The sequence below is a fragment of the Manihot esculenta genome, chromosome 4 (assembly GCF_001659605.2).
Source record: "Manihot esculenta cultivar AM560-2 chromosome 4, M.esculenta_v8, whole genome shotgun sequence".
Taxonomy (NCBI): domain Eukaryota; kingdom Viridiplantae; phylum Streptophyta; class Magnoliopsida; order Malpighiales; family Euphorbiaceae; genus Manihot; species Manihot esculenta.
The window spans coordinates 6,815,331-6,958,192 of NC_035164.2; the positions used below are offsets into that span (position 1 = coordinate 6,815,331).

The window sequence follows — 142,862 nt, forward strand, 5'->3', positions numbered from 1 at the left end:
CAGGTAAATCCAGCTTATACGACACAGGTCCGATTTTCTGCAAGATCTCAAAGGGACCTATGTACCGTGGAGCTAATTTATCTTTCTTTCCAAAGCGAACCACTCCCTTCATTGGAGACACCTTTAGCAATACCATATCTCCCTCCTGGAACTCTATCTGCTTCCTACGGATGTCTGCATAGCTTTTCTGTCTGCGTACAGCTGTTCTGATCCTCTCTCTGATGATGGGTACCAACTTGCTGGTAATCGCAACTAACTCTGGCCCTGCTAGAGCCTTCTCTCCTACCTCTTCCCAGCACACAGGTGTTCTACATTTCCTCCCATACAGAGCTTCATAAGGGGCCATCCCTATGCTAGCATGATGGCTGTTATTGTAGGCAAACTCCACCAGAGGTAGATGCTGCCTCCAAGAACCGCCAAAGTCTAACACACACATTCTCAGCATATCTTCTATGGTCTGGATGGTCCTTTCTGACTGACCGTCTGTCTGTGGATGGAAAGCAGTGCTGAAATCCAATCTTGTACCCATAGCAGCTTGCAGACTCCGCCAAAATCTGGAGGTAAACTGCGGTCCTCTATCTGATACTATCGACACTGGAACTCCATGCAGCTTGACTATCTCTTCTACATAGACATGCGCTAACTTGTCCACAGAATAGTTGCTCCTGACTGGAATGAAGTGAGCAGATTTCGTTAGTCTGTCCACAATCACCCATATGGAGTCTAGTCTGTTGGACGTCGCCGGTAACCCCACTACAAAATCCATAGCTATGTTCTCCCATTTCCACTCTGGAATCGGCAGTGGGTTAAGCATTCCAGCCGGCTTCTGGTGTTCTAGCTTCACCCTTTGACATGTCTCGCAAGCTGTTACAAACTGTGCCACATCCCTCTTCATCGCTGGCCACCAATACACCCTTCTCAGGTCTTGATACATCTTGGTGGCTCCAGGGTGAACGCTATACCTCGCACTATGAGCTTCCCTCATAATGTCTTCCTTCAAACTACTATCATTTGGTACACATAATCTCTTACCGTGACGAAGGATCCCCTCACTGTCAAATCTGAACTCTGCACTGTTGCCAGACTGAACAGTCCTGGCAATCTTTACTAACTCAGGATCTTCGTGTTGTTTCAGAGCCACTTGCTCTAGAAACACTGGTGTAACTCTCATCTGTGCAATCAAAGCACCTGTACCAGATAACTGCAACTGTAGTCCTTCATCCATGAGTTTATAAAAGTCCTTCACCACCGGTCTTCTCTCTACTGCAATGTGGGATAAACTGCCAAGTGACTTCCGGCTTAAGGCATTAGCTACAACATTAGCCTTACCCGGATGATACTGGATCTTACAATCGTAATCACCGAGCAATTCTACCCACCGTCTCTGCCTCAAGTTTAATTCCCTCTGACTTAAGATGTGCTGCAGGCTCTTATGATTCGTATAGATCTTACACTTTACCCCATAGAGGTAATGCCTCCACATCTTAAGTGCAAAGATAACAGCTGCCATCTCAAGATCGTGTGTCGGGTAATTCAGCTCGTGCTTCTTCAGCTGTCTAGAAGCATAAGCGATCACTCTATCATTCTGCATTAACACACAACCTAATCCCACTCGGGACGCATCACAGAACACTGTGAAGTCATCATCACTGATAGGCAGAGCTAACACCGGTGCTGAAGTCAACCGTCTCTTCAACTCTTCAAAACTCTCATAACAATCCTCTGACCATACAAACCTCTGATTCTTCCTGGTCAGTCTGGTCATAGGAGCAGCTATCTTCGAAAAGTCCTGAACGAACCTCCGATAGTAGCCTGCCAAACCCAGAAAACTCTTGATCTCTGTCACTGTAGTGGGTGTAGGCCAATTGGCTACTGCCTCTACCTTCTTGGGATCTACTGTTATTCCTTCTTCTGAAACTACATGTCCCAAAAAGGAAATACTCCTGAGCCAGAACTCACACTTGGAGAACTTAGCATACAAGCCATGCTCTCTCAAGGTTTGCAAAACGATCCTCAGATGCTAGGCATGTTCCTCTTCATTCCTAGAGTACACCAAGATATCATCTATAAAGACGATCACAAAACGATCCAAGTACTCCCTGAAAACCCTGTTCATGAGATCCATGAATGCGGCAGGGGCGTTAGTCAACCCGAACGGCATCACTAGGAACTCATAATGCCCATATCTGGTCCTGAAAGCAGTCTTGGATATATCTCCTTCCCTGATCTTCAACTGGTGGTATCCGGATCGCAGATCTATCTTAGAAAAACAACCTGCTCCTGCCAGCTGGTCGAATAGATCATCGATCATGGGTAAAGGATACTTATTTTTGATAGTGACTTTGTTCAACTGTCTGTAGTTGACACAAAGTCTAAGTGGTCCATCCTTCTTTCTGACAAATAATACTGGAGCACCCCAAGGGGAGGTACTCGGGCGGATGAAACCCTTTGCTACCAAATCCTGTAACAGCTCTTTCAATTCTCTCAACTCTGTTGGCGCCATCCTGTAGGGAGGAATAGAGATCGGTTTGGCACCGGGCATCAACTCTATCTCGAACTCTATTTCCCTATCAGGTGGGAGTCCTGGAAGCTCTTTAGGAAATACATCTGGGAATTCGCTAACAACTGGTACTGAGGATGGTTCCCTAACCCGACTGTCTAACTCTCTCACATAAGCTAGGAACCCCTGACACCCCTTCCTCAACATCCTACGAGCCTGGAGGGCTGATATCAAACCCCTAGGTGTCCCTCTCCTGTCTCCTCTGAAGACACACTCTGATCCATCCTGGTCTCTGAGACTCACTACCTTGTCCCTGCAATGCAAGGTAGCACTATAGGTAGATAACCAATCCATCCCTAGAATGACATCAAAATCTGTCAACTCTAGAACCACAAGGTCAGCTGGAAGGCATCTATCCTCTATAAACACTAGACTGAACTGACAGACTGACTCTGCCAATGATGGGTCACATCTAGGTCCACTGACCCAGAGAGGACACTCTAACTCGGAGACAATCAACCCCAATCTCTCTGCGGCTCTAGAAGAAATGAAAGAGTGAGAAGCACCGGGGTCCATCAAAGCATACACCTCAGAACACCCAATGATGAGAGTACCTGACACCACTGTGTTCGAAGTGCCTGCCTCCTGCTGCGTCATGGTGAAAATCCGTGCTGGAGCTGACGGACCTGCACCTCGGGAACCCATCCTTGAAGAAGAGGCTGCCCCTCTTCCTCTACCTCTGCCACTACTTGGTGGACGGGCTGAAGCTGCTGACTGTACGACACTACCTGAGGTCATCTGCTGGGATGGTGCAACCAAAGTCGCCTAAGGACATTCCCGTGCATAATGTCCCTCCTGCCCACATCTATAGCAGGCTGTAGATCCCAACAAACAAGCTCCGCTGTGTGGTCTTCCACACCTATTGCAAACTGGAATATCTGTGCCAGAACTGGAGCCACTCCTCATTCCCAGACCCGTCTTAATCCTGTTCCAGAACTTGCCTCTCTTTCCTCTGAGTTTATCCCATCTCTTTTTGCTCGCACTTGCCGTACTCTGTGAGGAGGAACCTGGTTTAGCACCAGAAGACTGTGCCTTTACTTGCTTGACTACTCCCTGACTTATGGCACTGGCCTCCATCTTTCTAGCAGCATCCACAATAGAGTGGAAACTCTCCTTCTCCGCGTGGAGAATCAAGGAGAAATACCTGGGATGAAGCCTCGTGGCATATCTCTTTGCCTTCTTCTGATCCGTATCATACGCCTGACCCACGTATAGTAACAATTCCAGGAACTTATCTGTATATTCATCAACACTCATCTCCTCCGTCTGTCTCAACTGTTCAAACTCCACAACCTTTAGCTCCCTGGAACTGTCAGGGAAAGCCCACCCAGCAAATTCGTTGGCGAACTCTTCCCATGTCATACTGTCTATTCTGGGGTCTACATAATTCTTGAACCATTATCTGGCTTTCTTGCATTTTAATGTGAACCCTGCCATCTCAATGGCCCTGCTCTCATCTGCGCCCAACTCACTTGTTATCATTCTGACTGCACTGAGATACTCAAAGGGATCATCTCCCGTGTTGACTTTAGGAGCATCCAACTTTAAGTACTCAGTCATCTTCACCTTAGTTCCCCCTGAAGAATTGGGTTGTGCTTCTACAACAGGGGCTACTGGTTCAGGTGGTGGTGGAGGTACTGGTTCTCTGGCTTCAGGCGATGCTGAACTTGAATAAAAAGGTGGGGGTGGATACATGTGATATGGTGGATAGAAGGAAGGATAAGGCATATATCACATGTAGGGTGGATATGGGGCAAAGCTGGAGTAATCCGACGTGCCTCCCATCGGATACCCTGGGCCCTGTGGAAAGGGTGGATAGCCAAACCCCGAGGCCTGCGCGCCTCCCTGAGACTCCCCCATGCCTTCTTCTGACCTTCCTACACCCATGCTTTCATCTCTCCTCTGATCTCTCTCTTCTTCTGCTCTTCCCCCTTTCCCTATGCCTCTTCTGCTCTCGTCAGAAGACCTTCTAGGGTCTCGTGACGTTCCTTCCCTGCTTGACCTATGAGATCTTGCCCTTGGCAATGCAGGAGGACGAGCAGCTGTACCCTCACTTTCAGGTGGGACTCCAGTCAATCTCACGGATCGACGAGTTCCTCGCATCTTAACTCGCTGGAAAACAACACATGATAGAGCACATAAGCAGCAACACATATAACAGAAGGCACATGCATCATGGTATTGCACATTATCATAGAGACAGGACTCAGCATCCTATCCTAGTGGACATGTTTTCCTATTGTGCTTGACCCACTAAACCTCTCTGAGCCCAACTCTAGCTTGATAGATCTGATCATGTGAACCTAGGGCTCTGATACCAATCTGTAACAGCCCGAAAACCGAACTGCTACCGGCACTAGGATCCAAATCGACTTAAGGTCGCCGGGACCCGTAGTAAGCCTGCTATACTGTCTGTGTACCTGTGAAATCCCATACATGATCATACATTTCTGTAAAACGATTAAAACTTTTCTTTACTCCCAGGGCTTAACCTGTGCATGCATTCTTTCTGATCTATCAACTCATAATGTTAAGCCTGGTTTTTCTCATATTTCATCTGTAACAAGAAAAGAAACATACATCAACCGATCATGTGTCTACAACAAGGGATTACAACTCTTATAAGTCAAGCACTAGTCTATACACTGTACACTATCTCTTTACAATACATGTCCACACTAGCTCTTACAGCACTCTTCTTCTTCCGTACCCTGCTGGACTCCCTCTGGACTCTGAACCTGCACAACTGGGGTTAGGGGAGAGGGATGAGCTATACAAGCCCAATGAGCAGAACGATATAAACCATAAGTTGAAAACATGATCTCATGGAATGCACTACGTCACATCATCTCAGGGATAGACATGACCACCAAAAATCCCACTAAAAGGATGCCTGGCCTAGCCAGGTCTTACAACCTCAATCTGCCTGGCCCGACCAGGTCTTACAAACTCTGCTCGCCTGGCCCAGCCAGGTCTTACGATAATCTGCTGCCTGGCCTAGCCAGGTCTTACCTACAGAAGGCTGCCTGGCCTGGCCAGGTCTTACACAGAGCTAGGGCTATTGGGGTCACCTTGGTCCATCCACAGCCTCATACACATCGTATATGCAATGCGTCATCGTCGTGAAACTCATGCAAACATCCTACTATAATCTTATGATGTATGACATATGCTCAAAGCAGTTTAGTTCTGAAAAGAGAAGTTCCACTCACCTCCGGCTGACTCTGTACTAACTCTGCAGGTTCTGAAACAGTACTCACTGCTGCTCTCTGGGGTTCCTCTGGTCCGTACCTACACAGGTGGACACAAATGAGGGACCAAACTAACTCAAGAACATCTCTACGAAACTCCCCAAAAACCCTCTAAACGATCCTCAAACACTCACATAAATCATGCAAAAGAAAGCTGGACAGGGCATGTTCGGCGGCAGGTTCGGCGGCCGAAACCCCTCTCCAGAGACGAAACTCATGCATGTTCGGCGGCACCTTCGGCAGCCGAAAGTCTCGTCCAGAGACGAAACTCAACCTTCGGCGGCACTTTCGGCGGCCGAACCTTGCCTCCAGAGACGAAAGTCCCAAGTTTCGGGGGCAAGCTTTGGCAGCCGAAACTGCCTCCACAAGGGGTTCGGCGGCCGAACATTCCTTCGGCGGCCGAACCTGGTTTTGCCCGCTGGGCAGAACCCTGCTCTGTTTCATGCAAACCTTCCTCCAAACTTACCCAAAAGGCATATCAACTACTCCCAACTAGCACATATCATAAAACATGCATAAAAGGGCCTAGAACTCTCCTAAAACCTCAAACAAACACATCAAACAACACGTAACATGCTTGAACATAAACAGCTCCCAAAAACCTTACCTAAACCTAATCATGCATACTACCCATCAAACTTCCATAAAACCTTTAAAAATCATCAAAGAAGTTCAGGATCCACCCTTACCTCCTTAAGAACTTGAGGATGAGTGATCCTAACGTGGAGATATGAAGAAAACCTCTTCCAAAGCTCCAAACTTCCAAACTTGCTATTTTTGCTCAAAACCTTCAACACACACCAAAACTCTTAAAACCCTTGAAAGATTTGGTGAAAAACATGAAAGTCAACGTGGAAGAGGCTTGAACTCACCTCTGGCTGCAAGTGGAGGAGAAATATCCTCCTTCCACCGACCTTTGGCCCTTTTTATAGGTGGCTGGCCAGACCACCTTCGGTAGCCGAACGTGAATCCGAAACCATGCAATGTTCGGCGGCCGAAAGTGACCTTCGGCGGCCGAACCTTTGCATTTCTCCCTTCTTGCTTTTCTTTCAACACTCATTTCCTTTCACACTTGAAACCATTCAAAACTCTTAAAACACACATGAAAACATAGGTCTTACTCTTCTCGAGGGTTCCGACACCCGAGATTCCACCAGACGATAGGAATTCCGAGGCCGGACTCGAGCCGGGTATTACACCAAATCTGCTCATTTCATCCCTGTCAGGAGTGGCTATTCTGTGGACAAGTTGGCGCAGGTGTATGTCGATGAGATCGTCAGACTGCATGGGGTTCCTGTTTCAATTGTGTCCGATAGAGGGCCCCAGTTCACCTCCAGATTTTGGCGGAGTCTGCAGAACGCCATGGGTACCAGGTTGGATTTCAGCATTGCTTTCCATCCACAGACGGACGGACAATCAGAAAGGACCATCCAGACAATAGAGGATATGCTCAGAATGTGTGTGCTGGACTTTGGCGATTCTTGGAGGCAACATCTACCTTTGGTGGAGTTCGCCTACAATAACAACCATCATGCTAGCATCGGGATGGCTCCATATGAAGTTTTGTATGGGAGGAAGTGCAGATCACCTGTTTGTTGGGAAGAAGTTGGAAAAAAGGCCTTGGCAGGGCCTGAGCTAGTAGAGATTACCAGCAGGGTAGTACCCATAATCAGAGAAAGGATCAAGAATGCTGCAAGCAGACAGAAGAGTTATGCAGACATCCGCAGAAGACAGGTAGAGTTTCAGGAGGGGGATCTGGTATTGCTCAAGGTGTCTCCTATGAAAGGAGTGGTTCGCTTCGGGAAGAAAGGTAAACTGGCTCCACGGTACATTGGACCCTTTGAAATCTTGCAAAAGATTGGGAATGTGTCGTACAAGCTGGATTTACCTGCTTCAATGGAAAGAATCCATTCGGTTTTCCATGTTTCAATGTTGAGGAAGTTTGTGTCAGATCCGGGCAAGGTTCTTAATGAGCCTGATGTGGAGATCCAAGAGGATCTCACCTATGTTGAGCAGCCAGTACGGATCATAGACACCCAGATCAGAAAGCTAAGGAACAAGGAAATCCCGATGGTGAAAGTCCTTTGGAACCACCACAATATGGAGGAATGCACCTGGGAGACACGGGAGTCCATGCTCCAGCAATACCCTTATCTTTTCTAAGGTTAGTCTCATATGTGCTTTGTATGTATATTGTGTTGATTGCTATGCATGTGTTAGTTGAGGTACATTCGGGGACGAATGTTCTTAAGGGGGGGAGAATGTAATACCCGGCTAGACTCCGGTATCGGGATTCCTACCTTCCGGTGGAATCTCGGGTGTCGGAGACCTCTAGAAGGGTAAAACTATATTTTCATAAAATGTTTTAATGTGTTTTATGTTTTAAGCATGAAAGAAAATGAGTTTTTGCATGAAAACAACCTTGGAGGAAAACTCAGGTTCGGCCGCCGAACATGCATGCGTTGCAGGTGTGCCTTAGGCCCCCGAAAGCATAAGTGAGGGAAACCAGGTTCGGCCGCCGAACCTTATGTTCGGCCGCCGAACATGGCATGCATGCGGAGGTACTTTCGGCTCCCGAACGTGGCCTGGCCAGCCGCCTATAAAGGGGTCCCTTAGCCGAAAACGGGCGAGCTTTTCTCCCCATTTTCGGTCAAGGTGAGCTCTCCGCCATCCCTCACCTGTTTGGAGTTCCTTCCTTCAAATCTTTCTCGATTTTCATTAGTTTTACCCTTGTTTTGAAGATTTTGAGCTTTTGAGCAAGTTTTGGAGCTTGGAGGTTCAAGGAACTCTCTCTCTCCCATTTTCCGAGCTAGGGTCGTTCTCCTCTCGATCTTCAAGAGGTAAGGGCCGATCTTGAGCTTATAGCATGTTTTAAGTAAGTTTTAAGTAGATCTATGGGGTAGAATGCATGTTTAGCTTATGGTTAGGTTTATGAGTTTATGTTATGTTCTTGGACAATGTATGTTGGATGTGTGGGTTTGATGTGTTGTAGATGGGGTTTAGGATAGTTTGAAGCCCCTAGGAGCTAATGTATGTATCTTTGCATGTTTTGAATGAGTTGTATGCTTGATCTAAAAGGTTGGGAGGCAACTATGCATGAGGAACCAAGTTTCTGCCCTTTGGCAGAAACCAGGTTCGGCAGTCGAAGGACTTTCGGCCGCCGAACCTGCCTGGGAGGCAAGCCTTTCGGCTGCCGAAGCCTGCCCCCGAAAGGAGACTTTCGTCTCTGTCTGGGAGTTTTGGCCGCCGAAAGTGCCGCCGAACATGCATGAGTTTCGTCTCTGTCTGGGAGTTTCGGCCGCCGAAGGTGCAGCCGAACCTGCCTGACTTTCGGCACTGGAGGGACTTTCGGCCGTCGAACCTGCCGCCGAAAGTGCCCTGTCCAGCCTTCCTTTGCATGTTTTTCTATGATTGTTTCATGATGTTTTAGGGGGTTTTTGGGGAGTAGTTTAGAGTTATGTTCATGTATGTTTGGTCCCTCATTTGAGTCCACCTGTGTAGGTTCGGACCCGAGGAACCGAGGACCCCAGCAGTGAGTCAGCTGCTCCAGTGTCTGGTCAGAGCTATCCAGAGGTGAGTGGAATAACTCATTACGTTTTTTAAAGCAAATAAATGGACATTTTAGCATGATTCACGCATCATTAATGCCATGAGATATACTAGGTTGTTGCATTAGAATTCACGAATATGTTGCATTGTATACTCTACTGTTGTTGTTGTGGATGAATGTTGGATGATCCATAGCCCTCGACCTATGATGTGACGATGTGATATGTACGGTACGGAATGTAAGACCAGTGGGACCCATTCTACGTTCGCTGGCACTATGTAAGAGAAAGACCAGGACCCATTCTACGTTCTGGCACAGTTGGACTATGTAGAGGGCTATTGGTGACAAGTTCATCCTTGATGTGATTAGCTGTGATGTGATGCATTTCATGTTATCATACGTTTTAAATGTTTTATTATTCTGCTCACTGGGCTCTAGAAGCTCACCCGTCTCCCTTAAACCCCAGGTTTGCAGGTACAGGGTAGACCAGGAGGTCCGCAAGAGTATTGAAGTCCTGTTTTTGTAATAGATAGTGTGGACATGATAAATGTATTTGATGTTATGTAAAAGTACAGTTTAGACATGTAATCTAATGAGGCTTATGGATGATAGAGGTGTGCTTGACCATAGAATGTTGTTATCCCTTTAATACATGATCCTAGATCTTTTATGATGTTTATATAGACCAACTCAACATATGTTGTATCGCCCATTGGGGCATTGATGAGATCCCACAGATAGGGGTGAGCAGAATCCGGTTCAAACCGAAAAAACCGACCGAACCGATTTGAAAATTTGGTTCGGTTTTTTATACATTTCTGTTCGGTTCGGTTTTAAATTTCAGAAATTTTGGTTATTTCGGTTCGGTTCGATTTTGATCATAAAAAAACCAAAAAAACCGAACCGAACCGATTAGGGATAATAATATATTTTTTCAATAATATAGAGAAATTAAATTATATTAAAATTAAAATATTTTAATTAAATTTTAAAATACTAAAAATAAAGTGTAAAAAATTAAAAAAATATTAAAAATCGAAACCAATCAAACCGAACCGAATCGAACCGAATCAGACCGGTTCGGTTCGATTCGGTTTCTGACCAAAATCGGTTCGGTTCGGTTTTCATAAAAACTAAAATTTCGGTTTTCGGTTTATTCGGTTCGGTTCGGTTTTGAACCGAACCGACCGAATGCTCACCCCTACCCACAGAGGGGTCATGGTTATGATTATGATTATGATTATGTATAGTGCATGCACAGGTTGAGTTTGGTGTATGAATGAAAGGAAAAGTTCTAATTTTTATGTATGTTGTTGATCATGTATGGGACTAAACAGGTTCTCAGGATGTATGTTTGGCTTGCTACGGGTCCCGGCGGCCTTAAGCCGATCTGGATCCTAGCGCCGGTAGCGGTCCGATTTCCGGGTCGTTACAACGATAATCTACACACATCCTTAAACTACCATCTTACTTTCTCTAGAACAAAATCGGCGCACCATAAGGGGCTTTTGAAGGTTGAATGTACCCTGCTTCCAGCGACTCATTCAACTACTTCCTCAGCTCAGCAGTCTCAAAAGGAGACATCCGATATGGAGCACGTGCATGAGGTTGAGATCCTAACACCAATTCTATTTTGTGATCAATTGCACATATAGGAGGCAATTCAAGAGGCATCACATCCGCAAATTACCTCAGCAACTCAATAACTTGATCTGGGACTTCCACAGTCTTGTCAGGCTTGACTTTTAGCAAGGTGCAAGGAAGGTCTCCTCACCTCTCCTTAACCCATTTTCAACCTGTGTAGCACTCAGCATACAATTCACCTTGCTAAAATCATTACATTCATACTTAGGAATAAACTTCCCTTGGACATAACAAGTTTGCAATTCATCTAAAATGAACAACCCACTCAAATGAGGAACAATAACAACTTTAGCCCGCATAAAGAAATCATTCCCCAAAATCAAATCAAAATCATCTAAAGGAATAACCAAGAAATTCACATATCCAGCCCAATTCCCAACAGTACAAACAACATTAGCAGCCATGCCTATCACATCCCTAGCTGCCGGATTTACTGCCTTCATACAATTGGAGCTCTTGGTTACTTCCAAACCTAAAGTTTTGGCCATCCTCTCAGCCAAAAAGTTATGTGAAGCACCAATATCAGCCATAGCCAGTACTTCTGCACTATTCAAATGTATGTTCACATACAATAATCCCTTCAAAGGACTCACCTCTGAAATAGCATTCACCAAATATATTGGATTCATAACAGAAAAATTTCCAGAATTAGCAACTACAGGGGTATGGTCATCATCAGCCACAAGAGCAGTAAGCTTCTCCCTCTTCAGGCAATCCTTTGCACGATGGGGTCCATTGCATAGAAAACAACCCTGGCTTCCCTTAAAGAACTTGCTTCCCGAACTCTGACCATCAGCCTTCCCTTTCTCACTATCTTTCTTGTAGTCACCACTATTCTTCTTGCCACCCTTCTTCTCCAACCTTTTTCCCTTTCCCTTACTTGGGCCAACATCTTTATTGAGCTTGAAATCTATCAAGCCATCAACAGCAACAAAGGCACTAGGCAAATCTTTCACGTTTTGCCTTCTCAACTCCATTTGTGCCCATAGTTGAAGACCAGACAAAAAATTGAATAGCTTGTCCTCCTCGAACATATTCTGAATATCCAGCATCAAAAAACTGAATTCTTTGACATAATCCCTTACTGTATCCGATTGTCTCAGCCATTTTAAAGAATCCCTTGCAACCCAAGAGGCATTCCAAGGTAGGAACTGATCCTTTATTTCCTTCTTTAATCTTTCCTAAGAGTCAATCATCGGCTTGCCAGCACTGGCATCATCGGACATAGGGGTTCGCCACCACAACTTAGCATCCCCAAACAAGTGCATGCTAGTAATTATCACTTGCTCCACATCAAGGATCCTAGCAGTAGCAAAATACTGTTCCATGTCCCATAGGCAATTCTCTAATTCCTTTGCACTTCAGGTACCACTGAATGCTTTTAGTTCCAACACCTTCATCTTCCCAGCAAAAACCGTCTCTGCAATGGTCTCCACAACCATCCGTTTCACTAATATCACGTCTGCCTCTAGCAGTTATGGTTGACACCCCCAACCACTTAGGAGAAATAACCACCCACTACTCATCATGGGAGTTATAACCGCACACTGCCCATTATGGGAGTTATAACTACCCACTACCCCTCATAGGAGAAAATGCCCCACTCCAGTATAACTTCCCCACGTTTGTAGACCTCTCCTTTGCCTTCAACAACTTCCATCCCACTGTAGCAACTTCCCCACATGATGGACTGAACTGACACTCAAAGTCCAGCCTTTGCACTCAGCAGTACTCTAGCCTGCCCAAGCACACAGCCTTGCCAATCAAGTGTGCCCCTGCACACACCCAGTTATGATGAAATTAAGGCCCAACTTCACCCCAACTCAAGCCTACCCACTCAAGGGTCTGACAATTGAAGACCTACGGTGTGGGGCTTGTATTGCCCACTGGAAGACAACGGAAGTCGAGCTATTTGGTTCCATTTGCTTTAATATGGTAGCTTCAACATTTGGGTTTTGATACAAATTTTGTAGTTTTGATGTTTGGTTCCATTTACTTTCATTGTGTTGGCTTTTTCGACATTTGAAGATGAATTTTAGGTATGCTTTTGATTAGTTTTTGTTAGGTAGCTAAATTGATTAGCTCTTTCGATATTTAATTGGGCTTTTGGAAATGTTGTATTGATGCTCTTTGGGCATCTGTATTATGTTGGTTCTTTTGATTGAATTTTTATAAATGTTGCATTGATAGAATATGAGTTTTTAAGAGGATTCTATTGATTATAGTGGTTGGATATTAGGGTCACTTTAATATAGTGAGAAAATGCACATTGCAAAGGCTATTGTTGAATTTAATGGAAAGGAAATAGGTTTCATGGTTTAGTTTTGAGATACCAGATATACACCGAGTGCATTATATACATCTAGTATAAGTTACAACTTGACTGCTCTTTGTGTGTTCAAGTTCACTGAGTGCATTGTGGAGGTTAGGCAGGCATAGACAAACACAAAGCACTATTAACCAATCATATTACTTCTATTATGGACACTCCACCTTTCAAGCTTTATTGGTTGATGCAATAGGAAAGGGAAGGTATGGGTGAGCAGTCATGTGCTTAGGATGGCCAGTAATAGATGGAAAAGAGCAAGGTTGTAATTGATGTGGAGGAAAATATTATAGAGACTGGAGGTATGGGCACTGATGGGTATGGTGGCAATGATAAGATTAGAGCAAGTGAAAGGAGGAGGGGATGTACCATGGGTATGGGAAAGGACAAAGGAATAGGTAGTGTTCATAGCTAAAAGCAATATGATGCAAGAAACGGAACTGAAATTGAGAAAGACAACCAGTTTGATTCATCTGATAGTGAGAACTTTGTACCAAATTCAAATGTGGATGAATTGTCAGAAAGAAGTAGTGACCATTTAACTTCGGATTGTGATTTACATGAAAGGGACTTACAGAGTGATTATGATTGTTTGAGCAACATTGGAACTAAAAAATCATATGAATTTTTATATTCAGAAATAAAAGAACATTAGACAGACAAGAAGAAAGTTAAGGATCCATATAAAGGGTTATATAACAAACCTTTTGAAAAAAAATACTGAAAATAATATGGTGTTTGAGGTGGGTCATTACTTCATAGATGTTGAAGCATCCTGACAAGTATGAAGGAATTATACAGTGAAAGGTGGAAAAGGAAGAAAGATGACTTGTGAGGATTTATTGTATTTTCAGGGACTAAATTATATTTTATTTTAAACTAAAATATTCTTTTAATTTTTTAATAATATTATTTATATTTTAATATTAAATATGAGTTTATTACTATAATTAAAATAAGAAAATAAATTTTCTCTCCCGAGTTTGGAGAGTTTTCTCTATTCTTCTGATCAGGCGTGAGCCGTATTCGGTTCAAATCGAAAAAATTGATTGAATCGAATCGATTTAAAATTTTGGTTTAATTTTTTATACATTTCGGTTCGGTTCGGTTCAGTTTTTAATTTCAGAAATTTCAGTTATTTCAATTCGGTTCGATTTTAATTAGAAAAAAATTAAAAAAATCGAACCGAACCGATTAGTGATAATAATATATTTTTTCAATCATATAGAGAAATTAAATCATATTAAGATTAAAATATTTTAATTAAATTTTAAAATATTAAAAATAAAGTGTAAAAAAATTAAAAAATTATTAAAAATCAAAACCGATCAAACCGAACCGAATCAGATCGGTTCGGTTTGGTTTCTGATCAAAATCGGTTCGATTTTTATAAATACTAAAATGTCAGTTTTTAATTTATTCGATTTGGTTCAGTTTTGAACCGAACCAACCGAATGCTCACCCCTACTTCTGATTTGTCTGGCTGATTGTTCTTTTGGTAATAGTGGTGACGTCTTTAACTGTTGATAGGAGTTGGTCTATTGAAGGGCTTGTTGATTCTACTGCACTCTTGCCATTGGACCATGTTAATGTAATTCAATTTGCATATTAAAGAAATAGGAAGATAAAAAGATAATTTATATTTATTGTTAAATAATTTATAATATTAAAATATAAAATTAATATTTTATAATTAAAAAAACTAAAAGAATAAATATTTTAATATTAATCCAAACATGGTTAAATGGCTTAGATAAATTAACTAAAAACTTACTTCTGAACAAAATTAGACATCTCAAGCCTAAAAAAAAAAAAGAAAAAATTTATTAAAAAAAATTATTAGGCAAAAAAATTTAATGGTTACTATTTTTCATATTTATATCATAATTTTAAAATTTTAAATAATAAAATTAATTATTTCTTAAAAATCTATTGGATAATTTATATTTTAAATTTTAAATTTTAAATAATAAAATTAAAATTTTTTTAATTCATCATAATTATAACCAAAATAATTAAATTAAATTTTAATAAAATTAATAATAAATTATAATATAATTTCTAAAATTTTATATTAATAAACATATAATTCTTAAATTTAAATTTTATATTGAAAATATATTTATTATATATAATATTAATAAATATTTATTATAAATAATTTTTCACTCTATAAAATATCACATATAAATATTATATATTAAAATATTTTATTAAAAATTTATATTCACCATTATACATATATTAAAAAAATTGTATTTTATATTTATAATACTAAATAAAAATATTACATATTTTTAGTATGTAAATCATCTCTATTATATTTTTTATAAAAATTTAGATATGTTAACATACTTTATGAAAAATTATATTTTATATTTATAATATTAAATAAAAATATTACATATTTTTAGTATGTAAATCATCTCTATTATAATTTTTATAAAAATTTAAATATATTAACTATATTTTTTATAAATTATTTGAAATATTCAATATTTTTATTTTGTTTATCTATATAATAAATAAACTTATGATATATATCATAATGCATTCAGACAAAAACTATATTTTATATAATAATATAAAATAAAATAAAATATTATATATTTATATTATAATTTTTTTAATTTTAAATTTTTATTAAATTACTATAAAAATAAAAATAGAAGTAAATAATAGGATTAAAAAAAAGACATTATTAAAATAAAAATATATATTTTAAGAATTATTTTATGAGTTAAATAAAATTTTAGGGATTATATCATAATTTTTAATGACTTTTTAGATTCAATTATAATTGAAATAAAATAAAAAAAATTAATTTTATTATTTAAAATTTAAATTTTTAAATATAAATATAAATTTATGTAAATATTTTAATTTTTTTATTTAATAAGTCTTTTAAAAAATAATTTGATACGTAGACTAAATTTTTTTATTAAAATTAATTAAAATATATAGTTAAAATTGAGACAAATATAAAATAATTGACTTTATTTTAAAGTTATAATATAAATGTGAATAGTAATAAATATTTGAATTTTTTTTTTGTTCAAGTAGGTTTATAAAGAAAGTTTGAGAAATTATATTTGTATTCAAGACCTTAGATTAATATTAATAATGATTTAATTATCAAATTTTACTAATAATAAATTAATTTAAGTACTGTTATATGGGTAATTTTCTTATTTCTCACTATAAAAATAAATATATTTTTTTTTACATAGTAAGAGGGTATTAAGCTCTAAAGCAAAGCCATGAGACCATATAACCTCAACAGCATCAGCTTGTAAGTAATAACGAGTTTCCACATGAAGACATCAATTGACCATCTCTCCCCCCAGACGAGAGGCTAAAGCATTACCCCCTCAAGTGGAGTCTCCGGAACAATGTTCATCTCTTGAATCTCATTCGTTTTCAGATTCTTGTCAATATTAGGAGTAGAGGGATGCGGAAATTGATTCTCCACATTAGGAAAATCGAGGTTACCATTTGCATGAGTGTTGGCATGGTTAGAAAAAATACCCCGGTTGGTAACAGTACGAGAAACCGAAGCATATGTCTTCTCTCCAAAAACAAGGACATGTTCTGTCTCCTCCGCAGCTCTTCTAGGCTTAGAAACAATAGCCACTTTATTCAAAACTAAAGAAGAATTGGTAGGAGTAGAAGTAATATCTGTCCCAGTATCTCCAGCATCAGGTCTCACTGGGTTTTTACTGGCAGGTCTTTTAGTTTGCAGGCCACTAGAGGGAGGCCCAGCTCGGGATGAGCCCGTATTAATAGTATTAGAGTTGGGTAGTCGCATGGGCTCAACAGGAGCTGGCTCATTAATCTCCAAAGCAGCATATTGATTAGAACCGTCCGTCAAAGGTTTTGTCCCTTTTTCCTTAGCAGAAAATTTCTCCTTAGAAGACTCCTTGTTGACTAGGACTTTGTTAGAGACTTTTTTGAAATTCCTCTTATCTTTTTTGACAAGCATCTAATCCCCATAATCATTGACAATCATCGGATTATTAGGGATTGCTCTTCCCTTATCCTTATCCAGATCAATCGGATCATTGGCATGGGCTTTCCCCGCAAGATTACTGGCACCGCCAGAACCTCCCCTCACCGGGCACTTCTCGGCGTCATGGCCATATCTACCGCAACTGAAACACACCAGGTGGAGCCCTTCATATTCCACTGGTCTAATAAGTCGGCGAAGCTTGAATTTGGCCACTAAGGGTTTTTCCATGTTAATCTCAATGCAAATCCTGGCGTAGTGTCCTCTACTCACCATACTTGTATTGCGATCCACCTTAATAGGTTTTCCGAGCAAGCTCCCAATTCTCAAAAGGAACTCGTCATTTTAATATTCAATAGGTAAGCAAGGAATTCTGGCCCAGACTGTAAGTCGTTCTAAAGCATTAGAAGCATACGGATCAAACTCAGGATGCCATCGCCATACTATAAGATAGTGATTAGCAATCATCTAAGGTCCACCCAAAAGGGCATGATCATAGTCTTGCTTGCTAGTGAACTTTACTAAAAAATAGCCATTATCAAGAGCTATAACATTGAAATGAGACTTCGGACGCCAAAGCTCAGAGATTCTTTTTGATAAATAAACATAACCAATCAAACGTCCCAAAAGTTTAAGGATCAAAGAGTTTCGCCAGGGCTGTCTAAGCCTGTTCTTTTCTTCTGGTGTTATTTTAACCCTAGGGGAAGTAGCATCCCCTCATCAACAGATTCACACGATACTTCACTCATTGCATCATCATCAAAACAAGCATCCCTAATCCCCATATGTTGATTCAACAACGTGTCTTTGAAAGAAGATTTAGGGAGATCAGGCGTCTCCGGCTCCTTATCATCCCTCCTTGTCCCGCCATCCAAAACCTGGTGGTCTTCCTCGTCCAGGTAGTTAATCGGAGCATCATCCAACAGCTCTTTATGTTTTTTCCTTATACTATTGTCAATCAGATCGTCCTCCTCCATGGAGGTAGCATGTTTCGTTTGCCATCACTTCGATTACACCCTAACCAAGCTTAAAGACTCCAGGTATGTCCAAAATGGGATCCCAACATTAAACCAAAAACTTAAAAGAGTAAAATAGAAGAAAACTCAAACCCCAAGTCTTCTCTGCAGCCTCGATTCCTCTATTTTTAAAAATTATTTAAAACTATAAAAATAAATATTTAAAATAAAACAAATAGAGAATTTGAATTTAAAATTCCATCCATTTTTACATTTTAAATGTATAAAAAGACTAAACAGACTATTTTAATTTGCACAAAATTTAACCTTTACAATTTTAATCTATTAATAAGGTAATTTTTGTTTTTAAATTCTATATTTAAGTAATTATTTAAAATTTTGTATTTTTATAAAATAGAAGTCAGTAATAATAATTTTTCAAACCTTTAATCTACATAAAAGTTTGATGTAAAATGTGATTTTGAAAATATATATAAAAATATTTTAATATAATTGTCTTTCTAATTCATGGTAAAAGAATTTTGCATAATTATAAACCACAATATAAAAATTTAAGGATTTAGTAAAACAATCATTTATATTTGATATTATTTTATAATTCTCAAAAAATTATTTTTTAAAAATAAATAATTATTTAGATGTAAAAATTATTTTGTTAATAAAATAAAATTTTAAATTTAAAGATTAAATTATTCTAAATTGAAAGGAATTAATTTTAAAAAAGTGAATTTAAAGTGCAGGATCAATTTACTAATCAAAATAAATAATTGGAAAATTTATTAGGTAAAATTATTAATTAATTTTTAATTTTAAAAATTTATTAAAACGTCTTATATATTTAAAAAAATTTTATTTATTTTTATTAATTTTATAATTAAGTATTTTATTATTTAATTTTTATATTTTAAAAGAAATTATTATTAAACCATTTAATTTTATAAAAAAACTGCTACGTGGTCTTTCTGTATCAAAAAATTTCACTATTAAAATGAATAGATTTTTTTAAAATATTAAAAATATTTTAATATATTTTTTAAAACTGATTACTTGACTAAATAATAAATTTTTCTGAATAATTTGGTTTTCCACGTGTCCATTGTTGATTTTGCTTGGGGTTTTTAGGCTTTTAGCTATCACCTAACTTTGCTTATTACACCCAACTCTCTCAGGTGAGACTTTCAGAAGAGGAGGGGAAATGACGATAGCAGCAGGAATCGGATACGCTCTGCTTGCTCTAGGACCTTCTCTTTCTCTCTTCGTCTCTGTCATCTCCAAGAAGCCGTTCTTGATCCTCACCGTTCTCTCCAGGTTCATATATTACAAATCCACCACTGACTTTCACTTTAATGTCTCCTTTTTCCATCTGTTATGTGTTTCATTCCTATTGTTATCGACATTCCTAAGAAAAATTGTCAATTTGAAAGGAAAATTCAAGAAAAGAATTTTTTATTTGGTACATTGCATGTTGGGATAATTTGACTTTTAAATGAGGATTGAATTGCTAGGGTTTTCTGATTTTATGGATGCATTTCGACTTAAGTAGTTATGTAAAACTTTCGCGCCGGGGAGATTGATAGAAGCTCCCAGTTTTTTATGTCGCTAACCAAAAGTGGGGCTTTTGGTGAAGCTGTTTTCTTGTGTTTAAATACTGAAATGGGCATTTTTTTTTTATTCATTTCAATCTGTTTTTGCTGGCCTCTCATGGGTTTCTGCAATTAATTCATGTAGTACGCTTTTGTGGCTTGTAAGCCTCATTGTGTTATCCGGAGTTTGGAGGGCATTTCTTCCTCTGAAATCAACAATATGGTGGCCGTATGCATTACTTGTAGTTTCATCAGTCAGTTTCCAGGAAGGGCTTCGGATTCTTTTTTGGAAAGTTTACAAGTAAGTTTATATCCCTCTCCCTTTGCCTAGTATATATATATATATATTTTTTTTTTGGGGGGGGGGGGGGGTGGCAAACTAAAAATCATGGATGAGCATAGTAACATATTGTATTATTGTTATTTATAAATAATTTCTTTTGTTCATTTAACAAATGCAATTAACTTTTAGATTTATTTGTTATTTTTCAAATATTTACAATTTATAAGTAAAAAATAAAATAAACTTTGAATGGGATTTACACATGCAATGAAATAACATCATTGTTTTACAATTTTAGTGTTATTATTGTTCATACTCCAAATTTCTTAAAGGCATTCCGCTATTTTTTTTAAATTAAATTATATGTACTTTCTTTATTAATCAACCATATTAGAACACGGATAATATTGCTATTTCATGAACTAAATGAAATCAATATCGGAAATTTGAAATGGGAATAAACACACGGACAATTTTATTACATTCTTACTTTTTATTAAAAATGTCACAATATAATCATTTGGGGGGCCAATGAATAAATTCCACTCTCTTTTAACCTCAATGGGCTTTTGTAGTATGAATGTGGCTATGGATTAGTTTGTGGTGAACTTCTAGAGTCCTCTACAGATAATCTGGTTTTTGTAACATCATCCTTTTTTTTTTTGGTTTAAAAAAAAGGAAAAGAAAAGTGTAACATCATTTTGTTGTGGACTTTTATAGGCGTTTGGAAGACATATTGGATGCTTTTGCTGATAGGGTCTCCAAACCACGCTTATTTCTGACAGATAAGATGCTGATTGCTCTGGGTAGGCTCAGAAAGACTATCTTTGCTTTTATATTGCCAATTTCTATAGACCTACAACTTCCCTTTAAAATTGAAACTTTGAAAGTTTAAACTTCCCTTTTCTCGGTTTTCTCCAAATATCGGTTTATTTATGTTCATATATAGTATAGTTCCTCAACAGTGTGTCTTGCCTTTAGCTGTTCTCAGCAACATGAGGAGTGTCTATTGATCCTTCATAACAAAACTCTAGGTTTTATTGACTGTCCTGTGTTAAACAATTTCATCTAATGTTCATAAACATTTTCGAGCTTTTGCTGGGCAAGGATTTAGCAATGCTGACCTCATGGTGAATTTCAACTGACAGTGTGCGCATGTAAAGCCACGTAGCTAGTCAGATGAGGATCTAACAAAGAGTTGGGAGATGGGAATATTCTCATAATGTTGTCATATATCAAATACAAGTGCCACGTGCTTGTGGCACTTTTTTTACATACTACAAATTGAAAAAAGATCACTATGCCTGTTTGTCTCTATGCATTTTTTAGATAATTTAATGTGTGAGATGTTGTTGCTTAATCCATTGTGCAGCTGGTGGTTTAGGTCATGGTGTAGCCCATGCCGTGTTCTTTTGTCTTAGCCTCTTAACACCAGCATTTGGCCCGGCAACATTCTTTGTTGATAGTTGTTCGCAGATACCATTTTTTCTCGTTTCTGGTAAGTTTTTGATAGAAGTATGTTGAATTGATTTATTTAATTTGGACACTGCAATTATTTAAGCACATCATGCAATATATTAACTTATTTGTTTATTAGGCGACTAAGTAGATTAGGAGTGGTTAAGGGGGTTACTGATGTGGAATTTCTGATGAATTAAGTTTGATTTGAGTATCCAGTAGTGAGCAAATATATTAAAAAAATAATTTGAAGTTTTGTTCATTTTCTCTAACTATTTTAGTCTTACATTGCAGCTATTATTGCTCTTGCATTCGTTACTATTCACACTTTCTCAATGGTTATCGCATTTAATGGGTATGCAGAAGGGAACAAAGTAGATCAATTTTTTGTCCCCGTAGTTCATCTTGTTGCAGGATTGGTGGTAAAGCAAAAAACTCTCTTCTTTGCATATCCATTCCATATACTATGTATGAACTTATCCGGATTTAAATTTGGTATGTGCATGGCAAGCTAAAATTATGAAACGAATAATTTCTTAACAGCAATATTGTAGCACCAATTCTGTTATATATTGCATAGGCTTGGCAATCCAATCAGTGGACCTTAACATTGGAAATTTTGGAACTTTGAGTAATTGAATTATATGTTGGTATGTGATTGTTGTAGGCTACAGTTTTTGCTTCAGAAAATCAAAATCTCTTAAATGTATTTTTAGCAGTGCCTTTTTCTTTTGTACAACAATGACAGTAGATATGGTTATGTTAGTAAACTAAAATGCTACATAAAAATAGTCTGAGAAGGGGGACGGGACAATACAATGATATATACTGACATAGTATGCATGTGCATGCTCATGTATGAAATTCTTTCCCTTGTATAGATAGGCCCACTTTCACTTGATTTAGGATTTGAAATTCAGTGTGGAATCAATTAAAACTAGTTTGAAAAAGGTGAGTGAACCTTGGAAATCTCAGTTGGAGACTTGGTGTTGCAGTTTTAAAAATTTTGCTGAAGCTAGGGCAGGAGAGAGAGAGAGAGAGAAGATTATATGAGTACAGCTATATAGGCGACCTTTTATGATTGATCTTTTCTGAAATATCTGTTTCAACTGGGAAGATTACTTGGGATATTTTATCTTGCACCTAGACTGTGATAGATTATGACTTGTGAGTAATTGCTAATATTTTACATTCTTTGGGGTTGGACTATTGTTTAATTTTTTTAACCTCAATGTGTCATTGCTTGTATTTTATTTGCAGCTGCAGCTTGAATTACTAACTTCTCATAATAATTTTTGTAGACACTGGCCAATTTAGCATCTGGGGGTTGCATTGTTGGGATTCCTCTTCTTTATCTTATGGCAATATTGACCTTATTGCATTGTGGGAAAATGGTGTGGAGAAGATTATCAGAAAATGTAAGCACACAATGATAAATAGTGAAAATATTTTTGTAAAGTCTCATCATCTTTATTCCAGGCGGTAGTGTGATTTCCTCCTGTGGAATGGTAAAAGCAATAGCTCCCAAGACATGTACTTTGCAGATGAAAGAAGTGTTATATTTATATTGTGAGAGTACGCCACAGGTTCCAAGTACGTACATTGTTTCTAGTTTTATCATATCTCAGAAACACAGAAGCTCGAGAAACAATTCAAAGATGATGTTTTGTAATAGATTGTGCAGCTCAATTCCTGATATGAATTCCTATTTCAACTTGCAATTCTGTACTTGGCTTTTTGGGAAGATAATAATTGATATTGCAATCCAATTGTGTAACATGGAGCCTTCTACATTCCAGCAAGCATCTTATTTTCTTCTTCCTCCTATTATTGTCTTTTTCTTACCCAGTTGAGATGTGATGATTGCATTAAGATGTGTAAAGACACGATCTAATGTGTCGTATCAAACATATATTATTCCATATTCAAATTTCATAGTAAATAATCCAAGAAGAGAAGGGGTACAAACATTATTTGAACCTCAGATTTTAATAAAAGATTTGATTTACAAACAAAATTGTATAGAATCTGAAGAATTGGAAAAAAAAAAAAAGTAAAAAAGCCAGCAAAATTAGATGCCTGCTAAGTAAACATTTATATTGCAATTTCATTATTATGAAAAGAAAAGTAAAGGACACTTGTGATCTATAATATACAAAATAGTATTTGGAGCAAAACAGAATCCGAAAATTGTGACAGTTAGTAGCTACTCTTTGATGTTCACTTGAGAAAGAACTTCCAAACATCTCTCTCAGACATCTCCTTCACTAAATGAGCTCCAAAAATGCCCTCTTCGTCTACTAGACCTTTCAGGTGTCTTGCTCCATTATTGAAGCCAACATAATTTCTCTTTGTTGCCAAGTATAATACTCCATATGGTGGCCTCAAGCACTAGTTTATCCAAAAATAAATAGATAAAATTAATTACTCAATAATAAAAAAAAAAAAACTACATAGAACACACTCTTTATCCTGCAAATTTTGATGTATTAAAACATTGTTCACAGGTAATCATCTATTCATATCTATCATCCATGCAATTTTTCTACTTAAATCAGATACTAACAAGGGTAAGATATATATATAACATTGGATGTTTTATACTCTACAAAAGTATGAACAGAAGATCAAGATCAACACCGTTCGATGAAATAGAATACTCGACAGAACTGGTCTGACACTATATAGTTACCAATAAACATCAATTCCAGAGAACGATTTCAACCAGAAAAGATAGTAAAGGGTAGAGGAACAAATTGCAGGCATAAAAAGAGCACTTGTTTTCACCTTCATAAATGGATTGGTAATGCAGATAGTGCTTTCTACATAAACAAAAATACCAGGAAGCAGCCAACTAACCTTTTTAATGAGAGCATATAGCTTCTTCAAAGAGGTCACCGAGTATGGGATATCTGTCATCAGAATAACATCATACCCACCTTCACCATGATCTATCTCACTGGCCCTCTCCCATGCACGGCTCCCTGAAAGCTTTCTTGATTGCCTTGAGGAAGTTTCCTGACCTATGACGCTACCATCTTGGCTACTACATCCATCCATGAAATCCTCCTCAGAGAAGCTCAGGCTCATTCCTGTTGTCACTTCAAAGGCATCATTCCTCACAATAGATAAGACTGCTGGAAGTTCTTCCCAATCTCCAGCATAGAAATGCACTGATGGGGAAAGAGGATGTCTTGAAGGAGTAAGAGGGCTCTCTGGCTGTCGGCTCTGGCTGTCCCGAGCTTGCTCAAGATTAGCAAGGACATTTGGTATAGTTGTGCACCTTACGGTTTCTGCATTAAGGTCTTGAAAGTGCACCATGCAAGCTCCCTGTAAAACAGTTGATCAGCTTCAAATGAACCAATTTCATCGAAGATATCATAAAAAGTTTATACTCTTCATGTCTTAATTAGGAAAAGATAAAAGAAAGCCGTGAGAAGAAAAAAAAAATCAGTCTCATTCAATTCATTGGTCTGTACAACAATGGCACTTTAAATTATATAATTTAAGCTTAAAACGACCAGAGCTACTCAGATTTGAAGGGATTGAAGTCAGTTTTATTTGAATTATTTATGTATTGCACAAGTGCTTTCAACCGTGAAACAGGATCTGACACATGTTAGCTATATCAGAAATTGGGATAGTCATATGGCTTTCCATCATAAGAGAAACTCTGTAGAACAAGTGGTTTTCCGGAAAAATGTACTTAATAATCAAGACAGTATGGAAAATCTCCACATTTCAACAATATCATGACAACTAGTTGTTCCCACAATAAATAAATAAAAGATTTGAGTTCAAGATATATGGAATATCTCCAGATTTCAACAATATTCTCGAGAACTAGTTGCTCCCACAAATAAATAAATAAAAGCTTTTGAATTTTCTTGTAGTCACAAGCTAGTTAACGTTGACAAACGGAGTCTGACAAGAAATATGCCATGTATTCACATGTTTGACTTTTGATACAATAGTAACTTGAGAATCAATGCATAATAGGAGGAGTATTGTGATATAGTCAATGGCATATACCTTGAGGCAAGCGAAAATCCCTGGAAGTCCATAGCCACAACCAAGCTGTAAAAATACAAATAAAAAGATAGACCGTCAGCTGAAACTGTTCATCACTTCAGACTAAAAAAAGGCTTATGGGAGCTGCGATATCAAGAAAAGCTTGTGGGTCTTAAATATCCTCAGGAAAGGAAAAAGTAATTGATCGTTCAATAACGACCAGTGAGCACTAATAAGAAAATCTAAGGAAATTCAGAGGCACCATCAGGACAGTAGTCTGAATCCAAAACCAGTTGAACGAATACATAAATATATCTTTCTAATCTCAGGCACCAAAAAGCTATTTTTTCAAATGTCTAAATAACAAATAATAAATTTTGAATTAGGTCTAATCCAGGCAATGCCAGCCAATTGCTTTCATCTATTATAACACCACCCAGAAAAAAACAAAATCAAAGAACATGGAAATTAGTGCAGGCTATAATGAAGTTTTCTTCTTTGCCAGTAAGATATAGATGAAAATATGTCAATCTGGCTTAATCTATAGACAAAGCCAGCCAGCCAACTCTCCTCCATGCAATATAATCCTACCGAAAGAACTTATTTTTCATAGCATCTGTCCATTTAAAATATATAATGTATTACCGATACAGGCTTTTGCCAATAATTAAGAATGTCTATCCGTGTGCCACATATGTATGTGTTACAGCCAGTTCTGTAACTTATTCAGCTTATCTAGACCATTAATGCAACAGGGAAGACCCTAAAACATAAAGCCACAGCATAGAAAAATCAAGTAGCAAAATTTTCTCATTAACTTAATTACCTCAAGTACCCTCTTGCCTCTAAAACTCAGTTGCCCATCGCGAAGCTCATGCTTAAGGACATTTACAAGATCAATAGAGCTATCCCAAGATTTCACGGACCCTACAAAACCAGAAGGGTCTAGCCATCACCAATAGATCCAATCTTCAATTTTTATTTTTCCACTTTAAGTCATTGTGTAGTGCATAATAAGTAACCATACGTTTAGTTAAAATCACAGAAAATTTGAATTGAACAATTTCATTTTGGAGTGCATTCTGGAAATCAGATATACTGACCATCAGTTTTTGAGGATATCATTTCAGAACCAGTGAACCCAATAATATCAGCAACATTAACTTTTCCCTGTAAGAAAAATTTAGGTGTGCAAATTGCAAGAAATTAAATCAGGGTGAAAGAAAATGTTCTTTTTAAGCCATCAACTGCAACATTCAGAAGTTATAGAAAAAGGGTTTATAAGAAATAATCACAAAAGGAAATTCTCATTGCTACTAGTCTTTGGCCAAAAAGACAACCAATTGCAACATATAAAAGAAATCAGTAAAGAAGGATTTTACATACCTTGAACACATTAAGGCCTTGTAGTTCTACATTCTCCGCAGCATACTTGTAAAGGTGTGCCATCTGCAAATCAGAAAATAGGACATATGAATCAAGGAAAAATCACAAACGCCCCCTCCCCACCAAAAAATAGAAGTCAAACAACCTTGTGAAAACGGTAATTCTTAGCTTCATTACTTTTTATTAGATGATACTCTCGTATTTAGGTTAACTGAGGGTTGATACTTGAAAATAAGAAGAGGAGGCCTACCTTTGAAGGGAGAATCTCAACTGCAGGAGAAGGGAGATGCATGTCTCTATCTGAAACATTGGTGATGCTGTGACTCACTCGGTCATGAGGCACCAAGCCAGCTAAGCACTGTGAAAGCAATGATGGTGCACGCATTGTGCCTTATTTCTTAAAAAGTGTTCCTGATCAAGAACACAACCTGCAAACAACAACACTTCATTATCATTAATCTATTAAGGAATTTGAGCTACAGCACAATATACAGAATTCATAGAAATTGAAAACATCAACCATTCAATATCATCCAGTAAACTAACAAGAAAACTAAGGGGAGAGAGAGGGAGAAAAAAAGTGGGGATGGGGTAAAAAATAAGAGAGAGTGGATTATTCAAAGACCATAAAAAAGGTATCACGTATGCAATCCCAATCCAACACAGTAAGACATGAGAAAATAACTGTGTGCACTTTACAAACACTTGAATATCCTCATAATCTGAATGATAAATAAAATATTGAAAAAAGACGTATATAAAAAAACACTGTAGATCTCCCATATAGCAAGGCAAGCAAAACAACATCACATGCATTCAAGAGACAAAAATAATCAATGAATTAAAAATGAATAATCAGCAAGATTAATGAAAAATCAACAAGAAAAAGCAAAGAACTGGAAGAATCAAGAATCTGCACCTAATCAATGTCTATAGACCCAAGAACTTTCAAGGCTGTATTGAAATTGAACACTATGAAAATCCAAAAAAACAAAATTATAACCCCCCCCCCCCCCACCTCTTGAAATACCTTCAAGAACAAAACCCAGAAACCAGAATCATGCCATATGCGAAAAAATAAAAAATTCAGCAATTTACATATGCGTTAAAGAACTCAAATCACCCACGAATACAAACACTCACCCAGAACGAAGAAGAGAGAGAGAGCAATGATTTATGAGCAGGAATTTCTCTATAGAAAAAATTAAGTTGCAACAAAGAGACCTCTTATTTTATAATGTGCAAAAACTAAAGAAGATCAATGGAAGTCTGCAAATTCAGAAAAAAAAAGGATTACATTTGAAGTCAAGAAAAGGACTCTCCACCAAATACCAAATAGGAAACACAGAGAAAAGAAGCTTCTGAATCAGGAACTGGAACTGTAACAGCTGTTTTATTCCCATAATGCCCTTGAGCATTTCCTATAATAATGAGATTGGCCCCTACTATGTTCCTAATAATTAGATTGGTCCCATTGTATAAGATGTTTTGGACAAAAAGGGTAATTTAATCATTTCATTTTTTGGTAATATCCATAAATAATAAATTTTGTTTCCTCACATTTCTATTTTTATTTATTTATTTATTTATTTTGTGTGAAAGTCGCTTTTCGGCTTTAATTTGTCAAATATTGAAAATGTGTGTATATATGTTCACATCATAAGGTTATATAAAAACAGAATAAATTATATTATATCGTGTTACATGTTATGTAGGGCTCAGCAGTATTCATCAAATTAAAAAAAAATATTAAATTAAATTAATTTAAAATTTTAATTTGATTTTTTATTTTTTTTTTAATTTAATTTAATTTTTAATTTTAAAAATTTTAATTATTTTTTATTTAATTTAATTTTAATCAGAAAAATTTAAAAAATTAAATTGAACTGATTAGCAATAATAGTACATTATTTTCAATAATATAGAGATATTAGATCATATTAAAATTAAAATATTTTAATTAAATTTTAAAATATTAAAAATAAAGAGTAAAAAATAAAAAATTTATTAAAATTCAAATTGATTAAATTGAATCGAATCAGATCAGTTTAATTCAATTTTTTTTACTAAAATCGAGATAGAAATATATTAATTCAAAAGAAGAATCATAAAATCAGGAGGGATGAATGATCACTCCAACATGTTCGGAAATAAACGCGTTGCTTGTGTAAGATCATGAACAACTTTATTTGCCGAACGAAATACATGAGAAATTAACAAGTTCCCACTAATCTCTTGAATTAGAGATTTACAATATGAAACTATATCCAAAAATAGAAAATTCAGTCACATAGACAGCCTGAAGAACTTGAATTACTTAAGGTTGTCTGATTCCACCTTCATTCCCATCCAACTTTTTTCCTTAATCCAGCTTAATACTTCCCTCATACCCATCACTTCTGCAATTAAAGGAGAGAATCTACCAGACATACGCAATATTTTAGCCGCCACAAAGGAGCCCTCTGCATCTCGATCTACATTTAACTTCAGCCAATGAAAAGCTGGTTTCTGTCAAACACTTCATGTATGTAGCGATATATGGGTTGCGTCTGATACCATGATAGTCAGTTGAGCACCCTCCCATTTCTAGTATAAACGAACAGCTCTAAACGTGGTTGACAAAATGTTTGGAGTTCTGTTACTCCACACCACACCATTCCTTTCCTCTCACAATGACCAACGCAGGTATACTAAGGGATTTTTAATTTATTCAATTTAATTTATTTTAAATCGAATCAATCGAATGTTAACTTTTAATTATATAATTATTAAGAAAAAATAAATTATTTATTATATATGTTTTACATATAATTAATTTTTTTTAAATTTAAATTTAAAGCTTTATAAATGTGAAAAAATAATTTTGACATTATTAAATTAAAATTTTTTGATAAAATTATATAATTTTAATTATATTGGTTTCGAAAAACTAATGGTACTGGCAATATATGGAACACGTGGCTGTCAGCCCTTTTTCTTAACAACGGTAATGATTTTTTAGTTTTCATGTTTTATGTAGTGCTCTCTCTATAGATTTTTTATTAAATAAAAATACAAAATTATTATTTAATTTTTATGATATTAAAAAATCAATTACTTTATTTTTTAATTCTAAAAAATATATTATAATATTTTAAAAAATTTATTAATTAATTTTACTATTAAATATTTTATTATTTAATTTTTATAATTTTAAAAAGATTATTAGCTAATTTTTAAAAATTTTAAAAATTTATTAATTAATTTTATTATATCATGAACATTTTAATTTTTATAATATTTAACTGTTAAAATTAAAAAAAATTATTTAATATATTTTTTAAATCATAAATCAACCAATGAGTTAATATAAATTAAATAATAATTTTTTAATAAAAATTTAAAAGATTTATCATTTAATCTCATTAATTAATATATTCCAATATTTTTAAAATTTTAAAATTTTATTAATTAATTTTATATTAATTTTAATCATTAAATATTAAAAAATTTAAATTTTTTAATATAGAATAATTAATTTAATATTTTATTAAAATCTTTTAAAAATATTATATTTTTTAAAAATTAAGAAAAATATTATTGAGTTTTTTTATATTATAAATTTTATAAAAGGTAAATACTTAAATAATAAAAAATATATTATAAATTAAGTAATATTATTAATTAAAAAAATAAAGTTATTTTTTTAAAAAAATAAACAAAAACATTTTTTTAGCTTTAAAATTTTCATTAACAATATTAAATTTTTTATATATAAATTTATTAACGTATATATATTTTTTAATATTGTAATTAAATAATAAAAAATATTTTACTATTAGAAATATTTTTAATGGAAAATATTTGTCTCATACAATTTTTTTTTTAAATAATTGAGTCTAAATGAAAATATTGTAATTTATGATATCAAAATACCAAAATAATCATTATAAAAATCTTATTTAGGTGATATTACAAGAAAATTTCCTAATTATTATTATTATTATTATTATTATTATTAATTTTGTAAAATTATTATATAAAATGCTTTCAACTATTTCCAATGTAACAAAAAATTAAGTGAAAAAAAAATAATACTTTTGAATAATTGAAAATGATAAATAGAAAAAAAATTTTATTGATAGTAAGAGGTGTTAAATATAATGGTAATATATATTTATTAAAATTAAAAATTTTAAATTCGAAAAATATAAATTTTATATATAATTATATAAACAATTTTAAATAATGAATACTCAACCTATAAATTTAAATTCAATATAAATATTATTATTTCTAAAATTAAAAAAATTATAAAAATTTAATTCATTTTTCTTGCTTCTTACCGAATGCCACTCCTAACTCTTAAAATGAATAAATCAAGAGAGTTTTGGTGGCATTTCCGTAATATAATTAAAAATGAAGGGCCATTTGATAGCAGAATCAATTCGGTAAATCTTCATGAAAAGAGCGTGTACAACTGTGCATTCATCAAGCTGGCCAACGCGGAACTCGTTGCTGGTTTTTTATTTTCTTTTATTATTTATTTATTAATGAAAAATTATTTTTACATCCCTAAAGAATATCGAAATGAGCACATGCATCCTTTTTTTTTTGTTTTTTTCTGAACTGCGTATCTTTTTATGTTTGAAACTTAATATTTTAAGTTCTGTATTTTTATACGGTCAAACTAAAGATCTTTCTACGAAAATAATATGTTTTTTATTTTAATAAAATTAAAATACAGATAATAAATAATTTATTTTAAAAAATTGTGAAATATAATTATTAATTTTAATATAATTTAAAAATTAAATAAATAATTATGGTATTTTAGTTATTTTAAAAATAAAATTAAACTATATAAATTAAACTATTGAGTTTATATATATATATATATATATATATATATATATATATATATATATTAATTTTAATATATAATAAATATGTATTCATAAATTTAATTTAATAATAAATATATTGAATAAATTTAAGAATATCTCAATTTCTACGCTCGATTCCCGATTTGTATTAAAAAAATGTACGTAGTAGACGGGAAATATTTGTTTTCTTTCGTACGGCAAGGGACCAGCATTGGCATATCCTTAGAATTTTTTCTTTTCTTTTCTTTTTGGAAGATTAAACCTACTTCTGAGACTAAATTATTACTTTGAGTTGGAACCATCTAGAATTAGGTGTATATTTAAAAATGATTTTTTTGTTTACATCAAACATATCTATATATTAATAATTTTTTATTGTACAAAATAATAAGCGCATTGTAAAAAAATTTTATAACAAGTTAATATAATTTTATTTAATTAATAATTATTTATAAACAATATAAATAAATACTCAATCAATTCAGTTTAAAATCAAATTAAATAAATTAAAATTTCAATATTTCATAAAAATTAAATTGAATTAATTTTAAATAAAAATTAAATCAAATTATATCAGTTTAATTCGGCTTGATATTTTAATAGATTTTTAATTTTTTATATTTTATTTTTAATATTTTAAAATTTAATTATAATATTTTAATTTTAATTATAATCTAATTTTTTTATATTATTAAAAATAATATAATATCATTCATAATTAATTTAATTTAATTTTTTATTAAAAATCAAATTAAATTCACATAACTAAAATTTTTTAAATTAAAAATTAAATCGAATAAAATAAATAAAAAATTATATTAAAATTTTTAATTCATTTCGTTGAATGGATTTTTTCGATTGGAACCATCAGTTAATAATTAATTTTAATTGATATATTTTAAATGTTTGATAAATTTTATATTTTTACAAACCTATTCCAGAAAAGAACAAAATTTAATTAAAAAACAATTCTTTGCATTTTGTGAACAAGTCGAAAAAACTATTCCATTCTTTACATACTTAAAATATTTTCATGACAAGAAATTAAATGTATTAGAAAAGAAAATACATAAATGGCATAAAGTTAGTAATTCAGGAGAACCTAGTGACCTAGCTCATGAATGTGAAAGACCACCACTAGATAGAGTATTTTTCAAAAAGAACCAAATATTGCATGGAATGCAACCAATAGTAAATACTACAAATATACAAAGTAATGATATAAGAGAAATTAATCTACAAAACAACTGGACCAATGTATCATTACATATAATAGGACAACAATTAGATAGAATGGAAGAAAAAATAGATAGAAATCATGAAGGAATAACAAATATAGAACATATAGAAACACCACAAGCACCTTCTCCTATAACGCCTAAACCAAATACTATATATTTATCTCAGAGATATAGTAATCCAAAACCATATGATATAGATCCAGCTATAAAACCTATTAAAAAACCTTTCACAAAAATGATACCTCCATCACAAAACCCCATTGAGATAGTAACACTAAGTCCAAAGACAGAATTACATGACATGTCAAAATTATTACAGAAAATTATAAGTGAACAAAGTACTTCCCAAAAACCCAGTATGACAGAAGACATTAAAATAAAAGAACCTACACAAAGTAACATACCAAGTGAAAGTACTAGCAAAGATAAAAATAAAATAACAATTTTAACTGAATATAACGAAACTTCTTCATCAGAAGATGACATGATAGACAATCCCTTAGAAGTATCAGACTCTGATCAAAGCGATGCTATTCCTATAAATGCCATAGGCAGACAATATGAAACTAGACCAGATGATTTAAAAATATTAGATAAAAAACAAAAACAATATAATGCAAAAAATATTTATGAATGGAATATAGATGATTTATCAGAAACAGAAATAATACAAATAACCAAAGAAATGATCATAGTAGGAAATATTTACAAACAAAGAGTTGGCATTACAGAAAGAGATGCCGCTGAAAATATCATATTAGGCTTTATTGGCGAACTAAGAACTTGGTGGGACAAATTATTAAGTAATGAAATAAAAACAAATATATTAACAGCAAGAAGAATTGATAGCACCACAGGTGAACCAGTTATTGACCCAGTAACAGGACAACCACAATCTTTTACATTAGCATATCTAGTATATAATATTATATCACATTTCATAGGAGACTTAGATTTATATACGGAACGAAACAGTGAAATATTACAAAATCTCAAGTGTAGGAAGTTAGAAAACTTTAGATGGTATAAAGACAATTTTCTAAAACGAGTATATGCACTAGCTGATCCAAACGCATACCATTGGAAAGAAAAATTCTTGACAGGATTACCTAGATTATTTTCAACCAAAGTAAAAGAAACAATTGAACAAAAATATGGACACATTTCTTATGATGATTTAACCTATGGTGATCTAATAACATGTGTAAATTTAACAGGCATTAGACTATGTAGAGATATGAAACTACAACAAAAATTAAAAATGGAAAATAGACAATCTCGAAAAGAATTAGGAAATTGGTGTGAACAATTTGGATTCGGAACCATAAAGAAATAGAAACATAAAAGATATAAACCTTTTAAAGATAAAATTTATAGACAATATAAGTACCCTAGAAAGCCATATAATAAATATAATAAAAAACAAATAGATAAAAAACCTTTTAAAAGAAAACAATTTAGGAGAAATAATTATAAGAAAAACAATTTTAAAAGATCCAAGGATAAAACTAACATAACTTGTTATTTGTGTAATCAAAAAGGACATTATGCAAAAGAGTGTCCTGCAAGAAGAAAAATACATGAATTAGGCTTAGAACTAAAAATAGATAATATAGAACAATTGTTAGAAAAAATTGACCAAATTAAGTTATCTTCTTCAGAGTTAGATGATGAATATAGTAGTGATAATTCATCAGATACAATAAATAGTACAGATAGCAACCATAATTGTCAAGGAGAAATTTGTAATTATAACAATAAAATAAATGTAATAACAGAGTACCATCAAGTATTAGAACAAATAGAACAAGTACAAGATTCTAATATAAAACGTAAAATGTTTAAAAAATTAACCAAATTAATCAATGAAGAAATAAAACAGGAAACTGAACCTCCAACAAAGTTTGAAGATATTGAACAAATGTTTAAAAACAAAAAATCAGTAACCCCAATTTCTTCTATGGACTTACAATTAGAAATAAGACAATTAAAATCAGAAGTTAGACAATTAAAATTAAGATGTGATTATTTAGAACAACATCAAAAGATCCAACAAAATTCGAATCAGAACCAAAGTATAGGACAAAGTTCAGGAAAGGACAAAACTAAACTAGAAGAAATAGCAGACACAGACACAGAAGAAGAACAAACATTGAAATTCAATGACATTACTAGAATTAAATACCAAAAATGGTATGTACGAATAAATTTGACAATTAAAGATTTTAACTTAGAAACCATTGCCATGTTAGATTCAGGAGCTGACATGAACTGTATAGATCAAGGGATAATACCAAGTAGATATTTTCATAAGACTAAACAGACATTATCTGCAGCTAATTCGACTAAAGTCAAAATAGATTACAAAATACCTAGTGCACATATTTGTAACAATGGAATATGTTTTAAAACCAGTTTCATGTTAATTAAAAATCTCAACACACAAATCATCCTAGGAAATCCATTTTTACAAATGTTATACCCCTTCAAAGTCACACAATTAGGTTTAGAAACCAATGTATTAGGACAGGATATTATATTTCAATTTATAACACCAATAAATTACCATGATGTAAATTTATTTCAACAAGAAAATGTAAGTAAAATTAATAATCTCGAAAACCAAATAAAATTTTTTTAAAAAAAGACTTACATTCAATAAGAATAGAAGAACAATTAGAAAAGCTAAATATTCAACAACAAATCAAAGAAATTCAAGAACAATTTGAAAAAGATTTATGTTCAGAATTACCCACAGCATTTTGGAATAGAAAACAACACATAGTAACTTTACCATATGAACCAGACTTTAAAGAACAAGATATTCCTACAAAAGCAAGACCTATACAGATGAACCAAGAAATGTTAGAATTCTGCAAAAAAGAAATTCAAGATCTAATAACAAAAAATTTAATTAGACCAAGCAAATCACCATGGTCATGTGCAGCCTTTTATGTAAATAAAAATGCTGAAATCGAAAGAGGTGCACCTAGATTAGTTATTAATTACAAACCCTTAAATAAAGTTCTAAGATGGATAAGATATCCAATACCAAACAAACAAGATCTTTTAAACAGACTATATAAAGCAGAGATTTTTTCAAAATTTGATATGAAATCAGGTTTCTGGCAAGTACAAATAGATGAAAAAGACAAGTATAAAACTGCATTTACAGTACCATTTGGACAATATGAGTGGAATATAATGTCATTTGGATTAAAGAATGCACCAAGTGAATTTCAAAAAATTATGAATGACATTTTCACACCATATGAGTTTATAATAACCTATATAGATGATGTCCTAGTATTTAGCCAGAATATTGATCAACATATTAAACATTTACAAATATTTTACAAAATAATAAAAAGAAATGGATTAGTATTAAGCAAATCCAAAATGAAAATATTTCAGACAAAAATTAGATTTTTAGGACATGAAATATATAAAAATACAATAGTACCAATCCAAAGAAGTATAGAATTTGCTGACAAATTTCCTGATGAAATTAAAGATAAAAACCAATTACAAAGATTCTTAGGATCATTAAATTATATCTCTGATTTTTATCCAAATTTAAGAATATTTTGCAAACCATTATATAATAGGTTAAAAACAAACCCAAAACCATGGACAGAAGAACATACGAAAATTATTCAGGAAATTAAAAAATATGTCAAAAAGTTACCATGTTTAAACATTTGTGTAACATTCCAAAACCTACAGATAGAAATAGAGCAACCATTAGCTTTAAATTGTACCATTTTAAAGTTAGAGTAATTAGCTTTAGGGGAGGTGCTAGCTTGACCTCGAGCTGATTAGGGGAGGTGCTAGCTTATCCATAGCCGTCTGACACACAATTCGTTTAAAGATAGAGCACTAAAAGTTGTGTTTAGAGGTCTAACTTGCATTTCATATAGAGTTATACGTCCAAAGGTAGAGTTAAAATAAGAACGACCAGTACTAGTATTTTAACATCTTCAAACTGTAATAACTGAATCATAGAAAACCCAAATAAGAAAACAAACATATCTTAAAATAAAGTATCTAACGTGATAAGCAGGTCGGAATCAAGTTGCTATTGGGAGGTGCTGAAGGGTTTCCCGACGTGCTAGCTTGAGGTGCTTCCTAAAACCGACATGCTTGCTTAAATGAAATGAACTTCTAAATATTAAAAATGTAAGTTTAGTAGGTCAATCTATGAATATTGAAAGTTTAAAAACTAAATTGAAACATGTGGAAAAGTTTAGTAGGTGAAAGTGTGAATATGGAAAGTTTAAAAGTAAAATTCCAAGTTTGCCCTCCACCTTTTTCTATATTTACACCTAACCCACCATTTGACACCTAGCCATGCATGACTAAGCATGAAATGGAAAGTTGTCTTCATTTGGTCCATCCTTGCCGTGGCTACACCAAAAGGAAAGAGAAAAAGGCTTTTGCTTTCTTAACTTTCATCTCCACCATATTTCTCCAAAAAGACAAAGCTTTCACCCATGCACAATCTGTTCTTAGGTGTTCTAACCAGAAAAGGAACCATAGAAAGAAAGGAAAGAAGAAGAGAAGTTAAGGTGCTTAAGTGGTAAGTAATGAAATTGAAAACTAGGTTAGGTAAACATATTCTTTCATGTTTCAATTAATTATATGTTGTTAAATGAATTAAAGCTCCTGTTTTTCTTATTCTTTGTAAAGAACAAACTCAAAGGGAGGAAGGTACATCAAAGGGGAAAGGCAAGGAAAAAGAGTAACTAAGGTGTACCTAAAGATTTTGAAAAGAATTGACAAAAGGTTTGGTGTTTATATGACTTTCTGTTTTCCTTTGATTCTGTCATGAATAAGTGAAATTAGGGGTTGATTTTACTTGCTGGAAATGTTGCTTTGATTGTATGGATATGTCATATGAATGGTGAAATGATGATTGGCAGGTTTAAAGCACATAGATACAACATGGGAGCCAAAAACATAACACTGGCAGAATAGGTTCCAACAGGACAGTCTGTGTTAGAAGCCTCATAACTTATTGTGTATTCATTAAAATTAAGCCTAGCATATACCAAATGAAAGCTAAGACAAAAATCTAAAACTTTCATGAAGTAACCAAAGTCTGAATCTGTAGCTAATTATGTGAAAATTGCTAGTGAACCTAAGCTGGTCACAGGGAATTGTGCATCCGGAGCAGTATGTATATCCTAGACCATAACTAATGATTTACTCAATGAAATGAATTAAGACCAGTGCCAAATGAACCCTGAAAAGTATACCTAAAACTTTGTACAAGAAAGTTAAGCTTGAATCTGTATGAAAATGTATGCATATGATAGGTTTTGTTAGATTAAAAACAGATCCCAAAACTGTACTGGTTAGGACCTGATTGAGCAGGTTGCAAAGAAAAATTCATAACTTAAGTTAGGAAGGTCAGAATTAGATGTAATATATCTTGTTAGAAAGCTAAGACAATTGATATTCAACCTGATTTGACTTATGAGGAGGAACCAGTGAATATTTTAGCACGAGAAATAAAGGAGCTGAGGAATAAGAAGATTCCATTAGTGAAGATTCTTTGGAGAAACCACAAAACAGAGGAAGCTACATGGGAAAGTGAGGAATTAATGAGGCAACAACACCCTCAGCTATTTATGACAGGTAAATTTCGAGGACGAATTTTTTTTAAAGGAGGGGAGAATTGTAACATTCCAAAACCTACAGATAGAAATAGAGCAACCATTAGCTTTAAATTGTACCATTTTAAAGTTAGAGTAATTAGCTTTAGGGGAGGTGCTAGCTTGACCTCGAGCTGATTAGGGGAGGTGCTAGCTTATCCATAGCCGTCTGACACACAATTCGTTTAAAGATAGAGCACTAAAAGTTGTGTTTAGAGGTCTAACTTGCATTTCATATAGAGTTATACGTCCAAAGGTAGAGTTAAAATAAGAACGACCAGTACTAGTATTTTAACATCTTCAAACTGTAATAACTGAATCATAGAAAACCCAAATAAGAAAACAAACATATCTTAAAATAAAGTATCTAACGTGATAAGCAGGTCGGAATCAAGTTGCTATTAGGAGGTGCTGAAGGGTTTCCCGACGTGCTAGCTTGAGGTGCTTCCTAAAACCGACATGCTTGCTTAAATGAAATGAACTTCTAAATATTAAAAATGTAAGTTTAGTAGGTCAATCTATGAATATTGAAAGTTTAAAAACTAAATTGAAACATGTGGAAAAGTTTAGTAGGTGAAAGTGTGAATATGGAAAGTTTAAAAGTAAAATTCCAAGTTTGCCCTCCACCTTTTTCTATATTTACACCTAACCCACAATTTGACACCTAGCCATGCATGACTAAGCATGAAATGGAAAGTTGTCTTCATTTGGTCCATCCTTGCCGTGGCTACACCAAAAGGAAAGAGAAAAAGGCTTTTGCTTTCTTAACTTTCATCTCCACCATATTTCTCCAAAAAGACAAAGCTTTCACCCATGCACAATCTGTTCTTAGGTGTTCTAACCAGCAAAGGAACCATAGAAAGAAAGGAAAGAAGAAGAGAAGTTAAGGTGCTTAAGTGGTAAGTGATGAAATTGAAAACTAGGTTAGGTAAACATATTCTTTCATGTTTCAATTAATTATATGTTGTTAAATGAATTAAAGCTCCTATTTTTCTTATTCTTTGTAAAGAACAAACTCAAAGGGAGGAAGGTACATCAAAGGGGAAAGGCAAGGAAAAAGAGTAACTAAGGTGTACCTAAAGATTTTGAAAAGAATTGACAAAAGGTTTGGTGTTTATATGACTTTCTGTTTTCCTTTGATTCTGTCATGAATAAGTGAAATTAGGGGTTGATTTTACTTGCTGGAAATGTTGCTTTGATTGTATGGATATGTCATATGAATGGTGAAATGATGATTGGCAGGTTTAAAGCACATAGATACAACATGGGAGCCAAAAACATAACACTGGCAGAATAGGTTCCAACAGGACAGTCTGTGTTAGAAACCTCATAACTTATTGTGTATTCATTAAAATTAAGCCTAGCATATACCAAATGAAAGCTAAGACAAAAAGCTAAAACTTTCATGAAGTAACCAAAGTCTGAATCTGTAGCTAATTATGTGAAAATTGCTAGTGAACCTAAGCTGGTCACAGGGAATTGTGCATCCGGAGCAGTATGTATATCCTAGACCATAACTAATGATTTACTCAATAAAATGAATTAAGACCAGTGCCAAATGAACCCTGAAAAGTATACCTAAAACTTTGTACAAGAAAGTTAAGCTTGAATCTGTATGCAAATGTATGCATATGATAGGTTTTGTTAGATTAAAAACAGATCCCAAAACTGTACTGGTTAGGACCTGATTGAGCAGGTTGCAAAGAAAAATTCATAACTTAAGTTAGGAAGGTCAGAATTAGATGTAATATATCTTGTTAGAAAGCTAAGACATAAATACACAATGTTCATGAGAAAAGTGAGTCTAATTGTGTCCATAAGATACTTAAAAATGTGATACAATCTCAGGCAGAAACAAAGCTAAATGTAAATATTGATCTAAAAGGGATTGACATGCTAGCTTTGTGGCCAAATTATGCACATGCTAGCTTGACATGCCTGCTTTATACACGTGCTAGCTTAATAGACTAAAACTTTACACACATGTTCTTGATGAAATAGTAATATGTTTGTGGCTGAATAATATGCTCATAAGTGAATATGGTCTATGACACACATATGAATGCTCTTAAGGACTCTTTTTATCGATATGCTTGCTTATGAATATCTAGTTCGACATCTTTGCTTGTTTCAACATGTTAAGCATCTAAATGAATAATTTTGATACCAATAAATATTTAACATGTACATATGCATTCTTGGCCCTAGTAAACCTCAGTAGGAGTCATAAATAGTATAAGGGTATGGCATGCCATATACAGTTTAGCAGTACTGCGTCCTAATGGGATACATGATATGATATTTTCGACACATTACGTGTCATACAGTTTTTCGGCTTTTTAGCCATACAGGCACAACATTCGGCCCCCAGGCCATACAGTTTGGCACTTTGTGCTATACAGATACAGTTTTCCCTTATCTAGTTAGTTGATCCTACGAAGAGTTTATAGGGGCTAAGATTTAATTATATGACTTGTTAATGCTTTGCTAGCATGCATACAAGATGGTTACCAAAATATGAATGATCTTACTGCTATAAAATTTAATGACCTGATTTGTCCACTGACACATAAAATATTTATGTGCTTTTATATCAAATGATTTCATTATATATGTCATGATTATTCCTAGTATACTTGAATGAATATATATATATGTTGTTAGTCACCCACTGGGCATAAGCTCAGCGCATTGGATTTTCCATGCGCAGGTAATAAATAGAGGAAGCAACAGTTAGGAGGTCTGGTTCTGCATCAGCACAGAGACATCATCATAACCAGTTGTTCACAAGATTTGTTCAGAGGTTGTTTATGTTTGGCATGTACATGACTAGTCTACCAAGAGTCTGTAAATGAGTATTGTAAATAGTATGAATATAACCAAATGTGTTTACTATTTTAAGTTATTATATTCTATTTGTGGTTTTAATAGTGTGAAATGAGTAAATATTGAAATTTTATGACTAGTTTTCACAAGGATAATTGCTAATAAACAGGGGAGACTTTTGCGGTTTCTCCATTTAAAATTATTTTGTGAATCACCATGCATTTAAACAAACTAAGGAACAATTTATAATGTCAAAGCTATCTTAAGTCCACATATGTAATTGCATATAGTATAATATGTGGCATCCTTTACTAAGTTATTTTATAGACGGGTAAGGGGTGTTACAATTTGTAACCCTAATTTTCCTAAAATAGTAGAAACAGACGCATCTAATCAAGGATATGGAGGTATTCTTAAACAAAAAATAGATAATAAAGATTATATTATTAGATATTATTCAGGATTTTGGAACCCCACACAAGAAAAATATTCTACCATTAAAAAAGAAATTTTAGCAATTGTTTTATGTGTAACAAAATTTCAAAGTGATCTATTAAACCAAAAATTTACAATTAGAGTAGATTGTAAAGCAGCTAAAGATGTATTAACCAAAGACGTCAAAAATCTAGCTGCTAAACACATTTTTGCTAGATGGCAAGCCTTTTTATCTATATTTGACTTCGAAATAGAACATATTAAAAGCACTGACAATTCTATTGCAGATTTTTTAACCCGAGAATTTTTGCAGGGACAATGACGGACAAAGGAAAGGAGCCTGAAAAGATCTCTTTAAGATCTCAAACAAATATTCCTAAAACAAATTTGACAACTGCAAAATTATTTACTACTGGACAAACTTCTATTACTAGACCAATATACACCAGTACCTCAAGCATTATGCATAGACCAATGAGCCCAATTTCTAGTGCTTTAATTGTTCAACCAACCTACCCAAGGCCCAGATCGCCAAGGCCCAATTTTGTTTCACTAAACAAATTCAGTCCACTCAATCCATTAAAGCCTCCTCCTGACCTCATAACTCCCTCTACTTTCAAACAAGCAGTTACAGGATCTTCTTCTAATCCAAGCCCAACAATATCCCAAGACCAATCCCAGACGGATTACAAGTACAAAACCATTGAAGACTATATTCTCACCATTGAACCTGAGTATTGGGCTCAGAATCCTAACCTTAATAAATACCAACTTTGTGATACTATCTTTCCTAAAACTCATTTTTATATACCAGATAATTTCCATAAGTCCCAACAATTTTATGAAGCTATCTTAGTTAATACCAATTCTCTCATTATCTACAACAATTTTGATCCTCAAATCCCAAATAAATTAAGATATTGTAAGGTAAGAATATTAAAAATATGGACTCTCACAGATTGGGGACAAGAGCCCCATAAGACCAGAGAAATGGCAATGACAAATGGACAAATGAGACAAAATATTAAATACAATTATTATGACTATCAAATTGCTTGAGAGAGAACCTTCCTAAAGCAAAACGACCAATTATCAGTTTCTTTCTTTTTCTTCTTTGCAGACACCTTCACATATCCATTACTATATTGGTTTCATCAATGGTGGAACAAATTTGGGATAAATGAAGAAATAATCCCTGACCAAGTTAAGATAGCAAAAACCCACTTCTTTGAGCAAAACCAATTACCTGACTCAATTATCTGTTCCCCTCAATGGGCTATTTATTGTCATTATTTCCATATCCCATGGATCCTCATGGTTGAATATCAAATAAAAGACCAAACCCTTAACAATTTCCAGATCCCAATCCTGATTCGCAGATACAAAACCAAATGGTGGAATAAAACCAATTTGCAGGCTTGTGGCCCACAAGCCATAGAACAATTCCTCCTAGACCATCCACAATACAGCAAGACTCCAAGCCCCTCTACCATAACCAAACATGAGATTTTCCTAGCCTGGAAACAACAGTTAATAGCACAAATGGCAGCTTGTACCTCAGAAAAAGAATATGACAAATTATTAGAAGAACTCAAAGAAACCAGAAGCTCAACAGTATCACCATCACCAATTGATCTTGTAGACGATAATGATGACTTCTTCACACAAGCAGAAATGTAGGACCCACATAAGCATACACTTTGACAAGTAGCAGATAAGTATCAAACAAAAGACAAAAGAAGAAACCTACAAAGAAGGACCCACAAAGCACTCACTCAAGTGGCAGACAGAGACCAGTGGCCGACAAAGGAAAAAGAAAAAGAAAAAGACGACAAAGACAAAGACAAATGGCCGACAAAGTAAAAAGAAAAAGGGAAAAAGACAGATGACTTGGCAAAGCACTCAACAGAAAAGACAACGCTAATTCACAGACCACTCAACCAAAATGAAGAAAATTTGGAGTCCGTCGCCTATAAAAGGACTCCTCTCAGTCATTCAAGACACACCGAAATTTCTTAGCATCAAAAATTTCTCTCAATGTATTCAGTTCTTAGCATAGTTTATGTTTTAACCATTTGTAAGGAGACTGTAGTTTACTACAACTCAGTCGTAGCAGTCATAGTATAATTATTTGTATTTACAAAGTAAGTTGTATTTTCTTTTCAGTCTTTAATACAAAGAATTTTATACAACTGTTTGATAAATTTTATATAATTATTATTATTGATAAGTAAAATAACTAAATGAGAATATTTTAAGTTAATATATATAGTAGATATAAACAAATCAATTTATTTTACAACATGTAATTATTAAAAATATAAAATTAATTTTAATATATTTTAATATATTTTTTAAAATTTAGACATTGATTAATAAATTTTTTTAATTATAAAAATTAAATAGTAAATTTTTTATAATTTTTTAATCAATATAATGTGGTGAAGTCGTTGAACTCGTGGCAATTCAAAAGCATGTGAAATTTTGACCAAATATGGAAGAAGATTTCTTCTTCGATTTGACGATAAAAGAAAATAATAAAATAAATTCCACTTGGTAAAATAATTTTTTATTTTTTAATTAAATAAATTTTTAATTTTATATTACCCACCAAATAAGTTCTAATAAATTAAAATATTATTTTTATAATTTTTAAATATTTTTAAAATAAAACTAATAATTATATTAATAAAATTTTATTAAATAAAAAAAATATCGTTCCGATGATTATATTTGGTAGATTATTTAGGTAAAATATGAACACTTAGAATAATATTATGATGAATCTATTTAACAGAAATATCAATTTTAGAGTTTAACAAAAATTTACAATAATTCAAAATTAAATTTCTTTATAAGATAATTTGATAAAAATCTTTTTAAATGCTTGTCTAAATTCTACATAAAATAATTTAGCAAAAATACTTTTTTTTTATTTTTCGAGTATAAATTATTAAAATCTTCCGAATAAAATTACAGAAAAGAATTTTTATGAGATAAAATTTGAATAAAGTTGCAAGTCTCACATCGTTGTTGCGATTCCGAAAACTCATAATAATTAATAAACATTCATTGAATATTATTTTTTGAAATAATTAAATTAATAAAATTTAAAGAAAAATTAATCACAGACGATTATAACTCTTTCACATTAAATGTTAAATATTATTTTTTCAGAATTTTAAAGAATAAATTAAAGAAATAATGTATTTTATTGTTGAAAATTATAAAAATAATATTTTAATATATTTAGAATTTTTTGACGTCATATAAAGATATGGACTTATATGATAAAAAAATTAAAATTAAACTTATTTTAAATAGGAATGAATTTAAACTTATTCCCTTTATTAATATCTTATTCTTCACTCTTTTTCTTATAAAATAATTTTTATAAGTGAATTTCTCATAAAAACCCGTTGGTAGCTCTCCCAACAGTGTTGGATTCAAACTAAAATAATCAATTAAATTAAATTAATTTAAAATTTTAGTTTAATTTTTTATATATTTAATTCAGTTTGATTTTTAATTTTAAAAATTTTAGTTATTTCAGTTTGATTTTAATTAAAAAAATCAAATTGAACCGATTAATAATAAATAGTATATTATTTTTAATTATATAAAAATTAAATTATATTAAAATTAAAATATTTTAATTAAATTTTAAAATATTAAAAATAAAAAAAAATAAAAAAATTTATTAAAAAATTAAATTGAATCAAATTGAATGAAACTGAATAAACCTAATTCGATTCGATTCAATTTTTTATAAAATCAATTCGATTCAATTTATATAAATATTAAAATTTCAATTTTTAATTTATTCGTACACTGCTCCCATTTTCTATTTATTTTTTTAATTATTTTATATTTCTCTCCAATAATATCGAATATATTCATTACAAATCTAATTTTCCTTTTTAATATTAAGATGTCTATTTCTCAAATTATTTTCTCCTCTGATGTCATGGTAAAAGTCTTATACTGGATTTTCTTTCTCTGCTATAAAAAGGTCAAAAAAAGCAGCATTTAAAGAAAAATTGAATAAAGGGAAAAAAAAAAATAAAAAGAAAGATTGTTGATAGGCTTAACCTTAATTAATTATCAAGTGCATTGCACAGTAATTAAAAATTGAAATGCTCAAATGACTATTTTGGGATGTGAAATTTTTTTAAAGGAATTAATGATACGCGATGACTATTCGATTCAAATTAAAAAAATTAATCGAATTGAATTAATTTAAAAATTCAGTTTGTTTTTTTATTTATTTTGATTTGATTTAGTTTTTAATTTTAAAAATTTTAATTATTTCGATTCGATTCGATTTTAATAAAAAAAATTTTAAAAATCAAATCCAACCAATTAGTAATAATAATATATTATTTCCAATAATATAATAAAACTAGATCATATTAAAATTAAAATATTTTAATTAAATTTTAAAATATTAAAAATAATGTGTAAAAAATAAAAAATTTATTAAAAATTTAAATTGATAAAATTGAATAGAATCAAACCGAATTATACCAATTTAATTTAATTTAATTTTTAATTAAAATTAATTCGATTTGATTTTTATAAATATTAAAATTTTAATTTTTCGTTTATTCGATTCGGTTCAATATTTAACGAATTAAACTAAATTGACTGATTGCTCCACTGATATCGGAGATTAATTAATTCAATTTTGGAGGGTTTTGAAGAATTAATAGGCATATATTTTTGACATTTTTGTTAAAAATGGACCCACCAAATGCAATTTTTCCTATCAAATTAACTAATTTTCAATTGATTACAACACAATTTGAAATTTGTTCATGCATGTATTGACTTTGAGTTTGATTTAAATAGATTTTCCTTGAAATATGGGAAAGGGATTGAAATATTTTTCAATTGATTTTCCTGAATTAAAATTAGTTTTTACCAATAGTTCAAAAAGAAAGGTTAGATTCAAAATAAATAATTTTATATTACTTATTAATAAATCAAAACCTAATGGATGAGAAAGGAAAATTAATAGATTTTATTAATATGAGTAATTTTGATGGGTCTATAAAATATTTTAATATTTTTATAATTTATGTATGGAAAATATTTTTTAATAATTTTTTTATAAAAATTACTATTAATGTTTAATTATAATATAAAAAATAAAAAAATAATAATGAAATTTATATATAAAAAATTTAATAATTTATATAAAATTCTCAAAACTTATAAGTTAATCGAATATATGCTCTTATTTATTATTGAAAAATTATAAAAACGTAACATGTAATTTCATTAATTTTTCTTTAAAAGTCTGTAGTTGTAATTTTTTAATATTATCAAAAAATACTAAACCGAAAAGTAAAATATAATTATCAATTAAAAAATATAAAATAGTATCTTATAATTTCAGTCATTTTTATTTTAAAATCTATGATTCTATTTATATTAAATTAGTATATAGTGATATGATTTTCGTATCAATATTTTTCACCGCATTAAAAATTATCGCTATTTATTTACGGTACGATATTACAAATATTATTTTAAAATAAATTAAATTATAAATTCTAAAATAAAAAATTAATAAAATCACATCATACTTTTTTTATATTTTTTTATATTTTCTCTTCTATGATCATTTATGCGCACTTTTTTATGTTCAAAAGAAAGTATTGCTTTTATTTATTATTGTTGTATTGGTAAATTTAAGTGGCCTTTAAATAAAAATTAAATTAATTTAAAAATAATTTATGATTAAATTAAATCCAATAAATTCATTAATTTATTTTTAATTTAAGATCTTATATTTTTAAAATTTTAAAAGTACTATTGTAAATTTAATTAAAATATAACTTAAATCGAATTTAAAAATTAAAATTATATGATTTAATTTCAATTGTCAGTAAATTAAAACTAATAGAGTAACCATTCTAAGTGAATTGTCATTATCTTGCATTTTTAGATTTTTAGCATATTTATGATGCTATCTACCAACATCTCTTTCACTTGTATGCTACATCAATTATATAATTAATTATAATGATTTAAATAGTTAGAAATCTATGAAAAGAAATTGATATTACCGAGAATGATCTCTAAATAATCTGGCAAACTGAAAACGAAAAAAATGAAGTAATTAGTATTTAGAGACAACCATTTCGATACTCAAATCAGTAATTTCTTTATATGAGCAAGGGTAAATGATAAACTAGAGCAAATTAAATTGAGTAATAAGATAGGGTTGATTAATGTTTTTTCTTGAGAATTCAATTGGTAATAAGATAAGGTTGATTAATGATTTTTCTTGAGAATTCAACTGGTAATAGCTGGTGGATAACAGATCCTGTGATACTAGACATTCTGTGGATTTACTTTGCAACGTCCTACAACGGAAACAAGATACTTTCAGAAACTCAGACAGCCTTACAGGCGAGTGTTTAATAACCTAAACATCTTATATACGGTTGGCCTTATCTCCACGTCATTAGTGGTTAAGTTTAAGTGTCAAAGTACTTTGGTTATAAGGTTCTTCTACATGGGCTAATCATAAACTAACAACGAGTTATGTACTTTGAGCGAATACCGAGTCATATCAGAAGTCTCCCCCAAAAGTCTTCAATTCTTTAGATTCAGAGGTTTACAACTGGTTTTCATAGTTTGGCCATGTGGCATGACCAGATTAATTCCTTATCTCACATCCCTTCGCTTTCCTGATGATAAATAATGTTGCCTCACATCTCGAGCCCCATTAAACCCTGCCGTCTTACAGTAGTATAAATTCTTCCTTTCTCCAACCATTACTACTTTTCCTCATAAACTTCTTCCTTTCTGAAAAAATGCTCGACCACTTGGCGCTCTTCTTTGCGTTCTTCTCAAAAGCAACTCCCTTTTTGTTGCTTTTTCTGTCCTAAAATGAATAGGTCTTCTTCTTCTTTTGGGGTAGTTCCTCTTCTAATTCTTCCTCTAGCGACTCTATTCGTGCTCTGGTTCCCATAGTCCCTTTGAGGGCAATTCACGATAATGAATCCTGCTGGTGAATAATATCTCATCTGTACTATCCGAGAAGAATATAGATCGTTTACATGATAGCTATCAGATCCCACGAGACACCTTCCAGATTTATGCTCCTAACCCAAATATTTGTGTTGATGACTAAATACCTACCAAAGAAACTATTATAATGTTCAAAGAATAGTTAGGAACTTTCTATGTTGGTCAACACTCCCCCTTAAGTTGGTGTATAGACATCACACATGCCCAACTTGCAAGCAAAGGTATGATAGGCCTTGTTGTTGATCCCTTTGGTAAACACATCAGCTAGCTGTTTATTGAAAGTCACATGATCTAATCTCAAGACATCATTTATTAATTTCTCTTTAATGAAGTGTCAATCAATCTCTATGTGCTTCGTTCAGTTTCGTTGAATCGAATTGTGAGCTATACTGATGGCAGTTTTATTGTCACAATATAAGAGGAGTTTGTTCCTCTCCAACAATTTCAATTTCTCCAAAAATCTCTATAACCGTAGGAGTTCACAAACACCTTATGCCATCGTTCTATATTCTGCCTCAGCATTTGATCGAGCAACAACACTTTATTTTTTGCTTCTTCAAGTGACAAAGTTTCTTCCTACAAATGTGTAGTAACCACTAGTCGACCTCTTATCATCAAGGGATCCAACCTAATTTGCATATGTGAATGCGTGTATGCGGAGATGACCGTGTTTAGAGAATATGAGACATTTTCCAAGAGCATACTTCAAGTATCGCAAAATGCAAAAAACAGCTTACATGTGAGACTCACGAGGATCATGCATAAACTGATTGACTAAGCTGACTGTATATGCTTTGTCTGGTCGATTATGCAAAAGATGAATCAGTTTACCTACCAACCTCTGATATCTGCCAATATCCACTAATTCACCAATCCCTGCTTGTGATTGCTCTTAATGGAAGTTTCTACTGGTTTGCAGCCTAACATACCAGTTTTTTTCCAAAAGATCCATAATGTATTTTCTCTAAGAAATAAAGATTCCCTTCTTTGATCTGACAACTTTGATTCTTAAGAATTATTAAAGTTTTCCTAGATCTTTAATTTCGAACTCCTGAGCCAAAAGCTTTTTCAGCCAAATCATCTCTTCAGTGTCATCCCCTGTCATTACTATGTCATTAATATAAACTATGAGAATAATAATTTTATCCTTGTGATGTTTCATAAATAGATTTGATCAGCATTGCTCTATTGATAGCCAAAGAAAATCATAGCTCTACTGAATCTATCAAACCAAGCTCTGGGTGACTGCTTCAATCCATACAAAGTCTTCTTAGCCTGCACACCTTTTCTTATGTTTTTTCATAAGCAAATCCAGGAGGGTTTCCATATATACTTCCTCCTCCAAGTTTCCATAGAGGAATGCATTTTTCACATTAAATTGTTGTAGGTCCCAATCAAGATTGACAACACAAAATAGCAATACTCTGATTGAGTTCATTTTGGCAATAGGGGCAAATGTCTCCTAGTAATCCACTCCATAAGTTTGAGTGTATCCCTTAGCAACTAGTATGGCCTTGAATCTTTCATTTATCCATCTGCTTTGTGTTTCACAATAAACACCCATTTGCAGCCAACTGATTTTTTTCTAGGTGGAAGAGACATTAACTTCCAGGTCTAGTTTTTAGTAAAGGCTTTTATTTATTCAATCATTGCTCCCTTCCAATTAGAATTTTTAAGAGCTTCCTTCCAATTCTATGGGATAAACACAGAGCAAATAGACAAGGCAAAGGCCCTATAGGATGGAGACAAATAATTATAAGAGTGAAAGTTAGAAATAGAGTGCTTTGTGCAAGACCTAACTCCTTTTCTTTGAGAAATTGGTATATTTAGATCATTAATGGGCTTAAGGTTTAAGGATAACTCACCAGATGGAGAAGAGAAAGATTCATGATACTGAGTAGGCTGCACAATGACTATTTCTGCTTCTATTGTATCTCTTCTTGAGTATCTCCTTAAATCTGGTTTTTCCAAATGCCCAATTATCTTTTCATGATCACCAATAGTCTCCCCTTGTATAGTAGTCTCCTTTAGAGTAAAACGCTCTAAAGTTAAAGGACTATGAATCATCTCTTTCTCATTGTTCTCTCCCTGAAGAGGTGATGGGGTAATATTGAAGTAAGGTTCAATATCTCTAAACATAACATCCGTACTAACAAAGTTTTTTTCCAGATGGAGGGTGATAACACTTGTAACCCTTCTGCGTGGGAGAGTACTCAACAAACACACATTTAAAAGCCCTCGAATTGAGCTTCCCAACTATTTTAGTATGAACAAAACACGTGCATCCAAACACCTTTAGTGGAACAGTATAAGCATTTTTCTCTTATAGCACCTCTAAATGGCTTTTAAAGGCAAGAGCTTTGAGAGGCATTCTATTAATGAGATAAGTTGCGACTAAAACTGCATCTCCCCAAAAGGTTTTTAGAAGGTTCATAGTGAAAAGGAGAGATCAGACTACTTTCAATAGGTGCCTATTTTTTCTTTCAGCAGCACCATTTTGGGCACTAGTTTAAGAATAACTAGTTTGATGTCGTATTCCATTAGACTCCAGATAAGCAGAAAAATGTTCATCCATGTACTCTGTGCCATTCTCAATTCTCAAAACTTTTATCTTAACATTAAATTGAGTACAAACCATATTCTGAAAAGATTGAAAGCAAAAAAACCCATCAATCTTTGCCTTTACCAAATAAATCTAAGTCATGCGAGTGCAACAATTAATAAAAATAACAAACTAACGATCACCAGATAGTGAAGCCATTTGAGTAGGTCCCCAAACGTCAGAATGGATTGTCACAAAAGGGATGGTACTCCTATTGTTACTTGAGGGATAAGAGATTCTTTTATGCTTAGTATATTCACAAGCATCACAAACTAAAGAATAACACAGAGTCTTGAAAAATAAATCAGGACAAAGTTTCTTTAAAATAAAGAAGGATGGGTATCCTAACCGTCGATGCTACAATATGATTTCCTGGTTGACATCCTGATCTCTTTCAAAAAGAGTCCAAGGTGAATTCAAACTCAGATTCCCTTTAATATATATAATCCATTGTGCAGTCTACCATTGCTAATTTTCTTTCCAATTTAAAAGTCTTGAATAATACAATGGTCAAGAAAAAAAATTTCAATTTTACGGTTAATTATTTTGGTGAGAGTACTAACAGATAAAAGATTAATAGAAAAACAGGGAACATGAAGAATAGAGGATAACTTGATATTTGGAATACAAATAAATAGAACCGATTCCAGACATAGGAGTGAAAGAACTATCTCCTATTTTGACAATGTCCCTTTGTAAACATATAAGATAATTAAAAAAGCCTTTAGAAAAGACTGTCATGTGTTTATTTGCACCATAATAAATAATACATGGAGACGACATGTTAGAAGATAGCAATAAAGCGAATAATTGCCAAATTAAAACGAATACCTAGTCAATACCCAACTTTAGTAAGAAACCATTGCAGCAATAAAGCTAGAAAAATACCCAAAAAAAGGATAAAAGGAGGTTATCCATACCAAATAAATACCTAACCAACTCCCAATAGAGCAAGGAACATTAGCAAAAGGCTAGAAATAGAAGCCCAAGGTCGGTGGTTAGACGTGAAGATCCTTACCGGAAACAGGGTCACGTGCCGGCAAATGATGCACTGGAGACGAGCGGGCGGTCGACAAGGAGGCTACGATCCTTTTGGGAGTGGCGATGATTGAAGAAAAAAGGCCTAGATAGGAGAGTACCAAATTTGGTTGCCTAGGATTTTGAAAATTTAAAATTGAATTAGAAACTCTAGATCAGACTTAACCTCTGATACCATGAAGAATTTTGAATGAAATTTTTTATTCTATTCCACTTGAATTGATCTTTACAGGGTTTGAGTATTTATAAACAAGAATCAACCTAAATTAGAAATATTTACAATAAGAATAAAATCCCTATAATCAAGCCTAATTAGGATATCAAAGATCTGAATCCTCCTAATTAGGAACCTTCTATGTTGGTCAACAAAGGGTCATAAAGGAGGCCTCCTTCCAAGTCTTATACTGCTCAAGAGTTGTTTGTAGTTTTTTGATTTACTGCATCATCTACTCATTGTTCAGGTTATTAAAGCCTATCTCAGCTACTATAGGAGGAGTGCTTTGTCCACTTCCTGGTGTAGAAGAGATGATGACTCCCCTAGCAGTGGATTTGGCTTCTGCTCATGAATTTTCAGCCATTTGGAAGTAAATTTGAAGATGGAAAAAGGATTTGAATAAGGAAAATGAAAGATTATTAGGTTGAATTTATTCCAAATGAGCAAGAGAAACAATGGGAATCCCGATAATGGAACCAAATGATGTTGTCGAGAATGATCTCTAAATGACTTGGCAAACTACAAAAGAAAAAATGAGATGGTTAGTGTCTAGAGACAACCACTCTGACGCTCAAGTCAGTTATCTCTTTAGATGGGCGAGTGTAAATAATGAACTAGAGCAAGTAGAATTGAGTAATAGAATGCATACGTTAAACTCTGTGACTGCTTTGTTTTTATATTGTAATAAGATAGGATTGGTTAATAATTTTTCCTAAAGATCCGACTAGTACTGACTAATGGATAAAAAAATCAATTGATACTAGGCATTCTATGGAATTGCTTTACAATATCCTACGATAGTAACAATATACTCTCAAAAACTCAGCCAACCCTACAAGGCGAGCCTTTAATGAGCTGGACATTTTATATACAGTTGGCTTTGTTTCCACATCATTAATGGTTAAGTCTAAGTATCAGAATATCTTGGCTGTAAGGTTCTGCAACGTGAATCAATCGTAAGTTAACAATATATTACATACTTTGAGCGAATATCGACTCATATTAGAAATACTTATTTTTAAAAAGATAAAATCAATTATTAAAATTCAAGTTAAGATACAAAAATGCCACCATTTAATTTAATCAAATAAATGCTCTTAAAATAACCCACTATTAATTTAATCAAATTTAAAAAACTATAATTTTACTTAAATTTTGAGAAAATAAGAAATCATCTTTCTCTGGCTCTCTTAGCACATAATACTCGATTTATAAATAAAAAATCATTTTTTTTTAATTTAACCATTACATGTTAAATGGGCCACTAATCTATTATAATAATAATAATAATAATAATAATAATAATAATAATAATAATAATAATAATAATAATAATAATAATAATAATAATAATAATAATAAACTACCTAGACTACTACATAAGATGTACCGTAATTTTTTCAAATTCAAATTGAATTTTAAAAATAATTCCTTCACTTTTTAATGAATTAGATTAATATGATAAAATTAAAATTATATAATAAATTTAATTAATTTTATATATTTTAAATATAGAATTTAAATATTTTTGTATGCCTAAATTTCTTATATATCAACTTATATTGATTTAACAAAAAAAGCAAAATATGTTGTTTGATTAATAACTTCTTGAATAAGTAATTTCTTAATTAGTGTGATATGAGTTAGGCAATTCATAATATATTTAATTTAAATTCATTTATTAATAATATTAATCCTATTATCCACTTATATTAATATATTAGAAATAAACTACTCAAATTACTAAATTATTTTTAGAATGAATAAATTTTATTTTTTCAATTCATATGAGAAAAATAGTAAATTAAGAGATAAATATATTTTTAAAAAATAAAGTAAATTTATATTCAATTGAGTAAGTATCAAAATTTGTCCCTTTAAATTCCAATTCCAATTTGCCATGTCTTAGGAAGAGATACACTCCATCTCTCTCCTAATAAATACTCTTTATCTATTAATAGATTAAATCATGTTTTCAATAATTTTCAACTTAATTTTTTTATTATTGACTTTTTTTTCCTTATAGGGGCTCTTATGATTCGTTCGACTTGATTTAAAATTAAATCGAATCGAATAAATAAAAAATTAAAATTTTAGTATTTATGAAAATTAAATCGAATCAATTTTGATCATAAATTAATTAAATCGAATAGATTTGATTCAGTTCGATTTTATTCAATTTGATTCAGTTCGATTTTATTCAATTTGATCAGTTTAAATTTTTAATAAATTTTTTATTTTTTATATTTTAATTTTAATATTTTAAAATTTAATTGAGATATTTTAATTTTAATATAATCTAATCTCACTATATTATTAAATAATTATAACTAATCAGTTCGATTTAATTTTTTTAATTTTTTTAATTAAAATTAAATTGAATCGAAATAATTAAAATTTTTAAAATTAAAAACAAACTGAATTAAAGTAAATAAAAAATCAAATCAAAATTTTAAATTAATTCAATTTGATGAATTCTTTTTATTTAAATCGCTAACGTATGAGTATAATAAAATGGTATATGGCTGAATATAAATAAAGGTTGAAATGACATAAGGGTCCTCATCCTCCAAAAAATGTGCAAGTGATTGGAATAGGCCCCATTAATTAACATATGGACATAATTAAATTAAGAGTAATTGTGGCCTTTCATGTATGTCCACGTGTTAAGCGTTGTCACCAGAAAAATGATTTCATATTAATTCATTAATTGTACATATACCAAACCCATGCCAAACCAAATTGATAACATTACGTAATCTATTTTGGAAAGGTTGAATTACACGAACATCTCTAAATATTCATTTTTAATAATAAATTAGTTTTTAATTTTAATTTATAATAAAAAAATTAATGAAAAATCTCTTTAAGTAGTTAATTTTTTATAATAAAAAATTTATTTTTTTCATTATTTTAATAATTAAAAAATTAAGAGATTACTATTTTAATTTTTGAAGATCAACTAACTTATATTTTTATCTATTATTTTTTTATTTATTATCATACTAAATAATTTTAGTTTTTAAAATATAAAAATTCACTTTCAAAAAAAAATATAAAAATCAATATTTTGTGAATATAAAAATTAAAGTTAAAATTAATAATTTTAATTTTTCTTAAAAATTAATTTTTATTGTAACAATTTAAATTCTCTTTACTTATTTTATTTTATTATTGATAAAATTTTAAAAATTTTAAATTATTTTAATATTTAAAAAAATTATTTCGGACTTTCATAAATTTTTATAGATATTTTTAAATTTATTTACGTATTAAAATAGAGATAAAAAAATAAAAGTAAAATTTTGAATTGAAAAAAAAAGTCAGACCGATTATATCAAATCGATCAAATTCAACCAATCCAACTAGACCAATCCTAGCTTTTTTCCCTGTTGCACAACGCCCTTCTCTTCTCCATTTTCTTTTTTTTTTTTTTTTTTTTTTTCTTCTTCTCTTTATTGTCTCTCTTTTCAATTTCTCCCTCTCTCGGCTACCATTTCAAGCAAAATTGGTCTCTTTAAATTCCTCTTCTCATAACCTTTGCATAGATACCAAGATTTTTTAATATCGTTATTTGGTTTGTACGTACTAAGTATTCAAAGTTTATGGCCCTTGTAACTTCTCTCTAAAATTTCTCCCACCTCAGATATCCTATCGAAAATTTGAAGCCACCACCAGCATGTTATACTCGTCGAGAGCTTCGTGTAGACACCAATTTATAATTTTTTGATACTGAAAAATTTTAGAGACCCATAAGCTTGGTTGTGAGTTTTCAGACCCTTAGAGTTGTGTTTTTGATAAAATAAAATTATATTTTTACTTGTGGTGCTATGGGCTTCATGTAGATAACTTTGTTTTGGAGCAATTCTACCGGTGCCCGAGATTGCAATTTTAGTCCGAACGTGTGTGTTCCGGGACTAACCTCCAAAAAAGATCACAATTATAGTCTTTTCCACTATTTTCAGACGTTTCAAATGCATTTTAGGTGTCAGAATTGGCTTTAGTAAGCCTAAACTCAAAATTATCATCTTACTATAATGCCAATGTTTAGGTTGATATATTATTAAATATCTTAGGTAGGATATAATCGAGTAAAATCAATTGTTATAATAAGGTATTATTATTGAGAACTCTAGAGAATATTGGTAGAATTTTTAAAGGGCTTTTAGTATTTTATCGGATCGTAAAAATGTTAAGGCACGTAAGCAAAAGTTTATAGGACGCAGTATTTGGATAGTTTTGATAAGTATCAGATGAATAATATTTTTTTTTTTTGTGGGCCTAAGGCCATTGTGCTTGTAGAGATGGATGTATTGAGTTTATTTGGAGGGAGGTTAGGTCCAAAGTATAGAAAAACTCTACCGAAATTTCGTCATAAGCTTAGAATGTCTTTATCAGTTTATTTATTTGCTTATAGTCTGTCTTTGATAATTTAGTGATAACTTTATATAGGTAATCTGAATCAACTATCTTCTTCTCAGCAAGACTGTTAGGTGATGATTCACTTTATTTTTTGAGTTGAATATTAATTATCCTTATAAATTCAATAATATTTATATTTATTTAAAATGCTCATGCATCAGTTATAGTATGTACCTAGTTGATATGTTAAGAGCATCATTTACTCTTTACATTATTTTATTTTGTATTGTACTGCCTTCGAGATAAGTTGAAACTTTTATATATGTAAACATAGATGGATGTATGGATGTAGATTTTTTCGCTGGCTCCCAAGAAGATGGATAGACGAGTAAGTACGACGCTATATTTTACTGACTCTTGCCACTGCAAGGTAGGTACGACGCTATATTTCGCTGACTTCTGCAGAATTGTTTAAATAAACGTATTGGATTGAGAGAGAGCCAAGATATAAGGTTGGCTTCCAATATTTATTTTTGGATGAGTGTGTGAGTAGTTCCAATTTATCCCCTTGTGCAAAGATTGTGTGACTAATTGATTGATCCATTTTCATCAGTAGGATTACATTAGTATTAGATAGTTATAGAATTTATGATTATAATTAATGTCCATACATATTGAGAAGAATTCTCAATGCTAACCCTGTTCAAATATTTTTTTTTCAGAGGACAAATATATTTTTTTGAGAGTCGACTTATAAATTCTTTCTCGTAGAGTTATCTACATTTTTATTATATTTTAATATTTGAAAATTTAACTTTAAAACTCCGCAATGACTATTGAGGGTATCCTTTAGGTTGTAAAAATCTTATTTCAATTAATATTTTCTTGTGATATTCGATTTCAGTTGGAGAGCAAAGCTCCCTATGGTGTTATTATTATTATTTGATAATTTGAAAATGTTGTGTATTGTGAGGTAAGTTGAGCTCGCCAAAGTGTTGAGTTTTATTCCCATGCAGATCGGGTGAGTTTTCTCTCTGTTGGTATGTTCAGTTTATGGCAGAACTCTGTTCATTTAATTTCTTAATTTTTGGACTTTTCTTTTGGGCTAAATTTTGAGTTGATATGATTTGAGACTTATTACGGGCTTTAGGGGCCTTATGTCGGTTCAAGTACTAGTACCGTTCCAGCCCACGATGTTGGATCGTGATAAAGTTGACATTAGAGCTTAGACTCTAGATTCATTGGAGAAAATTTATTTATATCTGTCACATGTAGAGTAGGTTCTTTGTTCGTCTACTTTTTGTAATTCATTGTTTATAGTTTCAGTGTTACACGTTAGGTAGTATGGTTTTATATTTCTAGAGGATAACTATTGCCTTTTTCTGTTTTTGTATGATGTGGTGGGTAAATTTGAGATAACGCATTTGTTACGATATGTCCATGTGTCATGACATGTAGCCTAATAAGGGCTTATATGATGAGTTAAAAATGTGGCATATAGTATGCATATCCGGTTGGATGTTACACAATATAAAATTCTCACCTATACGGAAAAAATTTAAGTGTTCATGAGAGTATTTTAGGTATTTGAAATATTTATTATCCTTTTAATCGATTTACTAATAAAATTATAGATGTAAAAACTTTTCATTTGAACTGATTATATAGTAATTTAAGTGTTCAATTTTAAAAATATAAAAATTAATTTATTAATTATATTAAAATTTAGAGATTAAAAAGTAATAACATATAACAATGAAATATATTCATAGTTAATTATGTTGGAAATTCATAATCAATATTATTGAATAAAAAAATCTAAATATTTATAATAATTCATATTTATATCCAATTGTTTAAATTTTGAATTGTAAAGTCAAATTTTTTTAATTTGTCACCATTATAGCAACGAAAACTAAATTGATTTTTAAAAAAGTTAATGATAAATTATAATATAGTAGGTAAAGGTTTATTTGATTAATAAAATACTTTTTAAATATATATTTTTATTACAATAACATTTTTTTAAATTTCATTATTTACTCTCTATTTTTACTTTTATATGATATTATAAATTATTAATAAAAATTTAAAATATTAAAAAAATAAAATTTTATTATTTAAAACATATAATATTTTATTTTATTTAGCATATTATTAATAAAAAATAAAGTTTTTAAATATAAAAAATATACAAATAATTTATAATATTGAATATAAGCATTCAATAAAATATTTTAATATATATTATTTATATATATTATAAGCATTCAAGGTCTCCCCATTGTGGGAGAGCCTACGTCATAATTTGTGATAGATGGGGCCTGCGTTCGCGCGGCCCCTGCCAATTTTCAATCTAAATTCCTTCCAATGAGTATTATCTTAGATGACACCATTGAACTTGATTTCTGCTTACATTATGGAGTTTCAATCTTCTTTCTTCTGCAGTCTCTATTTGTTTGTCTGTATCTCTCCTGGTGTTCCTTGCATAGCAAATACCAGTTGACATTGAAGATTCTCATATAAAAATTCTCATGTTTCTTAGTTGTGTTTGGCTAGCTAGCTGCATTGGGGGTAAAAAAGAAGAAAATAAATAAAAATGAAGTTTTGGAAAGCAATATTGATTCATTAATATATACATGGCTAAATTTTGCTATTTCATTATTTAGAAACTGAAGCAAACTGTACATCAGAAGCAACAAAGTACTGTAAATGGGAAGGAAGCTCCTCAAAACCTGGCCAATAGGTAAGCAAGCATCCTCAGATGAGAAGTTAGCCACCTGATTAGCAGCCCTAGCAACATGTTTGAAGAGACAAATTCCAAAAAAGTTGATAACATATTTCCGACCAATGCTAAGTCGACTGATATTTTATTTGCAGATTTGATTTTACGAAATGGCAAAATGTTTTAACTAAGTGATCAATAAATAAGAACAAAGTAGTTGATTTTGATAAAACACAAGAACCTAATGACAATTAACCCTTACTATAAAAACATGAGAATTTGTATAAATCAAAGATTTTAACTTCTCTCTTCTTCTTTTCTTCAATTTCAGTTTATCCAAAGTTCTTATTTAGTAGTCTAAAATTATTTTGCTAGTTGTAGGCTTATAGGCTTTATTATATTATGGAGATATGTTGCTTTAACTCTGCTGTAACATAATGAGGGCAATAATAATACCTTAAGATATTGATTTTTCAAGTAAAATCAGCTTCTCCAGTAAAAACTCAACAAGAAACGACGTCGTACTGTGTAGATATCAATCAAGTGAAAACATATATATGTTTGTAGTGATATGGGCTATGGTTCCAAAACTTCTCATGAAACAATCACACTGAATAACAGAATCATCATTGAAATCAACATGAAGGTTCAGATAAAGAAGAAATAGAACAGAAAGGTGAATAAAAATTAAGCCCAAGTCACAAGCTGAAGGTTTACCGAAATCCCACATTGAAAAAATAGAAGGGAGAGTTAAAATATAGTGCATATAAATAAGAAGGGTGAGATATTGTTAAACATACTTACCTGGACGGGGTCAATGGGTGATCCAGAAGGCCTATGGCCTAGGTCAGTGACTTCCATTGCACATTAGGAAGGGTGCTGATCTAAGGTCTCCCAAAGTTGGGAGAGCCTACGTCATAATTTGTGGCAGTGGGGGCCTGCGTTCGCGCGGCCCTTATCAAATTTTAAATTCAAATAATTCCTTCAGATACGATCAATCAAATAATTTCTTCGCTAAAAAACTCTTTTTCTTATAGCAAACTGAGGACAGACTAAAATATGTATATTAGATTTATATAACTTGGCTCAAAATTTACTATTCTTAGAAATCTTAGTCGCAATTTTTTAAGTAGAAAGAAGAAATAGAAGAGAATAAGTATATTATGCAATTTTTTAAGGGTTTTGGTTTAAATCTAAATTTAATTTTGCTTTTAATTTAGAATAATAACAAATAAAAACTTCAATTTTTACCGTTGTTACTAGATATCTCTAAACTAAAAATTTTAATTAATATACCTTATATTAAACATTTAAATTTATTTATATTTTATTGTTAAATTGAACTTTTAAATATAATAAAAATATTACATTAACATATCATAGACTATACGTAATTAATATTTTAATATAATTCAAAGAAAATAATTATAAAAAATCTATAACTTTGCCAATTTTAATAAATATTTTTAAATTTTTTTTTCTTAATAAATATATTTAAAATTAATTTTTAAATTCAATTTACTTATAATTTAAAATACACATTTTTAAAATTCAGTAAGTCATTTTCAAATATTTTTTTATATCGATAAGTATTATTTTTTATATTATTATAGGTTATAAGTATTGTAATGATAGGGCCTCTAGAAAATAAAAAAATTTACACTTTTTCACTATTTAAAAAATTAATCATACATATCGATAGAGTTTAGCCAATAATTAATTTAATTAAAGAAAATGTCTAAGTTTGTTCTAATTCATAACTATAATTTATTTTCCATATAATGAATTTAATTTAAATTAATTAAAATAATTATTCACTTTTAATTTATTAAAGTAGACATGATAAATATAATTATTTTTTAATAAAAAAATCATTATTTTTTATTTTTTAAAATAATATCGCAACAGTACTTAAAATCTATAACGACACAAATTCAGAAAATGAATTATCAAATCTTAAAAATTTATCATATAAAATTGTAAGTAAATTAAATTAAATTGAAAAATAAACAAAACAAAAAACTGATTTTGAGATATATTAAAAAGTTTAGTTTATAAAATTTTTATTAATTACAAAATATATAAATAATTAAGTTGAAAACAAAATAGTGATAAAATATATTATAATTTATTTAATTAAATATTTATGTGAAATTTATATTTATATAAATATTTATATTTATTTAATTCGATTTTTTATTTATTTTAGTCTAATTTGACTTTTAATTTTAAAATTTTCGATTATTTTAATTTGATTTGATTTTAATCTGAAAAAAAATCGAACCGTGAAAATAGTATATTATTTTTAATAATTTAGAGAAATTAGATTATTAAAATTAAAATATTTTAATTAAATTTTAAATAATAATAGAATATAATTAGAGCAATTTTAAAAAGTAAAAATTTAACTGATAAAAAAATATATAGAGTGTAATTGTAATCAAATAAAAAATATATAATTTTTTAGTGATTAACTAAATATTTTAATATATAATATTTTTTATGTGATATTTTAAGTAATAAATTTTTTTTATATTTATTACATATAACATATTTGTTATTATAGATGATAAATATAATATATATTTCCTTTTAATACAAAATTTAATTAAAGGATTATATCTTTTATTAATATAAAACTTTAAAAATTATATTATAATTTATCATTAACTTATAAATGGAGGTTTCTTTGGCTGTGAATGGTTTTTTCTTTCCTTTTTCTTGATGGTTGTCAATGCTTTTTACAGATATAGAGGCTTCCATAGCTTGCTTCTCATATGTCATTTATTCTAGCGGTAGGAAGGAAGGTGATTATACTCGATGAGACTTTTTCCTTTATCGTCAGCTTTTCTCCTGTGAAACTCGAGAGCAAAGAAGTATCATGCAGATATGACTCAACTGAAACATGTTTTTTTTATTGATATGGACTATGGTTTCCCAAAACTCTCATGAAAGATCAAACAGAATCACAGTCATCATTGTCATCAACATGATGAAGGTTTAGATTATGAAGAAATAGCACAGAAAGGGGAATAAAAATGAAGCCCAAGTAAAAAATTTGAAGGTTAGCTGAAATCCCACATTGAAAAAGTAGAAGGGAGAGTTAAAATGTAGTACATACAAATAAGAAGAGTGAGGCATTATCAAACATACTTACCTGGACGGGGTCAATGGGTGATCAGCAAGGCTCATGGCCTAGGTCAGTGATCTCCATTGCACATTAGGAGGGGTGCTGGTCTAAGGTCTCCCCAAGCTGGGAGAGCCTACGTCATAATTTGTGGCAGAGGGGGCTTGCGTTCGCGCAGCCCCTACCAATCTTAAGTTTAAATTCCTATTGATAATGGTGCATCTTCTCTTTGGGGGCTATGGAGTCTCCTTGGAGCAATCTGTGGTTGATTTCAATTCCATAGCAAGTACCAGTTGAGAATGAAAAATCTCTTTGATAAGTGTTGTGCTTGGCTAGGTAGCTGCATCATTAATGAAGATGTATATTTATGTGAAAAATGAACAAAACCATGATTAATGTGGCTAAATCTTGTTTCAAAATTTATGTAAAAAGATTTGAAATGTATTTTCTTTTTAATGAAAATTAGCTTTTTCTCCTGTGAAATTCAACAAAAAAGAGGTAATATGTATATATCAATCAACTGAAAACATATGTTTCTATTGATATGGGCTATGGCTCTCATTACTTCTCACGAAACAATCAAACTAAAGCACAGAACCATCAGTCTTGTCGTCAACTTGGAGATTCAGATGTAAGAAGAAACAGAACAGAAGGGCATAAAAATGAAGCCCAAGTTAAAAACTGAAGGAAAGCCAAAATCCCACATCGAACTAATAGAACGGAAAGTTAAAATGTAGTAATTATAAATAAGAAACGTGAAGCAACATAAAACATACTTACCTGGACGGGGTCAATGGGTGATCAAGCAGACTCATGGCCTAGGTTAGTGACTTCCATTGCACTTTGGAGGGGTGCTGGTCTAAGGTCTCCCCAAGTTGGGAGAGCCTACGTCATAATTTGTGGTAGAGGGGGCTGCGTACGCGCGGCCCCTACCAATCTTTATTTTGAAGTCTTTTGCTTAAGCAATCTTGGATAACTATTGCAGTTGAATTGATTTTCTTTAGTTGTAGAAAAAATGACATCTATGGTTGGATTCCAATTGTACAGCAATTTCCATATGACAGTGAAAATTCTCCTCATTTAGAGGTGTTGTGCTTGGCATTTCAATCCATCAATCTTTCGGCTCTACTATTTAGTACTTTGACGAGTGTTTGGACATGCAACTTTTGATTCCCCATGTATTTTCAATGGCTCTCCAGCCACTCAGAACATAACAGAAGAAAAGAAAATATCCGGCTCAATATCCGGCTCAATTATTGATAGTGTGAATAGATATACCATTGATTCAATAAAATAGATGAAAGAAATCAAAAAATGAATTTTTATTTTAAAAAAAAAATCTTAGGAATTGTCCATATTCAATTCATCTTTAAGAACACATCCTAAATTTATAAAATAGGATGAATTGAGACGGTATTAACTCGAATCTGATGAAATAGGATGAATTGAGACGGTATTTTGTAAATACTTAATTATCTTAAATATATTAACTATTTTTTTATTTTGACTTATGAGTCTTGTAGACTTATGAGACTTGTGGAAAATGTTCTCCTATAGTGAAAATAGAAATGCTAAATGACGAGTATTTGATCCTGGAAGCATTGACCAGGTTGTGGTAGGGAATATAGCCATGGCTTTCAAAGTCTGCATTTCCAATTCAGCTGATTTCCTTACACTATTTCCTATTTCAAAGCACAATCCTATGATAAAACTTTTTCTATTAAAACCCTTTAATGCACTTAATTTTATATGGTTAAATCGCAAAAAAAAAAAGAAAAATCATATTGATATGATCGTACAATATATATTCTTTATATATCATCATATGATTCATGGTGCAAAAATACAAAAACTGTCTTGTTATAACTGCTGTAATTGACAATTCATTTTTAGAACTAGATCCTTCTCATACTCTAGAGTTGCTAGTGTTGGAAGATGTCCTGAAAATGAAAGCAAGTTGTTTAGGAGAAAGGAAGAGTTATGTCACTACTCAACATTAGAACAACTTCTGACATTGTAGGTCTGCCCATTAGATCTTCTTGTATGCATAAGAGTCTGATTTGAATGCATCTCAACACTTCATAAGGATTACAGGACTCTTCCAGCGATGAATCAATTGTATGGCTTCAAGTTATGGAAGCAAAGTTTGTAAGATACATTTCTTATCAAGCTCAAGGATGAATCCTCTTGGTTAAAGCCATTGCTCCTCTTTCCACTTATAATCTGTAATAGTATCACCCCAAAACTGAACACATCAAATTTTATTGAAAATTTTCCAAATACAACATACTCTGGTAACATATACTTGCTGCGTAAGAAAATTTGAAGATTAGTATATTTATGTTATTGTCAAGAAATAAGAGCATCTGAATAATATTTATTATGGTTGTGCTTATCATGTCCCAATCACTCTATTTGCCATATTTTGAATTTGGTCACTTTTGAATATTCTTGCCATGCCCAGTTCTGAAATTTTTGGGTTCATCTCAGCATCTAATAAAATGTTAATACTCTTTAAATCTCTATGGGTGATTCCTAATCTTGGGTCTTGATGAAAATATAAAATGTCACGAGCAAACCCAATAATAATATTGAAGTGTTTTGCCCCATCACAAAAGAAGCTCTTTTCTTGATTCTAAGACCGAGCACGATGCAATGGTATTTTGCAAAATGACAAGACTTAAATTCCAGTGAAGGTACATCATGAAACTGGGGGCATGGCTTTCTCAAAATTAGTAAGGAAGAATGTCTTAGTCGGCAATGTGATTCAAATGAAGAGATTACACCAGAACGGCAACTAACATGTCTTTTATCAATAATTTTCTTCATCATAAAATCCTAAGAAAGACAATGATTAGGGAAGAAAGAGACACAATAATTTAGGTATTTGTTAAGTTTACTCATAGAGATTAAATTAAAGATAAGATTGGATAAACTTAACACTGATAATAAAGTAATATAAGGAGTAAGCTTAACAGTTCCAAAATCATCAATATTATATTGTGACTGATCAATTATAGTTACAAAAGAAGGTATCCTATGTGATTGAAAACTAGAAAATGTATAGGGATTACTTATCATTTGATTCGTGGCACCATTAAAGTGGACTTTTTAAGGAGGAAGTAAGGCATGTTTACTTGTTTCAGTAATAGTAGTGATTAAAGTGGACTTTTTAAGTAGGTACTAATACTGAGCATATTCATTAATCGAGATAGTGACAGTATTCCCAGAAGTGGAGCTGGATGTAGCAACATTAACAATTGGAGTCCTCCAACTTTTATTCTATAACTTCTTACAATATCTCCTCGTATGACTAGATTTCTTATAGTACCAGCAAATAAAGTCACTCAAATTATTGGTCTCTACAACATTTCCATCTTGATTATTATTTCTCCATCCTCCTTCGACAACGCCTGCTCAGCCCAACTAGAAGCTAACTTAATTCGACGGACTAAACTAAGACAGCACGGTTCCACTCAGAACAGTCAGTATGATTTACACTTCAAGATCGTAACATATTTCATGACAAGGCCACCAGGAGAGTATTCACCAGGCCAATGATCAGGTGTCAGACTTGATTAATAAAATTCTCAAGACATGATCGGGTGATTAAGTTTGATTTATTATTTATAGCCATAAGACGATGGTCATTTATGAGCAGGAGTAGGCAAAGCAAAACAAGTATAAAAGACCAATCTAAACGAACCATGTGCTCTAGATCATAAAGACAACCGTCACCTTCGAATCTAAAGAATCAAAGACCAGCGGGAGGATTTCTGATATTACACAATACTCGCCCAAAGTAAGCCATGAGCTGTCATCAAAAGATAAGGCATTTGATGCCAAGCCACAAGGCAGGTATACGCCAGGCCGACCAACCGGTTGTTAGTCTCGTTTCACAAAAAATTTCTAAGGTATTGGATGCCAGGCCACAAGACGGGTATATACCAGGGCGATTAACTGGGTGTTAGTCCCGTTTCACAAAAAGTTTCTAAGGCATTTAATATCAGGCCACAAGGCGAGTCTATGCCAGGTCAACTAACAGGGTGTTAGTTTCGTTTTATAAAAGTTTCTAAGCCATTTGATGCCAGGCAATAAGGCGGGTATATGCCAAGCCAACCAATCGGGTGTTAGTCCCATTTTACAAAAAGTTTCTAAGATATTTAATGTCAGGCCACAAGGCGGGTATTCGCCAAGTCGACCAACCGGGTGTTAGTCCCATTTCACAAAAAGTTTCTAAGGTAATTGATGCCAGGCTGACTAACCGGGTGTTAGTCCTATTTCATAAAAAATTTATAAGGTAAATATTTAATGTCAGGCCACAAGGCGGGTATACGCCAGACTAACCAACTGGATGTTAGTCCCATTTTGTAAAAAGTTTTAAAGCATTTGATGCCAGGTCACAAAGCAAGTATACGCTAGGCCGACCAACCGAGTGTTAGTCCCGTTTCACAAGAAGTTTCAAAGGCATTTAATACTGCTCTTACAATCAATCCTAGAAATCTAAAACTTTTTGAAGGAAGGAGGTCCATTGTAGGCGAGCGAGATTTTTTGACGATTGGCGAAGGCAAGATAGGCTGCTAAGTGTGCGAGTGAAGACTGCAAGGAGGAAAATGACCGGAAGCTCGTCATGGATGGAAAATATTCGAAAGCTTGTCACAACTGGAAAATACTCGGAAGCTCGTTAGGGCTGAAAAATACTTGGAAGCTCGTCACAGCTATAAAATACCCATAAGCTCAATAGAGCTGGAAAATGATTGGATGCTCGTCAGGGCTGGTTGGGACGAAAAAATGCCTGGAAGCTCACTAGGGGTAGTTGGAGCAAGAAGAAAGTCCGGAAACTCACCAAGGTATTACTATATCGTTCGAATCAATTTTATCCAGGCGCTGAGCAAAATCTTGGACCGAGCTGATTGACAAGAAAAAGCAAGAAAAAAGCAAGGACAGCACGTGCTCAGCTCAAATAGAAGCTGACTTAGTTTGATAGACTGAATTAAGGCTCAGGACAACCAGTATGATTTACACTTCAGAAACGTGACACATTTTTCACGATCAGGCTACTAGGAGGATACCCACTAGGCTAACAACCGGGTGTCAGTCTTGATTAATAAGATTCTCAAGTCATGACCGGTGTTAAGTTTGGTTATTGTTTATAGCCATAAGGTAATTGTCATTTATGGACAAGAACAGGCAAACCGATGCGAGTATAAAAGGTCAATCTAAACGAGCCACAAGCTCCAGATCATGAAAACAACTGTCACTTTCGAATCTAAAAAATCAAAGACCTGTGGAGGATTTCTAATATTACACAATATTCGCCTAAAATAAATCATGAGCTGTCACCAAAATACAAGGTCATGTGGTAAGGGTTTGCTAAATCGGCACACGATCCTACTCGTGGAGAGGAAGACCCAAATACTGTAATGTTTGGTTCTTCATCAAGACCGTCCTCTCCTGAAGAGGTCAACTTTATCCTTCATTAAGACTCGCCCTCTCCTGAAAAGGTCGAGTCTTCACATAAAGTTATGATTAGCAGGCACAATTCAGCAGACTCTCGTTACGCTTGTAATTATGGGATCTTCGATTAATTAATCGATAAAATTCTCTATCAACGAGCCAACCACATCATTTCTATATTTAACTCCATCTTCTTACAGTATAAAAGTTACAATAACAAATATAAAAAAACACAATTCTTATACAACTACTCTTAAGTTCTAAGCAATTCCTTATTTTTACCTCTCGATTTACTGACTTGAGTGTCGGAGTGTTTGTTATAGGTGCCAACCATCTCACATTTTTTTCAGGTTTAACTAATTACAACACAGTACCATTTTTGGATTACATTGATTTTATTTCAGTAGATCGAAATACTCACAATTTATATATATATATATATAATCCGGAGAACGCACCACAAAAAATATTTAAGAAAAGGCTAGCAGAATTTTTTTAATTTATTTTATTCAATTATTACATTGGGACCTTTCTATTATGGAGACACAAAGTCACATGGGGTTGCCTTGTTTCGACTCTCCAACCGGTCGAGGCAATGTCATAATTCGTCGTTTAAGGCTTAATTAGTATCCAATTCTTGTTGTTTTCTTTTTTATTTATTTCAGTATAGATACTATATAAATAATTTATTTTCTAATCAATAATCTAAAAATTATCTATTAAATTTAGAATTAATATAAATTTAAAATTTTTAATCCTAATGAAAATATTCTATATAATTAAAATTTTCATAATACAAAATAAATTATATATATATATAGAATTAATTTTTTTTAAATAAAATTCAATTGACTGTTCAAAACTTATATATTATGATAATCTCAATATACATAAAAATAAACAGAAAATAACATATAGCAAAATTAAATTATGCATATGTATATGTAAGCTAATATATGTGATATATAATATTCACTTAACTATACGTATACATTGACCTCTCTTTTTAATAATATCAATAATATAAACATGACAAAAAAATTAATCAATATTTTCAAAATGTCATTAACGAACTTTTAATTTTTGAATTTAGAAATAATATTTGAGAATGTAAATTTTAAATTCAATTTTAAAAAGCATGCGTGCTATATGTGTAAAATATTAATTTCAGATATTAAATTTAAAGTAAGGCTATATTTCACTAAAAAAAGTTTAGGACAATAAATATAAAATTAAAAATTTTGTACTAATAATTAAGATTAAACATTAAGTGGGTAAATTTTCTTTTCTATTTATTTAAAAAATATCATATTGTTTTGGTGGGATAAAGTGGTGAAGAATTTAGGGTTAGCATTCGCTCAGTTTAGTTCAAAATCGAACTGAATCGAATAAATTTAAAATTGAAATTTTGGTATTTATAAAAATTGAATCAATTCGATTTTGATCAGAAATCAAATTAAATCGAACCGGTTTAATTCGGTTTGATCAATTTAAATTTTTAATAAATTTTTATTTTTTACACTTTATTTTTAATATTTTAAAATTTAATTGGAATATTTTAACCTTAATATAATCTAATCTCTCTATATTATTGAAAATAGTATTATTGAAAATAATATACTATTATCGAACTAAATCAAAATAATTGAAATTTTTAAAATTAAAAATCAAAATAATTGAAATTTTTAAAATTAAAAATCAAACCGAATCGAAATAAATAAAAAATTAAATTAAAATTTTAAATTAATTCAATTCGATTAATTTTTTTAATTTGAACTGAATACCACTTATCTTAGAATTCCAAACTTAGCAGAATAACCTTAATGTTGTTGCATATTCTCGTGCAGAATAACCCTAAGGTTATCTGAGAGAGGTACGTTGAGCCTAGAATATCTCTAGGCAGGACATTAATGGAGAAGTGCCTAATTTTTGACCAAGTGTGAATCCCATCTTTGTAAATAAGTGTTATTGTGTCACTGTCTGCTCCAAATTATAACAGAAGAATCTGATTGCAGCAACCAACAGCAAATCAAAAACCACCAAACAACTGATAAGACCATGTAATAAACAGGAGCAGCCATGCATGAATATGGAGAAAAACAAATAACAATTATTTATACAAAGAATCAAGCAATCTCCCACACATGGACCCCACTTGCATGTGACATTCAATGGATTCTCAAGACCATCACCCACATGCTCCATTACATGAATTTGGAAAAATCCCATCTCTTCTTTTTTCACTGTTAATAATCTTTCTTCATACATTGAACTTCCCCTTCTCATTTTCTCCTATAATTAACAAGTAAGGATTTCCATTTTCTCTCATCTTCAGTTCTCTCTCTCTATACATGTCAATGGAAATGGTGGCTTCAAGTTTCTCAGAGGAGATGTGTGTTTCTTCTGCAATCTTTGTATTTGTTTGCCTGTATCTTCTGTTGGTGGTTATGGAGTCTCCTTGGAGCAATAATGCAGCTTCTTGGTTATCTCAAGACTGTTGCTTTCCTTCAGTTGCAGAAAAAATGGCGTCTGGGTTCGATTCTAATCCCACAGCAATCTCCAGCTGAGAATGAAAATTCTCATCTTCTGCGTTGGAAATAAAGAAGAAAATGGAGACTTGGTGAGCCATTTCAATCCATCAATATATACACCCACACGATAAGGCAAGAAAGGATCAACATTCACATCCTTTTTTTCTTTTTTTTTTTTCTTTTAATAATATAAATGTTTTTAACCTTGAATTTATCAGTTTTGAATGTCATGTTATGGGTATAAAATTTAAAAATTAAATTTATAATTTTCTCGTTCACTTTTTTATAAAAAAAAAGTGTTTTATCCTTAATTTTATTTTATTTTTTATCTAATCTCTTTAACCTTTAAACTTTTAAATGGTAGAATAATTTAATTTTTATTACGAATTTTAATATTAAAATGATAAATATGATAAAAATACAGTTGAAGGGTAATTTGACTTTAAGTGAAAATGTAAGGGGTAAATTATACAATTTTTTGGTAATTTAAATTTCAGATCTTCAATGGGAATATCATGTGCATAAAATATTTTTAAAGCGCATTATTATATATAAATTTTCAATTTCTGATCTTAATATCAAATTGAGTTTACAATTGAGTTTACAATTGTTCCCAATTAATCCGTCGCTAATCTATTTCAACAGATAATTAGCGATAGAAAATTTCTGTTGGAAATCCGTTGCAATATTATTACATTTTTAACAAAAATTTCTTATAAATCCATTGCTAATCCGTAAAATTCGATAAAAAAAATAATTTTTTGCTTTTATTTAGATATTTCCTATGTAATTAAATAATTTATAATTAAAAATCATATTTAATATAAATCAAACATCATTCATAATAAAATTATAATTCATGTTCATAATACTTAACAATATTCATAAAATTTAAAATAAATCTAAAATTAATATATCAATTTATCGAATTATCTGATGGAGAAGTTCTGCAGTCGTGTTATGCGGTGAAAATTTTTTTTGGTTCTTCAATGATTATATCTGTGATGAGTTTGTTGCAACGATAAAGCCTTGACAGAAAATGGAGGGCAAACGACGCCTCTAGTGTACTGTTTGTCTTCCTCAGCTTTTGCAGGATCTTAGAAAATGAATTTGTTTTGCGTTGGGCGTTGATATTTGGGGGTGACTCAAAAACTGTCTTTGCAGCAAGGGATCAAGAAACATGTTCATTTCTGTATATTCATTAGAATGGATGGTCAACACATTTCCCTTGTCTAAATTGCTGCTGCTAATGTGTCCTCCAACAACATACACATCCTGCAATGAAAAATATTTTTTAATATTTAATAAAATTTAATATATTTAAAATTTATATAATTAAAAAGTAAATAAAAAATTATATTTCTTAATATGTATAAAAAGATAAAATAAATAAAAATTATAGGACGAAAAAGTATTAAAATTATACTATTATTACGAAATAAATATCTCATATTCAATATCTTATTTAATCAAGACAAAAATCATAACTGAAAAATAAATAGACAAAATCTGCTGACACACATGACGTTTATAAATTATAACTTAAGTTCAATAACAAAAATATGATATGAAAGAAGGAAAAGGAGAGGATTAAAAAAATATGAAAACAATCTAAGCCTCCGTTTGTTTTATAAAAAATAATTTTTAAATAATATTTTTATATATTTTTTATTGTTTGAAATATTTAAAAAATTTAATTTACAGTGGTCAAAGAAAAAATCGAGTGGTCAAATAAATTATTTATTTTAGTATTATTTATTTATTTATAATGGTTAAATTTAATATATTTATTTATTTTTATATATTATAATAAATAAATTAAGTAAATATAATGCATTATTTATATTAGTACTATTTAATAAATAAAAACTTAATATATTTATTTATTTATTTTTTATATATTATAATAAATAAACTTAGTAAATAATATACATTATTTATATTAGTATAATTTAATTCTAATATAATATTAAAATATTAATATTCATGTCATGTCAACCGCCACATCAGCAGTCTTAATTTGATTTCAATTTTGATTATGAAGTATAATTAACACCAACAAAAGTATTAAAATTTTATATTTTTTAATGTTTTATATATTAAATTCACTGCAATGTAGCTAACTGGGGACATTTTGAAGATAATATATTTCCAGGAGGTCTTAACAGCTATTTCTGAATTGACAAGTCCACTGACCTGAATTGACAATCCAAAAATCCACCACTTACTGAGAAGATTGGATCAGACTACTTGACAGCAAATACAGAATCTCCAAGACCAACTGGAATAACATCACGACCCATCATATGCAGTAAATCACAAACTAAGTCTATAGTTGCAGCATTCGCCCAGCGGGTTGGACTTACAATGCAGTAAATCACAAACCCCTCTGCGCCTGTCACCTCCTTTGTGAAGCCATCCTGTCATCATTATGTGGAACAAAAGGTTCAAGATATATGAAAATTTTTAAGAATGTAAAACATTAGGTAAATCTTCATACTACAACCTTAACAAGCTTAGAAAGAAAACAAGCATTTAGAGGTCTATGTTTTAATTAGTCACCTGGCATCTTCCCTTCCCATTCTGCACAATGCAGAATAGATCTCAGAGGCCTGTCTGAACATGTCCACTGTGAACTCCACCTTTCTTTAGATTGAACTTTGGAACTCTACTGCCATCAAAGAATTAATTCTAACCATCAAAGAATGTTCATATACTCCATTTCAGCAAACTCATTTTCTTCATTTTGGTTATGCAAATTACGCAGGCTAGAAACTGCTACACCAGATGTAAATGAATCCCACATGAAATAGCTCTGCAAGATGTTTACTAGATTATACTTTTGAGAATAGGACTTACATAAGACATTGAGACAAAGAAGCTTCTTAAAGAAAATACCGTATAAAATTGGTCATCGAACTAAGTATCACGAGCCATTTTCAAGGATTGGAAGCAATATTGTGCCTCATATGTATGCTGGCTGTTCTCAAATGTCTTAAAAAAAATCCTCATTTATAGGAATTGTGTTTGTTGCATCCAGGGGCACCAGGGTGACTGGTATTCCATAATGGATCAGTCTGTCAAAAGCAAAATTTTAATTAAGTCGGACTGATTTGGGTACTCATCAATACATCTCAGACAAACATATTGCAGAACCAGAAAGTTCCTGGTTTCGTTCCCCAGAAAATTCTGATATGGACCAAGAGCAGGACACAAAAGACATCTCCAGTAGGAAACCTTTCCTTAGGCCATAGTTGGAATCAATGTCTAGCTTTCCTCCAAGACCTACAGGAATAGCTTGTCTGTATCTGCAGCCTCCTGCTGTTGAATTTCCCTATTCAATATCCATAGATATCAATAAAATTCCTCATTGGCAATATGTTAGTAATCAAGCATGCAATTTTCTTCCTCCTCTTCTTCTTCTTAAATTGAAAGAGGATGCTAGCTTGAACTCACCTGCTCAATTAATGGAAGATGTCCACCAACATTTGGGATCATAGTACCATCTTCTAGTATTCCACCCTCGCCTCCCACTCCAACTGCTATATCGTCGCGGCCCATCATGTAAAGAATGTCATAGATTTGGTTCACAGCATGCCCTGCATCAGTCCATGGATTTGCATTGATAGTAATTGCCTGTGCCAAATATGATAACTACAGTCACTGAATCTTTCTTGCAATGGTCAATCATGATTCAAAAATGTAAAATTTCTAACCTGCAACTCAAATTCTGATCTGTTAAGCTTCAACATGTACAAAAGAGCAAAAAAATCATCAGTATCAACATCTGTATCCAAAAGAATCCGATGTGGTCGAACCATCTGTCGAACCTGTAGTTGTGTTATGGCGGCAGCGGCGAGCGGCAACGGCGGTGGTGGCAATGGCGGTGACAGCGTGTTCTGAGAGGAGAAGAGTGCAGCGCCGAGGAGAGGAGAGGAGAGGAGAGGAAAGGAAGAGTGCGGCTGAAACCAAAAATAGGATGAAAAAGATGATTAGTATTCGTCGCTGATCCATGGCTGATTCTGTCGCTAACTTTCTTTTCTTCGACGGAAATAATTTCCGTCGCTAAATCGGTCGCTGATAATCCATTTTTTGTAGTGGTTATTAATTAATAACAAATCCTTTGTTAACTTGTTTAGTAATAAATTATTAATGAATTTACATCCCTCCCTTATTATTAACTTCGGTTCTTTTCTAATGCAACTTCGTTTCGTTCTTATAGTTACGGATTCAAAATTCATTATTAATTTTATAATGGATTTAGTAATAAATTTATAATGAAATTTAATAATAAATTTATAATTTATTATTAATTTAATAAAATTTTTAATATATATATATGAAAATTAAATCCGTTACTAATTAGTAATGGATAGAAATTTTTTGTTAATCTGTTACTAACTTAATAAAATAAACAATAAAAAATATATTAAAATTATATTTGATTATTAATTTTTTAAAAAATATTAAAAAATTGTATTAAACTATAAATTTATTTTATTATATTTTATATTAAATATTAATTTAATTATGATGAACTATTAATTTTATCATTATATTTTACATTAAAGGTTAACTTTTATATTTTAAATTTTATTAATTTTATGAAAAAATTATTATAAATTTATGAGAAAAATTTAAGAAAATGAAAAAATGTGAGAGAATAGAAGAAAATGAGATATAAAAGAGAAAATAAGGAGAACAAACTAATGATAAAAATGAAGAGAAAATAAAGAAAAATAAAAAATATAAAGAAAAGAATAAAACAAGATAAAAAAAAAAAGAAAATGGAAGAAAATATGAGAAAAATGAAGAAAACAAAAGAGAAAATAGAACAAAATAGAAAAGAACCAAAGAAAAAAGTTTGGCTAATACGAAAGAAGATAAAGCAAATGAAAGTATAATGAATAAAAAATAAGAGAAAGTGAAAGAAAAAATAAAAGAAAATGAAAGAAAAAGAGAGAAAATAGAAGAAAATAAAATAAAAATTAAAAGATAATGGAAAAATTGATAATGAAAACAAATTAAAGAAAAAATCGAAGAGAATAAAAGAAAAAATAAAATTAAATAACGAGAAGAAGAAAATAAAATAAAAGAAAAATTGAGGAACGAGAAAAAGAGCGGACAAATAAAAATAGAAAAGCTATATTACAAATTTTAGTAATGGATTCATTAATCTATTATTAATTTTTATATTAATAATGAATTCAATAATAAATTTCTTTTATTATTAAATTAAAAATAATTTATAAAATTTTAAATTAAAAATATGATATTATTCTTCAAATTTTAGTAATGGAATCATTAATCCATTATAAATTTTTATATTAATTAAATCTGTTATTTAATTAAATTATTTATAAATTTAATAATTAATTTTAAAATTTATTATAAATTTATTATTAATATATTACTAATAGTTAATATTTTATAACGAATTTCGTTACTAATGTGGACAGATTTTTATAGTGAATGCTCACATAAACTCTGAACCGTTAGATTTTAAAAAGCCAACGTCTATGCATTCGATTTTATCCAAATATTTTAATTTTTGTAATTTAATTTAAAATAAATTATTAAAATTAAAATATTTTATATAAATTTTATTTTATGATTAAAATTGAAAAGCGAGCGCTTAATGATGTGACATAACAAATATTTTTATTATTATTAAGTGTGAGTCCCATTTAATCTATAAATAATGAATAATTGATATTAAAAAAATAAAATTTTATGCGTTTTGATAATTTTATTCAAATATTTTAATTTTAACAATTTATTTTATAATTGAAAGAGATTTGCACATTTTATTATAATTTCAAATCACAAATAAAAAATGTATTTTTTTATTATGTGAAATTATATAAGGTATTAAACGTTTCATCTATTTGATACTTATATAATACTCTAACACATAATCAATTTAGTAAATCTTTTAATTTTAAATTAAATTGTTAAAATTAAAATCTTTAAATAAAATTATCAAATTGCATAAATATGTAACTTTTTTTAATGTCATTATTATTTATTTATATATTATAGTGAACATGGTAAAGATCACACTTCCATAATTTTAATTTCAAATTAGAATAAAATTTATGTAAAATCTTTTAATTTTAAATTAAATTAACAAAATTATAACATTTGAATAAAATCAACAAAACACACGAAAATATTTTACATTTCAAAGTCAATTGCACAACCCCTTCAATTCTTTTTAGTCCGAATAAACCATTTAATCAAAATAATTTATCGGTTTATTTTAGAATACATTAATACTTATCAAGATTTTTGAAATTGAATATATAAAATAGAAAAGAAAGCCCTTAAATATATATATAATTTAAGATAATTTATGATGTAGTTTATGTAATTTGGCAAAATCTATATTATAAGAAATAATTTATTTCTTAAATTTTCAAACTATCAACAAAATAGTGATTTTATTAAAATTTATTATTAAATCTGTAAAAAATTTCACGTTTTTGTAATAATTTAATTTCTATAATTTTAATATTTATAAAAATTTAATTCTTTAAACTAACTTATTAAAGTTATAATTTAGTACGTTAAATATAATGATTATTTTATTAATAAAATTAAATTGAATGATGAGTTATAATATTATGTTATTTTGATAATATTTATATTCAGAGATTAAATATTGAAATATTTTAATTAAAATTTAAAACACTACATGAAAGTAAAAAAAATTATTAAAAATTATAATTAATGTTGGATTCAAGTCAATGTCTTCGTAATTTAATTTAATTGGATTTTTACAATTTTTTTATTATATTTTTGCGTTCGGCTGGTTTCTAACGGAATACTCACTCTTACATTCATGTGCGTGTAACGATTTCCCGCATTTGATAGGCTAGCCGGTGGCGGCGAGAATACCAACCACCACCATTGTGGAGATCTCAAAATTACCGTCAATATTCATCTAAGAAAATGGCCACTAGATTCTATATTATATAATATAATGGATTGGAAGTTGACCTGCATTGACATATTGGGACGGTATTTTGACGTCTAATACAAACAGAGTGATTACAGAGAGCTATTTTGACTCTTAAGTCGACTGTGAAAGCTGAGAGATAGTTTCAAGATTATAGATATGGAGGTTCATCACAATGGTCATGCTGCCAGCTCCACCGCCGTAAGAGGTAAAATTGCGGTGGATTTTATTTTGTTTCGGTTTCCACTTTCCAGTGAATCTGATGAGATCAGACTGGATTTGGATTCTTTATGCTGATTTGGTTTTGGATTCATTGTCTATGTCTTGGATTTTCTGTTTCCTCCACGAATGGTGGCGCTTGTGGTGCAGACACTGAAACGGCGCTTTATACGGCGTTGTGGCATGCCTGTGCTGGCCCTTTTGTCACTGTTCCACGTGCAGGGGAGCTGGTCTTCTACTTTCCCCAGGGACACATTGAGCAGGTCTACTTCATTTTTTCTTATTGATTCTAGCATCATTTTAAAAAAATTAAATAAACAAATCATGTTCTTGTTTTTTTTTTTTTTTTTGGCAGTGAATTATTGCTTATTATTAATCGTTGATTTAGGTAGAGGCCTCTGAAAATCAGGCCGTAGGACAGCAGAGGCCAATTTACAATATTCCATGGAAGATCCTCTGTCGAGTGATTAACGTCCAATTGAAGGTGATTTTGCCTCCTCAAATAGAATTGGGATTCACGAGTTTTTTATTTTTCCTCGATGTTTAATAAATATTATGACTAAATTATAATAAAAAAATAGACTAATTAATAATTTAAAATTATAATTAAATTATATTCACATATTTAATATGATAGTAAATACATCCAAAAAATTTTAAGTTCTATTCTTATGATTTCCTATCTCTATTTTAAAAAAATATATATATAATTAAAGTCTTAAAATTAAGATTTCTAATTACAGGTTGATCCCGGCACTGATGAGGTATTTGCACAAGTGACGCTGTTTCCCCAATCAAATGTATGTATATGTATTTACATGTATGTATATATAATTTTTAAATGTAAAAAATATATTTATATTTCTAAATTTTATTTAAAAAATTTCGTTGCACTCTAAAATTGTAAGATTATTTTAATTATATTTTTAAATAATTTTAAATGTTTTTAAAATTTGGGGTGTAACAAAATTGGATAAATATTTATTTGGCCATTCTTAAATTGATTGATTTATTGTGCATTGATGCTTCATCAGAAATTTAAATTATAACAACTTAATGTTCAATGGGATGGCTTCTTAACCTCAGCAAGATGAGAATACTGTAGAGTACGAGCCTCCGCCACCACCACCAAGGTTTCATGTACGTTCGTTTTCTAAGAAGCTCACGGCTTCCGATACAAGCACTTACGGGGGATTATCAGTGCTTAAACGACACGCAGAAGAGTGTCTGCCACCCCTGGTTAGGGTTTAGCCAGCAATATTAATTGTACATGCATAAATGACTCAGCTATTTTGATTTCCTTTTCCCAGTGAACTGAAAAATATTCATGCTTCTTGTGAATGTTTCAGGATATGTCAAGTGAGCCTGTAATGCGAGAACTAATAGCTAAGGATTTGCATGGAAATGACTGGCGTTTTCAGCACATTTTTCGAGGTAATTTGATGGTCTCATCTTTGAGCATTGATAATATATAAATAAGACGGTTAAAATCGTTATACGTATACACAAGATTGTATACAAGATTCAAAAGTGTTCTATAAACCTTCTTATTTAATCTGATTGAATAGTAGAAAGTCCGACTTATAAGGTATGAGTATCATACTACCAACACCTTTGACCTTATCAAAGTCCGGAGCGGACGAACAAATCCTTTTAAAACTCGTTTTATAACAAAGTATTGAATGCGAGCACTCTGACTTCAATAACCGAAAGAAATCCACCTCCATATAGATCGGATGAGTCGGATATTGTAACGACCCGAAAATTGGACCGCTACCGGCGCTAGGATTTAGATCGACTTAAGGCCGCCGGGACCCGTAGCAAGCCAAACATTTATCCTGTGAACCTGTTTAATCCCATACATGATCGACAACATACATAAAAATTTTGAACCTTTCTTTCCATTCAATCACCAAACTCAACCTGCGCAGGCACTATTCATAAACATAATCATTAACCCCACCTTGGAGTCCTCATCAATGCTTCAATGGGGTGACATAACATAAATTAAGTTTGGTTTTCAATAATCATCATTAGACATTAAGATCATGTACTAGAAAGGGATTAACATAAAACTATGGTCAAGCACAACTCTAAACTTTCATAAGCATTATTACATAACATTTCTATATTATACTTTTACATGACTGTACTCAACATAACATATCAACATTTTTCATGTCCACACTAGCTATTATATGACCATGACTTCATTACTCTTGCTGACCTCCTGATCTACCCTGTACCTGCAAACCTGGGGGTTAAGGGAGAGGGGTGAGCTACTAGAGCCCAGTGAGCAGAATAATAAAACATAGTATTTAAAACATATGATATCATGAAATGCATCACAGCACAAACATTTCACATCAAGGATGAACTTGTCACCACTTAGCCCTCTATACAGTCCAATTATGCCAGGGGCGTAGTGCAGGCTCGCCTGGACTTCCATAGCATACATACATATCCAATTATGCCGGGGCGTAGTGCAGGCTCACCCGGACTTCCATAGTCTGTCATGTCATACCATATAAGGGCTAATGGATCATTCAACATTCATCCACACCAACAACATAATGTGCAATGCGGCATATTCGTGAATTCTAATGCAAGCATCCTAATATATCTCATGGCATTCATGATGCGTGAATCATACTAAAACGTTCATTATTTACTTTGAAAACATAGAGAGTTATTCCACTCACCTCTGGCTAGCTCTGACAAGACTCGAAAGCAGCTATCTCACTACTGGGGTCCTCGGTTCCTCGGGTCCGAACCTACACAGGTGGACTCAAATGAGGGACCTAACAAATATGAATATGACTCTAAAATACTCCCCAAAAACCCCCTAAAACACCTCAGAACATCCATAGAAAACATGCAAAGGAGGGCTGAACAGGGCACTTTCGGCGGCAGGTTCGGCGGCCGAAAGTCCCTCTAGAGCCGAAAGTCATGCAGGTTCGGCGGCACCTTCGGCGGCCGAAAGTGCCCTCCAGAGATGAAAGTCCATTTTCGGGGGCAAGCTTCGGCAGTCGAAAGGCTTGCCTCATAGACAGGTTCGGCGGCCGAAAATCCTTTCAGCTGCCGAACACTTTCGGCGGCAGGTTCGGCTGCCGAAAGTCCCTCTAGAACCGAAAGTCATGCAGGTTCGGCGGCACCTTCGGCGGCCGAAAGTGCCCTCCAGAGATGAAAGTTCATTTTCGGGGGCAAGCTTCGGCAGCCGAAAGGCTTGCCTCACAGACAGGTTCGGCGGCCGAAAATCCTTTCAGCTGCCAAACCTGATTTCTCCCAAAGGGCAGAAACTCAGCTCTTCCATGCACACTTTCCTCCCAACCTTCCAATCAAGCATCCAACTCTCTTAAAGCATGCATACACACATACATCAACACCTAGGGGTCTCAAACTATCCTAAACCCCAATTACAACTCATCAAACATGCATATCCAACACACATTGTCCATATAATCACATAAAACCTAACAAAGCTCAACTAACCTAAACATGCATTTCTACCCCATGAATCAACTTAAAACTTATTTAAAACATACTATAAGCTCAAGATCGGCTCTTACCTCTTGAAGATCGAGAGAGAGACGACCTAAACTTGGAGAACCAAGGAAAAGAGCTCCTGGGTCTTCCAAGCCTCAAAACTTGCTTTAATGCTCAAAAATCTTCAAAACATAGTGAAACTCATGAGAATCATGAAAGATTTGAAGAAAAGGACTCAAAATCGGTGAGGGACGGTGGAGAACTCACCTTGGCCGAAAATGGGGAGAAAAGCTCGCCCATTCGGACAAGGGGACCCTTTTATAGGTGGCTGGCCAGACCACTTTCGGGAGCCTAACGTGCCTCCGCATGCATGCCATGTTCGGCGGCCGAACCTGGACTTCCCTCACTTATGCCTTCGGGGGCCTAAAGCACTCCCGAAGTGCATGCATGTTCGGCGGCCGAACTTGAGGTTCGGCGGCCGAACCTGGACTTCCCTCACTTATGCCTTCGGGGGCCTAAAGCACTCCCGAAGTGCATGCATGTTCGGCGGCCGAACTTGAGGTTCGGCGGCCGAACCTGAGCCTTCCTCTCAAGACCATTTTCATTCAAAACTTAATTTCTTTCTTGCTTAAAACCATAAAATACATTAAAACATTTTATGAAAATATGGTTTTACCCTTCTAGAGGTTTCCGACATCCGAGATTCCACTGGACGGTAGGAATTCCGATACCGGAGTCTAGCCGAATATTACAGATATGACCTAATGAAATCAGAGTAAGATGCCGACCTTCAACACACTAGTCATCTCCTTGGTACATCACCGGAGTCATAAATGCACATGCAGTAAAATGGATTAACGTGACAAACACGATAAATAGGGTATGAATTAGTCGACTCTGCATTATTAACCAACCACCCATCATTAATGAGTCGTCTGACACACCTACAATAGGACATTCATGTCTAGTCTGATGAGACATGACACTATATAGATCGGATGAGTCGGGCATGACCTGATGAAACTAGAATAAGATGTCGACCTTAATACACTGGTCGTCTCCTCGGTACATCACCGGGATCATAAATGTACATGCAGTAAAACAAAATAACGTAACGAACACGATAGACAGGGTATGGACTAGTCGACTCCACATTTATTAGCCAACTGTTCATTATTAATGAGCCACTTAACACCTACAAGAGGACATTCTCATCCAGTCCGATGAGACATGACACAGGGGGTGTCAGAACAATAAACTAATATATATACTACTGATCTAACCAAGAGAAGAGATTCGGCATCTCTCTCTCAAATCAGACTCTCTCTCTCCCACGCTCGCACAGAAACTCTCAAACATATCCTTTCTCTTCTCTTTAAAGCTTTTTCTTCTTTTTTTCCTTTCTGTTTTATTTCTCTTTGCACCTTTTTCTAATAATCGATCACTAAAAAGTTCTAGATCTAACTTTAATATCAAAAAATCTCTATTGACGCATCCCGAATAGACCTCTGACCTTTTTCCCATATTTTGTAAACCATTTTCTCAAGATCGAATATAGAGGAACTCGTATGAAATTTTAAAAACATTTTTCTTTTATCGATCAATCACAGTTCGTTGATCTGCCCATTAAATCAAATCACAGTTCAGGTGTCCACATTTGGTAACCTCACTAAATCTCAATTCATCAAGTATGGATGAATTTTGTTGATTATTTACACTAAATTCCCTTTTAATTTAGCTGGATATACAAGTTGTTTCAATAAATTTTAGATATGAAAAGTCACTGAAACCAGAAATATTTTATAATATAACTGTTGTACATATGATGATTATATTAAATAATTTTTCATGATCCATAAAATATTTTATAATTACAACCGTTGCATGTAAAATGATTTATTATATTCACTGATATGGTCGATTTGATATAATCAACGGTCGTATGTGGAGGGCTGCTTGTAGTTTAATTAATTAACGCTATAATATTGATACCAGGTCAACCAAAAAGGCACTTGCTTACAAGTGGATGGAGTGGGTTTGTTAGCTCCAAAAGGCTTGTTCCTGGTGATACATTTGTATTTCTAAGGTTTGATATAATATATATTCATTAAATCTAATTAGCAATATGTTTCCATCAATCCTTTTCTAATTAGCAATATAATACATTTGTATTTCTAATTAATCCAAAAAATTTATTATTATTTTCATAAAAAATAAAGATTACAATAAAATTATTTTTCATCAGTGAATCCTCCTCCTTTTCCTCCATCTTCTTCTTCTTATTATTAAAAGTGGTTATATATCTTTGAGATATAGAGATGATAATGGAGGAATAGGAGTTGGCGTTAGACGAGGCATGATAGAGCAGAGTAACGATCCAATACATCTCAATGGAGTTGCTACCGCATGGGAAGCCATCTCTAGCGGATCAACTCTGTTCACCGTTCATCATCGTCCGAGGTGCGTGTATCTTTTATTTTTATTTTCTTTGTTACAAATAGCTTCCACTGCTATTCAAACTCAAATTCAAAAACTTACGATGATGATTCTTATACTAATTGAATTGGAACGGTTTGTTTGGAACAGTTTGTCTTAGTTTAAATATATATTAGGATGAAATAATTAGATTTTGATTATTAATTATAATTAACTTGTACAAGTCAACATAGACATATTGTTCATATTTTATAATTTGTCCAATAATGTTGAGACATGTATTACTATCTTGTATGCATTAAAGAATAGAAATATTTGAAGAGAATGAAATATCTAGCTTTAAACTGAAGGCACCCAACCATTGGGACAACACATTTAATTTGATGCTTGTGAATATTATATCTCAAATTGATCTTCTTCCTCTAAATGTGTTGGTACAGGAGTAGCCCTAGGGCTGAGTTTATGATTCCATTTGATCAATACATAGAGTCTGCTGCCACCAATTATTCCATAGGAATGAATTTTGAAATGAGATCTGAAAGAGACACTGTTGAGCACAGGTATGCATAAGTGGGTTTTCTGCCACAAATTTTCTCTTCATCCTTCAACATTACTCAAATAAGTTATGAGACCTAACACAGAATAAGAAAAATTCACTTATTTATGTTTTGGATCGATCTGTACTAGGTCCAAATATATATATATATATATATATATATATATATATATATATATATATATATATATATATATATATATATATATATATATATATAGATAATTATAGAAACCGTATGAAAAATTAAATAAAATCTACTTTATGAATTGGGTCTGAGTAGAATTGGATACACACGTGGTTAAAGATTGATTCTAAATTAGTACATATTTATCGTTAATTTGATTTTGTCCTTTTTATTATCTATATTTAGATATTTTGAGTCTTATTTTCCTATTTGTTATTAAGTCAAATCACTTTTAGCGTAATAGTATTGCCTTCTCATTTTGTTATTTTTTTATAATATTTATTTAAAATGTATTGAGTGATTAAATTTATAATATAATCAAATGATTATACATATCGTAATTCCTGAATAAAATCATCAATTTTTAAATTCAGTATGGGAGTTTTAGCTATTTAGTTTTTTTCTTTATATTATTTAATTTTAGTATTATTTTAATTTAAATAACTAATTTAAATATCTATTTTTTTACAATCCTTAATTCCCTTTTCTCAACACACATATTTATAAGCATGCACGCAGAGTATGATATGAGAACTTTATCATTTACACCTTTATACAACATTAGATCAGGATTGACTCATTTCATTTTAAAATCGTAGATTTACTGGGACCATTATGAGAATTGAAGACATTGATCCCTTAAGGTGGAGAGAATCAAAATGGAGATGCCTTGAGGTATGCCTACATAATTTCTTCCTTTTACGTATGTTATAATTTAGTTATTTTATTTATATTTATTCAATGAATACGATGTATAAAATAGCTAACAAATGCTGGTTTAAGGTGAGATGGGATGAAAATTGTGGCATGCCTCTTCCACACAGAGTTTCACCTTGGAGTATCAAACCTATTGCTACGCCTATGCAAGTTGATACTGTTTAATTTGAGAATTATACACTATGTTCTGTTATAATTTGGTATACATATGATTTTAAATCAATTAAACCCAAATCAGTAATGTATTCTAACTGGGTTAAATATTTATCTTTTAAAATATTTTTTTAAGTTTTAAAATAGAAAAATGAATAACAATTCCTTGCTCTTTCTTTCTTCCCTTGCTTTTCCCAAATTCTAAAGTCAAAATCCATCACAAGTTTTAGAATCATATACCAACCCCTTTTTCCCCCTCTCTCTCTCTCTCTCTCTCAGTCCTCTCCTCTACTAGCAGCTTCTATCATAATTGAAAATGCTAAATCAATCCACCAATGGATACATGCCTGAAGCTTGATGCAATCCCACATGTTTAGCTTCTTTCATGTGATAGACTTTGTATTATGAAGCAAGATACGGATATCAATTTTCTCAATGCTGGTTGCAATCTGCTATGAGTTTCATAAAAAATTAATTAAATTTCGTCAGAAATTTTAATTAATATCTTTTAACTAAAATAATATAAAAAAATATAGATTCGTAACCGAAAAATATTATTAAAATTTTTAAAAAATTAAAAAGTAAATTTTAAATAATTAAAAAATATTATTTATAATAAAAAAATTTAATATGTAAAATTATAAAAATATTTAAAAAAATAATTAAAATATAAAATTAATCCTTTAAAATTTGCATATCAAATTTTGTGATAAACTTATGACTCGCATCGCATCTTTAAAAGTCATACATCTCGAAATTCTATTTTTGAAAAAAGTTATCATGATTCTCCATTATAGGTTAAGATCAAAAATTAAGTTTAATTCAAATTTAACATAAAATTTAAAATTAATTAATTTATATAAAAAAAAAATTAGTTATTCAATGTGAGAGTTTTTCGGATAATTACTATGTATATTCTTCTTTTTTCTCTCTCCTATCAGAATATATTTTTACTTTTCGGTATGAATAATTTTGTCTGATTGTTAGATTGGATTGAGATCCAAACCATTGGAGAGAGAAATTGTGTTGCGTGTTGCATTAAGGGGGCTGCTTACTGTAAGAAGTTGCTTCACTTGCTAGATTTGTTGCTTGATTGACAAATCTCCATTTTTTGAGAGAGTTGATGAGAGGGTCAAAGGCAGTGAGAAGAAATTAGTTATTTGATTTTTATTTTAATAATTTAAAATATAAAATTAATATTTTATTTATTAAAAACCTACTTAACCAATTTATCTAATTCTGTTAATTCATACCGTCAAAGTTAAATTTGAAGTTATTAGATTAAAAATGAGATTTTTTTATTAAATTTAAAATATTTTTAAGGGCTTAAAATGACCCTTTTATTTTATATTAGTTTATTGATGAATCCGATAAAAACTGTATTTTATATAATAATATTAAATAAAATAAAATATTTTATATTTTATATTATACATTTTTTACACTTTAAATTTTTATTAAACTGTAGTATATATAAAAATGAAAATAAAAAATAAATAATGGAATTAAAAATAAGAATAATCATAAAAGAATTACTAATGTGGTTTATTATATTTTTAAGCAAGATTATGTTTTTTTTTTAGAATAAAGGGTAAACTTTATTAAATTTCAAAAATGATCAACTTAGAAATATAATCAGGAGGTGAGTAAAAGACCTTAACCAGATCCGGAATACTATGATTAGTTCGAACAAGCACATGAATTATACCATTAGCAAACCTACGAACAAAGTTAATAGAAATATAAATCATCTCTGATATAAGATATTTACAATAAAAAATAAGTCGTAAAAAAAAACCTTGTATACTTTTAAGTCATTAGTAAAATTGAGCTTCTTCTTTAATTTAAGAACGATCAATTCAGAAATACAATTAGCAGGTGAGAGAAAAAATCTCAACCAGATTCGGAATATCATGGCTAATTCGAGCAAGCGCATAATGTACACTATTAACATCTATGAATAAAATTAATAAAAATAGAAATTATCTCCGAAATAAGAGAGTTATAATAAAAAATAAGTTGTAAAAATAATTTGTATACTTTTAAGCCATTAGTAAAATTGAACTTTTTTTAATATCGTTAAATATCACTAATAAATTATAATTTATTACTTATATTTAGTGAAAAGTATATTTTAATTTTTATATTTTTTAAATTTAGTTTTTTATTTAATTAATAAAATAATCTCTTAATTTAAAATTTATATTTTTTATTAAAATTAATACTTATAAATTTGTAAATGGGTCTATAAATATTATAATTACTATAAGTTCTTATATTTCTAAATTAAAATCTTCGTTTATTAAATTTTTAATAAATCATATATAAAAATAATAAAAAAATAAGTGAAAATTTTATCATTTTCTTTTTGTCCTTATAAATTAAAAATAAATAAATCATGGAAAGGGAAAAGTTAGAAGAAAAATATTTTGGATTTGAATTTAGAAATATATTATGCCAAGATTCTCTTGAATTAATTTTTATTTTATTAATTTACTCTAGAGAGAAGACATCTCCTTCCTTCTTCAATGTATTTTTAACATGTTCCTTTTAAACCAACACATCTCATCAGAAAATCTTTTTATCAATAAAAAATTATCATCAACTGCAACCAATCATCATCTCTCCCCATTATGGATTATCCTCCCCACTCTTAATAGATTGTATATACAATTTAATTTTGCTTGTTAGAGAAGTAAACTGCAAGAGATCATGGCAAAAACATACTTCCAATCTCTTTCTCATAATGGTTGTCATCGAGTGGTTACTCTCTGTGCCCTTGTGGTTGTTGCAGCTTTTGGTCCTTTGTAGGTCTTGGGAGCCCAAGACCAATAAATGACTAATGGCAGTTCACGGGACTATGGATCAGAAGGTGCAAATTAATATTCTCCATAAATAAATTAAATTATTCATGAATTATTCGACATTCATTTTGATAAAAATTCGATCAGTCTTAATTCGATTTTTAAATGAGCTGCTCGAATTTAATTTAATAAATGAACCAAACTTAAAATCAGTAGTATTCGACTCGTTAAAATTCGCTATATAAACTTACTTATATATGTGATTTGGATCATATTTGAATAAGTTTAACAAAGTTTTTTCAAGTCTCAAACATTAAAATTATTATCTTCAAATAAGTAAAAATAAATAAATAAAATAAAAGTGTTAATAACAATTTTCACCCTTTATTAAGCTGCTTTATCTTTTATTATGAAAAAATATAGTCTTATATTTTGTGGTTATGGGTTTTTTTTTTCAATTCTGAATATTTTTTTTTTATGAAAAAGAAAACTGTGTTTGATGCCATTAGTAAAAATAAGACTTTCAAAATGACATATTAACTTATGCTAATACGGTATTGAATGAATGAGATGAAGTGTTAATATTTGAATTTAAGAAAAGAAAACTTAATTTTTTTTTATTTGTACATATAATTGGAATGAAATTAAAATGTTAAATATATCATATAAAATTATAATTTTGTAATATCAATTTATAAAATAATGAGATGAAGTGTAATTATAGATAAGTTAAAGATAAAAAAAAATAAAATTATTTCATCCTTTTCAAACTTTATTTTATGCAGATCAAGTGACTTGAAAGAATTAATTGGATGCATGATTTGACTCAATATTTTTTAAAAAGAAAATTATGAATATTTTTATAATTAATAATTATAATTAATAATTATGAATATTTTATTAATAATTAATTTTTCAGAAATTTTAATAGTTATATTTTAAAAATTTTAGAATTAAATAATTATATTTTATAAACTTAAAAATTAAATAAGAAAAGAGATATTAAGTTTTAATGTAAAGCACAGCCATCAAAAGATATATTAGGGAAATTATTTCTTTCACCATAAAATAAAAAAGAATTCTTGAACACAAAATTAATTATTATATATATATATTTCATTGTTTAGCCATGAATCCAGGAAACAAGGAGGGTACAGCCCATCAGGTGAACTCCAAAGAAAAAAAAAATTAATTAGCCATTAACCATTAATTAAAATTCCTCAAATAAAATGGAAGGAAATTAACCAAAAAACCTACTTTTCTAACTACCATTACATCCTTCCTTTCTTCCCCATTTTTAGTTTCCAGCTTCATCCCCTCATACTTCCATTAGGGTTTTCCATTTTTTTTCTCTCTCTTTCTCTCTGTCTCTCTTGCCATGGGCTGCTCCTAACAACAAATCTTAAATCAAGAAAAACACAAGAAAGAAAAAGAAACCCTAATCACATAATCCCATGGGAGGCTGCATTTCAGCACCTGGAAAAGGTGGTCGCATAATCTCCAGAAGAAAGGTACATTATGACCACAGACCAAAACCCATGCCGGAGACCCCCATGGCGGCGGCGCCGTCGCCGAGGCCGACGAGAAACGGAGTTGTGAACGTGCTCAAGAACCCAACAGGTGATAACATAAGAGAAAGATACCACCTTGGGAAAGAGTTAGGGAGAGGAGAATTTGGCGTTACGTACAAATGTTTTGATAAAGAAACAGGGGTTACGTATGCATGCAAGACAATATCAAAGGCGAAGCTTAGGACAGAAATAGATTTAGAAGATGTAAGAAGAGAAGTAGAGATTATGAGACGGTTGCCTAAGCATCCAAATATTGTAAGCTTTAAGGAAGCTTATGAAGATAAAGAGAGTGTTTATCTTGTTATGGAACTTTGTGAAGGAGGTGAACTTTTTGATCGGATTGTTACTAAAGGCCATTACACTGAACGTGCTGCGGCCATGGTTACTAAGACCATTTTGGAGATTGTCAAGGTACGTACACGTTATGGATTTTGCATTTCTTGAAAGATTAAGCTCTAAAATTTATTAGTTTAGCATAAATCAATGATATATAATGCTTCACTCGTTCATTACAAAACTCAGGTTTATTATTAGAATACAAACTAAAAGAAAAGAATATGAGAACCAAATTACTAGCTTCCTTAGCCTTTTTCCTTCTTTGGGTTTTCTTGGTAAAGTGACTTGAAGATGATGTTTTATTTTGGGAAAAAATGTAAAAATTGTTGCAGATATGCCATGATCATGGAGTGATACACCGAGACCTAAAACCTGAGAATTTCCTGTTCGCAGATTCAGAAGAAAGCTCCCAATTAAAAGCAATTGATTTTGGCCTCTCCATATTCTTCCAGCCTGGTATTATTACATACAAAATGATTAAATATATATAGAGAGAGACAGAGAGAGAGAGTTGGTCTGAATATTAATTGTTGTGTATGGTGGCAGGTCAACGTTTCAGTGAAATTGTAGGAAGTCCATATTACATGGCTCCAGAGGTTCTAAAACGCAATTATGGACCAGAAATTGATGTGTGGAGTGCTGGTGTCATCCTCTATATCTTGCTTTGTGGAGTTCCTCCCTTTTGGGCTGGTAATTGTTTCCTTTTTAAAAAAATAATAATAATAATTTTCGGAAAAATACTATCTTATTTTCTGAATTTTAATATAATTAAAATATTGATTTTTATATTTTTAAAATTAAATAATTAAATTTTTATTTTTCGATCCATTTAAAAATCATTTTTTTTATTCATTTGAAATGTTAAATACAAGTGGGTGATCAAATATTTGAAAAGACAATTTTCTTTCCGCATTCCATCCATTTGAATTATCAAGGATCAAACAATCATAAGTGAAGAACAAAAGTGTTTGATATTTTTTAAATTTGCTTATTAGACTGAAATATATTATTAAATGATAATTTAAAGTCTAAAGTATTTAATAAGAATTGTAATTCTTATTAACTTCTTAAATTGAAAAGAGTGAAATAAGGCATTTCAACTCATATAACAGTAGCGAATGGACTCAAAAATTTAAGTATTCGATTTTAAATAATATAAACAAATTTATTAATTATGTTAAAATTTTAAGGACTAAAAAGTATAATTATTATTTTTTTTCTCTGGAAATGTGTCTTGACGTGAGATTATGCAAAAACATGGATAGTACAGAAACTGAGGAAGGTATTGCACACGCAATAGTTGGAGGCAGAATAGATTTTACAAGAGAACCTTGGCCTAGGGTTTCTGAACAAGCAAAGGAGCTAGTCAAGCGCATGCTTGATCAAAATCCTTACAACAGATTAACTATTCAAGAAGTCCTAGGTAAGTTTGTACACATACCCTTTTGCTATAAAAACACAATTTTGAAAGATCAATAACTTAACAAAATAATCTGATGGTTATCATGAAGAACACCCATGGATACACAATGCGAGAGATATGCCTAATGTGAATCTTGGAGATAACGTTAGAGCAAAGATCAAGCAATTTTCATTGATGAACAAGTTCAAGAAGAGAGTTCTTAGAGTAAGCTTTTGAACCCAGTATTTTTTTTTTTTTTTCCCTTGTGGAAATGAGATTTTGGATTAGTTTCTGATAAAGCTGATTTTTTATAGGTGGTGGCAGACAACTTACCAGATGAGCAAATAGATGGAATCAAACAGATGTTTTATATGATGGATACTGACAACACTGGGGACTTGTCTTTTGATGAACTCAAAGCTGGTCTCCATAACATTGGACATGTTCTTCCTGATCCTGATGTTCGGATGTTGATGGATGCAGTAAGTTTGTGTTTTTTTTTTTTTTGGTTGGGAACCTTTTTTTTTTTTTTTTTTTGTATATATGAGAATTTTGTGGATATTAAAAGGCGGATATAGATGGAAATGGGACACTGAGCATTGAGGAGTTTGTGGCAATGTCAATTCATCTGATAAAGATTGGGAACGATGAGCATCTCTCTCAAGCTTTTAGGTTCTTTGACAAAGACCAAAATGGATACATTGAGTTTGATGAGTTGAAAGATGCAATGGTAAATGACAATTTAGGTCCAAATAATGAACAGATCATTAAAGACATCATATCAGATGTTGATCTTGATAAGGTAAGGGCTTTCTCCAAACCCATTTAATTTATAATTCCTTTGTTTTAATTTGCTGTTTAATTCATGCATTTAAGTTGGTTAATTTTTTAAAAAACAGGATGGAAAAATCAGTTACGATGAATTCAAAGCAATGATGAAAAGCGGGATGGATTGGAAAATGGCTTCCCGTCAATATTCAAGAGCAATGCTAAATGCAGTTAGCATGAAATTACTCAAAGACAAATCCATGCAGCTAACGACGTAAAATTTTTTTTAAATTAGTTAATTTTCCTGATAGGTAAGAAAAGTAAATGCAAAAAAAATGTTGAAAATCAAACTAGAATACATAAGCGACACGATGCTTATATTGTGTAAGCTAAGACTTTTTGCTTAGTGCAAATGGAGTATTTTCAGGTTAGAATTGCTACTACTTGACTTTATATTCTTTTATTTAATGTTTTTTCCATTAAGGATAATTTGGGGAAGTGGGATTTCATATTGGAGGAAAGTTACAGTTGAGCTCCCTCATTTTCATCATTCTCTGGAACGTTTGAATATGCACAATGTTTTTTATTCAGCAACCCAATTTGGCACTTCCAATTCCTGACATTATTAGATTAACCCAGTTGCTTCAACTGAGCAACGTTGTTCAATCTGAAACTGACTCGACTCAGATAATAAACTTGCATTTGCCTTACTCTTTTTTTTGTTTTTTTTTTTTTTTGCATTAAATTATAAATTTCATTTTACAGAGTATTCTTCGTTAATTGCTCAATCATTCGTGAACAGTTGGAGTATTAACACTCAAGGATCTATAACGTAATCCTGAAGTTTTTCCCTGGAAATAGTTGATAATCTACATAAAAACAATGAGCACTAAAAGATTATGGCCAGGCAGTTGATCCAATCTGGTATTACTCAGAGCTGTGATTCCAAGTTCAAAGGACAGATAAAAGCCCCTAATCTTGGAAATCTGTTCAACGATCTCTCCCATGGCCACACAAAAACATTGCCGCCCCAAATGAAACTTTAAACCTACTCTAACTGCCCAAGTAATTTCTCAGCAATTAGTATTAATTTAAAAGAGATGTAGTTTTCCTGGAGGCTGAAGCCAAGAGGCCAGGGAAAAGATATTAGTTCACATCCCTCATCAGAATAGAACCATCTAAAAACACAAGGAACATGGAAGGAGAAGAAATAAAAAAAAATAAAAAAATATCTCCCATCAGAATTTACAGGCAACCAAAAATGTAATTGCCGCATGAAGCATTCAATAAATAAGATTAATATTGAGGATATGATTCTCCAGATGAACATAAATCCAAAATGCCCAACACACGCTGAAGACATTAAAGAAACTACTAATATTATCTACAATTCCATATCAAAAAGAAACTAGCACTAAACCTTATTTATTTAAACCAAATGGTTTTAAAATAAACAAAGGCAAAGCTGTTCCTAAATTTACAGATCTTTGGATAGGATTAAATTCACTGAAAATAAACAAAGTTGAGTAACCATGTTCATGAAGCAGTCCAATGACGCCAGATTTTTCTTTTCACAAATGAGTAAATTTGCATCCACATAGAATTTGTATTATTACATTTAACAAAAGCAAGTTGCAGAACTTCAATACCTTAATAGATAGAACTACATACATTACACCATGATTGGTGCTCCCTTCAAAACACAATGGTTTAGAAAGAAATTGATTTGCCCCCCAATCCCTCTTTGACATCTATTTAACATCCACACTTTGAGCAGCCTCATAAAAAGAAGAGCCATCAGACGGTATATTCAAAAGAAACAAAATCCTCCAGAATCGTGGAGAAGTGGATGTACCAAGTACTATATTCCACCAACTAAAGAATTTACAAGTTTTAACAGTTGTGGCAGCATACCTGGCACATTGCTGGCTGACTTGGACCTCGAATAGTTATATTATTCATCCATAATTCTGCTGGAATCTTCGGTTTTAGCGATTCCTTTTCCCCTTCCACCTCTCCCCATGCCAACGCCAATTTTTCAAGCACCATGAGAATCCACATCTGCTAGACCATTCTCCAATGCTCTAACCAAATTCTCAAAGTAATTCTTTGTAACACTGTCACAATGAGAAATGTACAAGACACCTGAATAAGGTACACTTTATAAAGCTTTACAGATAGACAAGGAGAAGGACAAAGACTGATAAGTAGAAGGGCCTATGGCTAGCATCTCACCGATATTTCACAAAGAAAAAAAGTGGGAACACTTGGCTCAATTGTCATCAAAAATTGACCCCGTACTATTATTTCTCACAAGAAATTTTTTTAAAAAGGTAGGAAGCAGTTTTCAGTATCTCAACACAGTATAAATTATCCTTATCTGTGTGTGTGTGCGCCCACATGAGAGAGAGAGAGAGGGGTAACAGCAGTAGCAAAACTAGAAAAACAAAAATAAAATAACGACCACCTTGAAATAAAATTGTCAAACCATTTTTTATGCACGATCCATATCCAAACGCAAAGGAATACAAGAGATTCTATCCAAATAAAGTCATCAAAACCATCACCAGTGATATGCACATGGTATCCAAGTTCAGAAACATCTTAGACCATCACCAATTATTTTAGACCAACTTAGATACATGGCTTACTAAAACTGAATCTAATACATGCCAGAAATAAGCAGTATATAATATTAAAAAATTTTAACCAAAAGGCTTATGATACTGATGGATTTCTAAAATGTCAAATTAACTAAAAATGCCTCGTCATAAATAGTTTTAACTTTTAACATGGCCAATGGTAGATAGGACATATTTTTTTTTTTTAAAATGATGAAAGTATGCAAATTGCAACTGTAAATTAACTTGCTACTCAAGTATTCACATAATTTTTTTTTTTTTTTGAGATTCCATTTAGATAGATGAGGAATTGAAAATAAGTCTTTGAATTTCATATTACATTGTATTTTATGATTTCCCACTTGGAACACATAAAAATCTCCCTTCATTTCAAATGCACACCTATCTAGGTGGACCCCCATATTGTTTTACAAGCCATTTATTTATTCTATAAATTATATCTAAACAATATGTTATAGAAGATTGTTTGCATTAGAAACAACTTCTTAGTGGGTTTCTTTTTTCTTTTTCTGGGCATAAGAAGCCATTTTTAAATGTCTTGGTTATTGTTCAATAACTGTGGGGTATAGAAAAGACTTGGATTTTAGCTAATAATTCAACTAAAAAATTTCTAATGAGTGAATCTCCCCAGTTGTTTAATTAATTGCACAGAGACCTATCTAGTTACTCTGTAACTCGCAGTAATCTTTATCTCTCACCATGAAAGGCAGATAGAATTTCTCCCAGGTCATACAGAAAAAGGAGAGCAACTTCTATAGTGGTAACTGCATATACTTCAATAAAACATATATTAAACAAACATCAATATATAAATGCAATGACTACCTGGTAAGCCCAGCTAATTTTGTTTGGAACTCATCAAATTCCTTTGAGGGACCTTTCACATTGAGGAACTGTAGCAGTTCCTTCTCCGCGCATTGATGGAGCCTTTCCAAGCCATACTCAGCCTCACCTGAAGATAAAAAATAGAAGGTTGAAAGTTTATTCTTTTGTTCTCTCATTTTTCTCCATTAATAGTACAGAGATGCAGACCAAAGTAATTTGGACCAACAAACAACCTGACCCCTTCCTGTGGGAGAGGATATGCCAATTGGGCTGCAAGACAATCAATGACAATCTCATCCAGTGCATGTGAAATGTTTAAGGATATCTATATATACCTTGCGAGTACTCAAAAAACTGTCTCTTAGCATGTTCTTGCTCAGGTAGATAATACCCATATGCATAGGTCCATTTTAGAACTCGCCTGCAATCAACTATCTGTGAACAAGTAACAGGGACACAGTACATATATTAACAAAACTAGAACATGGCCCATTTAATCAAATAATTTTTCTAAATTTTACAAATCGTCTAGCACAATTCTGACAGTGAAAACATGGATCAAACCTTTGTTTTCTAATAAGTGAGCATTCTTAGAACATATGTGCTCTTTTATTGTTCTAAACAAAAATGGGTACAACAGAAATTCCTATCACCAGACGACAAATTTAAGATTCACCTGAAGCCATGCATCTGTAATGAACTTGAGCTGAGATTCAGGGGTACAATGTATGTTACTGAGCTTCTCAAGCTGGAAAAAATCAAGAAATCCATATAGTTATATGAACTACATCAGTATTGAAAAATACACTATTAAGTAAAACATTTATAGAACCTGAACCAAAAAATTAAAAATTACTTTATAACAAATTTTAGACAAAACACAATACTTATTATCATTTACAAGAAAGTAAATTATCCAAGGTTGCCAAAGAGAATAGGAGAATATGGTAACGGTATAGATGTAAATATAATATTATGTTTGCAAGCAGCATGCACATGAGATATGAAGCATATCAAAATACAAATACGCTATTAGTAAAAATAGACAGAAAGATTTAAGAGAATTCAATAACGGAGAAGCCTACATATTTTGATTTTCCACTATTTTGCACATTTGTAATATCAGCAGTTTTTAATGCCTCTAAACATGGTCTAATGGAAATCACTAGGTCAATTCTTATTGAAACAAGTGATGAACAGAGTGTTTGACTAAGAAACAAATTCAACTCAAGCTCAGCTCTTCCTAACTAATGACCATAGAATTTAACATATAATGCAGTGTTGTCAAAATCATATGACTAACAATTCAAGTAGTGATTCAATTTGATTCTTAAGGCCTAACAATTCAAATCCATATAGTGAATCATAAACACATAAGTATCACATGCAAATCAAGTGAATTATTGGAGAAATCATGCAAATTAATATGCATTGCTTGATTCTACTGATTCTTTGTATTGGGTTTGAGGGTTTAAAGTTAAAAGGAAGAAACCCAGACACCACCACCACTGTCATTCAAAAATTTATGAAATAAAATAAAAGAGAGTAGAAGTTGAATTGTAAAGAAAATCAAGCAACACCCATGTTCTTGAGGTATAAATATTTAGACGTTTAAGGAAAAAAAAACCCTAAAATATCACATAAACAAGACTCTATGAGGCCAATTAACTGCTGCATGCATCTCTATCCCGCCATTTTTTCTACTCTTCCCGGTGTATTCTCCCAAGCAAAGGTCAGCTCAAAGATTAGGGAAATTAGCAAAAGCAAGGTAGGAGTTCTTGGTCTTTACTTTTCTGTTTCCTTTTATTATTATCATTATTTTTTAAATCTATTCCAAGTCTAACTGGTTAATTATTTATATTTTACAGAATCAAACAATATATGCCATCCTTCGACTTTTAATTCCAGCCACTACCTTTCTCTAACTATTTTTGTTATTTTCTTAAGTTTTAATTAGGAAGCATATCTTAGATCATATGTGCTTTATATTCTTATTTAATATTATTATATTATAGATGCAAGCTTCTTTCATTCTTTTAGGTTAGCATAGTATTTTGGAGTAATAGTATTCTTAAACCTCTATAAGTTGTATTTCAATTAACATATTTTAAATTCAAAATGGAATTTTTTAACATTAACATATACTGTGTTTAATTTATTTTGACAATTTATATTGAACTTAGGATTAAATTCGATTCAAATCAAATATAATTCACGATTCAAAAATGAGGATTTCAATTTACAGTTCAAAACTTGATTTTGACAACCATGCAAAATTCATTAAGTCTGATCAAGAGGACATCTTCCAAAGCCACAAAAACGAAAAAAAAAAAAAAAAAAAAGACTCAGAATGCAGTATATGCTACAGAGGATCTCACTATGCATTTCTGTAACAGGCTAAACAAAACTCAACAGTGCACCTCTTCAACCAGTTACTGAAGAAAGGCAGATTAGAACGCATCTCTGAGAATGTACAAAAATGGAAATGACTCAAAATATACGATACAGTCTCATATAGGACAAATTTTTAACAATAAAAAAAAAGTAAAAAAACCAAAAATGCTTTATTCCACAGTTAATCCGGATATCATTCACGATGCATCAAGATATGCACAGAGGAAAAACAAACTCCAAGTTGATAGAAATTTCAGATCTTAAAGCCGTCCAATTCATTGGACATACCATTTGAAGGATTAATATATATACTTACATGCGCAGTTTGCATTTGATGTAAATCTGCCAGAGCTTTCTGCCTTGACTGCCACATAAGGATGCAACAATGTCAGATTATATAAATATATATTCAAAATCCTATTGTATACATGATAATATACCAAAAGGGATGCTGAGGAGACATGGAAATGCTAGCAAAATAAATAGCAGCCAAAAGAACAACATGACTCAAATAAAATATAGAGCCGAACACTTGGATCTTAGCTGTTATTATTAAATATAGAGTGAAAATACATCAAAAATTTTCTCCTTTATACAGTTTTGTACTTAAAGACTGCAAAGATATTTAATGATGTTAATTAATTACCTAATTATCTGTGAAACAATCTAGCCCTTGGGCTCCATCTAATTTTCTTCCTTTTCCTTTTTGTCTAACCTAAATTGCATCCTTCACAACTCTTTTTCCCTTTACTCCTATAACATTCAGACACACTATAGCACCACCTAGCCACGAGAAAACCATACACATTAAAATTTAGACTTTTTTCAGTGCAAGCATACTTCATGACTTGGTTATGCAGACTAGGTCTCATGCAATACACAAAATCTAGTCAGGCTCTGGACCACTGTTATTTGACCAGGCAACTCCTCTCAACAAACTACCAAAAATTTACCACAGTTCCAGATATCATATAAACCAAATTAGAAAAGACTCATTACCCTCTAAAACTTGAAATAGATAGATCTGGATTAATATAACATTCATATACCTGATTACCTTAATTTACTCAGGTAGGTCCTAGACAGCAAACCACAACAGAACTAAATATATGGGTTGCCATGTAAACAAGTTGATCCATATATACATATAGGTATACTTCAATCCAAGGTAAAACAAAAATAACAGAGTACAGACAATAACACACAGTTCTTAATAGAATATAGTAATATTAGATAAGAAACCATGCCACAGCATCCATTTAAAGGAAAATCAAAAAATTTTGTCATACCAATTGATTGCTTGCCCATCGTTCATAATAATGGGTGTATCTCTCCAAAGAATTTTTTGCCATTTCTCGCCTCCTCTCTGCTTCATCATACTACAAGCAAAAATAATTTTGTTAGTCACATAAATGATTGCCTTTACCACCACTATTCATAAAAGTGGATGGAGAAATAAGCAGTGTATTATATAAATGACAGCTTATTAATGCCCTTACTGCTCCCTCTTGTTTAGCTGCCTCATAGCGATTACAAGCATAGAAGCCACCAGTCCTCTCACCATGATCTGACCATGCATCAAGGCATAGCCTGCAATTATACATTGGCATCCAATAACATGTCAATAACTGAATTAGATCCAAGCATAAACAACTATGATTAAAGTAAACACAAGTTACCAGCAAAACTCAAATTTACAAGGTGGCGTGCATGTCATGTGCATACACCCTTGGTTTTTCTCAATCGGACGCTTGCACTTTGGGCAAGGCTTGGAGTTGGCGAGAATCCTAGTGTCACAACATCTAAAATCAGTATAGAGCAAAAAGTAAAAAATTAAGACATTAACCTATTATATAATCTTTCATATATAAATACATTTTGTCTATAATATTTCATTACCAATAAGGAGCAATAAATATTTATCTTTAGTTTGTTCCAGAAATGCCTAGGAGACACTAAGGACGCTTCTGTGTGCACATGCAGCATTTGTATATCACCTCAAATCACTTTATAATGTGTAACTATGATGAAAAATCAACAATAGTGAGATAATGTGTACCATAAGATCCTTTCAACGCTTCAATCCTGAAAATTTTCCCTTACACTTCACTCCTAGTTTTCCATAATAACTCGGACAATTGCCAAAAATCAACCTATATCACTATATTAACCAAGTATATAGTGATAAATGATGACATAATAACCAAGGAAATCCTGAGTAAGTTTTATTTAATAATATTACAGAAAATGTAGAATAGTCATTCCTCTCGAAAAGAGAACCCTCATAGTATATCCTAATGTCTTTCAGATAAAAATAAATAAATTCTACTATTTGAGAGAGAAGGATATAAAAAGAAAACCAATTGTATCACAGAGAACTCAACAATTATATTCAAAATACAAAGCTGATATGTAAATAAAAAATCACTAGAAAAATCTTCCATCATGCAACTAAGATCACAAACCAAGACAACACCCTTAATTTGATAGATACACAGAGCAAGGCCAATTGAAGATTATGCCATTCCATGGCCGCAAAATATCATGGGACAAAAACAAAAGGCAATGAAATTATCTAGAAGTAAATCCTGGCAAATATAATCATAGAGGGTTATGTATTATCTACCAATTCATGTTTTCAGATTCAGCACCGTTCTTCAAAATCCACTTCGCCACAGTTCCACAGTCCACAGGACGGTGAGCTTCCTCTGTGCACTGTATAATCAAATGATTCTTACCAATCAGTTTACAACAGTTAATTCCTGCATACTTAATACTTACAACCACTTAAAGGAAACTCACATTCCAGCAAAAGCTATATGAACAAAGGCAGGAAACATCAAAGCTTCCACCACCAGCAGCAAAATCAACAGCATACTTGCATCCTGGAGCAGGACACCACTTTGTCTAAAAGCAGACAAGAAATGCGAGAAACAAAAGCAGTCAGAAGCACAGGAAACAGAAATCAATGCAACAAATTGGCCCTCATTCTCTAGAGGTTTTCAAATTTACAATGAAAGATAAAGGTTTCTAGGAGTGTAATACTTTTAAAAACTTTTTTCTACATGAGATTTACAATTTCATTCCCATATAAGCATTAGTTCTCTTAATATGAAACCCCAATAACTCAACAAAAAGTTTCAACAGCCGACATTCATCCAATGGGAAGTGCTGGAGGGTACTTTTGCGATGAAATGAAAGTAACATACAACAAGTGAAATTCAGACAACCGCATCATATCATTTATTTATAACTAACATTGGAAATAGTGACAATTTTCAAAGCACAACTAACAGGAATATAACCACCAGAATCAGCATGGCAACAATGTTTTTTTCTTTTTTTTGCAATCCTTAAATGGCATGCAAATGAAGGAACTACAATCTTGGAGAATCCACACAATTTGCTGCATGAATGCAATTGATATACTATTGTCTAGTAAACAGGAAATTCAGATTAGGAGCAAAAAGGAGTTCCCAAATTTTAATCTCCAACATGTCAACAAAGATTGTTTGACAGAAATAAATCATTTCTTAAAGTGAAGAAAAAGATAGTATTGTTTCAAATCCCAGACGAACCTTTCTGTTATCTTCAATGTACGACCTAAGAAGATAGTGAGAGTATTTATCCTTAACTTCATGAGATGCCAACAAATTTATCATGTCGGGACCGATAGCAGCCTGACAAGATGGATCAGGGCATCTCAGCATCAAACATCCAGGACCATCATTAATGGTTGTACTAATGTAACCTAGAATAAATAGAGAACACAAGTTAACAACAATAATAGTGGAAACCGCAGAAAAGATGCAATAATCAAGAACTTCCAACTAGGCAAATATTAGGACCACCATATCCGTTTTCTCAAAATAATAGACTTCAACCAATCAGACAATACACTAAAACTCAACAATTCTTCCTCCATTCACAAACCCCAAGAACATAAGGACATACAGTAGACACTGCTCAACTGTAACACTATATATCCTTCACTCATTTAGAAATAACTGATAATTCAAAAACAAATAACTAAACAAGAATAAAAAATAGTTTTTTAACATCAGCTTAGTAGCTTACAAGCATTTTCATACAAATAAACAGATTAAAACAGGTATTTTCAACAGGGAGACAACATTAAGTAAAGGAAACATTATTGGAACCTCTAGCTGTTTTGTAATAGTAAAAAAGAAACAAAAGCAGAATAAAAGTGAAAAGTTTAAAACATCAAGTTTAGGTTCGATAATGGAACATAAATATCAGAGAGAAGCTTCAAAAGAAAATGGCAGATGCACCTGACCAGCATGACCTACAAAAGGGATGCCCACACGCAGCTGAGGTAATCTTATCATGAGGAAAGGATTCAAAACATATCCCACAAGTAAGCTGCTAAAATTAAAAAATATATATAACAGTAATAAAACAAACGAATGTCAGCAGCAAAGAGACAGTAACATTTAAGATTAAACAAGCTGAACATAATCAACCCCAGCTATGCATTGATATGATTGAAGTACGCACGTCTCTTGCATTGGAGAAATGGACTACTGGTGTCTCCAGCAAGCCAACAGATTTCCGGACTGTCTCTTCATCAGCGAACCATTCATCATGTACCTTACTAATGCTCCTGTTAGCAAATATTGATCAGAACATCAAGAAACCAGAAGCAGTTCTGCCATACAGCTATCTAAAATGCAATATGAACATCCATGCATTACATCTTCTCAAAAACAGAAAGTTGTAAACAGTGGTGGAAGCAAAGGGGACAGGGGGGAGCCCTGGCCCCCCCAACTTCAAAGAAATTTTGTGCGTGTGTGTATATATAATTTATTAAATTTATTTCAATTTTTTATAATGGCCCCCTCAAAATTGATTAGTAACATTTAAATCTTCAATATATGTTTAAAATATTAAATCACTATTAATTTATATATCAAAGGTTAATAAAATAAACCAACTAATTAAAATTTTATTTTAAAAAGTCATTAATTAAAAATAATCAATGAAGAATCTAAAATATAATGTCCAATTGTCTACTATGATTAATTGCTCATGTTTAACACTATTTCTTCAACTTTTTTTAATAACAAATATCCTGAAAAAAATTCTTTTAATAGTCTTTAATAATTTTATATGCTACTTCATCTTTCTTTTTTTAATAGAGTGTATTTCACTAATAACTGCCAGTTTTTTGTCTTAAATGAATAAAGAACTTTTGAATTTCGATCACTGTCATTTTAATAAAAATATTGCAGAACAATTATAGTGATCTTTCTAATCAATTGAAAGTCTCCTACCTACTAAGCTGCTACTTAATTCACTTATCAACTAATCATTTACTCGGATATTTTAGAAAAGTTACTATTTCTATGCTCTATATTAAAACTTGTATTTCAATAATTCCACACAATAAAGAGCGATGTACACAACTCAAAAAGCAGAAAAAATGTATATATATTTATAATATTTCTAATTTTTGTATTTTATTTCTCTATAAGAATTACCTTATTTTTTAAGTTATTTTTACTTGTTGATGGATCGCAGGTTTCTTTACTTAATATTTGGATTTTAAGTTGTGTGTTTGATGCATGAGATCTAAGATTTAATTACACCTAAATATTTACTTTTTCCTGAATTTTGATTTAATAATATATGATATTTTAAAAAATTAAAAAATAAAAACTCCATATACTGAAATAAATATGTAATTTATGTTAATATTTATTTTAGCAGCCCCTAGTTCCGCCCTGGTTGTAAACATCAACCCGTAAAAGCAAACAAAAACAATAAAAAAATATAAATAAAAATAAAGGAGTCCAGGTACCAATTATAGTGACGAAGTAAGATGCTTGCATCAGATCTAGATATTGAAAGGACAGTGGACACTCTAGTAATATCATCTTCTTGACATTTTCGTATATCATCTTCCTTCAAGATGGTATAACTTTGCTGAAAAAGAACACATAAAATATTTTAAAATTAAATAGACAATCAAATAAAATAATTCAAAATCAATAAATACTGAAATTCAAAAGGACCTGCGTAGTATAATTTTTCCAAAAATTCAAGGATGACTAACATAAACCCTATATTAGGATGACTGATATAAACAGTGACGGATGGAGAAATTCAATTCAAGGGGGTCCAATTTAAATAAGTATCTACTATTTTATTATTTTGTCGATATTTTTTACTATTGTTCCAAAATTATTGTTCACTTTCTTTCATTATAGTAACACATAATTGACTATTATAATCCTATTTAATTTTATGTTATTTCCAAATCATCCTATCATTGATTATTATTTTTCTAAATAAGTATTCAAAATATTTCTTAATATTTAATAAAATTTAATATTTTTAAGATAGTATAATTGAAAAGTTAATCAAATAAATTGTCTTTTTTAATATGTGTGAAAAATCAAAATGGACAAAAAGTATAGAATAGAGTATAAAATAAATATATATTCAGAAAATAAATTTTTATAAAAAGTGAATAAATTATTATAATTAAATCATGGTCATTCTCATCTATTTTTCATTCATTAAAATATATTTTTAATGATATCATTATCAGTATTTGCAAATATATCTTTTAATATAAGTTATCGATCAATTATTTATGGTTCATCATTATAGAATCGACTTTTAATGATATTTACTATAGAAAAATTTCTTTCCGCAATGGTTGTAAAATACAAATCTATAAAAAAAAATCATTAAAATAATATAATATTTTAATACATGGTTTACTATTGAATTTAATTTTTTTTTTAAAAATATTCTAACCCATTAAAAATTATTTTCGTATAATTTCAATTATATAAATAGATTAGTAACTAAGTGAGATAAATAAAAAAAACTATCACTTAGTAATAAAAATGGTATATAAAAATAAATTAAGTAATGAATGAATAACCTAAGAAAAATTTTAAGTGGAGACTTTAACTTGAAATCTTGAAAATGAGAAGAGAATTTTTTGGATTGAAAAATAATATAGAAGATGAGGGACTAAATAGTAAAAATTTCTTTGATGAATGGATTAAAGAATTAGAAATTATAAAATATAATGATGATTTAATTAAATAATTTTGAAATAAGGATGACTTGGTAAGTTTTTTAAATATGTAGGGATCTGAAGATAATTTTTCATGTTTTAAGAAAAACTACCTATATACCCTTAAAAAAATTTCAAAAATTTCAGGGGGCCCATGGCCCCCCTTGGCCCATGAGTGGCTCCGTCCCTGAACATAAACCCTATATTACACTCTCTTATGATGTATTCTAGGGTTCAAAATTCCTTTGAATGCAACAGATAGCATGTGACGATTCATGTAGCCACTTAAATTAGGGGGAAAGCGAACTATATTTAGCAAAAACTGAAGCCTTACAGCTTCTGATATTTGGTTCCTCAACAAAAGAGAGTTCAATTGAGCCAAGTAATTACACCACTATCTCCACTTATTTGCGTATGAAAAAAGTGAAGTAAAAAGTATAATAGGTGTTAAAAATCCATGTAGTTTCAATGCCAATATAGAAGCTGCATACCAGGAAACTAGCAGCAATAGATAATAATTTTGCAATGACATTAAGAAAAACCATCAAAATGCAGGAAGACTGGCAAATAGATCAAAATATTTGGATAAATCAAGCTACCTGAATCACACAGCCAACTCAACCAAAGCCAAGAGAAACAGTGCATTTAGTTCAAATATGTTCTGGAAATAGCATCACCATATATGATAAAGTTTTTGAACAATCCAAGTCTTATAAGATGAAGATAACAGAAAATCAGACACAAAACTTTCCCCCTAATGCCGCCATAAAGAGGCATATGAAATTTAACTAAAAGAGCTGAACCTCCAGGATATCACAAACTATAACAAATGAACAAGTCACCAGAAACATATCCACCAACAATACCATTGCATTCAAATGGACAAGCCACTAATCACAAGGACTCAACAAAATAGGTACATCAATTAACTCCCTCACAGTCTACACAAAACAAAATCACAACGACCTCAAATTAACCCGTAAACTTAAAAGTACCAAAATTTTCATTCATTTTCTCCTAAACTCTGATATGCCAAATGCATAGAGCACGAAAGCTAAAAACAGCAAACAAAAATTGCCTAAAGGATGAAAATAAAAGAAAAAAATACCTGCGTCCGGCTAAACACGGAATCGTCAAGATCATCGGCAGCCTCTGCCATGAAATCATAGTCAGGACCATCATCATCGTCATCATTCTCACCACCATTGCCATCGCCATCGCTGTAATAATCTTCCTGCATGTCGCCGCTATAGAAATCATCGTCCACGGAATCAACATCATTGGCGTCCATCATATCGTCCTCGGAATCCATACCGGAAATGAGCGAGGAAGAAGAGGATAATCCGAAAACCCTGAGAATAATTCGAGGGTTTGGGATTGTTTGGGAAGGGCGAAAATGGATGGGGTCGTTGGAATAACGAGGGAAAATTATACTCACCAAGCTTTCCTTTCCTTTCCTTTTCTATGTCAATTAACAAATTAATATTTATTAGAAATTGACAGATGAAGAGACAGACAGTGAGACGGAAAGTAAAAAAGTAAGAAAGACGCGGTAAAAGTGAGCATAGCTGAGAAAGTGACAGTAAATATCGGCAGGTAAATTTTAAGATAATTATAACTAGTTTTTTCATAGAATATTTAGACTTTGTTCGTTTTACAAAAAATTTCTATCATTTGGAACACACATACAAGTTATTTTAAAAAATATATTTTCTTAATTAAAATAAAAATTAGGTTATTTTAAGGAAAATAAGAAAATTTATTTTTAACACTTTAAAAAAACTTAATAAAATTTTTATATATAAATTTATTAATATATTTATTTTTACATTAAAATTAATTCATAAAAAAATAAATTAGTTTATTGAAAAAAAAATTATGGCGGACATTTTATGTAAAATAACTTATATTTTTATTATTTAATTTTAATTTAAAAAATAAAATATAATAATAAATTTATATATAAAAATTTTAATAAACTTTTCAAAATTTAAAAAAATCTTTAAAATAACTTAATTTTTTAGAAAAATTATCTTTTTAAAATAATTTTTTTTAATTAAAAAAATATTTTTTATTAATTATGTTTCAAATGTTATAAAATATGAAAAATGTCTTTTCATAAAATTTTTAAAAAATAAATAGAACTTTAATTTATAAATATTTATAATAAAAAATAAGTCCAATTAATTTGATGTATTTTTATTTAAGAATCAAATAAATTCAATTTAATTTTTTTCTAATTAAATTTTTATATATTTTTTAAAGGCCAAATAAATTTTGATCTAATATAATATTAATTTTTAATAATAAAATATTAATTTTATTTGAAATATTAAAAATTTAGTATTTTAATTAATATAAACATTAAACAATACATATAAATAATAAATCATTTTTTTATATTTTTTTATAATCTATAGTCTATAATATAGATAAATGTGGAAAGAGGGATAACAATGACATTTTTCAAAAAAGACATTGTTAACTTTAATAATTATATATTATTCTTAATTTTGATTGGTAAAAATAAAAATTTATTTTAATTGAGTATATGAGTTCTCTATTTAAATATAAATTTCATTATATAAATGGTTATAATTTTAATTATTAAATATTTAAATTAATTTAAAAATTATGAATTAAAAAACTTTTATTGTTAAATTCAAATTCCATTGCTAATGGATATAATGTTATTGAAAAATAACTTATTCCAATTAAAAAAATTAAAAGTTTACTAATCATGCTTGATAAAAAAAAAAAAAATTGTTTTATCTATATTTCTATATCTACTTACGGAAGAGGGAATATTTGAACTTCCTAAACTACCCCTATTATGATTTGTTAATTATAAATTTATTATTATTTAAAATTTTTTAATTTAATTATATGGAAAGAGGGGAAGGTTGGGACTTCTTAAACTACTTTCACTATGTTTTGTTAATTATAAATTTATTTTTATTTAAAATTTTTTAATTTAATTATTTAATAATATAATTTAATGAACCTAAAAATCTTTGTAATTGATTTTTATCCTTTATTTCATCTGGGAATTTATCTGCGAATTCTATACTTCTTTGTATTGGTACAATAGTATTCTTAAAAATCTCGTGTCCTAAAAATCTAATTTTTGTTTGAAATAATTTCATTTTTGGTTTAGATAATACTAGTCCATTTCTTTTTATGACTTTATAAAAAATTTGTAAATGTTTAATATGTTGGTCAATATTTTGGCTAAATACTAAAACATCATCTATATAAGTTATGATAAAATTATATGGTGTAAATATATCATTCATGATCTTTTGAAATTCACTTGGTGCATTTTTTAATCCAAATGGCATTATATTCCATTCATATTGTCCAAAAGGTACTGTAAATGCCGTTTTGTATTTGTCTTTTTCATCTATTTGTACTTGCCAGAATCCTGACTTCATATCAAATTTTGAAAAGATTTCTGCTTTATATAATCTGTTTAAAAGATCTTGTTTATTTGGTATTGGGTATCTTATCCATCTTAAAACTTTGTTTAATGGTTTATAATTAATTACTAATCTAGGTGCACCCCTTTCTATTTCAGCATTTTTTATTACATAAAAGGCGGCACATGACCATGGTGATTTACTTGGTCTAATTAAGTTTTTGGTTAATAAGTCTTGGATTTCTTTTTTACAAAATTCTAACATTTCTTGGTTCATTTGAATTGGTCTAGCTTTGGTAGGAATGTCTTGTTCTTTAAAGTCTGGTTCATAAGGTAAGGTAACTATATGTTGTTTCCTATTTCAAAAAGCTGTTGGTAAATCTGAACATAAATCATTTTCAAATTGTTCTTGAATTTCTTTTATTTGTTGTTGAATATGAGGTTTTTCTAACTGTTCTTCTATTTTTACCGAATGTAAATCTTGTTTTAAGAATTTTATTTGATTTTCTAAATTATTTATCTTACTTATATTTTCTTGTTGGAATAAATTTACATCATGGTAATTGATTGGTGATAAAAACTTAAAAATGATATCTTGTCCTAACACATTTGTTTCTAAACCTAATTCTGTTACTTTAAAAGGGTATAACATTTGTAAAAAAGGGTTTCCTAAAATTATTTGGGTGTTAAGATTTTTAATTAACATGAAACTTGTTTTAAAACAAATTCTATTATTACAGATATGTGCACTTGGTATCTTATAATCTACTTTTACCTTAGTCGAATTTGCTGCTGATAGAGTTTGTTTGGTTTTATGAAAATATTTACTAGGTATAATTCCTTGGTCTATACAATTCATATCGGCTCCTGAATCTAGCATTGCTATTGTTTCTAACTTAAAATCTTTAATTGTTAAAGTAATTTTTACATACCATTTCTGAAATTTGATTCTAGTTATATGATTAAATTTTAGTTCTTTATCACTTTCATTTTCCGAAATAATTTCTTCTTTTTGTTCTGTAATTTTTTCTTTATTTTTTAAATTTAAATTTTGATTTTGTTCTAGTTGATCACATCTATTTTTAAGTTGTTTAACTTCTAATTTTAATTGTCTTATTTCTGATTGTAAGTCTATAGAGGAAATTGTCGTTACTGGTTTTTTATGTCTAAACATTTGTTCTATATCTTCAAAATTTGTTGGTGCTTCTGTTCCTTGTTTTATTTCTTCATTAATTAGTTTTGTTAATTTTTTAAAGAATTTTCTTTTAATGTTTGAATCCTGTACTTGTTCTATTTGTTCTAGGACTTGATTATATTCTGTTAAGACATTTATTTTGTTATTACAATTACAAATTTCACCTTGACAGTTATGGTTGCTATCTGTACTGTTTATTGTTTCTGAGGAATCGTCACTGCTATAGTCATCATCTATTTCTGAAGAAGATAATTTAATTTGGTCAATCTTTTCTAACAATTGGTCTATGTTATCTATTTTTAATTCTAATCCCAACTCATGTATTTTTTTTTCTTGCAGGACACTCTTTTGCATAATGTCCTTTCTGGTTACATAAATAACATGTTATATTATTTTTATTATTTGGTCTTTTAAAATTATTTTTGCGATACTTATTGCTTTTAAATTGTTTTCTTTTAAAAGGTTTTTTATCTACTTGTTTACCATATTGTTTATTTCTATATTTGTATTTTCTATAAATTTTGTCTGTCTTGAAAGGTTTATATTTTCTTTGTTTTTGTTTCTTTATTGTTCCAAAACCAAATTGTTCACACCAATTTCCTAATTCTTTTCTAGATTGTCTATTTTCCATTTTTAATTTCTGTTGTAATTTCATGTCTCTGCATAATCTTATTCCTGTTAAATTGACATATGTTATTAAGTCACCATAGGTTAGATCATCATAAGATATATGTCCGAATTTTTGTTCAATTGTTTCTTTTACTTTTGTAGAGAATAACCGGGGTAATCCTGTCAAAAATTTTTCTTTCCAATGGTAAGCATTTAGATCTGCTAGTGCATATACTCTTTTTAAGAAATTGTCTTTATACCATCTAAAATTTTCTAATTTTCTACATTTAAGATTTTGTAATATTTCACTATTTTTTTCAGTATATAAGTCTAAATCTCCTATGAAATGTGAGATGATATTGTAAACTAAATAGGCTAAAGTAAAAGATTGTGGTTGTCCTGTAGATGGGTCTATAATATATTCTCCTGTAGTACTGTCAATTCTTCTGGCTGTTAGTATATTAGTTTTTATTTCATTACTTAGTAATTTGTCTCACCAAGTTCGTAATTCTCCAGTAAATCCTAATATTATATTTTCAGCTGCTTCTCTTTTAGTAATGCCAACTCTTTGTTTATATATGTTTCCTACTATTACCATTTCCATGGTTATTTGTATTATTTCTACTTCAGATCTGTCATCTATGTTCCATTCATAAATATTTTTTGCATTATATTGTTTTTGTTTTCTGTCTAAAATTTTTAAATCATCTGGTTTCTTATCATATTGTTGTTCTATGGCATTTAAAGGGATATTATACTCTATGTCTTGGTCAGAGTCTGATGCTTCCAAGGGATTATTTATAGTTTCATCTTCTGAAGAAGAGGTCTCATTATATTCAGTTAAAATTGTAATTTTACCTTTGTCTTTATTATTACTTGATTCTTCTTTTGTTGGTATTGTTTGTAAAGGTTCATTTATTTTAATTCCTCATGAGGTACTAGTTCGTGAAGAATTGTTTTGTTCATTTATAATTTTCTGTAATAATTTAGACATATCATTTAACTCTGTTTTTGGATTTATAGTTGTTATGTCTATTGGATTTTTTGATGGTGGTATCATTTTTGTAAATGGTTTATTTGTTGGTTTTTTGGCAGGATCTATATCATATGATTTTGCATTACTATACTTCTGCGATAAATATGTTGTATTTGGTTTTAAATTTATAGGAGATGGTGTTTGAGGTACTTCTATATGTTCTATATTTGTTATAGCTTCATGGTTTGTATCTATTTTTTCTTCCATCCTATCTAATTGGTTTCCTAATATATGTAATGCTACATTAGTCCAATTATTTTGTAAATAAACATCTTTCATTTCTTTATCTTTTATATTTTGTGTATGGACAATTGGTTGTATTCTATGGTATTCATGATCCCTTTTAAAAAATGCTCTATTCATCGGTGGTCTTTCAGATTCATAATATTGGTCACTGGGATCTCCCATGCTATTAACTTTAGTCCATTTATGTATTTTCTTTTCTAACATATTTAACTGATTTTCATGGTAATATTTTAAATAAGTGAAGAATGGTATAGTTTTTTCTACCTGTTCACAAAATTCAAAAAATTGTTGTTTAATTTTCTTTTGTTCTGTTAAAGAATAGGTTTTAATAAATGTATCTCTTTTCCCCCGATTTTTATCTGACATATAGTCAGCTTGAATTTGGTCTTTATCAATTTCAAAACTTTGAGTTAATGTATTAATAGTAAATTCACTATCTTCATATGGTTGACTAAATTGTCCTTGTCGAAATATTCCTTCTTGGATTTTTATACCTTTGGTAGTGGGTGGTGGTATGGTTTGATGATTAAATGTGTCTTGTATAGGTTTGGTTCCGGAGGTTTCTCCAACAAAAGGTCCTGTATATGGTGGAATAGTAGTTCCTTCAGAAATACTAGTATCTGTATTAATTTCAATATTGGGTCTTCTTTGTGAGGATCCTAATGAATGTCTAGATGGTTGATAAATGGTTGAACCGGTTTGCCTAAAAGAGTTTGATCTTTTAAATTTCAATTCTACTGAACCATCATCATTTTGTATAATATAATCTATTTCTTTATTTTCTTTCGGAGGTAAACTTGGTATGGTTTTTACTGGATATTTCTAACTCTCTGGTAAACTTACATCTTTCCATTGTATAGTTTTTGGTATAGTTATATTTTCTTTGGTTTGGTCAATTTCTCAAAAAATTGTTTCTCCTGTTAATCTATTATGATTAATAGTATTTGGACATAACCCTGTATTCATTATTTTATAATTTAATCTATAAAATACTTCATATATATGTGATCCTTTTAACATATTGTAATTATGTGTTAAAATATCTAATGTTAATATTTTCATTGTATGTGGGTCAGCTAAGGATATTGTGAAATTAGGAAAACAATTTGAATATATTGGTCCATTAGTTAAACTTGTTTCAAATAATCTTAATAAAGAGTCTTTGTAATTAATATGTCTACAATCTCTTAATGCAACATGCATACTTGTATTTAATCCTTCTACTGTTAATGGTTTAATTGCGATTTGTACTAAACCTACATGCATAAATCTATATCCTTGGTTAATATATTTTAATATTGTTTTCTTACTTAATAAACTCATTGATTGGTTTTCTGAGTATAAGGGTACTACCTTTTCTTTGGTTTTAATTGCTCTAGCTGACTTAAAGTCTAATATTCCTTTTTTGTATATTGTTGAGATATCTGTTTTGGGAGGTTTCCAATTAGCTAATTGTTGATTATTCCAAGTACTTTCTCTAGATAGTATTGTGGTATTATTACCTGTATTAATGTTTAAATCATTCATGAGTTCTTCATCTGGTTGCCTGGACCTAGAAGATCTATTTCTCCTAAATAAACTCATCTTAAAATCCTAGGGTTTTCACATACACTTCCTTCTCTACTCGTTCTGCAGGTCTTACACCTTTTGCCTGACTTATGACTTTCGTGACACAGTTCCAACCCTAAAAGTTTACTTTGAATTTATTTAAGAAAAATAGAAACTTCACTGGCTCTGATACCATAAATGCGAGAAAACCCATAAATGCGAGACCGACTATTGAAGGGTGATTTAAATATTAAACAGTCGAATAATACTTTAAAAATTATTATCTCTCAATAATTGGTCTAAATAACTTATCATGCAATTAAATAAATCTAACATTCTTTGTGTTTCTCTGCAATCACAAAAATTATTATGATTTGTTATGTGCCATTCAAACAAATATGTTCCTTGTTGTACTAAATAATTTCTAAAACTTTCTACTTCATTTTTATTTGTGAGATCAATTAAACTTAGACTTTCTAATGCAGATATTATAAATCTCATTTTTGAATAACAATAATTAACTAGTAAAATAAATAATAAGAAGTTAAATCAAGATAATAATCAGCCATATTTAAACAATATTCTGCCAAAATAAAATGATTGTTGATTAAATTGTAATAACCTAGTAGTAAATAATAATCTGCTAAATAACAATTAATCATTACTAAATGAGTAAACATTTTTAATTTTAATGTATCAAATGAACAACACAATTTCTGATGTGGCAGATCACCCTACGCTGCAACCATAGAGCATACTTATCATGAAATGCAAATTTTTTAATTTGGTTTAAGGTTCCTGCAATGTTAATCTGGATTCCCAGAGTTAACTCAGAGTGATAAACGTAGAGAGAAAGAATAGATTGCCGTCAACACGGACTTACTTTGTAACAAATTGTATATATATAGAATACAGATACAGAATACAAATATAAATACAAACTTACTTTGGTAGAATACAAATATTTAAATAAGTACGGCTACAACCGTGTTGTAGTAAACAACGGTTTCTTTACAGATTATTGCAAAACTAACTTTGGAATACATAATGAAAGAGAGAGAAATTTCTTGGTGAATTTCGGTGTGTCCAACTGATTTTCAAGGTAATATTTTAAATAAGTGAAGAATGGTATAGTTTTTTCTACCTGTTCACAAAATTCAAAAAATTGTTTTTTAATTTTCTTTTGTTCTGTTAAAGAATAGGTTTTAATAAATGTATCTCTTTTCCCCCGATTTTTATCTGACATATTGTCAGCTTGAATTTGGTCTTTATCAATTTCAAAACTTTGAGTTAATGTATTAATAGTAAATGCACTATCTTCATATGGTTGACTAAATTGTCCTTGTCGAAATATTCCTTCTTGGATTTTTATACCTTTGGTAGTGAGTGGTGGTATGGTTTGATGATTAAATGTGTCTTCTATAGGTTTGGTTCCGGAGGTTTCTCCAACAAAAGGTCCTGTATATGGTGGAATAGTAGTTCCTTCAGGAATACTAGTATCTGTATTAATTTCAATATTGGGTCTTCTTTGTGAGGATCCTAATGAATGTCTAGATGGTTGATAAATGGTTGAACCGGTTTGCCTAAAAGAGTTTGATCTTTTAAATTTCAATTCTACTGAACCATCATCATTTTGTATAATATAATCTATTTCTTTATTTTCTTTCGGAGGTAAACTTGGTATGGTTTTTACTGGATATTTCCAACTCTCTGGTAAACTTACATCTTTCCATTGTATAGTTTTTGGTATAGTTATATTTGTTTTGGTTTGGTCAATTTCCCAAAAAATTGTTTCTCCTGTTAATCTATTATGATTAATAGCATTTGGACATAACCCGATATTCATTATTTTATAATTTAATCTATAAAATACTTCATATATATGTGATCCTTTTAACATATTGTAATTATGTGTTAAAATATCTAATGTTAATATTTTCATTATATGTGGGTCAGCTAAGGATATTGTGAAATTAGGAAAACAATTTGAATATATTGGTCCATTAGTTAAACTTGTTTCAAATAATCCTAATAAAGAGTCTTTGTAATTAATATGTCTACAATCTCTTAATGCAACATGCATACTTGTATTTAATCCTTCTACTGTTAATGGTTTAATTGCGATTTGTACTAAACCTACATGTATAAATCTATATCCTTGGTTAATATATTTTAATATTGTTTTCTTACTTAATAAACTCATTGATTGGTTTTCTGAGTATAAGGGTACTACCTTTTCTTTGGTTTTAATTGCTCTAGCTGACTTAAAGTCTAATATTCCTTTTTTGTATATTGTTGAGATATCTGTTTTGGGAGGTTTCCAATTAGCTAATTGTTGATTATTCCAAGTACTTTCTCTAGATAGTATTGTGGTATTATTATCTGTATTAATGTTTAAATCATTCATGAGTTCTTCATCTGGTTGCCTGGACCTAGAAGATCTATTTCTCCTAAATAAACTCATTTTAAAATCCTAAGGTTTTCACATACACTTCCTTCTCTACTCGTTCTGCAGGTCTTACACCTTTTGCCTGACTTATGACTTTCGTGACACAGTTCCAACCCTAAAAGTTTACTTTGAATTTATTTAAGAAAAATAGAAACTTCACTGGCTCTGATACCATAAATGCGAGAAAACCCATAAATGCGAGACCGACTATTGAAGGGTGATTTAAATATTAAACAGTCGAATAATACTTTAAAAATTATTATCTCTCAATAATTGGTCTAAATAACTTATCATGCAATTAAATAAATCTAACATTCTTTGTGTTTCTCTGCAATCACAAAAATTATTATGATTTGTTATGTGCCATTCAAACAAAAGCTTCAATTGTGATCACTTGGCCTTTCCTGTTTGAAACCCTAGAGCGAGAAAGAGATAGTGAGAATACCTGTCAGTTAGAGAGAAGAAGAAATTTGTTTGGATAATAAAATAAACGCTTTGTTTTGTTGCGAGGGGAGTGACTGCAAATCAACTGTAAGGAATGATTTCTTTGTTTGGGCATTTAGATGAGAAAAGGTATGGAGAAAAATATACAATTTAGTTCCACCAAGCGATCTCCCTCGCGCTTTGCTGCTGATGCATAAAATAGTTTCTTTATTTTTCAATATTAACAGTGTGGTTCAACTTATTTTTCATAGGTATTTTTTCATTTAATTTAAATATTTAAAAATTAATAAAATTATCTACAATTACAAATTTTATTATAATTATAATCAATTTTAAAACTTAGATGAAAGGAAGTTTGTAGATAATCTCACCTTACTTATTTTATTATACTCTATAACATATAGATATATTATTGATATAAAAAATTTAAAATTTTTTATAAAAATTTTATGATATATTATATTTAGAAATAAAATTATAAAAATTTTATATTATAGTTGAGAAATATAAATTTTTTTGAATAAATACCAAAAATGTTAATTTTTATTTTCTAATTATACATATATTTGATATAATAATTAATAGGCTAAAGTTAAATTATATTCTCTTAAAATTTTATGAGCCTTATTATATATTAAAAAAATTATAAATTTAAATTTTAATAAATACTATTTATTAATTAATTTATATTCTATCTATAATATATATTGAATTTCATAACAATACTGGGAATGAATTTATTATATTTTCATATATTTATTATATCATAATATATAATATAATATAATTATAATAATTTTTATTTTATTAATATATATATATATATTACTTTTTTATTTATTAAATTTTTTATTCTAAATAAAGTTAGATTGTATTTTTTAGAAATTGTAATTTTTTAATTAAATAAAATATAGTATAAATATTTCTTATTGAAAATTAATATATTTATAATAATATTATAATATATAAAAAATTTAAAAAATAAATCAAATATTTTAACGGATATAAAAATGTTCAAATATAGATATTAAAATATTAATTAAAATTATAAAAAACTATTAAAAAGTATTAAAAAAATTAACCTCTAAATTCAATGTATGGTAATAAAAAGTAAATTAGAAAAAAAAATTAGAGAAGATTTAGATATTCAAATCCATTTAAAAATTATGAATTGTAAAACTTTTAATGTGATTAGTATTTAAACTCAAATACTATTGTTAATGAATATAATTTTATTAAAAATAATTTAATCCAATTAAAAGAATTAATTTAAAAAATAATAATATTCTAATTTATTTACAATTAATAAGCTACACAAATCACAATTATAAATTTTATTTATATATCTGAGAGAACTTAAATTCTACTCCCAATCTTCAATCTTCAATCCCCATTTTAAAAAAAAAAATTATTCATATGTGTTATACGTAAAATTGATATAATATAAGCATATAAATTTGTATTTCATCGAATCATATTAGTCATACAGTTTGAATTGAATTTTTTTATGTGTTGATCTTTGATTTAGTTTTATAATAGGGAAAATTACTTTTTAGTCCCTGAGATTTGACGTAATTAACACTTCTGTCCCTCTATTTTGGCGACCCAACACTTAAGTCCCTCACTTTCTCTTCCGTCCAAATTCGTAGTCCTTCCGTCCATATAAACCGTTTGGTCAAAGAGTCAAAGGTGAGAGATGATAATTTTTTCCAAAAATACCCTTCTCTTTTCTCCCGTTGAAGAAGAAGAAGAAGAAGAAGAAGAAGAAGAAGAAAAAGTTGTAGAAAGGGTAGGAAAAAGAAGAAGAAGAAGAAGAAGTTGCAGAAAGGGTAGGAAGAAGAAGAAAAAGAAGAAAAAGAAGAAGAAGAAGAAGAAAAAGGAAGAAGAAGAAGAAGAAGAAGAAGAAAAAGAAAGAAGAAGAAGAAAGAAGAAGAAGAAGAAGAAGAAGAAGTTGCAGAAAGGGTAGGAAGAAGAAGAAGAGGCATTTGGGTTTGGGTTTAGTGAGGGTTAATTTTGTCAATTCACGTGTCCCAAACGGTTATTTTGAACGAAAAGACTATGAATTTGGACAGAAAATAAAGTGAGAGACTTAAATGTTGGGTCGCCAAAATAAAGGGACAGAAGTGTTAATTACGTTAAACCTCAGGGACTAAAAATTAATTTTCCCTTTATAATATTATATTTTTAAAATAACTAACATTTTTTTAAAAAACAATTGTGCCATGCAAATTAAAAAAAAAAATATTTTCATGGCAAAAATATATTTTCATTTTTGAATTATGTTAAAATTAACACATCTATGTTTCTTAGCTTTAAAAATGAATAATTTAATTAATATATTTTAACTTTGTCAAGAAATTTTTTATTTACTTTTTTTAATTATCGACGAAATATTAGTTTGATGAACAATTAAATAATTGACTTTTAAAAAATTAAAAATATGTATTAATTTTAATAATACAATAAATATAAATAACTCGATTAATCCAAATAATTTAAACATTTTGATAAACTCACATTTATATCTTAAATTTTTAATTTTGAATAATTAAATCAAATATTTAAAACTTATTATCATTTTATTCATGAAGTAAAATTAATTTTAATCAAAATTTGATATTGCTATCCTCTCATCATACTTGGCATTTTTATTATTTTTTAATTTATATTTTTTTATTGACTAAAATAATCTAAACATTTTTATGGATTTACATTTATATTCCAACATTTTTAGTTTGTTGAGCAAAATAATCCAAACTTTTTAAAAAATTCACATTTATATCTTAATCTTTCAATATTGAATAGTTGGAAAAATAATTATCAAAACACCTCTTTCGAAATATTTTTGGACTGAAAATTGTCAATATATTATATTACATTGTTAATAGAGTCACCATTAGAGTATTTATAAAGAAAATACCTTATAAATTATGGAAAGATAAAAAATCAAATATTTTATATTTTAAGATGTAAATGTTATATTCTAAATAATAAAGAACATCTTGATAAGTTTGATGAAAAAGTTTTTGAATATATCTTTATTGGATATTCTTCCACAAGCAAAACTTATAGAATTTTTAATAAAAAATTTGATTGTTGAAAAATGTATCAATGTGATATTTGATTAATCTAAAAGAAAGATTCATGTGAAACAAATTTTTAGCAAAGAGAAAATAGATGAGAAAACAGTATATGAACAAATTGCCAAACCTCAAGCTGTTCACGGAGAAATTCTAAATGATGAAAGAACTGAAGAACAACAATCAATTATGAAAGATTTACAAATTAATAATCAAGTTTATGAGAAACTTCCACAAAATTGGAGATATCATAAATATCATCTAAAAAAAGATATTATTGACAGTCCGAATCAAAAAATAATGACAAGAAATCAATTGAGAAGACATTTCGGTAATATTGCCTTCATTTCAAAATTAGAATCTAAATTTTTTTAAAAACTCAAAATGATAAAAGTTAGATCATTGCAATGTAAGAAGAAATGAATTAGTTTGAAAGAAACCAAGTTTGAAAACTTGTTTCAAAACCTAAAAATCAATCAATCTTAGTACTAAATGAGTTTTTCGAAACAAAATGGATGGAAGTGGAAATGTTGTTAGAAACAAAACTAAATTAGTAGCTCAATGATACAACCAAGAGAAAAGAATAGATTTTGATAAAACTTTTACTCCGGTTGCTAGAATTGAAACTATTAGGATGCTTTGTGCTTTTGCATATTTTAAAAATTTTATACTATTTCAAATGGATATTAAAAGTGCATTTTTAAATGGTTACATAGATAAAAAGGCTTATGTAGCACAACCCCCAGATTTTGAAAATCCAATTTATTCTAATTATATTTTTAAACTTTCAAAAACTCTTTATGGTTTGAAACAAACTCCTAGATCTTGAAATGAAAGATTGAACAAGTTTTTATTAGAAAATGATTTTAAAAGAGGAAAAATAGATACAACTTTGTTTACAAAAATTTAAAAGAATGATATTTTAGTTGTCCAAATTTATATGATGATATATTTTTTTGTGCTACTAATGATTCTTTATGCAAGAATTTCTCTAAGTTAATGCAGAATGAATTTGAGATAAGTTTAATAAGAGAATGTATATTCTTCCTTGGACTACAAATTAAACAAGTAACTGATGGAATCTTCATAGAAATTCAAGATGAATGAGCTAAAAGGGATTGGGACTCCAATGAATTCAAATATCAAATTAGACAGAGATGAAAAAGGTAAAGAAGTAGATTAGAAATTATATAGAGGTATAATTGATTCTCTTCTCTATCTCACTGCATCCAGTCTTGACATTTATTTTAGTGTGTATTTATGTGCTAGATTTCAGTCTAATCCTAAAAAATATCATCTGATAGCTATTAAAAGAATTTTTAGATATATGATAAATACACCATTTGTTGGTCTCTAGTATTCTAAGTGTGAAAATTTTAATCTTATTGGATATAGTGATTTTGATTTTGCTGAAAGTAGAATGGATAGAAAAAGTACCTCTGGAACTTGTCAATTCTTTGGTCATGCCTTAGTCTCTTGGTTTAGTAAGAAACAAACTTCAGTAGCTCTATCCACAGCCGGGGCTGAGTATATAGCTGCTGAAAACTGTGTTGCTCAAATCCTTTAGATGAAGCAATAGCTTAATGACTATGATATAAAGATTGATCATGTACCCACAAAATATAATAATACCAGTGCTATCAACCTAACTAAAAATTCAATCTAGCATTCAAGGACAAAACACATAAAAATTAGACATCACTTCATAAGATATTATGTGCAAAGTGGTAATATTAAACTAGAATTTATTGGTTTAGTAAGTTCCTTGTTCATGCCTTAATCTTTTGGTTTAGTAAGAAACAGATTTCAGTAGCTCTATCCACAGCCGAGGCTGAGTATATAGCTGCTGGAAGCTATTTTGCTCAAATCTTTTGGATGAAGCAATAGTTTAATGATTATGGTATAAAGATTGATCATGTACCCATAAATATGATAATAACCAGTGCTATCAACCTAACTAAAAATCTAATCCAACGTTCAATGACAAAACACATAGTGTAATACCCGGCTAGACTCCGGTATCGAAATTCCCACCGTCCGGTGGAAACTCGGATGTCGGAAACCCTAGAAGGGTAAAACCATGTTTTCATAAGATGTTTTAATGTATTTTATGGTTTTAAGCAAGAAAAGAAATGAGTTTTGTATGAAAATAACCTTGGAGGAAGACCCAGGTTCGGCCGCCGAACCTCAAGTTCGGCTGCCGAACATGCATGCATTTCGGGAGTGATTTAGGCCTCCGAAGGCATGAGAGAGGGAAGTCCAGGTTCGGCCGCCGAACCTTATGTTCGGCCGCCGAACATGGCATGCATGCGGAGGCACGTTAGGCCCCCGAAAGTGGCCTGGCCAGCCACCTATAAAGGGGTCCCCATGTCCGAACGGGTGAGCTTTTTTCCCCGTTTTCGACCAAGGTGAGTTCTCCGCCGTCCCTCATCGATTTTGAACTTCTTCCTTCGAATCTTCATGATTTTCTTATGAGTTTTCACTTGGTTTTTGAAGATTTCGAGCTTAGATCGAAGTTGTGAAGCTTGGAGACCTCAGGAACCCATCCTCCCCAAATCTCCAAGTTAGGTCACACTCTCTCTCGATCTTCAAGAGGTAAGAGTCGATCTTGAGCTCATTCTATATTTTAAACAAGTTTTAAGAGGATTCATGGGGTAGAAATGCATGTTTAGGTTAGTTGAACATTGTTAGATTTTTATGTGAGTTTTGGGCAATGTAGGTTGCTGAGTTGCTTGTTTTGTGTTGTTGTTGGGGTTTAGGTTAGTTTGAGACCCCTATGTGTTGATGTATGTGTGTATGCATGATTTGAGAGGGTTGGATGCATGTTTGGAAGTTTGGGAGGCATTTGTGCATATTGGAGCTGAGTTTCTGCCCCTTTGGGAGAACTCAGGTTCGGCAGCCGAAGGGACTTTCGGCCGCCGAACCTGCCTGTGGAGGCCAACTTTCGGCTGCCAAACCCTACCCCGAAAGTGGCTGAGTTTCGGCTCTGGAACCCACTTTCGGCCGCTGAAGGTGCCGCCGAAAGTGGCTGAGTTTCGACTCTGGAGGGACTTTCGGCTGCCGAACCTGCCGCCGAAAGTGCCCTGTTCAGCCTTCCTTTGCATGATTTATGTGATTGTTTTAAGGTGTTTTAGGCGGGTTTTTGGGGAGTATTTTAGAGTCATGTTCATGGATGTTTGGTCCCTCATTTGAGTCCACCTGTATAGGTTCCCGAGGAACCGAGGACCTCAGCAGTGAGATAGCTGCTTCAGAGTCATTAGAGCTTCAACCAGAGGTGAGTGGAATAACTCATTACGTTTCAAAGCAAATAAATAAATTTTGAGCATGATACATGCATCACGTATGCCATGAGATATACTAGGTTGTTTGCATTAGAATTCACGAATATGTTGCATTGCATAACTTGATGATGATATGGATGGATGTTGAATGACCCTTTAGTCCTCGTATGTTATGGTATGATGATGACACGGTATGGATAGCCAGTGAGGCCCATTCTACGCCCCTGGCACTATGTTAAGAGAAAGACCAGTGAGGCTCATATAACACCCCTGGCACTATGGAATGTTATGCTATGTTATGTTATGTTAAGAGAAAGACCAGTGAGGCTCATTCTACGCCCCTGGCACGATTGGACTATGTAGAGGACTATTGGTGACAAGTCCATCAAATACTTTTCACATAGCGTATCTAATTACACAATATTCTAACACTTTCTTTCAATCCAATCCTAAAGGAGACTTAAAAACTTCCCTCACGCCGGTTACTCCATTAACTCCACTAGCTAATTTTTTGAAAGCTCACTTCTCAAAACGTTTTTTGAACATGAGAAGTGGAGATGACGGGAGTTTTTTTCTATTTGTTTTTACCTTTTTAAAAGTATGAAAATTTTCAAACTCATTTTTATCTTATTTGTTTTAGATATTCTCTTTTCATTCTCTTCAAAAGTTTCAAGATAATCTCTCTTTCATCCTCTTTTTACCAAATGGTAAGGATTAAACATGCTGGCAACCAAAAAATGAAAGAAAAAGTTGAAGAAAATTTCAGTAGCTCAGAATTAATAGAATAGGAGATTCTGGATCTCAAAGTATAAGAAACGAAGTAGTAGGATCACCATCTCAGAACCAGTTGCGAAGAAGTTAAAGACAAAAGAAAAGCCATCGCATGTCAAGAGGAACATCTTCATATCAAAGTACATGCAATGGTTTTTCTTTTTGAATCTGGGTTTCGAGTTGTTAGAGTTGTTTGTATTCCAAGGTTGGAAAAGTTTTATGAAAACTAATGAGGAATATTACCCTAATCTAATTGAAGAGTTTTATGAATTCCTGGAAGAAACTGAGAAAAATAACGGTTTTAAGTGAAAATTAGAAGTTAGGTTTATGATATTTCTGTTGATTTGCTTGCCTCTACTTTTGGTGTAAAGAATGAGGGAAATAAGATTGAGTAATTCAAGGAAGTGATAGGCTGAGAGGTTATAATGAATCAGTTTTTATAGATACCCTTATACCCAATAGCGACCTTTCAAAAGAAAGCACAAATACCTCATCCTTGCCTCAGCAAATTCGCATTCTGCACAACTTCATCATCTACTACCTGTGTCATAGAACAAGAAGTCATACATACTTCAATAAACTTAATTGGTGCATTTTGTGGCTTCTCCTGACCAAACAAAAGTTGAATCTAGCTTATTTGATCTACAAGAGAATCCTTAAAAACAACTTAATGAGAAGTCTACCTTATAGGGTGTTCTTAACCCTACTTTTCAAAAAGCTCAAAGTAAATCTTACAAAAGAGAACAAAGGTTCTCAAACTTTGGTAACAAAAGAGACCTATAGTGAAAAAGAAGAAATGAAAGAAAAGAAAGAGAAGATAAGTAAAGGAAAAGAAAAAGAAGAAGCTGAAGATTTTCTATCCAGTTTTAGTTTTGGAAATTCAGAAGATATGAAAACAAATCTTGGTGAAAATAGTTGAAGTTCCCCAAGACACTTTCAAGATGATGGGAAACTTTCAGAAGACATTGAAGATGGTAGGTGATGTCTTGAGTGATACTTTCAAGCTGCAACAGTCCATAGCTCAACACAGAGATAATTCTGTAATCCTTCTATCTCATAGAATTAAAATGGATGAAAAGAAAATGGAGATAATTATGGAGAAGCTATTTTCTGATGGATTTGGAGGTTCCATATTAAATTTAAGGTTTTCAGGATCATTTGGAGTAGACCTTTCTGGAGGGCTATCCACACAACCCCAACAACCCACTGATAATGAACCATTCTCCCAACCATCTCCATTTCAAACAATCCAATCATCATCTAAAGGCTCACCAAAGGAGAAGTCATTTGAAAGCCAACCTATCTCACCAAAAGAGCCTATAAATGCAGACAAATTCTGTAACGACCCGAAAATCGGACCGCTACCGGCGCTAGGATCCAGATCGGCATAAGGCCGCCGGGACCCGTAGCAAGCCTGACATACATCCTATGAACCTGTTTAATCCCATACATGATCAACATCATACATAAAAATTTGAACTTTTCTTTTACCAAGCTCAACTTGTGCATGCCCATAAACATATACATAACATAAACCCCACACTGGAGCTCTCATCAAATGCTCCAATGGGGCATCTCATCATACACAAGCTTGGAAGAACATAACATTATAAAACATAGATCATGTTTACAAAAGGGATTTCTATACAAACTCGGTCAAGCACAACTTCTAAACCTCAAATCTCAAAATCAACATTTATATGACATAATTATGAATCATTTTACAATTTATCATGTCCACATTCTATCTATTACATACACATGACTTCATTCATCTCGACTTCTCTGCCTAGCCCGTACCTGCAGACCTGGAGAATTTGGGAGGGGGGTGAGCTACTAGAGCCCAGTGAGCAGAATAATAAAAATATTATATTATCATTTCATGCTTTCATGGAATGCATCACATCACAAACATTTCACATCAAGGATGAACTTGTCACCAGTAGCCCTCTACATATCCAATAGTGCCAGAACGTAGAATGGGTCCTGGTCTTTCTCTTACATGGTGCCAGCGAACGTAGAATGGGTCTCACTGGTCTTACATTCCGTACCGTACATATCATATCGTCACATCATAGGTCGAGGGCTATGGATCATCCAACGTTTATCCACATCAACAACAAAATATACAATGCAACATATTCGTGAATTCTAATGCAAACAACCTAGTATATCTTATAGCATTGATGATGCGTGAACCATGCTAAAATGTCCATTATTTGCTTTAAAACGTAATGAGTTATTCCACTCACCTCTGGATAGCTCTGACCAGACACTGGTGCAACTGACTCACTGCTGGGGTCCTCGGTTCCTCGGGTCCGAACCTACACCGGTGGACTCAAATGAGGGACCAAACATACAAGAACATAACTCTAAACTACTCCCCAAAAACCCCCTAGAACATCATGAAACAATCATAGAAAAACATGCAAAGGAGGGCTGGACAGGGCACTTTCGGCGGCAGGTTCGGCGGCCGAAAGTCCCTCCAGAGCCGAAAGTCAGGCAGGTTCGGCGGCACCTTCGGCGGCCGAAACTCCCAGACAGAGACGAAACTCATGCATGTTCGGCGGCACTTTCGGCGGCCGAAACTGCCCTCCAGAGACGAAAGTCCTCTTTCGGGGGCAGGCTTCGGCAGCCGAAGGCTGCCTCCACAAGCGGGTTCGGCGGCCGAACCTGAGTTTCTCCAAAGTGGCAGAAACTCAGCTCCAACATGCACAAACGCCTCCCAAACCTTTCAAACATGCATAAACCTATTCTACAACACTCCCAATCATACACAATCAAGCATACAAGTTCATAGGGGTCTCAAACTAGCCTAAACCCCAACTTCAACACATCAAACATACCCACATTGCTCATGAACACACATTAAACCCATAAACTCAAAACAACCTAAACATGCATTTCTACTCCAAAAAACTTGTATGAAACTTGTTTAAAACACATCAAAAGCTAGAGATCGACTCTTACCTCTTGAAGATCGAAAGTAGAGGCGATCTAACTTGGAGTTGGGAGAGATTTAGCTCCTTGGGTCTCCAAGCTCAAAAACTTGCTCTTTTGCTAAAAAATCTTCAAAACGAAGTGAAAACTAGTGAAAAATCGTGAAATATTTGAAGAAAGAACTCAAGATCGGTGAGGGGCGGCGGAGAGCTCACCTTGGCCGAAAATGGGGGAAAAGCTCGCCCATTTTCGACTAAGGGACCCCTTTATAGGTGGCTGGCCAGGCCACATTCGGGAGCCGAACGTGCCTTCGCATGCATGCCATGTTCGGCGGCCGAACCTGGACTTCCCTCACTTATGCTTTCGGGGGCCTAAAAGCGCTCCCGAAGGCATGCATGTTCGGCGGCCGAACTTGAGGTTCGGCAGTCGAACCTGAGTTTTCCTCCAAGGCTATTTTCATGCCAAAAACTCATTTCTTTCTTGGTTAAAAACATAAAACACATTAAAACATTTTATAAAAACATGGTTTTACCCTTCTAGAGGTCTCCGACACTCGAGATTCCACCGGACGGTAGGAATTCCGATATCGGAGTCTAGCCGGGTATTACAAATTCGATGATCAAGCATCTGCAGCCTCTGCACAAAGGCCTTCTGACACTCCTATTGCACCTGTTCCTGTAAGGAGATTCTTAAAATTAACTGGTCAAAAGTCAATGCACCCAATTCTTTCAAAGCCTCAGACCAACAATCCTTCATCCTAATCTGATATGGAGCCCATTCAAGTTTTCAAAGAGCAATCTGAAGATGATAATTCATCAGATTCGGCTAACAGCTCTTCTTCAAGTTCTGAGGGTGAATTCCCGAAAATTCAACAGAAGAAGTGGCTTCCATGGTTTGAGAATGAAGATTGCCAAACCTGGTAAACTAGGAAGCAAGGACAAGCCAATGAATCTCTTAATCTCTTTCCTGTTTTTAATACTATTTTTAAGAACAATCTTTTTTAATTTTCTGAATGATCTTTTTTGAACAAATCTTTTTTTTGGACTCCTGTTTCCTTTTTGCTGATGACAAAAAAGAAGGAGAAATCTGGTCATGGTCATAATTTTTTTGTTCATGTGCTTTAATGTGCCTTGATCTGTTAATATTTATTTTTGATATTGTCATCTACTTTGATATGGTTACATGATAATTATCTTGTGATCTGATAGTAATTGTATATATTGTGCATATATTGAGGGGGAGCCTTGTTAATTTTTTATTCATCTCAGCACATACTTGTTCTATATTTTTTGTCATTAAGTTTTATCATCAACAAAAAGAAAGAGATTGTTAACCCCATAATCCTTAAAAGAATTTGATTTTGATGGTACAAAAACTTAATGAATCATGTTTATCTAACCATCTTTAGTATTGAGAGCGAAATATCTAAAAAGCATTGGAGACACAAGAAAATACTATACATCGGAAAAAATGAAGACTCATATGACAATACAAGATGAATAAAAGAAAGAAGAAGTATAGAAAGGTATTTTTAGGATTTATTGTAAAAGAGTGAGTGAGTTGATACGCCAATAGTAAAATTATCCATCTCATTTCATTTCTTGAAAAGAAAAATAATGTTTTAAGTTATTTTTTCTAAACTATCATGAAAGGCTAAAATTAGACATCTAGTTTTAGATATAATTTAAATTTAAATATCTAATTTTTGTTTGTGTTTATTTTAGTTAACTACTTTCAGACTGAGAGAGTAACTGATTTTAGTCTGTGCGATTTTCAAATGGTTTAACGATTATTTTTTTAAAAAAATTATTACCGTTAAACTATCTTTGCATATAAGGAAAAAAAATTTTTCAAACATCTATTTAAGAGATTAAATCTCTTCATAAATGAGCAATGAAGGCACATAATTCTTGAGAGCATTTGATATCTCTGCATTAAAAGTTTTTGATTCTCACATCTGATTTCTCTCTCATCTTAGTAGCATTTTTGTTGTATCTGATAAGAGTTGTTGAGAGTGTTTTATCTTTTGAATCAAAACCTATATAAGGTTTATCAAGTGTGTGATCACTTGATAAAGGTTCTAAGCACCTATTGAAGCTTAAGTAAGAGTTTGAGTGTGCATCAAATGTGTAAAGGTCCACCAAGCATCTGGGAAGCTTGTTGTTTGTATGAAAAATTATTCTCTTGCCTGTTAAAAGAGATTTAGAGCCTAGTCGATACCCACCTTATTGTTGTGGCATACAATGCCTTAGTTAGCGGGACTAACAACCGATTATTGAGTTTGGAGGATACCCGCCTTGTGGTCTTGGCAGAAAATTGTCTCAGATAGCGAGACTAATACTTGGTTATAAGCCTAGCGGATACTCGCCTTGTGGCTGTGCATAAAATGCCTTATCTAGCAGGACTAACACCCAGTTTAAAGCATAATAGATACCTGCTTTGTGGCCGTGACATAAAATTTATTATTTAGCGGGACTAACATCCAATTATTGAGCTTGGCGGATACTCATCTTATGGCTTTTGATTTTGGTTTTGGTTTTAACTCGTCCTATTGTCCTCTCTCAGCACTTGGACTTCATCATTCATCTTTATGTACTTCTAGGCTTTATCCATTAGTTGTTGATAAGTAGTGGTTGGGTTATTGATTAGAGAATCCATGAACTTGATATTACTTGTTCTTTTTTTTTAGTGTTTCACATGCTATCTTGTGATTTAATTATTCCACTTGTATTGCTTTCTACATTGAAATATGAGATAAAACTCCTTAAAGACTCGCGCTCTCCTTGGCGAATCTTCCACAAATTAGAGGAGAGCTTTTTAGGAGGTATACAAGTAATAAACCTAAATTTAAATAACATAGAAAATTGTGTAAAGTTCTAAATTGAACCTAGACTCAGATGTTGATACCATTTTTGAGCCAAACCTGTGAATTGTCAGAAACACTCGGCATATCACAAAATTGTTGACATCTTAAAGCTGTATTATTGTTCTAAAGATCGTCAGGTGACTTTTGGGGTTTGTTGTCCCATCATATTTGTCTAAACTTGAAAGTTTAAACTTGGCAAGAAATGTTTCTGCTAAGATATTTTCTAATAGGGGCGAGACATTGTCTAGCCCGTAATCCTCCTCTTACTCCATCTGGTATCTTTGCATAGCCCATATTAGCTTCGCATTGACATCCTTTGGAGCCTCATCCAGCAACTCCTCTTCCTCCAGCTTGGTCTTTCCCTTGGATTGTGTTTGGATTGCCTCCTTCTGAGTACTTGGAGTATCGATGGAAACTTCCTCCCTTATCCCAGAAGCCATAAAGGAGGCCTCCTCCCGAGTTTTATATTGCTCAAGAATGGCCTATAGTCTTTTTTATGTATTGAAGCATCTGCTCATTATTTAAATTGCTCAAATTAGCCTCATTGACCATTGATGGGGGGGTTTTGTCAACTACCAGGAGTAGAGAAAATGATTACACCCTTATTGGCGGCAATTTTAGCAGCAACTAGTAAATTGTCAGCCATTTTAGAGAATAAAAAAGGAAAAAGATTATTTTTAAGAAGAAAATGAATGAAAAACCGATTTCTACTCCAATTGAATAGAAAAAATCCAATGAAATATCCCAATAATGAAATCAAATGATGTGACTGGAATAGAGTTGTACTGCGATTGGTCAATCTGCAAAAAAAAAGAAAGCGAGGTGACTGGCGCCTATGACAGTCACTCCGACGCTCAAGTCAGTAAACTGAAGAGAATGACGAGTGTAATGAGATATTTTAAACTCAAGAGTAGTTGTGTCAGGAGAGCGTACATTGATCTATGTGATCATTAACTTTTATACTGTAAGAAGGTGGAGTTGGTTAGTACATCTCCTGAAAATCCAACTAACACCGGCTGGTGGATATAAGATCCCACAATTATAGGTGTAATGGGGATATACTGGATTGCGTTTTCTAACAGTAACTTTCCATGGAGTCTCGCTCTGTAGTTGAAAGGGCAAGTCTTAATAAAAAACAGAGACCTACAGCGTCCGGGTCTTATTTTCCGTTGATGGGACCAAGTATTATTTGATCAGACTCTTGTCACGTGACCTTGTTTTCGAGTGCCAATTCATGTCCTATTTTGGGCGATTGTTGTGCTATATTTTCTTCAAATTATTTTTCCACTCGAAGAAATGAGGTAATGCTTATGACTTAACTATCTTTTTATTATCCAACCAAAGAATGGAAATATGGTTTCCTTTGAATGTTTTCTCTATTTGGCTTTTTCTTTAAATTTTTATTTTTTTTTGCCGTTTTCGTTCAATCAAACACACCTTTTAAACATATGCTAAAATCTTGTTTGTAATATAAAAAGGGAAGATGAAGTTGTAAAAATTCATTATGAGACTGAATTATTTATGATTATGAAATAAAGGGTTATCAAAACGCAGCACTTTACCGATTATTAGCATTCAACATATAAGCTTTATGTCACTTTCAACTGTTGCATAGGACATTTACGAAGTGAAAGTCTCAAACTAGTAAAGTATTAATTGATTCCCATTTAGCTTGCCAACCTTTGGCTTTTTTTTGTTTTTTCCTTTCCTTAGAAAATAATTTAGCATACAAACCTTGACAAAAAATAATAATAAATCAATTTAAAAATTATTATAATTTTATCATCGCGGCCCAATAAATAGATTAATAAGATATATCTAAAAATATCATATCCTTCATTTTGAATGATTCATTTATAAATAATAATAATAAAAAATAAAATTTTATAAAATTATGCATAATTTTAATTTTTTTAGTGAATTTTTTAAAATTTAAAATATTAAATTTATTTTATTTTAAATAAAAAAATTATTAAAATAAAAAATTAATTAAATTAAATTTTTATAAAATTGTTGATTTCAAACTAAAAGATAGTGATAAGGGTTGGACTTTTCTCCTTTTTCCTCCAAGTAGGTACTAACAAATTAGAAAAAAGAAACAAAGTCTTTGTCATATTATAAAATTATTAATAGCCCGTTTGATATTGGGATTATGCCAAAATTATATTTCAAATTATTAAAAATGTTTGAAATAAATTATTTTATTATTTTGGTGGTTTTATTATTAAAAGCTTACTAATCTAATTTTAAATTATTTTTATTAATATGTTCAAGCAAATGGTATCTTTTTTAATAGCAATTCACAAACAGATTAAGATTTTATTTTCAACACTTTGAATGAAATGTATACAACACAAAATTCATAATAAATAAATGAAATATGGACAATTGATTTTTAAATATTAATTCTAATACTTTAATTTTGATAAATTAATATAAAATTAAAATTTTTATACAATTATCTTATTAAATCATATTTTCTATAAATTTATTCATATATTTTTAATTAAAAAAATATTTAATTAATTTTGTAAAAAAAATATTTATAGCCTACTCATTTAAATATGTAAAATAAATATAAAAAAATATATAGATATCATAAAATTGAGAGCTGATAGCAAATATTATATAAAGACAATTTACATTAGTATTTTTTAAAAAAATTTATGTGATTAAAAAAAATAAAAAGAAAATACAAGTCTAGTTTTCTAAGAAGAAATTAAAAAAAAAAAAAAACTGTATTAGGCCATCTCCAACCCTATGCACCATTTTTTGCACTATTTTGGTGTTTTGCACTAAAATGGTGCAATATTATCTCCAACCTTTTGTACCAATTTTAACACCAAAAAAAATATTCTATTTATATTCTTCTCTCTCTTTAATATTATATTATTTATTTTACTTTAATTTTATTTATATATTTCACTCAAAAAATTCATATAATTTTATATATTCACTCTAAATATTTATATATTTTATATTTTCATCTTATATTCAAATATTTAATTATTTTATAAATAAAAAAAATATATTAATTATAAAAATGTATTAATTAAATAATAATTATAAAAAAACATTACTTAAACATTAATTATAAACATACATTAATTAAACATTAATTAGCAAATTAAAAATAAAATAAACTCATACATACTAAATTATCAATAAAAATTACAAGCTAATTTATATGATCATTTTAATTTGTATATTGCTCCCACAAATGCTCTATTAATGCATTACGAAGTGCAAAATGAGCATCTTTATCCTTAATTTTTTTGTGTCGAGTTAAGAATTGTTCAAATCAAATAGTTTCATCGACAGCCATTTCAACAGTTGGAGCTGAAAATTCTCTACCTGTAAAGTTTAGCTAAGATTGAGATGAAAAAGGTAGAGTATATGTTATTTAGATCTGATAAAAGGCATGTATATATACACATCTGGAAAACTAATTCCTAACAAACTGATCTTTCTAGAGTTTTCTTGAATTTCCTGGACTTTCTGGAGTAAATTACAACAGGTTATGAAACGGCGCCGTTTTGGCTTTTTCTATACGGCGCCGTTTTTGCTTCTGAATTAATTCTGTCTTTGGCTGTGCTTGATTCTCCTCTGCGACGTCGTTTGGGGCAGTACATCGTTTGGGGCAGTACATAATATCTCTTCACGCCCCCCGCAAGATAGAGTTGCCCTAATTTTTAGGGAAACTCATCTTGGATAGAAGAGTCTGGAACTGCGCCGCTCCCAAGGGTTTCGTGAAGAGATCGGCGATCTGTTGCCGTGAGGGTACGTGCACCGTGGAAATGAGGCCTCTGGTGATCTGCTCGCGGACGATATGGCAGTCGATGTCCAGGTGCTTCGTTCGTTCATGAAAAACCGGGTTGGCCGCGATATGCTGAGCCGCTTGGTTGTCGCAGTGAAGCGGTATAGGGAGTTGTGGATCGGCGTGAAATTCTTTCATCAGGTAAGTGATCCACTTGAGCTCGCACACTGTGAGAGCCATGCTTCTGTACTCAGCTTCTGCTGAGGACTTGCTAACCGTGGTCTGTTTTTTTGTTTTCCAGGATATTAAGGATGGTCCGAGGAATATGCAGAACCCGGTGAGAGATTTCCGGGTCATCGGACAAGAAGCCCAGTCAGCATCGGAGAAAGCTCGGAGCTTGAGATCGTTCTGAGCTGGGAAAAATAACCCTCTTGTTGGACAACTCTTCAGATAGCGAAGCACGTGAAGTGCGGCGTTCCAGTGTGGTTGACGCGGCTGTTGCATGAACTGGCTGAGGTGCTGCGTCGCGTAGGAGATGTCTGGCCTGGTAACTCCGAGGTAGAGTAACCTACCTATTAACCTCCTGTATTTATCTGGTTCAGTCAAAAGAGGTCCTGTTGTGTTGTCAAGTTTGAGTCCTTGTGGTAGTGGGTTGTCAGAAAATTTGGCTTGCATATAACCTGTGTCTTGTATAATGTCTAATAGATATTTCTTTTGGTGAAGAAATAATCCAGTCTCAGAACGTGCGATCTGTAATCCCAAAAAGTATTTGACATGTCCCAGATCTTTGATTGTGAAAGCTTTATCAAGGTGAGATTTCATTTCTGTTATATCTTTTTCTGATTGACCTGCTAGAAGAATATCATCAACGTAAACTAACAATGTTAAAAAACTGCCTTCCTTTGTTCTTGTGAACAGGCAGTGATCAAAGGGTGATTGTTTGAAACCAAATTGGTTTAAGCACTGGGTAAGCTCCTTATTCCACATTCTTCCTGCTTGTTTTAGCCCGTAAATGCTTTTTATGAGTTTGCACACTTGTCCTGGTTGAGCTTTGTCATAGCCTTCCGGGGGCATCATGTATAAATCTTCTTCTATATGCCCATGTAGGTATGCATTATTTACATCAAGTTGATGTATAGGCCAGTTCTTGGCAGTAGCAATTGCCATGAACATTCTTACAGTAACCAATTTGGCTACTGGAGAAAAATTATCAGTATAATCAATTCCAAGTAATTGATTAAATCCCTTGGCCACTAGCCTGGCCTTGAATCTGTCAACTGAGCCGTCTGGCTTGTATTTTATTCTGAAAACCCATTTGGAAGCAATGGCTCTTTTTCCTTTGGGCAGAGTTGTTAAATACCAAGTATTATTGGTATCTAAGGCTGTTAGTTCATCTTGCATGGCTTGCACCCAATTGCTATCCTCCTTGGCTTGTGAATAGGACTTAGGTTCACAGTTTATAGACACATTTGCCACAAAACTCAAATAATGGGGGGTAAAAATAGGTTCAGAGGTAAAACAGGGGTAGTTATAGGGAGAATTACCTGTGGTGTTGTTGGGGAATGCACCAGGATTGATAGGACATATAGAGGTTGCCACAAAGTCATTTAGCCATCTTGGTCTTGTAGGTAGCCTTGTGCTTCTCCTTGTGTGTGTAGAAGCTCCTTCTTCTGAAATTTCTGGGGCTGGTTCAAGATTGTCAGGAATTTCTCCTTCATCTTCAGTAGATATTTCTCTTCTGTCTTCAGTTGCAGAATCCTCAGTGTACTGTTCAGTCTCTTCTGTTATTCTTAAAGATTCATGGGGAGGGTTAATATTTGTATGAGGTGACATTGGCATGGTTGGACTTGAGTCAGATTCGGGTATTGTATTTGGTAATACTGTTTTATGTGGGTCATGGGTGTCAGGTTGTGATCTGAATGGGAATATGTCTTCATGGAAGATCACATCTCTGGAAACAATGATTTTGTTTAGGTCTATGGCATAGATTTTGTAGGCCTTCATTCCTGGAACATATCCAAGGAATACTCCTTTAAAGGCTCTTTCTTCAAATTTTGTCTTGTGGGGTAAAGTATTGGTTGCAAAGCATAGGCATCCAAAGGTTTTGAGAAAGTTTAGATTGGGTTTTTCCTTGTGCAAACTAGCATAAGGTGTTTCCCAATTAAGTACAGGGCTTGGTAATCTGTTGATGATATAGGTGGCAGTGAGTATGGATTCTCCCCAGAATCTTTTTGGTAGTTTTGACTGAAACATTAGATGTAACAGCCCGGAAACCGGTACCCTCTCTGTAACGGCCCAAACTGCTCGGCGCTAGGACTCAGGTCGGCTTAAGGCCGCCAGAACCCGTAGCAAGCCTAAACTGAACTCCAAACATCCCATACATGATCCACCAACTGAAAAACGTTTCTTTAAAACTACCAGACTTAACCTTTAAAACACTCTCTGTAGGTCCAATCATATGAACCAAAATGCTCAGATATACAAATCTGAACTAGCCCTCGGGCTATCTATAATACACCAGTGACACTCTACCAAGTAACCTCCATGCCCTATGCGCTCTGCAGCATAGAACCCACTCTATAAGGGTCAGCATATCATAAGTAAACTTGGCTACCATAGAGTCACAGGAATCAAACCTGGTCTTCTCTAATGGCCTCTCTATGGATCACAGGAATCAAACCTGGTCTTTCCTATGCACTGGTCTTGGGTCAAGGGAATTAAACCCTGTCTTCCCTCACAGTTATGATTCACTGGGTTTTCGAAACACAACATGTATTAAGCCTGGTTTGACTCATTTCTCATCAAGAAACTATAAAACAGGATACATGCATACACTAGGGATGAACATACACTAGACAATAGGCAAAAGCACATTCTAACTCATTTATACATTAACTGACTACCTATTACATCACTTTTACATATAGCTCTGTATATACATCATGATACATCATGTCCACACTATACTATTACACATGCAATCCTTTAGCATCACTCTGTTGCTTCTGCCCTTCCCAGCTACTCTGAACCTGCAAAACTGGGATTAAGGGAAAGGGATGAGCTTCTAAAGCCCAGTGAGTAGAAACACTGAAAACAGTTCATTCATACGCACTATATATGAAAATGCAGCACCAAACAAACATCTCAATATATCGTGGATTAGACATGACCCCAGAACTCCCTCGACGGGCTAGTGAAGTCGCCTTGGTCTAATCTCCACAAAGGTAGACATGACCCCAAAAATACCCTCTGTCAATACTGGCCCCCCAAAGGAGCTACACAGGGCATACCAACATGTACTTGCCCAACTGACCTGACACAATGACAGGAGCCGAAGCTTAGGCTATTGGAGTCGCCTGGGTCCACCTAACCTCTGATCACATAATATGCAATGCTTCATATTCGTGATTCTAATGCAATCACCCTAATACATATCATAGCATTCATGATGCATGAACTATGCTAAAGCACTATGTTTCTTTAATAAAAGATTAAGTTTAGTTCTACTCACCTCTGCTCCTTCAGCAGACACCTGACTGACTCTGCAACTGCTAAACCGGACGACCTCCCTGAACTGTCGGGTCCGATCCTACACAAAAGGACTTGCTTGAGGTGTCAAACATACTCTTATTAACTCTTAAACATCTTCCCAAAACCCCTCTAAAAGCTCATAGAACAATCACTTAAAACATGCAAAGGAAAAGCTAGGCAGGACACCTTCGGCGGCATCTTCGGCGGCCGAATGTGCAGGACAGATCCGAAAGTCCATTCTTTCGGAGGCAACCTTAGGCAGCCGAAACTACCTTCACAAGGGGTTCGGCGGCCGAATCCTCCCTTCGGCGGCCGAACCTGAGTCCATCCAGAACTCAGCTTCGTGCACAACCATCTCCTGCCAAGCACCAACTCTACTCAATCATGCATACACAACTCCTCAACATACATATACTCACGTATATGTACAAAGGGGTCCAAAACTACCTATTAACCCCAACAAAACAGCAACGATAACACATAATCATGCTTCCATGCAAAAACCCTCAAAAACATACCTCTAAACCTACTCATGCAACTCTACCCATAACCTCTTTAACAGCTGATCACACTCAGGAAAACAAGCTTAAAGACTTCCCTTACCTCTGGAAAACAGAAGAGGAACAGCCAACACAGCAACTCCTCCTCCAAAGCTTCAAACCCTCACAACTCTTCTTTTCTCTCAAAAACGTTCAAAACCTTTGACACACACTCAACCCGCTGCATGAGCTGATTAAAAGCTTGCAGATGAGTCAAGGGAGACGTGGCATAACCTCTGCTCACGAGCTGGAGGCAACAGCTGGCCATTTCACCGACTGAGGAGTGCACAATAGCTGGCTGACCAGCTCAACTTCGGCTGCCGAAACTGCATGCAAAACCATGCAACATTCGGGGGCCGAACTTGAACTTCGGGGGCCGAACATTGGGCACTTTCGGCGGCCGAACTTACCATTCGGGGGCCGAACCTGACAGAAACTCCTTTGGCCAAATCTCCTCAAAACTTAACTCTTCTCTAAACCAACTCTTTAAAAGACTTACAAACAGTTAGAAAACCTTTCTATACCTGTAATACCCGGCTAGACTCCGGTATCGGAATTCCTACCGTCCGGTGGAATTTGGGTGTCGGAAACCTCTAGAAGGGTAAAAGCATGTTTTTATTAAATGTTTTCATGTATTTTAATGTTTTAAGTATGATCTTAAATAAGTTTTTGCATGAAAATTCTTTAAGGAAAAACCCAGGTTCGGCCGCCGAAACTCACTTTCGGCCGCCGAACATGCATGGACTTTGGGAGGCACGTTAGGCCCCCGAAAGTCTAAGTGAGGGAAGTGCAGGTTCGGCCGCCGAACCTCATGTTCGGCCGCCGAACATTGCATGGATGCGGAGGCACATTCGGCCCCCGAACGTGGCCTGGCCAGCCACTATAAAAGGGTCCCCTTGGTCCGCACGGGCGAGCTTTTTCTCTCCCATTGTCGGCCAAGGTGAGTCTCCACCGTTCCTCCCTCGATCTTGAGTGTTTCCTCTAGATCTTTCATGGTTTTAACAAGTTTATAACTTTGTTTTGAAGATTTGTGAGCTTTGAGCAAGTTTTGAGTGCTTGGAGGTTCAAAGAGCTTAATCTCTCCATCTCCAAGCTAGGATCGCTTTCCTCTCGTTTCTTCAAGAGGTAAGGGTCGATCTTGAACCCTTTTTATGTTTTAAACAAGTTTTAAGTAAGATCTATGGGTAGAATGCATGTTAGGGTTTATGTTGAACCTATGAGTTTTGATGATGTTTGAGCAATGTAGCTTGATTGTGTGTGTGTGAAGTGTTGTAGATGGGGTATATGCATGTTTGAGACCCCTAGGAACTTGTATGTGTGTTTTGGTTGAGAAATATGCATGATCTATGGTTTTGGGAGGCAGGAGGTTCATTTGAACCAAGTTTCTGCCGTTTGGCAGAAACCAGGTTCGGCAGCCGAAGGGAGTTTCGGCCGCCGAACCCCTCTTGTGAAGGCAGCTTTCGGCTGCCGAAGGTGCCCCCGAAAAGAGACTTTCGTCTCTGTCTGGCACTTTCGGCCGCCGAAGGTGCCGCCGAACCTAGCTGAGTTTCGTCTCTGTCCAGGACTTTCGGCCGCCGAAGGTGCCGCCGAAGGTGCCCTGTTCAGCCGTTTCATGCATATTTTCTGTGATGTTTTCATGATGTTTTAGGGGGTTTTTGGGGGATGTATTAGAGTTATGTTTATATATGTTTGGTCCCTCATTGGAGTCCACCTGTGTAGGTTCGGACCCGAGGAACCGAGGACCCCAGCAGTGAGTGAGCTGCTTCAGTGTCTGGTCAGAGCTAACCAGAGGTGAGTGGAAACAAGCTTAATGTTTTAAATCAAGCAATTAAATGTTTTGAGCATGTTTCATGCATCATGATGACATGTAATAGGCTGATTGCATTAGTTCACGAATATGTCGCATTGCATTTTATTTTGTGGTTGTGGGTGAATGCTGTATGATCCAATTAGTCCACGAGGCTTTATATATGATATGACAGGAAGACCAGGACCCCATGCTACGGCCTGGCACGAGACTTTATATATGATATGACAGGAAGACCAGGACCCCATGCTACGGCCTGGCACGAGACTTTATATATGATATGACAGGAAGACCAGGACCCCATGCTACGGCCTGGCACGAGGCTTTATATATGATATGACAGGAAGACCAGGACCCCATGCTACGGCCTGGCACGAGACTTTATGTATGTTATGACAGGAAGACCAGGACCCCATGCTACGGCCTGGCACGAGACTATGTTGGGACTAATTGGTGACAGGTTCACCCTTGATGTGGATTGTCTGTGATATGATGCATTTCATGAAAGCATGAACTTTAATATAATGTTTTTAGTTTCTGCTCACTGGGCTTTTAGCTCACCCCTCTCCCCTAACCCCCAGGTTTGCAGGTACGGGAGTGATAGAGAAGAAAAGAAGAGAAAAGTCATATGTATGTAATAGCTAGAGTATGTGGACATGACAAATGATAAGAATGTAATGTAATTATGTTATTAAGGATAGAGTTGTGCTTGACCATAGTATATGTTAATCCCTTGGTATGTACATGATCTTGTGTTTTGATATTGATGTAAACCAACTCACCATATGATGTATAGCCCTTGAGGCTTTGTTGAAATCCCACAGAGGGATTAATGTTTATGTATATGATGAATATAGTGCATGCACAGGTTGAGTTTGGTGAATGAAGAAAAAGAAAAGTTTTTAATTCTTATGTATGTTTGATGATCATGTATGGGATTAAACAGGTGAACAGGATGTATGTAGGCTTGCTACGGGTTCCGGCGGCCTTAAGCCGACCTGAATCCTAGCGCCGGTAGCGGTCCGGATTTCCGGGGCGTTACAGAGTGGTATCAGAGCCCTAGGTTCATATGGTCGGACCTAGAGTGTCGGGCTCATAGATGTTATAGAAGGTCAAGCACAATAGGCAAAAATCATGTCCCCTAGGATAGGATGTAGAGTCCTGTCTTGCTATGATTGTATGATATACCAAGATGATATGCTATGTGTGTAATGTAGCTGTGAGGTTCATGCTTGCCGACATGAACCATTTAATGCTAATGTTTATGTGATGTTTACTGTTTCTCAGAAAACAGGATGAGAGGAACCCGTCGATCTGCACGATTGACTGGAATACCACCTCAGGACGAGGGCATTGGTGCCCGTCCTTCAACATTGCCTAGGGCAATGTCAAGTAGGTCCAACAGGGACCGAGCAGTGAGAGACCCTAGAAGGTCTTTAGATCTGGGAAGAAGCAGATCAGTCAGAGGAACAGTGCAGGGAGGTATGTCAGAGGATATGGGGGATCAGATGGATGTTGATCAAAGGAGGGATGGCAGTTTGGGCGTCAGTATGTCAGAAGAGGGTATGGGAGAATCCCAAGGAGGCACTCAGGCCTCGGGATTTGTTCAGCCACCTCACTATCCGCCCTACACCCAAAATCCCGGGTATTCGATGGGAGGTACATCGGATTACCCTAGTTTTAACCCTTACTCCACACAGATGCCATACCCACCATACTACCCTCCATATCCACAGTACCCAATGTACCCACCTCCACCATATCATCCAAATCCAGCAAACCCTACCTCAGGGGATGCTGTACCTCCTCCACCACCAGCACCTACAGTCCCAGATACCCAGATACCTCAGCCTAGCTCATCTGGGGGAAGTAAGGCTAAAATGACAGATTACATGAAGTTGGGTGCTCCCCAGTTTGAGTCAGGCGATGACCCGTTCGTATATTTGGAGAAGGTCAAGATGATCACAGAGGAGATCGGAGCTGATGATAGTAGAGCCATTCAGATGGCTGGTTTCACCTTGAAATGCAAAAAGGCCCGTGAGTGGTTCAAAAACTATGTGAAGCCGAGGGTGGATAGCCTATCATGGGAGGAGTTCGCTAATGAATTTGCAGGATGGGCTTTCCCTGATAGTTCAAGGGAATTGAAGATGATAGAATTCGAGCAGTTGAGGCAAACCGATGACATGAGTGTAGACGAGTATACTGACAGGTTTATGGAGTTGCTGCCTTTTACTGGGCAAGACCTTAGCACAGACCAGAAGAAGTCGAGGAGGTATATCATGAAGCTCCATCCCAGGTATTCCTCCTTGGTACAGTCAGCAGATAGAGAGAGTTTTCACGCCATAGTAGACATGGCTAGGAGAATGGAGGCTAGTGCTATCGTTCAGGGGACAGTCAAACAGACAGTGGCACAAGCTTCTGGTTCTAAAACTCCGGGAGGGGGAAGGTTAGATCCCTCTACCTTGAGTGCAGCAGCTTCAGGCAGTAAGAGATGGGGTAAGCCCAAGGGTAAGAAGAATAAGTTCTGGAACAAGGTCAAGTCTAGTCTGGGGTTTGGCAGTGGTTCTAGTTCTGGGGCAGATAATGCAGCTTGTGCGAAGTGTGGTAGGCCACACAGGGGTTTATGCCGGTATGGGACGACGACCTGCTACAGATGTGGGCAAGAGGGGCATATGTCATGGCAATGTCCTAAAGCAGTTCCTATGGCACAGACAGCTTCAGGAAGTGTGGCACAGCCAGTAGCTCCAGCTGCTACACAGGCCAGTGGCAGAGGCAGAGGGAGAGGGTCAGCCTCTTCTTCAGCAGGGTTCAGAGGTGAGGGTCCGTCAGCTCCAGCCAGGATCTTCACCATGACGCAGCAGGAGGCTAACACATCCAACACCGTGGTGTCAGGTAAACTCATCATAGGGTGTTCTGATGTGTATGCATTAATGGACCCGGGTGCATCTCACTCTTTTATTGCACCGAGAGCCGTTCAGAGGTTAGGATTGATGGTCTCTGAGTTAGAGTGTCCCCTATGGGTCAGTGGACCCAAGTGTGACCCGTCAGTTGCAGAGTCAGTCTGCCAGTGTAGTCCAGTTTTTATAGAGGGAAGATGCTTGTCCGCCGACCTTGTGGTTCTAGATTTGACAGACTTTGACGTCATTCTAGGGATGGATTGGCTATCTACCCATGGTGCTACCTTGGACTGCAGGGACAAGGTAGTTAAGTTCAGATGTCAGGATGGGTCAGAGGTCGTCTTCAGAGGAGACAAGAGGGGTACACCTAGAGGTCTAATTTCAGCTCTTCAGGCTCGTAGGTTGCTTAGGAGGGGATGTCAGGGGTTTCTAGCTCATGTGAGGGAGTTGGATAGTCATGTTAGAGAGCCCGCCTCAGTGCCTGTGGTGAGTGAGTTCTTAGATGTTTTCCCAGACGAGCTGCCAGGGTTACCACCTGCTAGGGAGATAGAGTTCGAAATTGAGTTAATGCCTGGAACTAGGCCTATCTCTATCCCTCCCTACAGGATGGCACCAGCCGAGATGAAAGAGTTAAAAGAACAGTTGCAGGAACTGGTAGACAAGGGTTTCATCCGACCGAGTACCTCACCTTGGGGTGCTCCAGTACTCTTTGTGAAGAAAAAGGATGGATCCCTCAGGCTTTGTATCGACTACAGGCAGTTGAACAAAGTCACCATCA

The 142,862-nt window shown here is 32.2% G+C and overlaps 5 protein-coding genes, 3 non-coding genes and 2 pseudogenes across 13 annotated transcripts; 7 read left to right on the forward strand and 3 right to left on the reverse strand.

Moving 5' to 3' along the window:
• Positions 1-19,439: 19,439 nt before the first annotated feature.
• Positions 19,440-23,407, forward strand: LOC110613577 (gamma-secretase subunit APH1-like). 3 transcript variants are annotated; one of them, XM_021754786.2, is made up of 6 exons: positions 19,440-19,622; positions 20,043-20,198; positions 20,901-20,986; positions 21,553-21,678; positions 21,933-22,060; positions 22,940-23,407. In XM_021754786.2, exons 1-6 carry the CDS (start codon positions 19,510-19,512, stop codon positions 23,069-23,071), a joined length of 741 nt encoding a protein of 246 aa, XP_021610478.1. In that variant the 5' UTR covers positions 19,440-19,509; the 3' UTR covers positions 23,072-23,407. The 3 variants fall into 3 exon arrangements, with proteins under 3 accessions (XP_021610478.1, XP_021610480.1, XP_043811931.1); XM_021754788.2 differs by having other exon boundaries at positions 19,451-19,622; positions 22,002-22,060; XM_043955996.1 differs by lacking the exon at positions 21,933-22,060 and having other exon boundaries at positions 19,451-19,622.
• Positions 23,408-23,716: 309 nt separating this feature from the next.
• On the reverse strand, positions 23,717-28,466 carry LOC110613576 (histidine protein methyltransferase 1 homolog). Of its 3 annotated transcripts, none has more exons than XM_021754783.2 (8): positions 28,333-28,466; positions 27,286-27,463; positions 27,036-27,098; positions 26,753-26,819; positions 26,476-26,576; positions 25,671-25,715; positions 24,498-24,968; positions 23,717-24,029 (listed from the first exon to the last, which is right to left on the reverse strand). In XM_021754783.2, the coding sequence occupies exons 2-8, from the start codon at positions 27,418-27,420 to the stop codon at positions 23,859-23,861; spliced, it is 1,053 nt and encodes a 350-aa protein (XP_021610475.1). In that variant the 5' UTR covers positions 27,421-27,463; positions 28,333-28,466; the 3' UTR covers positions 23,717-23,858. The 3 variants fall into 3 exon arrangements, with proteins under 3 accessions (XP_021610475.1, XP_021610474.1, XP_043811930.1); XM_021754782.2 differs by lacking the exon at positions 28,333-28,466 and adding an exon at positions 28,179-28,326; XM_043955995.1 differs by lacking the exon at positions 28,333-28,466 and adding an exon at positions 28,260-28,275.
• Positions 28,467-59,517: 31,051 nt separating this feature from the next.
• On the forward strand, positions 59,518-59,664 carry LOC122723607 (annotated as a pseudogene).
• A 1,176-nt stretch (positions 59,665-60,840) lies between these two features.
• On the forward strand, positions 60,841-61,003 carry LOC122723606. Its single transcript, XR_006350592.1, has one exon. It is a non-coding gene; the product is annotated as a U1 spliceosomal RNA (small nuclear RNA).
• A 2,190-nt stretch (positions 61,004-63,193) lies between these two features.
• On the forward strand, positions 63,194-63,356 carry LOC122723598. Its single transcript, XR_006350585.1, has one exon. It is a non-coding gene; the product is annotated as a U1 spliceosomal RNA (small nuclear RNA).
• Positions 63,357-63,943: 587 nt separating this feature from the next.
• On the forward strand, positions 63,944-64,103 carry LOC122723587. Its single transcript, XR_006350574.1, has one exon. It is a non-coding gene; the product is annotated as a U1 spliceosomal RNA (small nuclear RNA).
• Positions 64,104-73,152: 9,049 nt separating this feature from the next.
• Positions 73,153-75,096, reverse strand: LOC110613679 (annotated as a pseudogene).
• Positions 75,097-78,192: 3,096 nt separating this feature from the next.
• On the forward strand, positions 78,193-86,307 carry LOC122723423 (auxin response factor 2A-like). Its single transcript, XM_043955555.1, has 11 exons — positions 78,193-78,328; positions 78,490-78,602; positions 78,728-78,823; positions 79,083-79,139; positions 79,426-79,578; positions 79,689-79,773; positions 83,821-83,911; positions 84,142-84,285; positions 84,702-84,821; positions 85,604-85,679; positions 85,788-86,307. The coding sequence occupies exons 1-11, from the start codon at positions 78,280-78,282 to the stop codon at positions 85,884-85,886; spliced, it is 1,083 nt and encodes a 360-aa protein (XP_043811490.1). The 5' UTR covers positions 78,193-78,279; the 3' UTR covers positions 85,887-86,307.
• Positions 86,308-90,132: 3,825 nt separating this feature from the next.
• Positions 90,133-93,033, forward strand: LOC110613804 (calcium-dependent protein kinase 24). The gene is made up of 8 exons (XM_021755128.1): positions 90,133-90,660; positions 90,918-91,041; positions 91,132-91,275; positions 91,856-92,008; positions 92,097-92,212; positions 92,302-92,469; positions 92,556-92,789; positions 92,887-93,033. Exons 1-8 carry the CDS (start codon positions 90,133-90,135, stop codon positions 93,031-93,033), a joined length of 1,614 nt encoding a protein of 537 aa, XP_021610820.1.
• Positions 93,034-94,290: 1,257 nt separating this feature from the next.
• Positions 94,291-107,139, reverse strand: LOC110613805 (probable E3 ubiquitin-protein ligase ARI7). 2 transcript variants are annotated; one of them, XM_021755130.2, is made up of 15 exons: positions 106,779-107,139; positions 104,438-104,562; positions 103,135-103,240; positions 102,909-102,999; positions 102,195-102,367; positions 101,419-101,523; positions 101,243-101,331; positions 100,296-100,403; positions 100,116-100,206; positions 99,906-99,995; positions 98,933-98,980; positions 96,899-96,970; positions 96,558-96,657; positions 96,223-96,349; positions 94,291-94,872 (listed from the first exon to the last, which is right to left on the reverse strand). In XM_021755130.2, exons 1-15 carry the CDS (start codon positions 106,980-106,982, stop codon positions 94,794-94,796), a joined length of 1,608 nt encoding a protein of 535 aa, XP_021610822.1. In that variant the 5' UTR covers positions 106,983-107,139; the 3' UTR covers positions 94,291-94,793. The 2 variants fall into 2 exon arrangements, with proteins under 2 accessions (XP_021610822.1, XP_021610821.1); XM_021755129.2 differs by having other exon boundaries at positions 102,909-103,002.
• Positions 107,140-142,862: the final 35,723 nt, after the last annotated feature.

Bases quoted from the DNA above. Each gene is read 5' to 3' on its own strand.
- LOC110613577 (XM_021754786.2), top strand. From the start codon at position 19,510: ATGACGATAGCAGCAGGAATCGGATACGCTCTGCTTGCTCTAGGACCT. The intron at 20,199-20,900 runs GTAAGTTTATAT...GGACTTTTATAG, and splicing joins CTTTTTTGGAAAGTTTACAA to GCGTTTGGAAGACATATTGG. The intron at 20,987-21,552 runs GTAGGCTCAGAA...TCCATTGTGCAG, and splicing joins TAAGATGCTGATTGCTCTGG to CTGGTGGTTTAGGTCATGGT.
- LOC110613576 (XM_021754783.2), bottom strand. From the start codon at position 27,420: ATGCGTGCACCATCATTGCTTTCACAGTGCTTAGCTGGCTTGGTGCCT. The intron at 25,716-26,475 runs GTAATTAAGTTA...GTATTTTTACAG, and splicing joins GAGGCAAGAGGGTACTTGAG to CTTGGTTGTGGCTATGGACT. The intron at 24,030-24,497 runs GTTAGTTGGCTG...TGGATAAACTAG, and splicing joins TATATGCTCTCATTAAAAAG to TGCTTGAGGCCACCATATGG.
- LOC122723423 (XM_043955555.1), top strand. From the start codon at position 78,280: ATGGAGGTTCATCACAATGGTCATGCTGCCAGCTCCACCGCCGTAAGA. The intron at 78,603-78,727 runs GTCTACTTCATT...TCGTTGATTTAG, and splicing joins CCCAGGGACACATTGAGCAG to GTAGAGGCCTCTGAAAATCA. The intron at 84,822-85,603 runs GTATGCATAAGT...TTAAAATCGTAG, and splicing joins AGAGACACTGTTGAGCACAG to ATTTACTGGGACCATTATGA.
- LOC110613804 (XM_021755128.1), top strand. From the start codon at position 90,133: ATGGGAGGCTGCATTTCAGCACCTGGAAAAGGTGGTCGCATAATCTCC. The intron at 90,661-90,917 runs GTACGTACACGT...AAATTGTTGCAG, and splicing joins CCATTTTGGAGATTGTCAAG to ATATGCCATGATCATGGAGT. The intron at 92,790-92,886 runs GTAAGGGCTTTC...TTTAAAAAACAG, and splicing joins CAGATGTTGATCTTGATAAG to GATGGAAAAATCAGTTACGA.
- LOC110613805 (XM_021755129.2), bottom strand. From the start codon at position 106,982: ATGGATTCCGAGGACGATATGATGGACGCCAATGATGTTGATTCCGTG. The intron at 102,368-102,908 runs GTGCATCTGCCA...TATTTATTCTAG, and splicing joins TTGTAGGTCATGCTGGTCAG to GTTACATTAGTACAACCATT. The intron at 101,524-102,194 runs GTTCGTCTGGGA...GTCTGCTTTTAG, and splicing joins ACATTGAAGATAACAGAAAG to ACAAAGTGGTGTCCTGCTCC.